At 39.2% G+C, this 103,438-nt stretch overlaps 1 long non-coding RNA gene and 1 pseudogene across 1 annotated transcript; one reads left to right on the forward strand and one right to left on the reverse strand.

Moving 5' to 3' along the window:
* Positions 1-10,470: 10,470 nt before the first annotated feature.
* Positions 10,471-10,588, forward strand: LOC120615683 (uncharacterized; annotated as a pseudogene).
* Positions 10,589-17,764: 7,176 nt separating this feature from the next.
* LOC120615654 (uncharacterized) lies at positions 17,765-96,895 on the reverse strand. The gene is made up of 3 exons (XR_005656327.1): positions 96,563-96,895; positions 24,275-24,384; positions 17,765-19,620 (listed from the first exon to the last, which is right to left on the reverse strand). It is a non-coding gene; the product is annotated as an uncharacterized LOC120615654 (long non-coding RNA).
* Between the last annotated feature and the right edge of the window lie 6,543 nt (positions 96,896-103,438).

A 103,438-nucleotide genomic window follows, 5' to 3' on the forward strand; every position in this document is an offset into this window, starting at 1 on the left:
ATATTGGCTGAGTTTGAGTTTTGTGGGAAATAATAAATTGACATAAATTCCGCCTCTGTTCTAGACATGCTTGCTCTTTTCCAAACTGGTTCTGCTTGATCTCATGTCATTAAAGCAAGTTGATCTCATTTAACCCAAAAGTAACGAGAGGTTTTTTCATGATGGTTTCTTGTGTGATGAAAACAAATATTCACACATTACAAAGAAAAGAAACTAAATCCAACAATTCTGCAGGAGGTGGATATTTAAATAGTAGCTTCTGGTTATCATAAATTAAGCCATCAAAATTTCCTAAGAATCCACTGTACCCTTGGTATTAAATGAAACAACATATGTGCAGAAGCTGGCAGATGGTAAGGACTTAATATATGGTTATTCATTGCCACAACTTGAACCATAAAATTCAGGAAAAAAAATTATATATGCTCTTGTATATACTTTTATGCTTTTCTCAATAGGCTTTTATTTATAACAAAAATATATAGCAATGAGGAAAAGAAAAGCAACAGCAAATAACAATTTAAGATGAACTATCAGGCCAAAATAAAGAATAAGATAATTTTTATCAGACTTGGTGGTATAATTTTCGTATATGCTTTGTATTTAATTTGCTCTTTCTTTTGTAGTTTTTTAAGATGAGAACTTAGATCATTTATTTGAGAACTTTCTCAAATATACACATTTAAAGTCATATATTTCACTCCAAGTACTGCTTTGGCTGTATCCCACACATTTTGATGTGTTACCTTTTTATTTTTGTTTTGGTTCAAACTATTTTCTAATTTCTCCTGTGATTAAGTTTGAACTCATGTGTTATTTACTTTCAAAATGTTTGGAGATTTCCAGAAATTTTTCTGGTATTGAGTTCTATTTTAATTCTGTTATGATCAGAAAACATATTTTGTATGATTTAAATTCCCTTAAATTTATTGAGACTTGTTTTACAACACAGAATATAATCTTTTTTGTGAATGTTGTATGTACATTTGAAAAGAATTTGTATCTTGCTGTTGCTGGGTGGAGTATTCTGTAATTGTCAATTAGGTCAAGCTGGCCATTGATTTTGTATAAGTGTTCTATATCTTTACTTATTTTCTATTTGTATAACGATTACTAAGAAAAGAATTTTAAAATTTCTAACCATCACTATGGATTTGTCTAGTTCTCCTTTTAGTTCTATCAGTTTTTGTTTCAGTTAATTTTGAAGTTGTTAGGCATTATTAGGTATATATATATTTATGATTTGTAAGACCTCATGATAGATTGACACTTTTATTATTATAAAATTATTATGTCCTTTTTTATCTTTTTTATTCCTTGTTTCCAATATTAATTATAGCCACTCTAGATTTATTTTGATTAGTTTTTGCGTGTTTTTCCCCATCCTCATAGTTTTAACTTTTTAAATATCTTTATACATAAAAATGTGTTTTATTTTTTTGTAGGTAGAATATATATTGCTTTTTAAAATTCAATCTGACAATCTCTGATTTTTCATAAGTGTGAAAAGTTGTCTTTAATATTTCTTATGCAGATCTGTTGCTGATGGATACCTTCTGCTTTTATTTGTGTAAAATATTTTCTCCATTTCTAACCTAGTCTCCATTTTTCTTCATTTTTGAAAGATAATTTTCCTGGAAATACAATTCTATGACAATAGTTTTTTTGGTGCTGCTCCATTTTCTTTTGGTTTGCATATTTTACCATATAAAGTCTGCTGTTATGCTTGTTCTGTATGTAATATACATTTTTTTCTGACGGCTTTTAAGATTTTATTTTTATCTCTGGTTTTTAGCAATTTGATTATGATTGTGATCATGCTTTGGCATGATTTTCTTTATATTTTTTTCTGTTTGGGTTCCATCGAGATTTTTTTTATGCCTGTTTAGAATCTTCATGAATTTCCCTCATATGTGGGAAATTAATATATAAAATATAAAACTGAAAGCCACAAATGAACAAGACAACAAACAAAAACTCATAGACACAGATAACAGTTTAGTGGTTACCAGAGGGAAAGGGGGAAGGTAAAAGGGGTCAAATATATGGTGACAGAAGGAGATTTAACTTTGAGTGGTGAACACACAATGCAATATACAGATGATGTATTATTGAATTGCATGCTTGAAACCTATATAATTTTATTAGCAAACATTGCCCCAATAAACAATTTAAAAAATTTAGATAAACTTTTAGCTATTATTTCTTCATATATATCCCCTCTCCCTTTCTGGGACTCCAATATACATGTTAGACTGCTTTGATATTGTTCCGCAGATACTATATTTTATTTTAATTTTTACCCTTTTTTTCTTTGTATTTACTTTTGGATATTTTCTATAACTATCTCTTTAAGATTACTAACCTATTCTATAGCATAAAATCAGCTGTTAATCTATTCAGTATATTTTTTGTTTCAGATAATATAATTTTCATCTCTAGAAGTTCTGTTTCAATTTGTTTTTTTTTAAAAACAAAAAACAACCGTCCATTTTGCTCCTCACCATGTCCATGTTTTCCCGCTTCTGTCATTTCTTTTTCTGCATCTATTTGATCTTCTAGTTATCGGCTATGTACTTCTACTTTTTTCAGTTGCCCAATAATTTTTTATTTAATGCTATACATTGTGAAAGTTTACATTGTTGAGCCTTGGATCGTGTTATATTTCTTTTGATAGTGTTGAGCCTTGTTTTGGAAGTTGCCTCTGGGCATGCATGTGGTAGTGAAATTGGGGCATTAGTTATATTAGTGTGTAGTTGTCACAAAATTCACCAAAATATACGCTTATGATATGTACATTTTACTCTAAGTAAATTATGCTCAATAAAATTGTTTTTAAAATGTTATTTAAGCTCATTTAAAATTTTATAAATAACACAAATATATAGAGAACAAAAACTAAAAGTCATATTTCACCCCCTCTTCAATCGTCTCTTCATTATTCCTTCTTTCCCAAAATCTCACCATGCATATAATCAGTTTAATCATTTTGTATTATCTCCTTCACAATTTTTACCTGTGGATTTATAGACATAGTACCATGCTAAGATCACAGGCTCTAGAAAGTGGACTGCTTGGGACAGAATGATGGCTGTATTACTTAATAAAAAGTCTTAAACAGTAGACTGAAAAGTAGGCTAAAAATTAAAACATATAAATGGACTTACAAAGTAAGCATCCCTCTGTGTTTGACTTCTTTCTCAATGTCATATCTTTTAAATTCATTGATATTATTGCTTGTATCGATAATTTACTACTTCTTATTGTATTCAATTGTATTTACTATTCTATAATAATACCACAACTTGTTTAGCCATGCTTTGGTTGACAGATATTTGGGTCATATCCAGTTTGGGCTATAATGATAAAAGCTGCTGCGAATTTTCCTGTACAAATTTTTTTGTGAACGTATGTTTTCATTTCTCTTGGGTGAAACAAGAGAAATGGGTCAAATGGTATGACCTAGGTCATAGAATATGTTTAAGTCTATTTTAAAAACTGCCTAATTATTTTAAAAATAATTGTACCATTTGTCATCAGCAAAGTATGAGAATTCCGGTTCCTCTAAATCTTCCCCAGCACTTGATATGGTTCAATCTTTTACATTTTATCCATACTAATGGGTGTGTAGTGATATCTTTTGTGGTTTTAATATTAATTTTCCTGATGACTGATATTGTTAGTCCTTTCTTGCGTTTATTGGCCTTGTGTATATCTGCCTCTGTGAAGTATCTAAGTTCTTTGCTCATTCTCTTGTTTATTGCAGTGTAACACAAATATCCCATAACTTAGTGGCTGAAACAACAGTTTTCAATTTTGTTCACACATCTTCAATTTGAGCAGGAGTCAGTTTGTACAGCTGATTTCTGCTCCATGTGGCATCATTTGGGACAGCTAGACTGGGTCTGGAATATTCACTCCAACATGGCTCAGCTACATGCTTGGCAAGTTGGTGCTGTCAGCTGGAGACTCAGTTGAGACTATCAGTCAGGGGCTTTGGTTCCTTTTCATGTGAATCTGCCCATACAGCTCCTTGGATGTCCTCAAAGCATGGGTACCTGGGTTCTAAGAATATGTGTCCAAGAGAAGAGATAGGAAAGCTGATAGTCTCATAAGGTCTTGACCTTTAAACTAGGTTACTCTATTGGTCAAAGCGACATCAAACTCACCTGGATTCAAATGGAAAGTGGAGAGACCCTACCTCTTACTGGGAGATAGGATTATATTTAATCTGCTGTAGTCTACCCTCTTGCCAGAAATTATTGGCATTCATCTCATGTTAAAAATATAGGCAGTTCCTCCTAAGATCTATGAAAATTTTATTCCTTGCTCTCTGTCTCCCACGCTTCAAGCAAACTTAAAGCTCTTAAGGGAAAGCCAGTTAAGTGTGTATCTCATCTAATGAGTTTCACTTATTTCCAAGGTAGTACCAGCCCCATTTCTGCCTTCTTCAGTTACTCTCCAAGGCCTTAAAACAATTGATTTTCATATATTGTCCATAGTGTATCATTAGTTTTGGCAAGAGGATTGGTCTAATACAAGCTATTCTAGCATTTTGGAACCAGAAGCCCCTTGTATATTATATAAAATATATAAAATGGGGGAAAATAAAAGTAACCCTAAACAATGGTATGTAAAATGTAAGTACCAAGTGAAAACAAAAATGTATTTACATAGGAAATTATATGGCAAAGAATAATTTATTGATTATTTACCATTAAATAGCTATGTTGCTTAAGCACGTTACTTTATATGTTCAGGCACAGATGTTTATCTGAAAGACAAAGAATTTATATCAGATGTAATAAAGAACTCTTCAGCTCTTTGAGGTCTATAATTCTAATAAACTTATACTGCAATGCAGAATTTGATTTCTATTCATCGAATGTAAATAAAGCTTAAGGATTTATAATTTATATGGTCAATGTGAAACTAGAATGTTATAAAATAGAAATTCTCTCAAACATTAAAGTTATATTTTCAGGTAGAGCTTACAGTTTCTTCTCAAACTGGGCACGTAAGCCCAAGGAGTACCTGAATGTGGACTAATAAATAGTCATAGAGTAAACACGACTCATCTTTTCAGGACATTCATTTTACCTACGCAATTTTGGGTAAAATCACATTCATTTTAAGTTAAAATGAACATAGATAAATTATAGTATAGAAGACAAATGTCATATGAATATTAAAAAAATCTTTTTGGAGGGAAACCTTTGGGTAACTATCTCAGATGCTGGGGGATGAAGATTTCTTTCCTCCGGCACTCTGACAGAAAAGTTTGAGAATTTCTGCAAGTTCACTGGCGGTGGGCAAGAGTCTGAAATTTTGCTTTTTGTTTAAAATCTGTAACCATGATTAAATCTATGCCATAAGCATATTGTATTTACCCAGATATTAGCTCTCTTTCTTTAATTTAAGTTGCAGAATGAGCAGTTTTTACCCCTTATGAGGTGCTACCCTCGAAACTGTTCATCTGTTCATAAGTATGTTTTTATTTGATAGAATAAAATGAAATATCTGTTTCTTTGACTCTCCACTGAGGTAAAACATAGTCACTAGTCCACACTTGCTTTCCGGCTGCAGACAAAGCCAAGATTACCAAAAACCATTTTTTCCAGTTGACTTCTGAGGGGTACAGAGGGAATAGTTTTTAATTGTGATTTAGGAGTTCCAAGTATTCTCCCTTTCACCATGGCTATCGTCACACCTAAATCACCAGCTATTTTGGGTGAGACAATAGTGACCTTGACAGGTCAATACTATGAAAGATGAGAGGAAAATCTCTTCTTAAGCCATTTTCATTCATAATCATCTTGATTAAAACTAGTTGACCATGATTTTAAAACATGTCCTTACATTCTTTAACACTCTTACCATCAAAAGGTGGAATCTATTTCCCCTTCCCTTGAATATAGCCAACCTTAGTGACTTGCTTCTGAGGCACACAGTTAGATAAACTTGACATTTTTTCAAACTAGGACAGGGAAGGCAAGACAGCTTCTGGACAGAGAGCAAGCACATGCATATTCTCAATAACCTTCCCTTCCTCAGCCCTGCATACTTGGACCCCTGAGCCATCATGTAAGAAATTCAGCTATTCTGAAATTACCATGCTGGAAAGACCATATAGAGAGAACATACAGGCACAGAGAAAGATGCTCGAGGGCCCCAGCTGTTCCAGCATTCAGCTGACTGAGACTTCCTAGTCCAGGCTCCAGGCATGAGAGTGAGGAGCTTTCAAAGGATTCCAGCCTTCAAGCTACCCTAGTTCTGCCAAGTGGAATGGGGGTGAGCTGTCCCTGTTGAGCCCTGTCCAAGTTGAAAATTCACAAGCAAAATAAATTTCGTTGTGGTTGTTTTAAGCCACTAAGTTTGAGGTGGTTTGTTAAACAGTAATAGTTCTATGGATTTTTTTATATTGCCTAGTGAAATTTGAAGAAATGGGACATAAGTAAATAAAGTTTTAATTGTAGACAAAGGGAGTATGGCAGTGTGATTCCAGAATCAAATGCACTAAAGGAGAGAAAGAGATTCAGAATGTGAAAATTAGATTATTTTTGCAGATATTATCTGCAATAAATCTGTATGTTCACAGAACCTTAGAAGTTTTTAATTGGAAGGAATTTTGGAGGTCATAAAACTCAACTCATTTTTTAAACAGTGAAGCTCAAAGAGTTAACTAACTTGGTCAGGATCTAGAGGCAGACTAAAACCCAAGCTCCCACTGACTGTAGCACTTCCTTCCTTAAGATGAATGTAACCAACCTCACCAATTTATCAGAAAACAAGGACAAAATAAATAAAAACATAATAAGTAGTAGCAGCAACAACAAAAATACTCCATAACCTACCTGGCTATTTCTACCTGTCTTTGCTAAACCTCTACCTGCTGGCCATCTCCCTGTGGAACAAGTATTCCTACACCCAGTCTTTGACATTAAAGAGATTGGGAAACTGCTGGAGAAATTGCATTTCTAGTCCTGCAGACAGTCTCTGAAATCCTAATATTATTTCACCACAAATGTCAGTATATATTTGAAGTGGTTAGTATGTGCTAGTAACCAAGCTAAGTAATTTATGTACAACATTACTGAGGTATAATTTACACATACTAAAAAGCAACCATATTACAGAGATAGTTCAATGAGTATTGACAAATGTATAGGGTTGTGTGACCATTATCATAATCAAGGTATAGAACATTTCTATCCCCTTAACCCCTAAAAACTTCCTTTATGCTCCTTCACAGATAATTCCCCCACCATGCTCAGACACCCCTGATAACCTTTTTGTCACTATAGATTTTTTTTGCTTGTTCTAGAATTTCATATAAATAGAATCACATAGCACGTAGTCTTTTGTGTCTGGCTTCTTTTGCTCAGCATGTTGTTTTTCAGATTCCTCCATATAATTGCATGTGCAAGAGTTTGTGACTTTTTATTGTTAAGTATTATTCCATTGTGTAGATATACCACAATTTTTTTACTCATTCTCTGATTGATGAATTTTTGAGGTATTTCTAGTTTGGGACTATTATAAATGAAGCTGCTATGAACATTCTTATAAACATCTTTATGTGAACATATGTTTTTATTTTTCTTAGGCAAATACCTAAAGGTAGGTTGTATGGTAAGTGTATGATACAATAACTTTGGAAAATGGTTTGACAGTTTTATAATCATCTCAAGAAGTCTTTTTTTATCATTAGAGAAAAGAAAATAAGCATAATTTTTTTTTGTAGAAAATGGATAAATATTGTTAAGCAACAGTAAACAGGATAAATAGAAAAAACACTGTTGATACATGTTGAACCAATTCATTTAAAGTTTTTATTCAGAAGCAGGACTCTATTATAGTGAGAAGTTTAACAAATCTCCTCCAAAAAAAAAAAAAGGATAAAACTGGAAAAATAACCAAAAACAACTGTTTCAGGGCTCTGCAAATTAACCAGAGACAAGCAAGAAATTGTGAAGTGTTTATTCCTCAAAAACTGCTGTACTGTTGGATAAAAAAAGTGGGATTCTACCAAGAGTCTATGGCCTTCTTGCTTGGAACTGTTCTTCCCCCATACAATCTCCAAAAGTTTGGTCAGTGAAGTAGTCTTACCAGAGCAGGACAGCCCATGAAAACCAGCAGCTTCACTACTAGAGGGGGCTTACTTGATTTGGACTGGCAGCACTATCAGTAAAAGCAGCATAAGTGATAGGAAGTGAATGGGGGAATTCCCATAGTTTTGCCAATCTGAATTTGCAGTCCTAGTTATGGCAAGTAACAGACCAGTCAAAAACTTAACAAGGAGATGCTGGAAATGAGACAGTTATAGGAGGGCCAGATAAGATGTCTCTACCTCTCTGGCTGAATGGGAATATATGAACACGTTTACAGGAGACCCACAAAGGTCCAGAGGAAAGTAAAAGCCTAGGCAGATGTGAAAACATCCTGAATTTTGAATGCTTCCTCAACGTACACACAGATCTATCAGCAGAGGGTGAAAGTCTTACAGGCTCAAGGTTCTTGAGCATAAGCTCTCATAAATCACTGATTTACCAGAAAGCTATGCAGATACAGGGCAATGCATAGGAAGCTAGGCAGAAAAATTAAGTGAGAATTAAAAAAAAACTGAGCAGAGATATCAGTGGCTACACATCTCAGGGAGATATGTTTTTCAGATTAAGTCTAAATAAGTTACTAAAGACAATAACAACTACTTTATGAAAAAATATAATCCAGAGATGTTATAATATATGGTCTAAAAAGTCAGTTTTTAAGAAAACATCATTAGGTATTTAAAGAAACAGGAAAATGTGACCCATACTCAGGAAAAAAATCATAGGAAATGACTCTGAGTGGACCCATATATTATGTTTAGCACACAAAGACTTCAAAGTATCTCTTATAATATATTTTAAAAATTAAATGAAATTATGATGAAAATAGAAATCACCCTAAAATAGGAATTCTCAATAGGGAAACAGATATGATAAAAATAAACTGATGGAAATTCTAGAATTTGAAATCATAATAACAAATAAAAAATTAAATGGATGGATTTGAGATGGCAGAAGAAAGAATCAGTTAACTTGAAGATAGATCATTGAAACTATCCAATCTGAAGAATAGAGAGGAAAATAGATTGAAGAAAAATCAGCAGAGCCTCAGAAACCTATGAGACAACATTAAACACAAGCACATGTAATGAGAGTCACAGGAGAGAGAAATGGCAGGAAAAATATTTGAAGAAATAATAGCTGACAATTTCACAAATTTGGTCTAAAGCATAAATCTACACATATACAAAGCTCAAAAAACTTTAAGAAGATAAACATAAAAATCCCCATCTATACATATCATAGTAAAATTATTGAAAACTAAACACAAATTGAAAATCTTGAAAGCAGTAAGAGAAAAAAACTTCATTCTAAACGGGAACTGCAATGTAATTAATGACTGAATTCTTAACTGAAACAATGGAGTCTAGAAGGCAGTGGGATGACAGTCAAAGTAATAAAAGAAAATAGACAACCATGAATTTTATATCCAGCAAAACTATCCTTCAAAAAATAAGAGCAAAATAAAACATTTCCAGATAAACAAAGAACGAGAGAATTTATTGTTAGCAGAGAAGTCTCAAAGAAATTCTATAGGAAAAAAAAGGAAATGATACTATAAGACAAATCCACAGAAAGAAATAAAGAACAATGGAAATGTTAACTGAGTGTGTGAATATAAAAGAATGTATAAATATATATGTACATATTTTACTTCTCTAAAAAAACCAGATTGTATAAGAAAATAATTGTAACACTGCATTATTGGGTTTATAACATTAAGATAGCTATAATACATATGACAAGAGCACAAAGGAGAGGAGAGGAAATGGAGCTATATGGGAACAAAGGTAGTATATCTTACTGAAATTAAGTCAGTACATTTTAATCTCTAAAGAAAACACTAAGAAAATAACTTTAAGAAATCAACAGAGAAATTCAAATGATGTAACAAAAAATATTGGTTTACTCTAAAAGACAGAAGGAAGAACAAAAGAACAAAAAGACCCTAGGCCTTAGATTGTGTTAGTTCCCTCTTGATTATGGAATAGTCTTTCTAAATTGAAATTATCATAAATGTTCTATAAAAATAGGACAGACCCCCCCACACCCATAATTTGGTTTTGATGTAGAGATATACCAATAGGGTATGAGAGGTTTATTTACTAAAAAAATAAAAATAAATACATAAATAAATAAAATGATATCCCAAAGCATATTTGTTTTACTCAAAAGATAGCAGTAAAGGAAGAACATGAACCATATTGAAAACAAATAGCAAAATGACACACAAATCCAATTATATCAATAATCACATTAAATAGTCCAGTAAATAGACTAAACACTTCAATGAAAACACTGAGATTATCAGATTGGATACAAAAGAAAGACTATGTGCTTACTACTAAAGATACACTTCAACTACAACCATGCCACCCTGAACAAGCCTGATCCCATCTGATCTCGGAAGCTAAGCAGGGTTGGGCCTGGTTAGACTTGGATGGGAGACCACCTAGGAAGACCAGGTGCTGTAGGTGTAAAAATAAAAATAAGGGATTGTAAGCTGACAAGGTCTTTGCAATCTGTGAGGTCAACCAAGGGTCGCCTGACCTAAAAAATAAAAATAAAAAAAAAATAAAGATACACTTCAAATTCAAATATACAACTACATTAAAAGTAAAAATATGGAAAAGACATATCATACAAACAGTAAACAAAAGAGATGGAGTGGCTATACTAATATCAAACACAATAGACTTTAAGAAAATATGTATTAGTAGAAATAAATAGAGACATTTTATAATGATAAAAGTGTTAATACACCAAGAAGATATAATGTTTTAAATATATATGCACCTAACAAAAGAACCATAAAAACAAAAAGCAAAAACTGAGAGAATCAAAGGAGATATAGACTAATAATTAGAGTTCAACATTTCAAGACTTGATATTGATAGGACAAATAGAAAATTAATAAAGATATAGAAGATCTGAAAAACACTGTTAACCAACATGATCTGACATTTATAGAATATTTTACCCAACAGCAGCAAAACACATTCTTTCAAGTACATGTGGAACACTCTCCAGGAAAAGCCATATGATAGGCCTTAAAACAAGTTTCCCTAATTGTAAAAGGATTGAAGGTATTCAAAACATTTTCTCTAACCACAATAAAATTAAATTAGAAAGCAACAACGGAAATTTGAGAAATCCTCAAATATCTGGAAATTAAACAACACATTTCTAAATAACCCTGATCAAAGAAGAAATCACAAGGGGAATTAGGAAATCTTTTGAACTGAATGAAAGGGAAAAGACAATGTATAAAAATTCTGGGATGCAACTAAAGAAGTGTTTAAAGAAAAAGTCACGGTTTTAAACATTTAAAGTCATATTCACTGTTTAGAAAAGCCATTGTTATGAATTAGAAAAAGTCTTATTGTTTGAACAGATTTTAGACTTTGTTGTTCAGTGTTGGTACCTCTTTGTCAAAGGTTTTTAAGACTTTAAATACAAATAAACACATTTCATATATATATGTATATAAACACATATATATTATAAAATGCTTTTTTAAGGAGCGGTTTTGTAGATAATTACTACCATGTATTGAGTTTCTACTATCTATGAGACAGTGAGCTAAGCATTTTATATATATGATCTCATTTAATAGTCACAATAATTCTATGAAGTATTATTAGAAACAAAGGCTTAGAAAGTTTATAACTTGCCTACATTAACATGTCAAATATTCAGCAGAGCTGGATTCAAACCAAGGTCTGTTCGAAGGCAGATAGTGGTCTTAATTTCTGCTCTAACCACCACTCTTTCTATATCTCAGAGATTTTGTTTTACTCTCAGGCTTTTATGTTTTACATAAAAGAAGACTAAGCCATGAAGACTAAGATGAGAAATCACTATTTCTCATCTATTGCAAACCTGTGACATAGGTTTGCAAAGCCCTGTGAGTGCTTGCTTTGGCAGTTCCATTCCTCAACATGCATAACCTTGTTTCACTTTGGGTTACTAAGACGTGAATTGTCTGCCTGCCCTCCAAAGCATATACTAAGTCATATATCTCTTGCTTTACTTCTACTATTCATATCTTTGTGTGTTCTTTTTTGGTCTCTAAATCAGTATGCCTGACTTTGATATAAACTCCTAGTAGTCAGGCACTGTCTGAAATAGAGGTTCACATTTTAGCTTGAAAAACAGTGGGCACTTTCTGACTTGATTAGGAAGACCAGTGTAAATAGCATTAACAAGAAATATTTATCAGACACAAAAATTTGTGGGACAAGGAAACATCCTGATAATGTCAATTGGGACAATACAATTAAATAAGAGCCTCTTTCAGATTTATGGGATGTCTAGAAATCACAAACTTATTTGTGATAAGTCCCAAATAACCAGTGTGTATTTAAAGAAAAAAGATAAAAACATCATTTTATAAGAATAACTATGTATCAAGTGATTGAAATCATGGACTGTGGATTTGATTTTTTTTTTTAATAAGTGAAAATAAGAGACTTCAGCAAAACTAGTTACATATTTTTTCCCCTGCCTATTCTTCCTTAGCTAGGGGAAAAAAAAAAAAAGGAATTTGGAAAGATTTTGAATGTATTTTCCCCAGTTATCTTATCTTGCAGATAAAATGGAGGCCCAAAGAACAAGTGAGGCCCCCAGAGACAGGAATAGAGTATTTTATTTATCACTGAATCTTCTGCACCTAGCATCACAGTTGGACCCTAAGAGGTGCCTCAGGAAGCATGTGGAGGGCGACCTACCAAATGGCACCCAGATTAGACCTAGAATGAAAATCTAAGTTTAAGATTGCTAAGGCTGGTCCTTGTTTCTGTACTTTAGGCTTTTATCTTAACGAATGCATATATTTATCATAGGAATAAAATTCTTTCTGCGACCCAACAAGGCCTTTGACCACTGTGAAGGGAGAAACAATGACTATACTGGGTTTTTCCCATCTGAGTCTTCATCTGGGCTTTCAAATTTCCAACTGAAGCTGCACCCAATGCCAGTCTCCTTATTGAGACTTAGAGGGGCTCCTTTCTCCTCTTTCTCCTGTGCCGGATGGTCTGAAACAAAGATCTCTGAACAGCTCTTCTCTCTAGTCACCTTGCCCCTGGTTTCCCTTTTAAATTTCTTTTTAAAATATCTTCTTTTCTATGAGTGCCTGTTCCTGAAATAGATACCTAGAGGAAGGCAGTAGAACTGGAGGATATCACGTCCCCAATTGCTATCTCTTCATTCCCTTAATTGCTCCCATATTGTTTTTTCTTTCCACTCTCTCAGCTTGCTGTCCTCGGTTACACCAAGGCTTGACTACTTTGCATTTCTATGGCTTATCTCCAGGCATCCTCTTCATTTTTTCTCCTTTTTCACTTTTGGGTATCGTTACTCTATATTCCTGAACTTAAAACTATGGTTGTCTGAGTGAGATCCCAGATAGTATGGGATCAACAGAAAGAATGAGCAGGTGGGCATAAGGGAAGCTGTTTTCTCTCAGTTCACTTATCAAGCCCAGTTTAAGAGCCTGGGCAGATTATCCCTGTGCCTTCACACTTCCTGACTGAAGTATGGGGGCTGTCTGCCAACATAATGCCTGGCCCATGCCCACTTAAGTGTCCTGAGTTGGTTTTTTCTGGATCACCAAGGGGAGAAGAAAGGTTAATACTTGCAGAGAGCACCACAGTAGGTGGGCTTTAGGAAACAGTGTTGAATTGTGATGAATATTAATCTAAGAGGGTATGAAAAATGAGAGTTGCTTATGTGAATGAGGCAAGGTCACTGTGGGTGTGGTGTGCAAGGAATGGCTTCAAGTGTCAAAGACATGGGGTGTTAAGGATGGCAATGGGTGAAGAAACAGCAAGGTCAGGAAGTCAGAGGCAGATTAAGATCTGAGACCTAAATTCAGAACCAGGTTCATGGATAGAAATTGTAGGCTACTGTGCCTCCTTTATCTGGCACCTGTGTATATAACAGGGATGGAGTGTTCTGCTGAAGGAACTGAATGGAGTTTTCTTCTCCCTAATTCCCCACACATGAGTCAATCATGTTCAGGTATTGGGAGAAAGGCAGATACCTGTGGTCCAAGGGACTGGGCCAAGGGTTTAGCTCCTTGAGGTGACCTTCCTCTTAGTTGGCTGGGTCTCTTCTCATTCAGCCTCAGACAGACAGACTGAGCCTGAGGTATTGTCAGAAGTAGGAAAACTAAAGATGACTGGTCAGTATATTATTTTTTGTCCCAAGTTTGTAACTACTTTATCATTTAAAACCTTTGTCTCGTTTTCTATATTCAATCAATCATATCTTTTTATAATCCCATCTTTTAGGAAACTTTCAAGATCTAAAATCAGAATTAGTGGGGACAATATTAATTTCATTCAAGCATGTATTGAGCACCTATCGTGTGCACCACATGCAGAGAGGAAGCCTTCTTGGGAAGGGAAAAGAACATGGGAGACTGTAGATTCTGCTCCATCATTTAGATGCCCAAGCACTTTGTGGTTGAAATTCCTTTCTTATTTATCTTTTTCCATCATGGACATTCAATGACTAGCAGTGCTCAATATACTTTTGTTGATTTGGGTTGTTTGCTATTGACAGCTGAGGACCTCAACATTTTCTATTAGTATACTGTGATTGGGCAGTTTTCTGAGCAGTCTGAAAACAGCTGGGATTAGTTGTGAATAGTAATAATGTAGCATTATTTGTATCTAAATGAAACTACAGTGACAGAAGTGGAGAGGAATGGAAACAGCAAGGAAGAAAGAAAATTTTCAAAAGAATGAGGGCAATAAAGAGGAGTGGTAGAAATAAAAGAAGAGGTAGCTAAAGGGGACCATTAGAGAAGCGACCAGCAGACTCTATTCATGAGATGAGATATGTCAGCCACAAAGAAAAGAAAATGGAGCTGTGTTCCCAAGGAACAAAAAGTTATCACTGTGCTGTACACTAACAGCTCTTAAATGTGCCAAGAACACTCACCAAATGCCATGCCTGTGTGTATATTTGCAAGGTTGGCAAGCTCTACAATATCTCAGCTAAGTGAACATAAGATGGAAAACAAAGACAAGCAGTTTTTCCTTGCGAAAAAAAAGTCACTAAAAATATTCCATGCATGTAATGATTAGTACCAAGCCATTTGCCATCAAGAATGATCTGAATATAGAAGTTCAACTGTGCATATACTTAGGTACTTGTTGGCCTTGTTGTACACCCATAAACCCTTTCTTGGGAATTTAGAGGAGCATGACTTGTAGAGTCACTGGTACAGAGTAAAGGGAAGGGTGGGAGCAGAAGCAAGTCAGGATGATTTAATCCCATCTGCCCCTACTCACCTTCTAGCACACCTCCCACCTTCTCGTATAGCCTCCGGCATCATCAGATATTGCTTGTCCTTCTTAGGCCTAAACTAATGAAAAGATGGGATAAGAACAGAATGAGTAGAAAGATGCTACCTTCTAGCAGGTTTAGGGAGTCATATCTCCACTCTCCCTCAATTGCACCCTACAAGCAGGAAAGGTCAGCTTGCTCAGCTAACGGCTTTTGTGGCCCGAACCATTAAGGGACAAACAAAACACAAATGCTGTGGTGAAAGAAGCAGGGGATTGGATCCTGGCTCCCCTAGTGCCTGATAGAGCAAATGAGAAGCCCCACATGTCCTCAGTCCTGAGTTTCTTTACCTCTAAAGTGGGATTAATATATTTCACCTCTGTTGTAAACAAGATAATGTAAATGGAAAAACTGTACAAAAGTGCTGGAAGATGGTATCCCTGGCCTCCAATAAGTTCACAGGAGGGTCTGAGCTTTGCTGCTGGTTCTTTCTTCCATTTATCCCAGCACTGTGGCAATTATCACTAGTGTTGTGCCCTAAGACCACCTGGCTTTGTGGAAATAAACTCTCTGAAGAACTCTGACAACTTTCTATTTTTGCTCCTCTCCAGTTCCTTCTTCTCCAGGGCAACAACATACACAATGCCATTTTGCAATTTATTTTCCTTCCCTGCTCTTTGTGGCTTGGCTTCTATGGCCTGGCCATATTAGTTTTGGATGGCCTTGGGCTGTTTCGGCCTCAGAGCTGGCATGGCCTTGTTATGCCAGCTGGAGAAGGACAACACACCTGTGGGTGTGCAGGCTGCGTCTAGGAGGTGGCTGGGCAAGGGTCCTAATTACTTGAGGGTGACACAAGGCTTGCCAGCATGACTTCATCCGTTTACTTTCACCAGACTCTCTGAGCTCTATGGAGAGGCTCAGGGTGTTTGTGCAGCTGCCCCAGCCCCTGTGGGAATAGTCTATCTTACCTGCGGATCGCCCACCCTTTCTGGCCTCTAGGCGGACATCTGTACTCAAGCTCAGGCCACTCTCAGATATCTGGCTTATAGACTATTCATACTGCTGTCTTTTCTTCTCAATGTTTGGAAAACTTATTATTTTAAACAAGAAAACTTAAAAACAGATGGGTTGTGGTTTCCAGGCTTCATGTCTCCAAGAACATGATAGAAACCAGGAGTCAACCCATCTAACTCTTTGGGACCTGATTCTGCATTTCTTATATTGGTAAAGTTCTCACTGAAGATAGAGGGAAGAAGCCAGATGGGAAGAAGCCACAGCTCCCTGCCAGAAGTGTGCCTCCCTCCCTCCCATTGCCATTCTCTCTTCAGCAAGAGCACTTGGGATGGAGGCTGACTAAGCTTCATGTGCTGTCTCATTCACAGAAGATGCTGATCCATTGTCTGGAGTATACTGTTGGAGTTGTTTTGCAGGGGTGGTGACAGGAGCTGATGAGTCACCAGTAGTCTCTACCCCAGTCTCTCTTGCAGACAAGCTCTTCTTCAGAATAAGGAGTTCAGCACTCATGGGATGTAGGACCATGTTTTTGTCTGTGAAAAGTGGACCTTTGAAGGTCCACTTTTCAAACCCCATCATCCCTCTTAGAGGAAAAGGATGAATTGTTCCCAATGGGCTCCTCAGCTAAATGTGACATTAAGTAACACGGCCACATGGAGCTGGGGATGGAACACGAGAGACCAAACTCTGCTTCTTCATCATACCCAAATAAGAGGTCTGGGTAGAAAGTAAGTCTTGTGAGCACAGAATAAGTATTTGGAGAAAACATAATAAATACTAATCATAAACATTTTCATAGTAAGGAAAACTTCTCATAGTACCATGGGGTTGCTGGGGGCCAGGCTCATCTGTGATCACTCTCCATGTGGCTTCCTGAAGTCTGCAGGAGAGTATATTCTGAGATATGGGCCCCTTACACAGTGTTTCCCAAAATGTGTTCCATGGAGCACTTGTCCTTGGAAGTCATTTTATTAGGAAAGGTTTTCATGGTCAAATAAAATTTTGAAATGCTACATTCTCTGCTAAGAGATTTACAATATACATTAACAATTTAAAACATATACTTAAGAAAACATTTAACTCAATTTAACCTCGTGTTTCCCAAATTTATTCAAAGATAGAATGCAATCTGCAAAATATCTGTGGAGCACATTTTTGAGAATGCTGCTTTACTGGAAGATATTACATGACATCTGCAATGTGCAATAGCTTCTCTTCAAGTTAATTCTTGAAGTTAATTCTCCTCAAGAATCACAGCCTAGGTTCATTTAAATGGATAAGTGGTCTGTGCTCGTTCAGAGCTGGGTTTGCAGCCCTCTTCTGCTTAGTAGAAATATGATGTTACATCCTTAAGAAGGATGGGGAGGGTAGGGGGGAACTCTTGTCTTTAAAAACTAACTTTCTCACATTGATGTTAAAAACTTTAGGGCTTCAAAAATAATCATGCTATGAGACTAGAAGGTTATCTTCTTCAACAGTTTTCCATCAGGATCTGTGTTCTGGAATAGTCACTTAGGAAATCTGGGCAGAGGTATGATTTTAAGCATCTGAGAGTCAGAGACTTAATTTTCCATTGTTCCCCAAAGTAACACAGGCTTGTGCATGTATGAGACACCTGATTCTAGATTTAGTGAATGGAATTCATAGGGCTTTGTTTCATATGTGGTCTGGGAACAGAGTGAGTGTATAGTCCTTAGTCTGGGTCATCCCATACTTATTTTTCATGTCTCAGGTTTTTCATGTACAAAAATTTATCTGAGATTTGGAAATGCTTAGTCAAAGCCCCAAATATTCTGCAGAACTCCTTCAGGCACTTCAGTTCTGGATTCACTTACAAAGATTTCCTATGCAACTCTTCACACATTTTCTTGAGGACACTGTTCTTGCTGGCACATGTCTCAGTATTCTCGTCTCACTTGCTATTCTTTTTGATAATCCATCATGTGACCACTTTCAATCTCACTGTTCTGTGTTTTTCCTCCTGGCCATATTTTGCTGTGTTTAATTCACCTGTAGCCCAGCCTAGACCTCTAAACTAGCTTCAAAACCCTGGTAGAACATTCTGTCTCCTTACAGTTACACTTGAAAATGGTTCCAAATTAGCCTTAGTATTAGCTAAAACATCCATAAAACCTGTTCCAATGGATAAAACAGGTTAAACCATCTTTTTCCTCCCCCAACCCACTAACCTATTTCATGTCTGCTATAGATTTACTTTCAAAGGAGAACGAAGTGAAAGGGGAACACACAAGACCATGTCAAGTTCTAGGGTTGTTTTAGTTTCCCGGTCTTGATAAATTTACCCAAGTAAGAAAACATTTCCCCTGAAGCCATCTCTGCTGACCTTTCTGTGTCACCTCTGGAGTTTGATGGCAAATTAGTGACTCCTGAGGTCAAAAGAGATGTGGCTTCAAAGGAAAAAATGTTGGCTGTTGGTGCATTCATTGGCCAGCATTCCCTCTCTTGTTACTTTTGATTGATCCTTAAATATGGAAGGAGACAGAAAATGCCCGCCAGTCACTCCCCCAAGTCACCCCCAACACACGCTTGTAATTACAGCGTGATCACTGACTGTGTAGCGAATGTGTGCTCAACTTGCAGCTCCTTTTTTATAGCCTCTGCAGAGCAGATAGTATTATGTGACTCGAAGTAACTCAATAAAAATCTTCGACTAAATCTGTGTTTACATGATGTTATAAAGAGAAAAAAATAACTCCAGTAACTCTTTTGTCAAATGATGTACACTTTTTTCCGCCTGAAATATCCAGCAGATCCATGCAGTGGAGACCCTGTTCAAATGTGCAAGGAGTCATCCGTGCATGAGAATCGTCCCTACATTCATTTCTTGGATGACTCTTGTATAAAATTATGTTCTTTCAGCGTGCAGAAATGTCTCTACCCATCTCTTTCCAAGAGCTGAGCTGGGATGGGCTTAGGTGGTGCTTAAAAGCCATCACCCAAAAGGAACTCTGCAGAAACCACAAAATAATTTGCAAGGCACATAGAAAAACAGTTGCTTCAGATGTGCCCTCAGCACTCACACACATTTACACGGCTTGGGGAGTTTTGCTTATTCCATGATTAGCTCCATATGTCTCCGTTTGGCTTTCTTTTTGTTCCTTGAACCCATCCTCTCTTCCTTTGTTTGCTCTGCTTTCCTCTGAAGATCACGTGTGTGTGATGACTATCTAGATGGCACCTGGGAAAACAAACACAGAAACCTACCTCAGAATAACATGGTAAATGGTAGAGCAAGGGGAAGTGAGCTGCCTAACAGTGCCGGGGCTACCCAGGGGGATTTCTTCATTTCTGAAAGCTCCTAATGGATGTAGGGCTCTAAAATTTCCTCATTTAGAACAAACAGGAAGTGTCACCATGAGAGTCACACCTTGTTAAAATCTTCTGTTCTCTTGCCTGATACTTTTAGCTTCAATATTGCCATGGGCGAGGAGAATGTGAGCAAGATTTTAAAATAATTGTGTAATCGACCACCTGGTTTTCATAACAATATCTGGCCCAGGACTGTGTAAGACCTTAGGCAACTCTTTTAACCTGGGAGGTATCTAATCTGAAGGCAATTAAAATTGGTGTTAGCTGTAGCCACCTGGAAATGAGTTCTGACTCACTTTGGGTAATAGTTTTGAGGTCAAAAAGATATTTTACAGTGCTGCTTCATTGGATCTGAGAGCTCACTGTGGGACCAGAAGTGGTTCTGGATATACGCAGATTATAATAAAATTACCTTTTTTGAAATGTTAATGCTTATTATGTGCCAACCATAATCTGACGTCATTATATAAAAAACCTCACACGGAAGGTACTTTTATTATCATTTTTATTTAGCTGTGAGAAAACCGAAGATTAGAGGGATGGAGTAGCCTATCCAAGGCCACACTGCTAAAATGTGGCTGAGCTACCACTTGATCCCAGGCCAAGTTTAATCCAAAGGTCAGTCACTTAAGCCCTCTGCTAAACCCTCTACTGGAATGTAGCAAAAGGTAGGACAGTGAAGTGGGCCATCTGAGGTTCTTTGCTCTGAACTGGGGTGAAAAAACATGAAGTTAGGCACTCTGTTTTTGAATTTGGGTCTCAGTTCCATTTGCTCGTGTGAAGCCTGGGTGAACATTGTTGTTGATAATGGCAGCATTTCTGATGGGCTCTGAACAGCTCCCTGATAGCAGTCCCTTCCTCAGAGAGTTTTGTGATTGAACAAGAAAATGTTTACAAAGTGCCTGACAAATACTAAGTGCCCATAAAATAAAGGTTACTGGATGTTTTTTCCCACTTATGAAACTACATGTTGAAAATTTTCAAGCCATTTCACAATGGCAATTTCTACTATTTTTCTTCCCTTTCATCTTCCCCAAATCATTTATATTCAAGTTAGAAATCTGTCTTTTATGTTAGTTAGGGCTCAGTTTACTGAGTTCTTTTTTCCAAAGTGAGTGATATTCTTTACATTTGAATACAGTAGCTTCTACTATGGCAATTCCCTTCTGAGTATTTGCGGCAAGGAGGCGGGGGGAGGTAATAATGATGAGTATTCATGGGGTAATAATGATTCTAATTATAATAATGATTTCCATTTATTTAGTATTTAGTATGTGCTAAGTCCATTTACATGCACTTTCAATTAAATCTAAAATAATTCTATGAGATAAGTATTATTTTACCCATTTCACACATTAACAATGACACCTACTTTCTTCAAGCAGTTAATGTTTAGTTTGCCTGGTCACAGATTGCTGATGCATACCCCAAATCTGTGGGTATCATGACAGCTCCCCTTTCTCTTTCATAAAGAACAGTCCATTTTCAGGCAACCGTTCCCAAGCACAGTGTCTGCCAGCCACAGGAGGTTTCCTAACTTCTCAGTATCATCATGTGCTATCAGTCTTCGTATCTGTGTGTCCTTAGACTCCCTCCACCATATGGTCTCCATAAACAGTTCCTGGCATATCACTCCCTCCATACTTCCTGCCCACTGGAACTACGTTTCCATGAACTCTCACATTCAAAAGCATGTCCTCAAGCAAGAGGCATTGAAGCCATAGGACAGACACTATGGCACATGTCTCTAGAAAGCCATTTTTACTCCAGATTGGGGGCTCTTAACTAGTCAAGTAATTTTAACCAGTAACTTAAAATTTAAAGCTTTTTTATAGCAAAACATTTGATAGAGTAGAATGCAACATTTACATATATTTTAAAATAATACAATCTTAGAGAAGAATGTATCCCCAGAGACAGATGATAAACATGTACTCATGTGCCTCTAGTAGGTCCTTTGGTGGAAAAGACTGAGAAGATTTTTGACTATGATATTTATTAACACATATTTACAGTAACTATCCGGGATTTAGGGTAAAAAAGCAGTGTCTCTGAGTCCAACCTGATAGAAGCTGCCAATGTAATAGATGGCAGATGTATTTTGTTGAAAGCCCAAATCAAAGCTATGAAAACAACTCTGGAACTCCCCATGAGAGAAAGCTGTATTCAGAGGAACAGTGTTTTGGGAGCAAGAAAGGAAAAGTCCTTTTTTTTTCTAAAGGGATTTCCATCACATGCTCTCAAAGACAGCATTACAGGGAGATCATAGCAGAAGCGAGGGTATAGTACTTATTTATGGAACTTATCATTGGCAAGACATGTCTACCATGTATGGGTGAGACATATGGACATATCCAAGAAATATACCCACAAGTGAAAGTAGCAGAAATGATGCATTTATATTGGGTTCATTCATTCCACACATTTATTGAGGGTCTACTACATGCTAAGTGGTCTACTAAGTGGTGAATGAGTATCACATTGAACCATCTTTCAGTAATTCACTCCCATAACTTCACCCTGTGGTGGGGATACCTCCTGTCCCTAAGTATCAGAAAATTCTTTATCTGCTTCTAGTCCCAAGTACTTGCTTGGAAGACAGAAACCTTCAAACAGATTGGGCTTAATTAATTTTTCCCCCTACTCAGCCAGTGATCCTTCTTAGCACTAAATTTAGTATAAAATATCATAAGAAAAAGCTCCGTGCTGTTCGCACTGACAGGTCACCTTGTTACTTGTCTCTGAACAAGCATTGAGAGACCAAGTGCACGAAAACAAATCAATGATCCCCTGCTTCTAAAATAAAATCACCTTTACGTGTATATAAACCAGAAGAGCTTATTGTTACAATCTTCCATTATTACTAACATCATCCAAAAGCACTAACTGAGGGTTTAATTTCTGGGAATCTTATACTCACCATTGCTCAGAGAAAGTCTTCCTCTTCTATGTGTTTACAATTGAGGAAAACAAAAATGAGGCAGATAGACGCCAAAAGGAAATAGACACAACTAAATAACAAACACTGGACAAACACAAATAGATAAGAATAAATATTGGCTTTGTATAAAAGCCAAGAGTGTAGTGCATTCTATCGCATTTTACAGAAAAGAACCTTGTTCCCATAGATAGGGAGCCATCATTGTGTCCTGGCCTCCCTGGACTCTGCAAGGATTGAAAGTCCCTGAGGAAGTTTGATGTGACTTGCAGTGTACCATTTTGGAAAGGTTAGAGGGTGTGAAGGGCTTCTGGACCTTTGTTAAACAGTTGAGAAAGCGAGGTGGAAGGAAGTAGGACTGTTACTTCTTTTTTTTTGGAAAGATGGCTCCTTGTTAGGGAGGAGGCTGGAGTTGTCACTTTGCAAAGTCCCTTCAGCCCCCAGATCCTCTAAATCAGCTTTCTAATCACTATTTTTTGCAATAAAGGCAGAGATAATTGCCCCCATTTCCCCACCGCTCTGCCTCAGTGGGAAGGGATGATTAGGAATAACTGATTCACACATCCCCAGAGAGAGGGAGCTGCAGAGAAAAACTTGCCTCCGCCAAACATTCTGATGTCCACCAAGCAAGCAAAACATGTGGATGTTTGGAAATATCTAAATAATCAGTGCCTTTTGTGCAGAGTACGCCATGCTTATATTTAGTATAAGGAAGACTTGGCAAGAGACTAGAGTGTGTGTGCATGTGTGATGTGTGTAAGTAAGAGTGTATGTGTGTGTGCTTGTAAATATATGTGTGTATATGGGAGTGTTTGAGTATGACTGTATGAAGTGAGTTTGCGTGTGTGAGAATATGCGTGGGAAGTTATGTGTGTATATGAGTCTTATGGCATGCGAATATGCCAGTTTGTGAAAGTGAGTGTAGGCATGCATGAGAGCTAGTTTTGATTGTGTGCATGTGTGTGTGTGTGTGTGTGCTGCGCAGACACATGGACTTGTGTCTGAGGGCTCTTGGAGAACAAGAACCTGGATTACAGCTGGTGATATGGGCAGCATTTCCTGAAATTGCTTCTGACTCATAAGCACTCTGAGACCAGCTAAAACAATACAAAAACAATTCAAATATGCAGAAACTTAGGTTTACTTTCTTTTGGTTAGTTCACTTAAGGGAAGTTGTTATTGAAAAAGGAATTTATCTGAAGGTTTCCTGGGCCCAGTAGAGGCACGGCCTCTATCTATCCTGACTCGGTGTGACCTTTTGCTCATCTTCATTGCTGGGCTGTATCAGGCTGTGTATGTCAGCCACAGTCGTAACCAATGTTGCTCAGAGCTGAAAGTTTCAGAATTATCTCTCTGACCTCATAGTGGTTTTCACGCCATGGCATGAGCATCTAATGGAAAACACAGGAAGCTGGAAGTCAGAAGTGTCTGTGTGACTTAGGGAGGATCAATTAAGCTCTCAGAGCTTAGCCCATTCTCTAGCCAACCTGGAATCAATAACATCTGCCTTACCTGCTTTGGAAACTCACAAAAAATATGAGCTGATAGTAGAAGGACATTTAAAAAAATATAATTTGATGATCACCTTTTGATACCAAGCAGTAAAGTCAAGAGTCTCTGCAAGTTGGCCCCTGTGGTCTCTGATGACCAGTATGAATTTCTTTAGGTTTCCATTGTTTTTGACAGCATAACTGCCTACGAAAGGAGAGAGAAAAAGAAATATCTCTTTCATTGACCGTCCCAATTCATCAATTTAGAATAAATCTTTTTGTTCCATTTTCTCTAAACGAAATTTTCTTTTGGAAATTCCCGGACTTCTACCTTTGCACATATACTCCAGTTTTAGCCTCCATCCCTCCTTCAGAGAGTCGCCTCTCCCACACACATCTGAAGCCATCATCTCCCCGCTTTCACCTCAGGAACAAGCTGCAGTACCTCCTATAAGGGTTGAAGATGGCAACACACCATCCAGACCCCTGCTGGAGTCACAACCAACTTTGCCCTCACAGTCTCTGCATGTTTCTTGCTGGAAGGCAGAGTGAGGCCTGCAACCATCCCAGCCAGATCTGGGCAGATAGTAATTCCACCGTGGATGCCAATTTAGATTTCCTTTCTCCGAAAGGGTACATACTGTGGGCACAGATAATCTCTTTGAAAGTTTAGGTCAAAGACATAAGAATCAATTCTAAAAGTTGTTCTCTCGTGTCTGCGATGAGAACCAGCAGAATCCCACTGTCACATCGCTAGTTCTTTCCTCAAACATCAGATGTGTCTCTCCCTGCATTTGGAACCCTTCCTTCTGTTTGGTGTATATTCGTAGAGCACCCCTCTGTGCCAGTTAGTGGGTTAGAGGATGGAGGCAGCAAATAAGCCACACGGGCTCTGCCTTCACGGGGCCACAGCCAAACAGGAAAAGATGACATTAAGGCAATAACCGCAGTAACATATAGTGGGTTACAGGGGTGTGCAGGGGACTATGGGTACAGAGCACAGGATTAACCTTCTCTAGGAGTCAGGGAAACCATCTTTGGGGAGATGACTTTAAGCTGAAATTTGGGGGGCTTAGAATGTAAGCTCCATGGGGACAGTTCCTAGAAGGGTCTGTCCTTCTAGGAAATGTTCCCTAAATACTTGTCCAAGGATTAAAGAGGAGTTAAAAAAGGAAATGGTTCTGAGGAGAATATTCCAGGAATAGGGAATTTTACATCCGATGGCCATGTGGCCTCCTAAGCATAGTGAAAGAGGCCCTATGGCTGCAGTGGAGAGAGTGAAGGGAGAACTCTGGAAGCCAAAGCTGGACAGGGAGGCAGAGACTAGCCCATGGGGGCCCTAGAACCTTGTTAAGGAGTGTGAGTTTATTCTGGGGTCATGAGAAACTAATAAAAGTTTTGAGGTGCCATGATGCTCAGACAGGTGCTGCACACATTAGAGTGGTCCTTCTCAAACTCATATGTGCATTGAACCACTTGGGCATCTTGTTAAAATGCAGATTGATTCAACAGGTGGAGCCTGGAATTCCACACAAGCTCCAAGTATTTTGATAATTAATTCTAGGAACTGGCATGGATCTTAATTCTAAAGCACCTAATCTAGTGCACTCCTTTTTCCTATGAAGAAACAGTCTGTCACTGGGGAAGACATCTGCTTAAGGTGACTCAGTTTAATAGCAGCAGTGGTGGGTCCAGATCCCAGGTTTCCCTGAATATCAGCTAAAAATTCTTTCTGTTTTACTAAATTATCTGCCTTTTCCACATGGCCTTTCTCTTACTGTGTCCCATCAGGATATGGGTGGAGGCCGGCTGTGTCTAGAAACAGGCGATCAGCCCATACTGGAGAAGATTCTGGACATTATCCAAGTCCTGGAGGATTAACTGCAGTGCTCTGTGGCCTTGGAGCTAGGCCAGGCCAGAGAGTTTCCCAAGCCCGGATTAGCCACAGCCTGAGATGTGCTCATGGTAACTGTATTATGGTCTTTCTCTTTCTGGATTTTAATGAGTTTTGGCAGTTTGCCCATCAGGTGTTGTCCTTCTGGAGATTGAATGACCAATGCTCCTAACCACCGGGATTGGTCCTAGGAAAGCCTGCAACAGTGGGAGGTCACCTGTGTGGTGTCATAGTAGGAAGCTATAAAAAATTCCTCCAACTAAAAATATCCCTTACTTGCTTGTCATTGTTGACGGCTATTCTACTACCAGTTTTTCATTCTCTGTGTTATATCTCATAGTCCATCTCCTTAAAAAAAAAAACAAAAACAAAAAAACTCTGAGGTTAACTATTAAGTCACTAACATCTTAGTAAGAACTAGGTCATCAGCTCTTCCCTAGACTAAGAAAGGTGTCTTGGCTAAAGAATGGCCCCAAGGTAGGGATCAGGAGTGGGGAAAAGCACAGAAAGGAGAGGCAGGAGTCACTACAGATAAAACTTGTTAACTTCACTATCTTGTCCAGGGCCAACTCTGATTTTAACCTCCAGATGCTTCCTATTTTTTATGGCTCCTAATCAAAGTTGGTGGTGATGTAAGGAACTGGAGGAAAACCAGGCTTTCAGATTCTGGGTGGAGTTTACAGTAAAGATATGAGTAATACCTGATACTCACATGTGCCTCTCCATCCCACAGATAGTATGATTCTCTTAAAGATGATGTTGCCATCTCTTGGGTAGGACAGAGATGGGCTAAAGGTCATGACAATAGGTATAAGATTTTTAAACAGACATGAAAAATGAACATTGGTTAAATAATATCTACCACAGTCCTTTGAAATGATGCCCTGCCACTTTCAAAGCACTGACACATGTATGTCTTAACTTTGCCTTAACAACTATCCCGTCAGGAAGGAAGGCACATATTCTACTCATGGCAAAAAGGTCATTGAGGGACTTGTTTAAAAAAGTGCACTTTTCTGAGCTCCACTGGACATTCTCATCCAGTGGTTCAGGGTGCGGCCTTTGAATTTGAATTTTAACAGTATGTCGGGGGTGAGTGGGCTAGCATTGGAGAAATGCAGATTACTTCACAATAGTGTTGGTGCATTACACAGATTACTGGATTTTGATCTTTTAGGAACTATGTCCCATGCATATTGGCATCCCTCTCAGTGCCTAACACAGCACTTTGCACATTTTATATGAACAAATGTTTGCAGAATTTTAATGGTTAGCGAAATACTCAGAGAAGTGACATCTGAGCAGGGCCTCTTTAAATGAACAACATTTCAGAAAACAAGGTCTAGGGTGGAAAATATTCTAGAAGGAAGAAATATCAAAAGCAAAAGCATGATCATAGGTTTTTTCAGGGTTTGGAGAGAAGTCTTATTATTGGATTGGAGTATGGAGTAAGTGTCAGTAAGAAATGGGAGACAGAATTACAAAAATAAGGTAAGATTATATTGTAGAGGACCCTGAATTTAGGGATTTGTGCAGTTCAGAAGCAATGGGGAAATGCTGAAGTCCATGTCTATGTGTATTTGGGGTACAAATTAGGCTAATGAAAGGTTGGATAGGATTTCCTTCCACACTGCCAAACAAACCACCTTCTTTCCAGAGCAAGGCAATTTGGAAGGCTTCTGTGTAAACTTTAAACAACTCCTAAAGCCTTGACATTACCTAAACTGTAATCTGCTGCCATTCCCTTGGGAAATTGCTAATCTACACATCAACTACCACTTGAATGGTACTGTGTTCTAAATCTTTATCTCTAGCTCATCCACTCTGGAGTTTAGATTCCAGATGCTGCCTGAGCACCTCCACACAGATGTCCAGTGAGTACCTCACCTTTAACATCCTCTGATGTAGACCCAGTATTTTCTTCCTAACCCTCTCCTTGTATTTCCCATCCTGGTTTAAGGTATTCACCTACTCATCTAAATCAGAAACTGGAGGTCATCCCTCACTCTCATGCATCTAAACAAAAGCCTTGGGGGTTCCATTTACCAGATATTACCCCTTTCTTACCCCCAAGAAAAGTTTTCAATAGAAATAATAATTTATGCTTTCCTTTTTTTTCACATTTTCATCTGCATGATTTCTCCCAATTCAGCTAGCTATGAGCATTTATCTCTAAAGTGGAAGTCAGTAGGGAGAAAAATGGAGAAAAGGGGGTCAATATAAAGCATTTGACTACAGAAATAGGATTTTCGAGTCCCTAATAAGATTAGTCTTCAAAGCAGGACTTTATTGAGAGAATTTTTTGCCCTAAAATCCTTAAAATACCAACAACGTATCAAGAGCCAAGCTCTGGGGGCTAAATGTTGAACTTACCACAAGTCAAGGCTGGAGAGGTCTCAGGATCCATGTCCTAAAAGAAGTTCCCTACTTAAATTAAGAGAGAGAAAGCCCACCCTTGCAGTTCAATGAGGAATGAGAAGGGGAAGAGGGCTTGAGAAATTAGAAAGACCCATCTCTCCTGACTTCTCTCAAGCGAGCTGCAACCACAGAGGGTAGGATTGGTAGAGAATTGGAGGCACATGTGTGAAGGGTAGAGGGCTGTGCCCAAGCCTTACTTTGAGTTCTAGGAGGAGACAGCTGCCTGGATGACCCTACGTTAGTGTGGGGAAGCCACAGCTGAATCATAATGGCCCTGTAACACAGTAAGCAATGAACATGCCTGTGGTATAGCTCCTGAGCTTCCCTCACTCCTATGTGACATGGGGTGAGCCAGAAATCCCTGTATGCTATGGGTGATACAGGGTCATCAAATAGGAAAGATGGAAGATGTGGCTGAGACTCTGAGGGGCAGTTGTGGCCACAAGAGTTAAGGTAGGCTGGTCAGACAGGGACACCTGCAGGGACATCTGAGTCAAGTGAGCAGAGCATATGCACATGGGCAGACAGCAGCAAGGAAAGGTAGCAAGTGCCTTGTGCTGAGAGGTAAGAAACACTACTGGGTACCCAGAGAGCCCAGAGTCCATAGTGACACCAGCTGGTGCTGATCTACAGACATCATGAGGTCACAGCCTGCTTTTATACCTAGACACTATCTTGGAAGAGGCAAAGCCATGAAGAAGAAATCTAAAAGGTTGAGTATTTACCTAAAAGACTGAATTACTCCAGCGAGACTGTTGAAAACAGAGAAGACCAAAATACTCTTAATTGTAACGAAATATTATCTGGCAATAAAAAGGAATGAAGAACTGATAAATGCTGCAGCATGAATAACCTTTAAACCATTATGTTAAGTGAAAGAAGGCACATTTTCAGTTTATTACTTTTGGTCAAATATGAAAGATTACGAAGAAACACCTCTTTGAACTCACTGTCTACAATGAGAATATTGTTGTAGATATTATTACTTATGTTACATGCATCTTCTATGTAGGACTCAGGAGAAATGTGCTTTGGCTTTAGATTCAGGAATAATTCTTCTCCTGAACAACTGGTTTACTTTTATCTTATAAGCATTGCAATGTGCTTAAAGGATTCTTCCCTGCTGGTGTTGACTACTACGTATCTGAGAGCCAACTTTGTGGTACATCCCTTGCCTTTTTCTTCTCATTATTTACACACACACACACACACACACACACACACGCACTTTATTGTCTATTTCTATTTTTTATCTTTCTGTGTATATTTACATAAAAATTCTGCTTTGGAACAAATAAGATAGATCTCAAGTTTCCAGAATATCTCTTGAATCAGCCCCCTGCCTGCCCTCTTGGCTCACATCTTCCTGTGTCTTGTTTGGATTGTTGCCAATAGGCTCCTAAGTGTTCCCCCAGATTTGTATCTCATTCCTGTACATTCGTCCTCCACTTTTCTGCTAAAAAGATCTTTTAAAGATAGCTTCTTGCTTATAAACCTTCAATGTTACTCTTTGCCGTTAAAATGGGGTCCAAGTTTCTTAGGAGGGCATTTGTGGCTCTTCATCACTGACTCTCTCTCCATCAACTCTCAGTTCTCTAACACCCCTAAACCCTTCCTGTCCTCTTACACTTTGTGCTTTTCCTTTTTCTTGGCTTTTGTAGATCACTCTTCACTGTCTAGATGCCTGTGTCCCCCTGCTCTCTCTGAGGAAACCTCGTTCATTCAGATTCCCCCACATCTGTGAGCCCTTCTCAGAGCCTGTGCCCCAGAATCCTGTGAAATTGCTTCTGCTTTACTATAATGAGTGGGCTCTGTAGGGCAGGGACATTCTTCTCTTTACCTTTGTATCATTGACCCTTAGCCCTGGGTTTGATTTATAGTGATTGCTGAATTAATTTGAGTACGTTAGAGCTGATGGATTATAAATCATGTTACCTTTTCCTTCTTCTCCACTAAATTTAGAACGTTGAATACCAATGCTAAAATCAAACAAAGGAAGAGATCAAAAAGTCAGCTTTATTATTGATAAAGTTAGAGAGTACAGCATAGATGAGTAGTCAAGCCAGGTTTCCTAGAGCTTTGCTCCAAGACCACATGTTAGAACATGTACTCAGCTCACGGAAACCAGAGCTGCGTGTAGTACAGCTGCTCTGTGGGCAAACAGATCTCCAGGGAGATGCCTCAGAAGGGCCTGAACCATTCATTGCAGTTCCTTATTCTCAATTCACCCACCACATAATTCACTCCTCCATAAAGTGAGAGAAGAGAGAGAGAGTTTATTCTTCTCAGTACCTTCAGAGGGTGAAGTTTCTATTCTTGGGCCAAGGTGGTAGAACTGAGGGAGAAGGTATGTTTGTTAGCATCTTATACATAAGACAAAGCATTTCTTGTTGTCTGAGCACAAATGGATATTGGGATGTGCTGAGCATTATTATTAAATTTGCATGGGAAAATGGTATAATGGTTATAGTTGAAAATAGTCTTTATCAGCTAGAACTGTCTGCTGAGATATTTGAGGGTGAAATAACATGGTATCTTGGATTTACTTTAAAATATCTCAGCCAAAACCAAAACAAAATAGGAAGTGAAGGAAAGAGCAGAGACAAGTGAAACAATTGGCAAAATACTGCTAATCGTTGAACTGGATGATAGGTACACAGGGGTTCATTATGCTATTCCCTTCAATTTTCTGTATGTTTGAAAATTTTCATAATAAATTTTTATATAAATTAATATTGGGTAGCTTAGGGGATCTGAGTTGTCTACAATACCAGGCTGGGAGGTAAGGCAGCCAGTAGTGACAGGCCAACCTGTCCACAAAACTGAAGGTACCACTGGCTAACAGCAGCCAGGGAGAAGGATGGGTAGCACCTCTGGATTCCCTGCCATGCTGTTTCCAGAAAACAGATGTAGCAGTTACCGCTGTCCTCTTGTAGCCAGAATGCATCTTCAGATTCCTGGCTTCTAGAACAAATTCTGGGCAGGAGCATCTGATTGGCCACACCTGGTTCACCAGGCCCTAGTTCCCTGCCCTCGGTTGAGAAGCAAGTATCTGGCAGCTGTTCATCCCTGGTGGGAGGTTCCTTCAATTTAGGAAGTGGATTTAGGTCACAGTTAAATAGAAGAATGAATATCCACTGCAAGGATAAATGTTTCTCCCATACTTTGAAGTGCGTTTAAATTTTTATTAGATTTTTACTGTATCCTCTACAGTTATTAGCCCTTATTCAGTTCTTTGTGTTTTGCAAGTGTATTCACATACATCCTCATACGAACCTAATAATCTTATGTTTATGGTTTACAAGGTGTTTTCACACTGTTCTCTGAAACAACCTTGAGTCAGAATCATCCCATATCACAGATGAGAAAATTTTGGAAAAGAGAGATGAAGTGACTCACCCAAGTTCCCAGGGCTTTGAAACGGTGTCCTCAAACTTCAAACTCAGAGATTCCTGCTCTGAGACCAGCCTGGGTCATTTCTACTGCTATGCCACCAAACTTTTAGTAATGACTTCCATATTTTGAGCATGTATTCTTCTTTATCTCAATCTAATCAATAACCAGAAATTTGTAGATTTTTGTCCTCCTTTAGTAACTTTTCTAGATAGCTTTTCTCAATCTTTTGAGGACTGTCACAAGCAGACACAAGAATACCAAAAATCCACAAGCTGTCAGTTTAGAGTTTCAGACAGAATGGTAAACTTGATATCCTATTCTTTCAGGCAACACAGACTACCTGGCTCAAGTTAACTGTCATCATGAGATGGTGACTCCAATAGAAGGCAGATGAGTTAATTGTCAAAGAATCTGAAGTATGAAATAGGTTTAGAGGCAATTAAGCCTGGAAAGTACGTTTGTGATACAGTATACTGTTGAGCACCAAATATCAGAGAGTCAACTGAGATGACTGCTAAAGATTCACTGCAGCCTCCCCAAGAAGTGTTTATACAAGGGCACCTGGAAAAGGGATAGAAATCTGTGAAGTGTCAGGGAGGAGTTGCTGTTCTGGATGCAAATAACTGGCCTCAGCACATTCCAAGGGAGAAAGTAGGGGGAAAAAAAAGCATGACGCTATGTCAAAAGAAGGCACAGGCCCAGCAAGCTCTCCCCTGCTGCTTAATACAGGAAATATCTCCCAAACATCTCAGCTAATCCTCCACCAATACAATGAGAAATGAGCTCCTCTAGCAGCCAAGGAGTTATTAAGCAAGGACAAAAAAATATTCCCGCCCATAGCAACAGAGCCAAAGATAACAGCAGGGAATAGAGAAGCTGCAGAGACAAGGCAGATACAAAACATTCGATCTTGGAGCCCCCCAAGGCGACTGACGTGTGAGAAAAATAACGGGTTTCGTTTTTGCCCAAGAAACTAAGCCACGTCTTGTAAACTGCAGGACATAATGGATAGCCAGGGTCAAACTAAACTCAGCTTCATAAAAGAGAATAATAGGTTGTAGAAATGACTGAAATGGAGCTGCATCTTGAGGCTTTCAGCTCTGGTAACTGGCCTGTTGATGAAACAAACATGAGATGCAGAAAAATGCAGGCTTTCTCCATTTGCAAAAACACATGGATTTATAAACATTCTGTACATGGGTAAAGACTTCATGTACAGGGAGATTTGTTTTCCAATAAAGATCCTCCATATATGCCCCTTTCTTATCAAAGCATTCACTTTCCCAATGTTCTTCTAAGTTCTCTATTTATGTTGGTAGGGAACCCCTCTAAGGTAGACAGTCTCTCACCAACACCTTATAGCTACTGATTGCCTTCATCTAAGGGGAACTGTTCCATTTGTCTTTAATAAAGAAGTTGGGTTATTGGTTCTGGGTTTTGTAGGAGGCAGCAGCAGCTAGTGAGAGAGGGAGCCGGGGCCCAGAGCCCAGGGCAAGATTAACTAGGAAAAAGTCATTTTCTGCAAACTTTTACTAATTTAAAAGTATTTATTTTATTTGCTTTTTGAAACAAACTTGTTGAAGAGCCTTAGAATTTTACCACTGACAGGACTTTAGAGATCATCTAACATGCTTATTTTATAGAAGGGAAACTGAGGCTGAGAGTTGACAATTACTTGTTCAAGACGAACCTAAGCATGTTCTCCTATCTTCTGGGTAAGTACTCTATTCATCAATCATCCTACCTAGTCCCCTCCTTGAACTGGGAAATACATAAATTAAACTATTATTATTTTTGAGTTCTTTTAGGAAGAAAATGAAAAAATATTCCTTATCTTGACAAACTGTCCCAATTTGTTACCTTTTTGATTCACAGTAAAATTATCCAAGTTCCTTTAACTCATCCTTGCAGTTTTTTATATTAAAAAAAATTAGAAGCCACTATAATTCCATATGGAGGTGAAATGTCTACTGGCTACATCAATTCCAAATCTACCTACTCTCTCCCCCTATGAACGCACACCCCTCGAATTATGCCCCCTCGTCCTCAGAGAGGAATTGTTCATATGATGACAAAACCATAGGCTAAAAAGTACAGTTATATCAATTGTTGGTTGTTGGCTACATACCACAAATGACTGCCCTCAACAACTTGACTATGTGCCTACTTTCCAAATAGAGCTCGACCTGATCTACTTTGGCACCTCTTGAAGATTACATTTGAATCTTCCATGCATGCAGTAAAGAATGAAGCCTCTGGAGTCATATGGCTCTCAACTATGAGCAAATTATGTACCCTTTTTAGGCCTTAGTTTCCTCGCCTGTAAAACAGGGGTTAAAATAATGCATATCTCAAGGACAATGAAGGCTAAATGAAGATTTAACGAGACAATCCATTTAAAGGATTTTTGGAAGAGCATTTGGCACAAAATAAATGCTATCATTATTTCAATGACTATTAAATTAAATGGAGATATTAAATTTCTGCCAATGGCCTGATCCATCCTTATCTGTAATTACATTGGCTTATCTCCAGATTTCCAATTGTTAGGAACAATTCTACACACTTTCAATCAGTCGCTTTCTTTAAAACTCCAATTTCAATCTTGTGTGCATGGGAAGGAGTCAGGCAAGTAAGGTGAGAATATTGCTCTCCTTACCAACTGCTATGAGCAGTCAGATTTCTCCTCTTCTCTGTATCAGTGTGTAGAATCTCTTGACCCTTCTTAAATATAAGTTTATCAAAGACCTCCATTAATATTTTCTAAAGGAACGCACACACATACACACACGCAAAATAACTGAGCAAAAGTAGTTCAGATTTCTTATAGTCACTAATTATGGGTTGCCAGAACTTAAAAAGTACCCCATCCTTACCTTGTTGACCTTCATATGACCTGGATAAATGAGAATCAATGACTTCTAACCCATGGTAGGTCCGGGTTATAGGTAAAAATTTGATTCCTCCTGGAACCTTCTCCACAGCCTCTTTCCAGCTGAGGACTGGTGTCCATCTTTTCTGGACCCTGCCTCTCAGGCCCACCCTGTTCTGGTCCCTTGGGTGAATAGGGTACCTTGTGTCTGTCTCAGGGCTTTCAGCCAGCATCTCCCTCTACCTCTCTCTTGGATTTGCCACGGCTCCAGATTCTACCTTTACTTTGATCCTATCCTCTCTGCCTGTTCTATTTCTGTGCAGTTTTGTTTGGCTGAAGTGTATACATCAGCCAAAAATTCACATTAGTTCTACCGCTCTCTAAAGCTCTTAGTCTTCATCCGTCATTCTAACATGGCAGTTGAGTCCGGCCTCTATGACAGCAACATCTTTCTCCAAGGTCGGCCTGCCTTACATCACCTCCCTTTCAAACCTTGAGCTCCCTTTAGGACCACCCATTGGGTTCTCTCTCCTGTGATCTAATTTGTTGTGAGCTAATATGCTGTGACCTGATTTGCTGAACAGAAATGATTGACAGCTCCTTTGCTCAATGACTGATCAAATTTCTTCTGTTTCGGTTTTTCAGCACTCCCCGGTTCCTCAAATTCTCTTTGTTGACTCATTCCTCTGGAGATTTTAAGAATCTTCTGGAATTCTAACATTACTTTATAGAATGAAATGTATTATGCACAAACTATATTTTCCACATATAATAAATGAAAAAAGACATCATTTCCACCTAAAGAATATGAGACTCATTTCTTGTAACTTGGTCGAACACTTGGTTAAACATGAGAAGTGATTTATTTACTCCTTCTATGGTTGCTGAGGCAATGGATAGGAAATGTCACTGACTTAGGTAATCTCGATCAATTACTTGCTGCTAGTTGTAACTAGTTTGCTGAAAAAGCAATAGGCAAGGCTCCCAATATTGTTCAGGTCAGAGTGTGTGTTGAAAGTAATAATTGCATTATGGCCAAAGAGATCCAGATATATTAGTCCCCGGGACTCTGTCTTCTCTAAGCCCCATACAGTTGCCCTGATACCTGAGGGAATTATCTCAGCACATCGTGCTCAGGCCCAGGAGTGGAGAAGCCAGGCCAGAGGTTTCCAGTAGAAGTAACTTAATTTTAGGTTTACACCATTGCCTATCAGACCTTCTCTAGCCAATCCCCCTTCTTTCAGTTTAAAGAAGTCTTGGCAGATCCCTTTGCTTTCCCAGGGACTTTCAAGCATAGTCTCATTTTCCATATAATTTCAATCAAAATGCAATCTCTTATTGGTTTTAAAGCCTTTCACCTTCCCCACAGCTGGCTCAGAAACCTGTGGGCCGTTTCTGTACTGGTTCCACCTTTCCCTTCCTTAACTTCTGCAGCTGATGGCACCTCCTGAGTTTGGGTAAAGGAGAAGGAGGAGAGGTAGTGATAAGGGTATATTTAGCTGGTGCTATTGATACTTGGGATTGGTGCCTTCTGTATGGCAGGCATCCCCATGTTGACTCTTTCTCTCCTGGGGTGGCAGTGCACCCCCCACACACTTTCCACTAAAGTTGCCTCACCCTGGCAGGCAGCCTTCTTTAATTTGAGCCCTGATGCCTCAGTGCTTACCCTTCAGCCAAAGGAAAAACTTAGTCATGTTGCCTCACCATTGGTGGAAATGCAACTTACTCCCTCAACAATTCCGTCCTTTTATCTTTTCATCACAGGAGGCACCAGCCCATCTCCCACCTTTCGACTTTTCTATAGGAGAGAGACACCAATCTTTGGATCTAGGGACAGAGACAAGTTTTTCCACAATCACTCTAGGTTCCACTCCAGTCCTCAGGTAGCACTGGGGCTGTGTATTTCCCATTATCAAAAACCCTCAGCTGACTAGCAGTCCATCTCATCCATGTATCAGGACGAAGGAGGGGAAAATGGGAGTATGAAGGTAGGTTGCTGCTAAGGCTCAGTGCAAGATTTTCATTTCTTTTAGCTTTAAGAACTAAAGCAAGCTTTTAAACTATCAGCAATACTTATCGACAGGCTGTAATTAATATCCGCTAAAGTCTATTACTGAAGAAACTATTCTGCTCCTTCCGACATCAGTGTCCAATTCCCTTTCGAATCTGGTGTGCCTCTCTCCGTGATATTTCATCAGTACCAAAGTCCTCACATAAAATCTTTCCCAGAGTCCAGGTTAGGCTTTTTTACTGCTATTTGTGCCCTGAATCCTGTAACCTGTCTTGTAACACATCATCAGAGTCACTCAAGATTCTCAAATGATTACATTTCAAATGCGAGAATTTTAATGCCTTCCAGGAAAATGTAGATGTTTTTCTTAGACATCCTCAGCAAATCCCATGCAGTACATTGAATGATCTGCATGAAAATGTTTGGGCAGTACATTTCCTCAGAGGGCAGGCTGCCACATTCTTTACTTATGAGTAAAGCTTTCTAGGTGGCATAGAGAGGTAATGCCCAGCCTTCCATCTCCTGATGCCAAGTTTTCTCCAACTGATGCTCCCCTCACAGCTGCTAGTAACATGCAGAACGTGTACCCACTATTACCAAGGCAGAACTGGGGCCCGAATCCAGGGCTTTAGAGGAGTGACACTTTCATATTCTCCTTGGAGCTCCTGCAGTGGGACTATTTTCAAAATATTACAGAACCAGATACTCAGTATATACAGACATGGGGAAAATATAAAGCAAAAACAAACAAACAGACAAACAGGAACAACAACAGAAAAGAAAAATTTGCAAGCAAACAAAACAAAAATCTATCCTCTCTGCCCCAACATCCAATACCAGGAACAAATTGTTTCACAAAAGTTTGTACCATTGGTAATGTCAGAAAGCAGTGTCCTACTAGAGATTGCTAAAAGCATTTAGAACATCATATAAATGGAATCAGACAATATGTAACTTTTTGAGATTGGCTTTTTTCAGTCAGTATAATGTCTTTGAGATTCATTTGATTGTTGCACATATCAATATAGTTTATTCCTTCTTATTTCAGATAATAACAATGCAATTCACCATATTAACAAGCAGAAAAAAACCCACATGATCCATATGATCATCTCTAAACAATATACAGAAAATCATATGAAAAATTCAACATTCATTCCTGATAATAATTTTTAAAATCCCAGCTAGAGATAGAAATAATAAACTAGAAATAGAAGGGAACTTTATCAATCAGAAAAGGTTATCTACAAAAAGCCTACAGCTGATATACTTCTTATTGCTAAAAACTCTATGCTTTCACCCTAAGATCAGCAATAAAGAAAGAATGTCTAATCTCACTATTCAGCGTTTTACTGGAGGTTCTAGTCAATGCAATAATACAAGAAAAACAGTTAAAAGGCATTCAGATTGGAAATGAAGGATGAAGTCAACTTGTTTTTAATTATAGATGGACATGGTCATATACATAGAAAGTCCTAAAGAATTTACAAAATACTACTAGAACCAGTAAGTGAGGTAAGCAAGATTGAACACAAGGTTAATATGTAAATATATATCTCCCTATGCTAGCAACAATCATTGACATTGAAGGAACAATAGCATTAAAAATATGGAATACTTCAAAACTGTAAAAGCTATGAAAGACTTGTACACTAAAAATACAAAACATTGCTGTGGAAAATAAAAGAACTAAAAAATAAATAAATAAAGATATATGCCATGTTCATGGATCAAAAACTCATTTTTTAAAAGATGTCAATTCTTTCTTGTTTGATCTATATATTCAAAGTAATCTCACTGAAAACCCTAGCAGCTTTGTTTAGAAATTGATAGGCTGATTCTAAAATTTGTGGAAATTCCAAAGACCTGGAATAGCCACAACATCTTTAGAAAAAAAAATCAAAATTTAGGACTTATACTACATGAAATCAAGACTAATTATCAAGTCACAGTAATCAAGATAGTGTAGTATTGGCATAAATATAGAAAATTAGATTAATGGAGCAGAAAGGAGAATTCAGAAGTGATTCCACACACATATTGTCAATTGATATTAGGCAAACATGCCAGGAGGATTCAATGGCGAAAGGTTACCCTTTTCAACAAATGGTGCTGGAACGAACAGTCATGTGTGGTAGACAAGATTCTAAAAATGTATCGCTCAATCACTCTGATTATTCAAAAAGTAATATAGGTATAACTGTTAAAGGAACTTTGCAGGTGTAATTAAGGTTAAAGATATTAAATTAGGGAGATTATTTAGGATTATCCACATGAGGCCAATTTAATCACTTGAGCCCTTAAAAACAGATAAATTTTTTCCGGTTGGAGTGAGAGAGATATGGTGGAGGAAGAAAGCAGTAATGGGAGGTCAGAGAGATTCAAAGTATAAGAAGAACTCAACCAACTGTTGCTGGCTTTCAAAGCAGCCATGACTCAGGAAGCTAAGGACAGCGTCTAAAGCCAGCAAAGAAATAGAGACCCCAGCTCTACAACTACATGGAATTCAAATCTTCCAACAACCTGAATGATCGTGGAAATAGATTCTCACCTTGAGCCCCCTCCTTGATTTTGGCCTTGCGAGCCTCTAAATCGAGAACCTGATAAACCAAGCTGTGCCTGGACTCTGGAAACTGTGAAACAGTATCTGGTGCTAAAGTCTGTCATATTTTGTTATGGCAGCAATAGAACTGATACATCATGTGTGCAAAAAAAGTGATCCTTGATTCTAATCTCACACCATATAAAAAATTTAACTTAAAATGGGTCATAGACCTAAATGTAAAAGCTGAAACTTTAAAACTTCTAAAAGAAACCATTTGACTTGGAGTAAGCAATGATTTCTTAAATAAAACATAACAACCATAAATTTTTAAAACAAAAATCAATAAATTGGACTCTATCAAAATTATCTTTTGCTCTTTGAAATATACTGTCTGTCAGGTGAAAAAGCAAGCCATAGACAGGGGGAAATATTTGCAATACATAGATCTGTTTCTAGAACATGTAAAAATCCCTTACAACTCAATAATAGAACACAGAACTCAATAGCATATAGGCAAAAATTTGGAGACACTTCACACACACACACACGCCTTCACACACACACACACACACACAAAGATGGTACATAAGCACAGAAAAATATGCTAATATCATTAGACACGAAGGAAATGCAAGTAAAACCATAATGAGATGCAGCTGCATGTCTACTAGCATGGCTAAGAGTTAAAGACTGACTATACCAAGCATTGGTAAAGATAAGGAGCAACTGGAACTAACATACATTATTGGTGGGAATTCAAATGATACAGTTACTACGATGGTTAATTTTATGTGTCAACTTAATTGGACTATGGTTCCCAGATATTTATTTAAACATTATTCTAGATGTTTCTCTGAGGGTATTTGGGGGGTGAAATTAACATTTAAATCAGTGGATTTAGGGATTGCCCACCATAATGTGGGTTGGCTTCATCCAATCAATTGAAGGCCTGACTAGAGCGAGAAGGTATTATTCCAGTAGATGGCCTTTAGACTTGAACCACAACATCACCTCCCCGCAGGGGCTCCAGCCTGATGGCTTTCTAATTCCAACTGCAACTTTGTGTCCTCCCTGGTCTCCATCCTGACAGATGTCAGACTTGAAATGTAACATCAGCTCTTCCTTGGTGTGATGATTAATTTTATCTGTCAACTCGACTGGGCCATGGAGTGCCCAGAAACTTGGTGAAACATTATTTTGGGTATGAAGGTGTTTCTGGATGAAATTAACATTTGAATTGGTAAACTAAGTTGAGCAGGTTGCCCTCTTCAGTATGGATGGGTTTCATTCAATCCATTGAGGGCCTGAATAGAACAAAAGCCTGAACAAGAAATAATTCCTCTCGCTGCCTAATGGTCTTGAGTTGGAACGTTGGTCTTTAATCTTTGGACCTGGCCTAGAACCTATATCATTAGCTCTCCTGGTTCTCAGGTCTTCAGACTGCTGATCATGAGACTTTCACCATTCATAATCATGTGAGCTAATTCCTTATAGAAAATCTCTCTTTCTCTTTATCAGTGCAGTCTCAATTCTCTCTCTCAATGTAGGTTGAATGCCCAGACTCCCATGGAATTTACTGTTAAATGTGAGAGAATTGATTGGGAAAGGATGGAATCCTGTAAGTTGGAATGGGGATGTGTGGGAAGACCTCATGAAGCTGAGGACATTGAGTCCCTAAATTCAGATGAATCTTCTATGCTGATTGAAGAGTTCTCCAACCTCAGTGAAAGTGGCTACCTGCTGGCAGTGGTAATAGCTTCCCCACCCCCAGTAGCAGTAGTCGCTGTGAGATCTGAGGGATTTAACCCTGCATTGCCTGAGGAAACTATAATGGCCTCCCTTGAGACAGTTACCATGCAGGACACTGTTAATTCTCCTCAGGACTCGCCCCACCACTCCTCTTTGTTTCTTGACCTATAACTATATTCAAGACCCAACAGGACCTTAAATGCAAGGTACAAATTGTGACTCATGAGAAGGTGCCTTGGACTTCAAAAGAACTATTTTTCCAATGTATACCAACAGAAATCTAGGTGATATGTGTGAGAATGGATATTAAGGATATGAGGTAATCACGGAAGTTAGATTACATTATTCCTGTTGGATCAGGCTTACAAAGCTAAGATTCTACATTTGATGTTGCAATTAAGGAGTTACAAAGAGCTCTGACACTTTGTTTAGATTTGATTGGCTGGATGAAACATGGATCAGAAGCTGACCTACAGCAAATGACTTGGAAATGCTAGATTTGCCTTAGTTCAATGTAGAGGAAGGAATTCAATGGCTAAGACAGATAGGAATGTTAGAGTGAGTTTGTCATTTAAAACCTACTTATCCACACTGGGAGTGTCCAGAAGACACACCTTTCATCACTACTATGAGGAATAAACTCATGATGAGAATCCCAGCATCTTTGAAGAGCTTTGTGATCACTGTTCTCTGTAGGCCAGACCTCATAGGAATGGCAGGCAGTCCGAGTTGTCATGAGTATTTTGTTATGAATGTATGTGCGTGTGTCTGTGTCCTTATCAGGTAATATAAGATGTACTGACTTTAAATCAGAGTATTTAAGTATGTAATATTATATCATAGTATTTAAGTTATGGGATATCTTCTGGGAAGGATTAGTAAATTTTTTGTTGTATGCAGGATAGTTGTATCAAATTAGACCTTATTATTGTCTTCATTTGGAGATTAATTATGAGATTTGTATGAGTGTCAAGTTAACAACGGGTGGACTTGTTGATGGTTAATATTATGTGTTAACTTGACTGGGCTACAGTGACCCAAATATTGGGTCAAACATTATGCTGGATGTTTCTGTGAGTGTGTTTTTGGATGAATTTAACATTTAAACTGGTAGACTTTGAATAAAACAGATCACCCTCCATAATGTGGATGGGCCTTATCCAATCAGTTGAAGGCTTGATGTTATAGACTAAATGTATGGCCATCCCCACCCCCAAAAAATACAGATGTTAAGGCCCTAGCTTCTAATGTGAGAGATTAAAGAGGTGGGGCCTTATGGAAGGGAGTAATTAGATTTATATAATCCCATGATATAATTAGTGCCCTTATAAGAAGAAGAGACACTAAAACTTTCTCTCTTCCACAAGTGAAGATATGGCAAGGAGATGGTTATCCTTACCAGAACCTTACCATTCTAGTACCCTGATCTCAGACTTCCCAGTCTCCAGTACAGTGAGAAGTAAACATTTGTTTTTTAAGTCACCAAGTATATGATATTTTGTTCTAGCAGCCCCAGCTGACTATGACACCTGACTAGGACAAAAGAGTGATGTCCCCTGAGCAAAAAAGAATTCTGCCAGCATATGGCCTCCAAATTAAACCAAGATATTGTCTTTTCCCCCAGTCTCCAGCTGTGCCCACTGTGAAGATTTTGGACTTACCAGCCTTTGTAATCACATAAATCAACTCAAAATAAATCTCTCTAAATATACATGTCCTATCGATTCTATTTTTCTGGAGAACTCTGACTAACACAGTCACTTTGGAAAACAGTTTGATGGTTTCTTAAAAAGTTAAATATCCACCTTTCACATGACTTAGCCATTCCATTTACGTAATAAAAATAAAGTATATATCTACATAAGGACTTGTACATAGATGTTTATAGTACCTTTATTTCTAGTAGCTCTACAATGGAAATAAATGTTCATTAAAAGATGAATTGATAAATTCTGTTATATTCATATAATGGAGTCATATTTAACAAATAGTTGGAAGAACTATTGATACACGCAATGACATGATGAATCTCAAAAAATTACGTAAAGTGAAAGAAGCCAGTAAAAAACAGTATTTACTACACGATTTCTTTTATATAAAATTCTAGAAAATACAAATTTATCTGTAGGGTCAAAAAATAGTTCAGTGGTTGCCTAGCAATGGAAGTGGGAATGGAGGTTCCAAGACAGCATGAAGAAATATTTGGAAGTAATAGCTATGTTCATTATCCTGATCGTGGCAATGGTTTCAAGTATCTCAAAACCCATTAGATTTTGTACACTTTAAATATGTGCAGTTATACCTTAATAAAGCTGCAAATGCTCCCTAAACAATGACAACAAAGGAAGCATAGACCATACCTTCATGGTGCTCACTGTTTAGTGAGATTATAATTGCTAATGTTTACAGAGTGCTTACTGTGTGCCAGACAGTGTCCTGAGCCTCCATATGGCATTTCTTTAACACACAGGTGGTAATATCTGATTTTTATAGAAGAGGAAAGTGAAGTTAGAGAGGTTAAATAACTTGCCTTAATCTCTCTAACTTCACCTCTCTAACCAGGCAATGGCTGTGGACTCTGACTTCATAGCCATTCTTATATAGAGCTTAGTATAGAGGAGAGAAAAGTATGAGAAGGGACAGGAGCATAAATGAGCCTAGGGACAGAAGTAGAGCCTTGCATGCCAAGCTTAGGGGCCAAACTTTCATCTTGCAAGTCCATGGATTTGTCAAAGGTTGCCCTGACAGCAAGCGAAAATGGATCGAAATAAAAGAAAGAATAAGAGAATAGAAATAAGAAATGGAAGGAAGGAAGGAAAGAAGGAAGGAAGGAAGGAAGGAAGGAAGGAAGGAAGGAAGGAAGGAAGGAAGGAAGGAAGGAAGGAAGGAAGGAAGGAAGGAAGGAAGTTAAGAAGTTTAAATGATAATTTAGACATAAAAAAAGCATAATTTTGATAGGGCTGGGAAGAATGGTCAGGGATATAACAATCTGAAGGCCTAAGGCCTTGATGGATGAGTCTTACTGGGCAAGAGTTGGTCGTGGGTCTTGTACACTCCTACTTGCTGTGTCTCTTCAGTATCTGTGTTTAAAGACAGCTGGGGAAATTCACTCTAATTATACATCAAATCAGGAATGGCCTTCGATACCATGAGTAGGAGGCTAGAAGGGGAATTCAATGTCTCTCAGAATTTCCTCAGAAATGTTGAATGATACCTTGGAAAAACTTTGTGGACACTGAGATCATAACCTAATTGCCACTCAGATTATGGATGCTTCCTCACATGGGTAATTCCAAAGACCCAGTGTGAAATACTCACTTTGGGATGACAACAAAGAGAGAATATCTCAGTTACAGCATTTTGTGATATTATCAATTAAAAAGGTATTTAATTTATTGGAAATGTAATCATTAGCTCCCTAAAATGTAATTACACCCATCTCTCGATTTATGTGGTACATTTTTTATGTGAGTTTTTTATACATGGTAAATACTCCCCCTCCCCGTTTACTCAGACTTTTTAACACATGGTTTCCATTTATGTGGTCTCATTTTGCACAGTTCTTTCTTTCTCATTTTTGTTATTGGTGATTATTCTTCCTAAAAATCAATAGCTTAACTCAGCAATGTACAAAGGACTAATACTTACTAACACACAATTATTAATGATCTTCTCATTTGTTGGATGGCAAATAAAGAAGCATGGATGACTACTGATGTTTTTGGGGGCTGGCTTTACAAATGTTTTGCTGTAGAAGCCAATAATTATATGAAGGAAAAAATGTCTTCCTTTTAAAATACTTTTACTTTTAGATAATGCACCTGGTCATCCACACAATTTAGAACATCCAAATGTAAAAGTTGTATATTTACCACCAAATACAACTTCCTTGACAACCTTTAGATCAAAGCATTATTTCCACCTTTAAGATTAATTATATTAAATAGAATTTTAATGATATTTTTAATAAACTTGAAGATAATGAATCACAGTCACAGAAGCCTAGAATATATACCATTTTAAATTGTAGCAAGAATAGTGCTTTAGCTTTGAGTGATATAAAGCCATCAACTTTAAATGCTTACTGGAAAGCAATATGGTCAGAAGTGATTGTATCAGGGAATATGGTTTCAAAAGCTGAAGAGGGATTAACCAGCATTATTAATTTATTAAATAAATTTCAAGAAGAAGGTAGATGACATTAGTGAATTACTGGTTGATCGCAAATTAACCGATAATGAATTAATTCACTTAATATCTGAAGCACATCCTGCTGATGAATATGGCAGTGACATTGAACCAGTTTCTTTCACTGCAGAAAATATTTACAAAGCTCTTCAATTGACCACAAAACTGGAAATCGCAATTCTAGATATTGATCCAAACATCTGACGAGCCTTAAAATTTCAAAAAGATTTTTTAAAAAATGTTGCGGTGAATATGAAGAATTTTTAAGGACTTAGCAAAAAATAGGGTTGGAATAAGATCATCTAAAAACATGAACAAAAACAGTGAAACAGAGGTAGTACTTCCCCAAATATTTCAAGCAATGAAGATAGTGACTTTGTGCCGATTAAAAAGAGAAGATTGATTGCTTTAGATTACAGTACAGATACAGACAGCAAATAAAATTTATTTTGCTTTTTCTGAATTTTCATTAGCATTTTTTTGTGAAAATATGTAAAATAAATATTTTTATGACTTATATTTGCCTATTTCTTTAATATTTTTTATACTGGTGGACTCTTTTTATGCGGTTTTCTTCCATGTAAAAAAATAAAAGACACGTGGAATGGATAATCTGCATAAATCTAGGGATCAGTATATTTACTTTAAAAAACATGAATATGCTGTTTTCTAAAGAGACGAAGAGATACACTCTGAATCATAGACTTCAGACAGGTTATTATGGACGGGATGCTTGTATCCCCACCCTCTCAATCCTCCAAAATACATATTTTGAAACCTTAACTCCCAATGTGATGGTATTTGGAAGTGGGGCCTTTAGGAGGTAATTAGGTCATGAGGGTGGGTTTCATATGATGGGATTAGTGTTATAAGAAGAGACATCAGAGAGCTTCCTCTCTTTCTTCACCATGTAAGGACACAGCAAGAAGATGGCCATCCACAAGCCAGGAAGAGAGTGCTCACCATGAATGAAATTGGTCAGCACTTTGATCTGAAACTCCTCGCCTCCAGAACTGTGAGAAAATAAATGTCTGCTTAAGCCACTCAGTCTGGTATTTTGTTATGGCAGCCTGAGCAATCTAAGACTCAGGATGAGTGAAATTAATTCTGAGGACGATGCAAATAGGATCATCTTCAAGCATCACATCTACACCGAGCTGCAGAAGAGACAAAATAACAATGAGGAGATCAGTGTTTTATTGTTGACCCTCCAACTAACATCATGTGTGACTACAGGTAAGGCTTTACTTTAGTGACTTTTATTGTAAAATGAGGGGTTGAACTTAAATACTTTGAAACCCTTCTGGTTCCTAGGGAATCAATCCGACATCTCTTCTTTTTATTGTTGGTTGAGTTGTTATGACATATATTTTTTCAGCCTAAATAAGTGACAAAGAAACGGAACTATTTCTGTTCTCTGTTTCTGGAGGGTTCTCGTCTATCTGCAAGTTTTATGTGGTTTCTTAACTTTAAGAACTTTCTTAAAGTTGAGGTTGATCGGAATAGATTCCTGGGCTTCGCAGGAATAATGAGTGGTTAATATGTTAAGTGCCTTAAGATAAGTTTAGTTGCCAGACAACTAGTTTTAAGTTCTTAAAGACCTAAAACACTAGGGGGCTAGTTCAGCAACACCTGTCATCTCTCCTGTGATTTAGAGGTGTTTGTGGTGAGCTTGGGCCAGCAACAGGTGTTGAGGCCTCAACTGTCATCATAGGTAGGTGGGCAAGACCAATTAGGCAGTGCAAAATCATTAGTGTGTATAATTATTCCAGCTACTCTTTGAACAGCTGTCCGTGAAGAGACAAATGGACACTAGAGGGGTCTGGCTGTCCGGGTGGGTGGAGGAAGGTGGGGGTGTTTCACGGAATTTCATAGTCCCCTTGGCAGGCATAACCAGAGCCATTAGACTGATCTCATCCATCTTGATGTTATTTCTCTCAACAAGCAATAACCTCAGCTTTCCATGACTGTGGTTTCTGTAAGCTGGGAATGAATTCTTTGACTCTGAGTGAAGGTATCCGATTGGAAACTGAAAAAAAAAAAATAAAAAAGAATTTAATCCATAAAAGTATTTTGTCATCAGGGAGTGCCCCAAATTAGGAAGAGTCCAATGGATAAAGGTCACTTTGGAAATCACCACAGAGCCAGGGGCATGATTAGTCACGCAGTCAATCTCATAACCAACATTTATTAAGCATTTGCTGGGTACTAGGCCCTATGCTAGATGTTCCAGATACTGGAGATGAACAACTACAGTTCTGTTTTTAAGGAATTCATATCAGCAAGAGAGATGAAAGCTTAAACTATGAGGTTTAATCACATGAAATTGTAGACATTCAACTACTTTGGCCTATTAAAAAAATAACAATTTCATCTTGTTCAACCAGATGCTATTATATTTTATGTATAATAACATGCTACTGGAACAGAGATAAACACATGATTAATTTAAATGTTGGCTAGTTGCCAAAAGGCTTTACAGAGGAGATGATATTTAACTTTGGCCTTAAAAGGAGAATAAAAATTTGAAAATATTTTAAAAGGTTAGGGGGGAAAGGACATACATTGTATTTATGCCATAAATATTTATTGAGCATCTACTACATGCAAGATGGTATCATATACTTGAAATACAGTGTTCAGCCTGAATAGTTGATAGTCACTGTTTCCTGGAATTTACATTCCAAAGGGGAAGGTAGATCCTAAAGAATAAATGCCCAATTAATTACTTGATTACAATTTTGATAGATGTTAGAAAGAAGTAAAATCTGCTGTAAGAGAAAGTAATGAGGACCTGACTTGGTTAGTGGGGCCAGAATAAGCTTTAGCTGAATTCTCCAAAGTGAGACAGAATTAACCAGAACTAGATATGGAGAGTATTCGAGACAGAGGAATTAATATGTGCAAAGGCCCAAATGAAGCAGTTCAAGGGAGCAGCATTTCACCATTCTCAGAGTCTAACAGTTCTAAGAACACGCTTCTCTCTGACATGATCACATTTTCAGGGTCTCTGGCACTCACTAGTACACATTAGAAGACCTAGGTTCTAAGATGGAGCCAATCACTAATAAGTGATCTGGATGAAGATATTTAAGCTAGGAGCCATCTGTGCGGAAGGAAAATCAATTAATTAAAAAGGAAAGCAAAAAGTTATTGATTTTTCCAGTTGTTCCAGAGTTTTCAGCCTCTTTTTCAGTTCCTTGCTGTTTCTCCTTAGGCTTTAAGCCCAGAATGTCTCAGAGGAAATAAGCTTATACTTCTCAGGAGCTTTTACCTGAAAACATATCAGTTACCCACCTCAGAATGGAACAGGCAGTTCCCTTGGACATGTGTGGATCACTTCTGGAAAGCTCTGGCATAGGCTTTAGCAATGGACTCTAAACAGTAGGGAAGCCTCAGGATCTGACCAGCTGAGCGCAAAGCTGAGACAGGTCTGGGTTGCTCGGAGGGGTGAGGAAAGGAATGATGATGGGATTGAGAGACTGGGGAGCTTTGGCCACCTGAAAGTCTCTGTGCATTTTTCAGAGTCTTCCTTGCCTTTTCCTCATGTCTAGCATTACAGCAAAGGATCTGTAGCCATCACAGAAATTTGGCAGTTATCCTCTCTGGATAATAGAAATGAGTCTTGCAAGTCCCAAGGCAGTTGTCCTCTATATCAAGCTGAGGCTCTTACCTTAACATCTTTAACTGAAAAAAAAAATCCATGGATTGATTGGTTCATTCATTCAGTTAACAAATATTTTGATCACCTCAAGCAGCCAGCTCTGCACTGGGCACAGAAATACAGTGGCGAGCATTATGTAAGTAGTTCCCACCCCATGAGGCCTAAAGCTAGGGGGCTGCAGACAAGTAAATATAAAATGACCATGTGGTTGGAAGCATTTATTAAAGAGAGGCACAGACAGTAAGAACTCATTGGAACAGCATTTAACAGACTGGCAGAGCGCAGAGGGATAATATGTGCAAAGAGGTGAGAGACAACCTGCATCTGAGAAGTAGCCTGCTGTGTCCTGCCTGTGTTGTTGCATTGCTGTGTGTCCTTAGGCAAGTCATTTAACCTTCTGGGTTTCAGCTGCCCCAACTGGAATTCAAAACTTTGAATAACATGTCTATATTCTCAAACTGGTCAAACATGCAATAATAGATGAGCAAGGTAATGACCTTAGAATGTTTTATTCATATACTTCTTAAGATAATTTTAAATATTTAATATTTTAAAATATCTCACACATATTTTTTAAGTTTATTGGGGTAACATTGGTTAATACAATTATATAATTTTTGGGTGTACATTATAATTTGACATCTATATATTCTATTGTGTGATTACCACCCAGAGTCCAGTTTCCTTCAGCTACCATATATTTGATCCCTTTACCCACTTCACCCTCCCCCAAAACCCCACATTTGACCCCTTTTACCCTATCTACCTCTTCCCTCCTTTCCCACCTCCTACATGGCGGTAACCACTAGTCCATTGTCCATGTCCCTGAGTCTCTGCTTGTCCTGTTCATTTGTTGCTTTTAGGTTTATATCCCACATATAAGTGATATTATGTGATTTTCAACTTTTTCAGTCTGGCTTATTTCGGTTAGCATGATTATCTTGAGGTCCATCCATGTTGTCACAAATAGCAGTATTTCATCTCTTCTTATGGCTGAGTAATATTCCATTGTATATATGTACCACAGCTTCTTTACCAATCATTTATTGTAGGACACTTCGGTTGCTTCCATGGCTTGGCCACTGTGAATAGTGCTGCTATGAACATCGGTGTGCAAATATCTTTTTGGATATGGGTTTTCAAGTCTTTGGGATAAATACCCAGTAGAGGGATTGCTGGATCATATGGTAGATCAATTCTCAGTTTTTTGAGGAACCTCCATACTGTTTTCCATAGCTGCTGTACCAGTTTGCAGTCCCACCGGCAGAATATGAGGGTTCCTTTTTCTCTATATTCTCTCCAACATTTGTTATTACTTGTTCTGTATTTATTTTTTCTATTGTTTTTTTGTTTTCAATTTCATTTATTTCTGCTCTAATTTTGATTATTTCTTTCCTTCTGCTGACTTTAGGCTTCATTTGTTCTTCCTTTTCTAGTTTTTTAAGATGAAGCATTAGGTTGTTTTTGAGCTCATTCTTGTTTTTGGAGGTAGGCCTGTAATGATATGAACTTTCCTCTTATGATCGTTTTGCCATGTCCCACAAGTTTTGATATGTTGTACTATCATTATCACTCATTTCTATGTATCTCTTGATCTCTCTTTTTATTTCTTCTCTGACCCAGTTATTCTTCAGTAGCATGTTGTTTAATCTCCATGTATTTGTGGTTCTTCCTGATTTCTTTTTGCAGTTGATCTCTAGTTTCAGAGCATTATGATCAGAGAATATGGTTGGTATGATTTCAACCCTCTTATATTTGTTGAAGCTATTTCTGTGTCCACGTGCACTAGAGAAGAATGTATAAGCAGCTGTTTTGGGATGGAAGATTCTGTAAATGTCAATTATGTCCAGTTGGTTTAATGTGTCATTTAAGTATGTTATTTATTGAAAAAATATTATTGATTTTCTGTTTGGGTGATCTGTCCATATCCGACAGTGAAGTATTTAGGTCCCCTACTACAATAGTGTTTTGGTCTGTTTCTCCCTTTAGTTCTGTTAGTAATTGCTTTGCATATTTCAGGGCTCCCTGATTGGAAGCATAGATATTAATAAGTGTTATGTCTTCTTGGTGCATGATTCTCTTTATCATTATGACACGTCCTTCAGTATCTTTTTTTACTTTTTTAATTTTATTTTATTTATTTTTTTATTTCATCCGATATTGGTACCACTACTCCCACTTTTCTCTGAATGCCTTTTGCTTGAAATACCATTTTTCACCCATCCGCTTGGAGTCTATATTTTCTTTGGAGCTGAGATGTGTCTCCTGAAGGTAGCATATGGTTGGGTTTTGTTTGTTGATCCATTCTGCAACTCAGTGACTTTTTATTGGTGAGTTCAGTCCATTTACATTTAGGGTGATTATTGAAATATGAGGTCTTCTTATAGCCATTTTATCTTTTGCTTTCTGGTAGCTCGGTGTTTCCATTGCTTCTTTGTCCTTGTGTTTCTGTTCTTTTTTTTTTTTTTTTTTTAATTTTGGTTGGCTTTTGCAGGTTTTACCTCTGGTTCTCCTTGTTTTATGTTATATACTTCAGTTCTAAATCTTTGGTGTATGGTTACCATTATGAATGTGAAAAGGATAGTTATATATATACAGTCGTCCATATTCTTCTGCACGTGCCTTATCTCCTTTCCCCTTTGCAAATTTGGATCTTTGAATCCTCCCCCTTTCAGTCATTGTTATCTCAATTTGTTCCTATGTCTGCTAAATGTTCATTACTATCTTGCTATAGCAATTCTCTTCTTATTATTTAAGCTTATAATGCCCTGTTAGTAAGGGTTGCACTCCTCTGCTTCTATTGCCTGATAGTCACTTTACTTTTAATTATGTATTTCTTTGTTTTGTTTTGTTATTTTGTTTTAGATGAGCTGATCCCTTTCAGTATTTCCTCTAGGCAGGCCTTGTAGTGGAGAATTTCCTTAATTTTTGTATGTCTGGAAAGGTCTTTATTTCTTTTTCATATCTAAAGGAGAACTTAGCTGGATACATTATTCTAGGCTGGTAGTTCCTTTCACTTAATAGTTTAAATATTTGATTCCATTCCTTTCTGGCTTGTCAGGTTTGTGCTAAGAAGTCCAGTGATAATCTAATGGGTTTTTCTTTATATGTTATCGTCTTCTTTTCCCTGGCTGCCCTGAAAATTCTGTCTTTGTCATTGGTTTTTGATAATTTTAATACAATGTGTCTTGGTGAGGGTGTTTTGGGGTTGAGATAATTGCGTGTTCTTTTGACTTTTTAAATTCCAAGCTCTAGTTCATTTCTTAGGTTTGGGAAATTCTTGGCCACTATTTGTCTGAAAATGCTTACTAGTCCCTGCTCCTTTCCTTTGCCTTTGGTAATGCCTGTTATTCTTATGTTTCCTCTCCTGATGGTATCAGCTAGTTCTTGTATTTCTCTTTCATTATTTTTCATTCTTTGGTTTCTCTCTTTTTCCTTCTGATTTATTTCTAGATTTCTGTCTTCGATATCACTGATCCTTTCCTCCATTTGGTTGACTCTATTTCCCAAGCTTGCTATTTCATTTTTCAACTCTTGCACTGTGTTCTTCATCTCCAGAATTCTATTTGGTTCCTTTCGAGGGTTTCAATCTCCTCGCTCTGCTCATCTAGTTATTTTTTTCATTTCCTGAAATTGTTTATTTGAGTTGTTTTGGATTTCATTGGGTTTTTTCAGCAGTACCATTCAGAATTCTCTGTCATTTAAGTAGCATATTTCTATGTCTGTAAGCTTATTTTCTGAAGATTTTTCTCTTTCTTTCTGAGATGCCTTGTCACTTTGGTTGTTCATGATGTTTAATGGACTATTTCTCCTCCTGGGCATTTATGGAAGTGTATTTTACTGTTTTTCCAGAAAGAAGATTTATTATATAAAGGTTTCTCTTTAGTCTGCTGCAAAGAAGGCACTTTTCTTTTGGTTTCTGGTAGGTGGCGTCTAAGCCTCTTGGATCCCTGCTTTATATAAAGCCTAAATGTCTTTTTTATTTTCTTGTAGATATTTAATCACACTTGCTACCCTTGTTTTCAGTCCCTGTCAGTGTTAGCAACAGTTTCAGTAGTGTTTGCTCAGATTGTCCTAAGGCTCCGCAGTGATTGTCTTGGAGGAAAAATATGCAGAGGGGGAGGGGTGGGCTCTGGGTTGGGTGTTGTGGGCTGCGGCTCAGCCTTGGTTTTGGAAGTGGGGCTGGTTTCTCTGCAGTCCTGTCCCACTTCTCTGCTTTCTGCCTTGATGACTGGGCCCTGTTGCCGGCTGCTAAAAGTTCTGGCACTTCCAGGCAGGCTGATCAGGGAAGTAGCCGCACTTTTACCCCTCCCCTTCCTTCTGCAAGGAGCTCCAGTGGCTGCAAGAGGCAGCTTCTTTATTTCTATGAGTCCACTGCCCGACACCCGGGGTTCTGACCTGTGGTAGCTCTTATGAGCAGATCCCATGCTGAGATGTGCTGGTGTGTAGTTTGGGTGTTTTTGTTGAGTTTTAGATGTTCAGCTTATTGTTGTTTCAAGGGAAGAGATCTGAGGATGTCTCTCATTCCGCCATGTTTCCTCGCTGTTTCACACGTTTTTAAGTTGACATTTAAAATTTATTATAACATTACAAACAAACTCTTTTTATCAGTTGGGAATTTTACAATACTCCATTTTCTTCTTCAACTGTCTTTGTATCCACTTCCCCAACATAATTTTATTTTAATGTATTTTTTGGCCTAAAAGTTTTTTATTGATCATCTTGTCATATATCTTTGCAACAAAAGATGTATATAAATTGAAAATTGTTTTTAAAGTTTTCTGAGACTATATCTTTAAAAGTCTCTTCTGAATAATTATTTACAGTTATTAGTAGTAGCAGTGCTTAACTGAGCAAACAACCTAAATATACTATAAATTTTTATAAGTATTATATATTACAGTAAAATATTAATGAAAATAGTTTAATGTGATAGATATTTCTGTTTCTGTATTTTTAAATACTTAAATTATATAGTTTTATTATTTTTTGTTAGAATGAGACAAGTTTTGACACCAATTCTACTGCTATTTTTCTTTTTTATAGATGTAAGTTTTGACAAATCTTGTTTATATAAATAAATAGAAAGAATGGAAAGAGTTTTGGGTATCAGCATCACTCAATTCTATGAACTTCACCTGAGTTGTGTGGCAAAAATAATCAAAAGTTCTTGCTGTTATTTTGATGACAGCAACACATGGAAGCCGATTGACTTTAAGAAGAATTTGTTTTCCAGTCATAAATTTCTTCTCTTCATTTTGAGGACATATACCAGACAGATCTTTACTGAGGCTTATTAGAATGACAATTATTCATGCTCCTCTTTCCCTTTGGCTTCTTGTTTACCCAGATATATCCTGGAAAGACTGGGAAAGAGGAAATATAAATTTTAACACAACTTTGCAAATACGATATTTTTAATTGAAGACTATTATTTTATCATGTGCTTTATCATATATTTATTGAAATATTTGATTGCAGAGTTAGCCTTCTGTACATGACACATAGCCTAGTGGCAGAGCCTTCTCAGATTGATTAGCCAAATCAGACTATCCCTTTCAGAAAATTTCTGACTTCGTTTGAACTTGTTTCCTTGCATCTGTGTGACAGTCATCACACCTCCAAATCCTAATTTTTCATAGGCTTAAATTGCCTTGTTGTGACCTTGTTGCCTGGACGGAGTGAGCTGCCACCATCTCTGGTGTTTTGTAAGGACTTTTTCCTTGTGTCCCTGTCAGCACACTCTTATTTAGGTTAGACGTGTTCTGGAAGTGCCTCTGTATCAGGTGCCCAGGAGATTTTTTGTGCCTAGTAAGCAATGCACCCTAGTAAGCTTTAGGATGGGTGCGAGGGAAAACGTTTTATTTATAAAGCACGAGAAGAGTGGCTGGGGAAAAGAAAAAAAGAGTTCAGAATACAAATTAAGTTGAGAATCTAAAAATTAATTTCCTTAAACCTGTCCAAGCCTAAATAGCCCCTAGAAAAATTTTCATGTACCCTTTTTTAAAGGATACTGATTTTAAAACAACTCTTGTTTGCAAACTTAGCCACCGAGCACTCAATTCATTCAGTATTTAAAATGTGTTGATTCACCTCTCCTCCAAGTTTACTGAAACCACTTCTCTTTTTTTAAAGAGTTCTCACTTTTAGCACAAAGATGTCCTGAGGCGAAGATGCTCTGAAGCCCACAGGCAGCATTCTCATTTCCCCCATAGAGATTCTCTTACCTGAATGTCTGCAGTCAGTGAACTCGGCCTCAAGTCGAGTCCTCTGGGGAAGCTGGCAAGGTTAATTGAGTGTCAGGATGTTTCCATGACAATAAAACAAATGGTATATTTTACACAGCTGAAAGAATTTCAACCTGACCAATAATTATTTTATAGGTATAAAGACTGAAGCCAGAGGGATGAGTGATTGATATTCCCCAAATTTCACAGTTAGTAAGTGGCAGAATTGGGGCTGGAAGTCAAGTTTCTGGATTCCCAAAACCAAGGCTATCCCTGGATAAATGAAGCATGGTTGGCATGAGATAGGTAAATGGTTGATTGACCACATTTTTCACTTTTTGCCTAGCTACTCAGTGTCTTTTAGAAACAGTTCTGATTTCTTCATCTGGGAAGCCAGATGGTCATGTACCTTCTGGGATTTTCAGAGGAATCACAGCTAGAGATGACTGTGAGGTTTTTTTTACTATGACTTTTCCAAGAGTAAGTTTTTCAGAATCTTTTTCATCTGTCAAGTGGCCTCAGGGGCCCCAAGCTTACTACTGTACTTGGGCTGGACAGGAGTCTAAAGCTGAAGGGCTTCTAATTAGAAATTGCAGGTACTTCAAAATCGATTTGTTTAAAACGTTGAGCAAAGTTGGCTTCATCTCCGGGACTTTTCTCATTTAATTTAGACTTGACTGCTCATTCCCTACTTGGTACCTGCTGGGAATTCTGTAGGATTGGAGCAGGCCAACCATGACCAACTCTGAATTAAAGACCCCAGTCAGCTGCACTTGACTCAGATGTGAGACACACTTCCACCATTCTGGGAGAGGCAAACATAAATACCTATTCTGTATGAGACTCCAAAGGTGAGAAGAAGTATAGTACCGCAGCCTTTTAGCCTCTTGCATGGACATCATCACCACTGCACTCCTCAGTTTGAAATGATCTTGAGATGTATTTGTAGAAGTCAGCATAATGACACATCTAAACTTAGTCTCTGTGGGGGTGCAGATGAATCAAGTCTACAGCACTAGAGAAAAGCAAAGAAATTAACTGTGGGAGAAGACCAAAAATGGAGAGTTTATTGGTGTAACTAGTATCTTCTGAATCTACTGGGTAATTCTCTTCATATTGGAAATGCTTTTAATAAACGCTTTAAAGAATAAATTCATATAACTTTGCAGAAAAATAAAAATCCAGATGGATATGAAACTTCATTATCTAGAATCTAAAAATACTAGTATGAGTAGGGATTTTAGAAATCACCTGTACAATGGACATGATACCTATACCATAAAGCAGTAGTCTAAACCTCTTTGGCGCTAGGGACGGGTGCTCCTATGAGAATCTAATGTCTGATGATCTGAGGTGGAGCTGAGGTGGTGATGCTAGTGTTGGGGAGCGGCTGCAAGTACAGATGAAGCTTTGCTTGCTTGCTTGCTTGCTTGCCCGCCACTCACCTCCTGTTTTGTGGCCTGGTTCCTAACAGGCCATGGACTGATAATGGTCCATGGCCTGGGGTTTGGGGACCACTGCCATAAAGGACTGTGGTGAAAATGAAATGTTAAAATAAATGTAAAGCCCTTAGCCATGCCTTGTAGATACTATGATCATTCACTGAATTCAGTTCTATCATTTTATAAATGAAAGATCTGAGGCCTCGACAGACTGACTTGTCTATGGCCAGAAAACTGCCTATGAACAGACCCAATTGCTGGAGACTGACAGCCAATATAGCATCCTTTCTGTTTCACCTATTTACAATCCCAGCATGTTTAAATCAACATATTTGGCTCAGCTTTCCAAACTCTAGGAAATGCTGGGGAATATGAAATTTTTCTTAAGGAAAAGACTTCTGCTTCATGTCTGTCACTAAAAATTGCTTGAAGTTGCCAGATAGGTCATATGGAAGCTTTGGTTTGCACCAGAGCCTTCTGCCTTGTGTAGGTTAGGGAGCTGCTTTCATGCCAACAGGAGGCCTGATCAGAGAGGCACTGCCTCAGGGGTATGACAAACACACATCAGGGTCTGGAAGGAAAATTAGGAAGAAGGTGGAAAGACATATAAAACAGGTGATGCTTTTTAACAAAGGAGGTTATGGAGCTTTCTGTCTTTTACCCCAAATTTCCAGAAACCTCACTTTCAATAGATATTTATTCTGGCCTGTCTCAGGATCATTGAAGCCTGTTTTACATCAGAATTTAGAGGAGCTGACTGAGGGAATAATGTTAATTAACAAAGCATGGAGATGACTGGCTAGGTCCATCCTGCTGGAATTTCCACCAGGGACCCTATAATTGAAGCAGAGGTAGATCACTCAATTCATGGACTATATTACAAATTTGCATAATAAAACATTGGCCCTATAACTTTTCTTAAAACAGCCACTAAATACACTGATTAAATAAATGTTTTTTTCCTAAATATAATTAGAATACTTTGTTACTAATATATTCTTTCAAAATCATTCCCTTAAAATTGGCCTTTCTCCCTATTAATTGAATTTGGCTATTTTCACAGCTTTAGATCCTTTCTATTCTATTTTATATTTAGCTGCTATTTAAAAACTTTCTTTAATGAGAGTAGGTGGGGGATGAGTGAAAAAGGTGAAAGGGAAAATAGTCAACAATATTGTAATAAGTTTGTACGGTGACAGATGATTATCAGAATTAATGGGGTGATCACATTGTAAGGTATAAAAATGTCAAATTACTATGCTGCACTCCTGAAAAAATATAATTATATAACATTGTATATAAAATATACTTAAATTTTAAAAAATTCCTTCATTTATTTATGCCAGTTATTTATTATTCTTCTCTTTGTTTTTCCCACAGTCCTAGATTTAAAGAAGATTCATTTAGTGGGGGCTTGGAGAGGGAAGGCTGAAGCATGTACTTGCTCAGCCATACTTATCTAATCGTGGGCATCAATGCTATACAACATTCCATTCTCTCAATAGATGATAGATGATAAATAGACAGATAGATGATAGATGACAGATAGATACATAGATAAATGGATGATAGATGATAGATACCTGTGTATGTATATGAAAGTCTGTATGCATATAAAAGCTGCAATGTATCAGCTTTTTAAAAAGATAGATAAAATTGTGTGTATTTCTCATTTTGCATTTTGCTTTTTTGTTTTCTAGACTTCAGGTGAGGCCTCCCTATCTCTTTTGAATTAGACAAAATTACCAGGAATTTCCCAAGTCCATTGTCTACGGATTTTCAAAGTGCTCTGCAATATTTCTCTGCACTCCTGGAGAGGGAGCAGAGCGGAGTTTGTGTTCTTAAGCTTTCTGCTTCCTGGGCTGCTTCCTGCTTGCAATTTTGTTTCCATTTATACCCCCACGAAACTGTCCATTCTGTGGATTAAATAGACCAAAAAAAAAAAAACCACTTACAAAAAAATAAAGGTAAGCAGGGAAGACATTTCTGAAGATTTTGAAGGGCAAGGAGAAAGGGTACTAAATGAAGAGAATAATACAGAAACACAACCCTGAGTGGAAGAGTGGACCTCACCATTCTCAGGATGTGCTTTAGCCCCAACATCCCCAGAAAATTTCACTGGCCTTTCACCCTAGTATATACCTTTATTGCCTTCGTGTCTTCTTGGCTCCTCTCTTTCCCTTCCTTTTAAGAACAAAGCTACAAATTCCCCTTATTTCATACAGAGCATCTTCTTATTCTGGTATGTTAGCAATTAACCCAAGGAGCTTTATAAGGCTTTTGTCCTTCTGAAACAAAGACAATTCTGTACCCAAGGGGAATTCTGGTGTTGCCCCTGTGAAAGTAGCTTTGTTACAACTAATATTATTTTTATATTTATATCATATTTTATATTTATATTACGCTCAGCCCATGTATTAGCTATTTTATATAGCTTTATATAAAAATTATACACTGTATGTATACAGAATAGCAGAAGTGATTTATTTTGCAAGCTCACTGGGGCTCATGGTTCTTCTTCTGATAATCTGGCAGGTATCCTTGAAGGACTGCTCATCTTCTCTCACTGAACCCCACAGGGTTAGACACCGGAGATGTCTGGCAAGCTGGGAAGTGGCAGGATTCAGGCTTCTTGAACTAGAAATGAATATTTTCCTCAAGTGTCAAGAACAGAACCAAATGGTGAGTCTGAGTCAATAGCCCTTATAGAATTCCTAGGGCCATGCTGGAGAAACCAAGATTAGTTGATAATGGCAAAGACTGGAAATAGAATAAAAAAAACAAAAAAGCACGCATGTGCGCGCACGTGAGTGCATGCGTGCGTGTGTGTGTGTGTTGAAGTTGGAGGTGGGAAACAAAGCCAAGGACTAGGGGCTGGACAATTAGAATGGAAGGATGTCGGAACATCAACAATTTGCCTTTTTTTAATAAGATACTCTTGGCAAATGAGTGTTGGTCCAGCCTCATGGGGATGCACAGATACTCTCGGGCACCCTTTGTTCTTAGAAAGCCACTGCTTCTTTTCAGTTTATTGTCATCAGGACTCACTGGCATTCTGTTCTTTTCTCAGCAACAGTCATATCTTTGTGATTATTGTCACTGTAGGTGATATTAAGTGGTTGGATTCTCCCAGGGATTTTCCTGGGTAGGAAGTTATATTTTGATTCCATGGAAAAAAAAATGTACTCTGATTTGAAGATTATATATATATATATATATATAACTGCAAAGACAGTTTTATACCAGTAAGTCTGTTTTGTTATGTAGGATAATTCATTACTACAGAATTTGTATATCATGGAACTCACTTATTGGCTTCCACCTGAATCCTCATATTAAGGCATTTATTAAAAGATTCTCTTGACCTTGTATTTTAGTTAAGGAGTTCTTACATTGTCTTTAAAAATTATTTATGTTTTTCTGACTGTGAAGATAATATATATTTATGTACATACAAGAGTACAAAATAGATAATTTAAAGGTTGAAATTTCTTTATTATCTTACACCTATAATCCTACCCTTAGAAATGACTGTAAATAGTTAGGCATATAGATATGTATGCATATATATATATTTATGTTTATGCTTATAATTCAATCTGTTCTGTGACAAGAATTTTTTATTGAGATATAATTGACATAACATTATATAAGCTTCAGGTATACAATGTAATGATTTGATATTTGTATATATTATAAAATGATCAGCACAGTAAGTCTAGTAAACATCCCTCACCATGCATAGTTAGAAAATATTTTTTCTTATAATAAGAACTTATAAGATTCTGTGAAAGATACTGTAAAATACAATATTATTAACTACAGTAACTATATACATTACATCCCCATGACTTATTCATTATATAACTGAAAATTTGTACCTTTTGACCTCCTTCACCATTTCGTCCTCTCCCTCTCCCCCCATCCCATCTCAGGCAACCACCAATCTATTCTCTATTTCCATGAGCTCTGTTTTTTATTTTGTTTTGGTTTTTTGAAGTTTTTTTTTTTTATTCCACATATAAGATCATATGATATTTATCTTCTGTCAGATTTATTTCACTTAGCATAATGACTTCCATGTTGTTCCTCCATATTGCAAATGCCCAGATTTCATTCCTTTTTATAGCTGAATAATATTCTATTGTGTGTGTGCATATGTGCATGTGTATACCACATTTTTTAAACTTTTTTTACTCATTCATTCATCGATGGACATTTCGGTTGTTTCCATGTCTTGGCTATTATAAATACTGTTGCAATGAACATGATAAATACTGTTGCAATGAACAGGGTGCATATATCTTTTTGATTTAGTGTTTTTGTTTCCAGATAAATACTCAGAAATAAAATTGCTGGATCATCATTTTTTATTTTTTATTTTTTTAAGGAACCTCTACACTGTTTTCCATAGTGGCTGCACCAATTTACAATCCCACAAACAGTGTACAGGAATTACCTTTTCTCCATATCCTCACCAACACTCATTATCTCTTATATTTTTTATAACAGCATTCTAACAGGGGTGAGGTAATATGTCATTGTGATTTTGATTTACATTTCCTTGATGATTAGTGACATTGAGCATCTTTTCATGTGCATCTTGTTGGCCATCTGTATGTCTTCTTTGGAAAAATGTTTATTCAGATCCTTTGCCCATTTTAAAATTGAATTATTTGATTTTTTTTTCTATTGAGTTGTATAAGTTCTTTATATATTTCAGATATTAACTCCTTATCAGATATATGATTTGCAAATATTTTCTCCTATTCAGTAGGTTGTCTTTTTATTTTGTTGATGGTCTCCTTTGATGTGCTGAAACTTTGTAATTGGATGTAGTTCCACTTGTTTATTTTTGCTTTTGTTTCCTTTATTTTTGGTATCAGGTTAAAAAAAATCATTGCCAAATAGTTGTTCAGTTTCATTCTTTTGCATGTGGCTGTCAGTTTTCCTAACATCATTTATTGAAGAGACTGTTCTTTCTCCAGTGTATATTCTTAGCTTCTTCATTATAAATTAATTGATCATATATATGTGGGTTTATTTCTGAGCTCTTGAGTTCCATGTGTTTCTTTTTGTGCCAGTACCATGTGATTTTGATTACTATAGCTTTGTAGTACAGTTTGAAATCAAGGAACTTGATGCCTCCAGCTTTGTTGCTCTTGCTCAAGATTATTTTGACTATTCAGGGTCTTGTGTTTCTCTACAAATTTTAGGATTGTTTGTTCTATTTCTGTGAGAAACGCCATTGGAATTGTGATAGGAGTTGCACTGAATCTGTAAAATGGAGATTTTTAACAATATTAATTCTCTCTATTCATGAGCATGGGATGCTTTTCCATTTATGTACTTTTCAGTTTCTTTCATTAATGAATTATGGTGTTCAGGATACAGATCTTTCACCTTCTTGGTTTTACTTATTTAGATACTTTATTATTTTTTATGCAATTATAAATAGAATTGTTTTCTTAATGTCTCTTTCTGATAGTTTGGTATAAAAACACAACAGATTTTTGTATATTGATTTTGTATCATGCAACTTTATCGAATTTATTTATTAGTCGTAACATTTTTTGGTGGACTGTTTAGAATGCAATCAAATTAAATCAAGAAGAAATAAAGACCAGAGACAGAAGGGGAAGATCAGGAAGTGGTAGAGGTTTCACTGAGGTCAAAGGCATTTGCCACATAGAAGATGAAGTGACTTTCTGTATGTGATCAAGGGAGCAGAAGTGAAAGGTGGTTTCCCATAGTGGGATATTTGTCTCACAATTTTGAAGGTGGTATATCTGCCAAAAGCAAGGTCCAGAGGGGGTTGGTGTGAAATAAAAGAAAGATCACTGGATAGAAGACCAGAAAGGCCAGAGTGTCAGATCAGTGGTTCGCAGGGATGTTTAGGTCACAGAATGAGGACAAGAGGGAAGTAGGAAAGATGGTGAGCCAAGTCTAAAGACTGAGGAGCTTCCATGAATGAGAGCACCAGATGAGAGGTAGTGATTGGTATCACCAGATGGAGGAAGCATCAAAGGAGCAGATGGGATCAAAAAGAGGGATATTCCTTTTTACTGAGGTTACCAAGTATATTTTTCCCATGTTTGTTTTTCTTACTTTTGTAGTTCACTATAATATTTTAAAATATGGACATTATGAGGATGCAATGAGTGGGCCATAAGTTGGATATGTGAAGAAATATGGCTGAATATGAATCTGTGCAGGATGGCAAGAACCTGGGTGCCAGGTTTTGTTGTTTTCATTGTATTCTATAGACAAGAAAGAGTTTATTGAAGATCTTTGAGCAGAGCAGTGGCATTATCATAATTATGACTTATGACTCTTAATCCAAACAATTGGAGGTGAACTTTGACAGAAATTTCAGGATGTGGGTGGGAGTCAGAATGCAATGGTGGTGGGAAAGAATGGGTATTGTGAGGGCAGGGTAGGTCGGCTATTTTGTCCAGGAATTTGATGGCAATCGGAAGGAGAGAGAGGCCACCAGAGTGAAAAGTTTTTTTAGGAACAGTTTAATTTTTTAAGAAAGTGGACTCCTTTGTGAAAAAACTTCTCTTGACCAAGTCAACCCATTCTCCTAGTTTTCTTCTTATCTCATTAGCCATGCCTTAGTTTTCAGAAAACATCGAAGGCTGGAAGAGACCATTGGAGGGTTAGGGTGATACGGTGAGTTTTCCCAAATCTGACTTCGTAGTTTACAATCTAGCCTTTAGATAATTCCCAGACAAAATAGGACCAGAGACATGAAAAAAACATAGAAGATGAAGTGACTTTCTGCATTCCCACACTTGATGCTTTCTTTTCTCCGGAAACCCTGCTCTGAAAAATTATCTTTAATATAATATACATCAAGTCAGATGCTTAGAGTACAATACTAGTCAAATGTTTGAAAACACAGTAAAATGGAATAAAATGTTGGATTGAGCATTAAGGGTGGCAGAGTTAGGAATTGACATTTGTATCCCAAATCCCTTCCCGCATTTCTTACAACAGTCAAACTGGAGTCCAAGCCCCCAGGAGCAAATGGTGACAATGAGAGCCACTCAATTGTTTAGTTTCTGAATGGTGTTTAATGGTGCAGCAAATTTGGAAATTATAATTTTTTTCTTTATGGAGTAATAAATCAAACTCTTTGTTATTAGTGAGTACAAACTAGCTAACATAATTGTAAAAGCAGGACAACATGAATGACCCAGAGTCTGGGCAACATTTTTAAATAGTATGAATGTTATATACACAAGATCTAGTAGTATTATAGGAAGAAACAAAGGAATCAGAATGTTAAATCTCTAAAGCAAGAGGCAGCCACTCACCCATGGAATTTGCCTTAGAATCAAAGCAGCTCCAAACGAGTGACTTGTTATGTGAGGTGAGGTGGAAGGTTGATTTCACCAGCTCTAGTTTCGGGGCCTTCAGTCACCTGCTCATATGAGGGGGGTGCCAAAACCCCCAAAGAAAGAAGGAAAGTGCAAAACAATTTGACAGAGCCTCCTCTCTAATCAGTGTTAGGAGAAAATGAGAAAAAAGATATTCTCTCTCTGTATGCCTCTCTATCTCTCTTTTAGATTTGGGTCATAGAGTCTTCAAGTTCCCTGTGGAGTCTACTTTTTGTGTGTCGACAAGAAGAAATAATGACAAATACAAACTGTGTAATGCAGAGACGGAGGGAGAGATACCTCCCCTTTTCCTCTCTCCCTGCCCTCCTGTCTCTTGCCTGTGCCCCCATAGCCTAACTCAATCAGACCCCAGCTGTCATAGGACTTTGAGAAATACAGACTGCAGGGGTCGGCCCTGTGATATAGAGCAGATGGGGGATGAGGCGGAACGTATGCGCTGACAAATAGGTTCAGGACTGGCACAAAGATGCATAGTGTCATAATTTAATCTCACTCAACACCGTTTAACTGCTTTTAAGTTTTCAGCAGATTCTTATTCCTCCTTTCATTTTCTTCATCCTAGGGCTCATCCTTCTTTGCCTTGTTTTCCTTCTACTTCTGTTCCTTTCAAAAATTTTTGGTTAATAAGAAGCAAAACCTGCACCTTCTGGCACACAGGCTCATTTTTCAATTTCTGGGGAGAGCCACTTTGTCTGAAACTAAAGAATGGTTAGAGAATGCACAAGAGGCAGAAAGGGTGAAAGCTACTTCCATCCAGAGAGCCTGTATTTACCTATGAGAAGCAACATCAACTCGGGCCAGGCTAACTCAGGAGATAAACCAGGACAAGGTTAGGAAGGAAGAGAGTTAAATAGAGGAGATTATCAAAACTGTGAAGAAATGAGACTCGTCTTCTCATTGCCTTTCCTTTTGAGATATCCAGTGCTTCTCTGTTCTCATCCCACTCCCTACAACCCCTCTCTCAACAGAAATCCAAAGCTAAACTCAAACAGAGGTGCAAATGCACACAACCAAAATATTTGCTTTGGGATGAGACCATGAGCCATTCATGCTCAGCTATGACTTTTTAGCTTGGTATTCTTTTCTCAGGGGTACTTGCATTTCAAGTTTCATTTCAAGTTGTAAAACAAAATGTCTTATACACTATTTAAAAAAAGACTAGGTGTAGGGAGTCTATTTCATCCCTTAAAGCCTATCAGATGCTTATCTACAGGTAGGTACTAGTACGGAAGAAGTTCAGCTGAGAAAATAAGACAGAATGAGAGCGAAGCCGATGCTAACTGTCATGGGAATGGGAGTCAGGTAATAAGAAAAATCATGCTGGTGCTTGTGAACTATGTACCTAACTTTCTTTGGCCTTTTGGGTTCTAATTTGGAGATCTAAAGTCTGAAAATCTAGATGGAGTAGGATTTCTGTGTCAGATAAGAAAATTAGGTGAGTAAAGCCCTTTGTGAGACATAGATGAGGTTAGAGAGGTAAGTGACTAGAGATGATGCCACTTAGTGTGCCCAGTGAGTGGAGTGGATCTTGCAACCAGAACAGGCTTGGGAGCCAAGGAAAGCAGAGGGGAAAGAAATAAAGGAGTTAAGTGATAAGGTTAAATAAAGAAAAATAGAAGGGAAAAGCATTGTCTAATCCAGAAAGAACACACTTACATTTTGATGTCATGTAATATGCTTCCTGCTCCCCAAGGAGAATTCTCTATCTCCCCTATGCTACGTGATACCAGGCAGGACTAAATCCCAGAGCCCTGGTAGGAATAGCTCTCAGAAAAATGTCTGTAAGGATTTGCTGGCTTTCCTAAACAGAAAGGCCCACTCAGCACTTCCAGCACCTTGTGCAGCAAAGTTGCTGACAGGCTCTGCAAGGAAATGCAAGAAGTTTCTCCCTCTATTAAAAATGGGCTCAATTATTCCAGACTTTGGTTGCAGAGTAACTGATGAGGGTAACAGCAGTTCAGTGAGGAATGAGGAGCTTGAGTGATGAAGCCCTTAAATGGGAGCCTGCCCTAGAGAGAAGTCCATGAAGCACCAGAGGCTCGCCCCACTTTTGTCTCCCTCCAAAGGAAAGGGGTCCAGGAAATTCTTTCTGCAGGAAGTAGCTATGGGGGTGGTGAATCCAGTGAGATCAACCTTGCTGCCTGGGTCACGGTGAGATAAAAAAAATTCTACTCAAGTGATGAAATGAACCAATCAAATTCAGTCTTTGGAAGTGAGAACATGTGGTGCATTCAGAGAGGGCCAGTCTGTCAGGCCTAGACTCTGCCCCAAACACCCAAGGGCTATGTATCCTTCCGGCTGCTCATCTCAGGTATGGCAGGCTGAATACTAGAGTTGTACAGACGCTCAGAGGCTTCCCTATGCTGTATCTACACAATAAACCTCATCCCCAGATGTAATGTGAGCATGAAGCATCATTGCAATTTAAAGTTCACTGATATGATCTTTTTTCAAATTTCCACTGTGAGGTGGTATTCAGCTGCTGGAGCTTCTCAAGATCACCTTCCTCTGTATATGTGCCTAACTTGTTAATAATTATATATCAGCTCCTAAAATGCTTTCTTTGCTTTAACACCTTAAACATTTTCTTAAATGTACCAGCTATGAGGAACTGGAGCAAAAACTCTGTGGACCACTTTAGATCATCCTCTCCAATCCATGGTACCTTTCAGAGAACCATTGTCTTGTTGACATGGAACCCTAAACCAGTAAATGACTGGCCCAGCCTACTCTGTCTTGAGTGAGAGCCCATTAAGCAAGTTTTTCTCGTAGCCTTACATCATCCTCCCCCATGATGGTGAGCAAGCAGGTGTGACATTCAGAAAGCCTACATATTTGTAATCTTGACCTAAGTTTGCCTTGATATGACTTAGCCACTCATGCTTTGGAAAAAACATGGTCCTGGTGAGAAAGCTAGAGATGGAAACTAGAGTGATTTACTCTGAGCATTTGTCTGATGTGATCTGTGTTACTAGTTTATATGCTGGTGGATCCTAGGAGCTAAACTCCTTTCATGCTACCTCCTATTTCCATCAGTGAGGGAAACATAAAAATTTTGGCTATATTTATACAAGTCACATCTTAGGTAATAATTCTAGGACATGTGAATAGAAGACTAGTGATAGCAAAGACATGCCAATTAAGCATAAACACTAGATTATAGGTGTGGCCATGAAATGGGCTCCCGATGGTCACTCCATCCATTCACCTCTTTCCACCTGTCCTGAGATTGAGAGAGAGTGAGAGCAAGAGATCAGAGACATCAGAAGTAAACATATTGCTTTTAAATGAAGCATCTACTTTTCTTTAAATCTAATTGGTTAGACTTTAAAGGAAGGATTTATGTTCATATGAATTGTGCAGAAAGGAATTTTAATAATAGAGAGATAGCATGAGACAGTAGACTGTGATCATAATTCAGAGAAGAAAAGCCTTTCCAGAAGGGATTAGCATGCACTGCAAATTCTCCCAGTCACAAGAACATACTTCTGTGTACTGCTGTTCTCTAGTGAATACACTTAAGGGCACTTATTCATGCAGTTAATAAATAATCCATTGCTTACCCTTCCATTGATAATCCTAGAGATCTAAACTGCTAAGAATCCATATCTTGCTGGATTTTCAGTTTCTCAACCCAGCACTAGTGACATTTTGAGTTGTATCATTTTTGTGGTTGTGGTGGGGTGCTGTCCTGTGCATTGAAGGATGTTTATCAGCATCCCTGTCCCTACCCATGAGACAACCACTGGCACCTCTCTCCCAGTTGTGACAATCAAAAGGTTTCCAGAAATTACTAGATGATGAAATCCCTCCACTCCCACGTGCTGAGAACCACTGATGTAGAGGACTCTTTCTTCTCCAATGTTTCTCAACAATTAAGCTAGCTCTTTGGGGAGCTACAGAGGGACAGAAGACATCACTCCCAATAATGCAGGCTACTGGGAGTGGAGAAGTGCTAGCCACACATGTGGCCCTGAGCTGATGACCCTAGTCTGGAGGGTGAAAGGTCACCATGGCAGCGGTCATTCCCACTCTTGCCCCAAGCTCCTGGCTTTCCCATGCACAACCCCAGTCAACCCCTGAGTGGTTCAGATTCTGCTGAAGCTGTGGGAAAAATTAACTCTGGATTCAAAACATGAAAACAACTCTTTGGCAACAGGCAGTGACGAGAGCAGAGAAGAATAATGACACTGGCTTCCTAGAAGAACGCCTCTTATTTTTGTAGGAAAGAAATCTCTGTGTGCTGAGGCAGAGTCATGGGGGAAAATGAAGCCTATATACAAAATGCTCCCCAAACATATGATGTTATTCCAAGAACTCTGAACAGAGTGATATAACATAAAAAACAAAAACAAAACAAAACAAAACAAACCTTGTGGCTATGTAGACATAGCTGATACTTGATCTGCATTAAAAAAAAAAATGCTTTGTGGTCAATAACATCTGAATGCTGTTGGGTGAGGTAACCCTGGGGTTGCCATGGAAATGCATTTTCCAGCAGTGCCTGCATCATGACACTTCACTGAGTTGCTTCTCATCTGCAGCTGAACGCCTGGATAATGAGGAACGAGAGACACAACCCAACGAAGAACAAAGTTGAGGCAACAGGGAAACTCCTCAAATCCTTTCCATCTTTAGACCTCAAAGTCCCATTTGTGCATAACGAGACTGATTTGGGGACAGAAGTGGTTTCTGAGCATGCAGAGAAGGCAAGACAGAGGATGTGTAGATTTGAATATGCATGAAAACTGGGCATGTGAGACTCCACCCACCATTGCTCAAGTCCAAAGAGGCATCTGCTTTGAACACTCTTCCTTTGAAGTGGAAGCTGGTCCCTGATGCCAGCATTCTGGATTCCCAAAAGAGGAGATATTTCTGTTGCCACAAATAGACTAGAACTGCTTTTAAGAAGAACATTTGGCTGCATTAGTGGACTGTGAATTCTGCTGGAGTAAGATTCATAAGCAATCAGGTCATGATTTGTAACTCATAAACAGCATGCAAATTCTGATAGGACTCAGCATGGATGTTTTTTCACAAGGAGCAGTGTTTAAGGTGACCCAGGACAGGTACCCACACATTTTTAGATTTCCCTATGGCTTTCTCTCTGAGAATGAACTCATGTACTGGAGAGCCTGGATCAGTCTCTGACAAGTGATGTCTCATGCTTAATATATCTGTTTCCAATAAGCCAAGTTTTATAGTTTGTCAGTGGGCTGACTGTAAAGTTATACAAGGCGATCCCATAAAAGAGAAACATGAGTGGCTGACACATCATGTTGTATCTGTGTCCTTCTCTGTTTTGGTAGCTGGACTGGCTCTTGTTTACAGCAAAAGAGGTGACACGAAAGCAGAATAATCAGAATTTGATATAATGGATATTTCAACGCCTACCCCCCACCCCTGCCATGAGGCTCTGGAGGGCTCGTGGAATGATCTCAGAAAGCAGCACCTACAAGGACTTCTGTGCTGGTTGTTTATTTAAGAGGTAATCCCAGGGTCAGCAAAGGGGGTCAGGCAGAGCAGGAGAGAAGGAAAGTCAAGATAAGACTATACAAGCAAGGTCACCACTGTGGGCACCTAAGACCCATCCGGGAGTTTCTGAAGAGTGTATCCTGTGGATTGCCAGGAGAAGCATTTATCCCTCAGCTCCTGTCCCTCACTAGATGAGGTTGCTTCTGTAAGCATGAATTCCCCTGCACTCCCAGATCATGCCTGCATATGCATCCACAGTTTCCCTAACATCGTTGTCATGAGAGAAGTCGGGTACGTGAGGTTAAGGTTGGGCTATTGGTGTGAGGTGAGGTGAAGCCCACATGGGAATGTCTGCCATGGCCGTGGCTGGACTCAAAGGAGAGGGTGATCAGGTGTGGGGCAGGCACCCAAGGTTTCCTGTATGATCTAACTGTTTTGCCCTTATTGATGCTGCCTCCTTGCTCTTCTCTACATAGAAGCTACAGTGATTATGTTTTCAAAACGTAAAATGGATCTGTCATATGTAACCTCCCAGCTGTCAGGACTTAAATCAGTTCTGCGAATAAAGATCTCAATTCGAATATAGCCTTTGCCCCACTCTGCCCAGTGTTTCTGCCTCTTCTCCCACTCCTCACTTCACTCTCAGCAAATGGGCCACCCGACTTGCTTGCCATTTCATTAGAAGTTCTGTGCCTATACCGACCCTGGGGCCTCAGCACATGCAATTCCTTTTATCACTAACAAATTCCTATTTCTCCTTCACTTCTCAGCTCAAGCATCACTTTCACAGAGAAGCCTTTTTAACCTCAACTCTAGGATGGGCCAGGGTTCCTTGGCAAGTCTCTTAGAAAACCACACCATTTCCCTTTAGACATAGGAACTGTGTCAGCATTTGCCTGGGGAGTGGAGAGGGAGTGGGAGGTAGTAGTTGAAGGACAAGTCTGGGAGAATGACTGACTTCTTACTGCATACCCTTGGGACCTGTGAAAATTTATACCATGTTCTTGTGGTACCAGCTAAAAATATTAGGTAATTAAAATAAATCAAAGTAATAATACGACCACAAAAATCTTAATTGATCCAACTGATCTTTCTGGTTGCTATTTGTCTAGAAGACATCCAACAAAACCCCCACCTTTCCCAGGCCTTCCTCTCCTGATTTCATTCCCTGTCAAGCTGTGTCTTGCTTTCATGGAACATGTCTTATTCTCTTCCTGAGATAAAATAGGTTGAGAGATCTTCTCTTCCTGGTTCTTCGAGTGCATGCGTTGCCCTTTATTCAAGATTTGAGAGAGGCTGGCTGGCTGAGCGCCTGAAATGCAGTGCAGGGGGAGCTATCTGAGGATAAAACATACAGGACCCTCTCAAAGAAGCAGATGTAGATGTTTCAGTCACCTGATTTGAACAGATCACAAAACTTAGGCAATAAATTTGACTTTTAAACTCTCTGGCAACTGAGACCAAAAAATAAAAGGGGGAGAGGAGGTCAATGACTTGAAAAAATTACATCCAGGAATCTGAGTTTCATAGGTTCAAGAAGAGCTGCCAAATTTTAACCTTTCTCTCAAAAGATTCAGTCTGCCTTCTCTAATCAAAGTCCCTTTCTCTACTTCTTTTAAACAGCTTTATGGAGATAAATTGATAACTAAACTGTGCATATTTAATGTAAACATTTTGATGAGTTCGGACATATGCATACACCCCTGACACGATAACCACAATATCAAATAGATATATTTGTCACTTCCAAAGTTTCCATTTGTCTTTCAGTTTGTTTGTTTGATTGTTTTATGTGTACAGTGAGACTGCAATGTGAGATCTCTCTTAACACATTTTTAAGCGTACAATAAAGTATTGTTCACTCTAAGCCCTGTGCTGTGCAGCAGATCTCTAGAACTAATTAATCTTTTATAACAAACTTTATGCCAACAGAACCACGACTCTCCATTGTCCCCTCCCCACAGCTCCAGGTAGCCACTGTTCTCTGTTTCTGTGAGTTTGACTATTTTAGATGCCTCATGTAAGTGGAATTATGCAGTATTTGTCTTTCTGTGACCAGCTTATAACACTTAGCATAATGTCCTTCGGGTTCAGCCATGTTGCGCCAAATGGCACTCCATGTCCATCAAGAGATGAATGGATAAAGAAAATGTATTATATCCATACAATATGATATTTTTCAGCCTTTAAAAACAGGAAATCAGTCCCTTTCTTCTTTACTCATTTGTTGTTAAGCTCTCTCCCCTCAAGATACTCCATTCTTTATTTTATGTCTCCCCCACTCTCTTTTGCTTTCTCTCCCTCCTTGTCCTCTCACTCCTTTTCTAATCTTGTCTCCTCTCCATTCTCTTTTCTCCCCATCTTCCTTAGATCTCTCTGTCTTCCCTCATCTGTCTGCTTGTCTCTCTGTCTCTCCACCCTTCTCAGTGCTTCCAACAATTTGAAAGACTTGAAAGGAAACAGAAAAGAACTCGGCTGTCACTGAACATTCCTTCCCTTCCTCAGCCCCTTTCCACAAGGGCTTCAGACTCTTCCGGGCCGACTTCCGCTCCCTCTGGCTGTGAATGAGCCTCTGCCATTCTGAACAAGAACATGTGAACAACTTCCCCTCCAGCAGCTTGAGGAAGAGGAGGCATGGGGTCTATCTGCCTTTCCCATACCACTGTGCTGTCACTTCCCAGCTAGGCACACCTGAGGCCTAAAGCCAACCCCAACTTCCCTGCCAGGCCTGGATGAATAAAGAATCTCTCTCCTGTTCCTGTACCCCAGTTTCAGACAGCTGCCCTCCACCAAGAGCATGTGACTAACGAAGCTTCTCCCAGGGAAATCCGCCTTGGCCCACATTGTAGGCAGAGAAGTCACTAATGATTACAGTTTAAATGGCTTTGGTAGCAAGGGAGCATAAAAGGACTTCTGAAGAAAATCATCCCTTAACTGTCAGAAGAGCAAAGCCAGTTGCTAATACTTTACAAGAGTTTATCTCCAAAGGTGGGGGAGGAGAATGGAGGCCTGGGGAGTTGTTTCTATGCATAGATAGACTCAGTCCGGAGGCTTGAGGACTTTATACATGACCCGTGGCCAGTATTTCTTTTTCTTTTTACTCGAGAGAGGAAAAATAAAATGTAAAACTGCCCGCTTAGAGATCCATTACCTCTTGTGCTGTTTAACAACATTTGGCCTAGGAGACCTTTGAGCCAGGCCTCACTAGAGATCTCTATGCATAGGGACACAGCCCAGGCAGCCCCCCAGGCAAGGATTTTTGTCCATGCAGCCAGGGAAAGGAGCACTTGCTTGGAGTCCTTCCCAAATCAGCCCAGGGCCAAAGGATATCAACTCGTGTCCCCAAAGCAACACAAAGTCTTCCACCAGTCTTTCTTCTTGCTTGACTCTTTTTAGAATTTGTGTCCAAGAGGAATATCCCGGGACTTTTATAGATGAGGAGAGCAGGAAGAGGAAATGGGAAAAGGTTGGGTGTGAGGAGGAGGAGGTGATGGATATTTAATGGAGTTTTGAGGAATCAAAGTGGCGTGGTGTGCATAGCTGTGGGCAGAACTTAGCCTCAAAGCTCTTGTGTTAGATTTGGAGGGACTCCAGGATGGGAGCAGGGAGTTCAGGACGGTTGAGCTAAAGACTTTCAATCTGTGGAGGTTTCGCTATCTCTACACCTGATGCCAGTTTGCTTTCTTTCATCCCTTCGTGCATTCACACATCAGAAAACATGAGCACTTGCCATGTGCCAGCTACTGGGACAAAGCAGTACATGAGAAAGGCATATTTATTCTCACAGAACTCCCAGTCTCTTCGTCTCTCTGAGGCACTCTGAGCCAAGTCATTCTACTCCTAGACTCTAACTCCGACCCAGAGTTTGAAGGAAGCTGAGACCGTGTTGCCAATTGGAGAGTGTGTTTGTCCGTAAACACAAATACCATACCACACAGCAGAAGGTGTGGATGGATGCTGCTGGAGAAGGCAGAGCCAAAAACTGCCCTTAACGGTAGATGATCCAGGCAGCTAACAACTTATTAAGCTAGGTTGTTTGACAAACCAAGAAATCTAGGCTGGAGAAGAGAAGGCCTGAGAGGGCATGTCACAGCTATCTTCAGAGATCTGAAGAGCATATAAGGGAGAAAGAGATAGAGGTATTTACAGTGACTCCCGAGAACACAGTTTGCAATGCTGGCTGGAAGCTATAGGAAAATTAATTTTGGCTTAATGTAAGGAAAATTTATAAAAAACAGCTGTTCGGAAATGCATGAGCTGCCCCTTGAGGGAATAAGTTCCCCGTCCCTGGAGGTAGACAAGCAGCATCTGCACCATCCTGCTGGTCATGTAGCAGAACTGGTGGCTACATCAGATGGAAGGTGTGCCTCAATGATTTCCAATGTCCCTTCTAATTTTAGCACTTTGAGATTCTGTGAAACATGGAATGACTTTATTTTAAAAACCACAGGCACTTATTTTTAATTTGGGGGTTCCTTTCTTTCACATGTGATTTTCTTTAGAGTAGGAAAAAAGTTCCCAAGACGTTTCTCTTCTTTGCTGCCTCTGAAAAGCTTTCACAGGACACCTTTTCACGTCCGTGTTTCATCTTAGAAACTCTGGGCAAACAGAGCCCAATGCTTTGCAAACATAAAGAAACTGCACATGCTTCTGAGATCCTGGAAAACACATATTGTCCTTGTCCAGTTTATTGTTCAATTTTAGAAGGTAGTTTGAGGTCTTAATAAATCCTTTTCTCTCTTCTTCAGCTTGAAGAGGCCAGAATTAGATGCTGGTGGGTGAGTTGAGACAAGACTGGTACAACATGCCCTCTGGGAAAGGTTCACTGATCAGAAGAGAAGCTACAATTACTCAGGCAGTTTTGGGCTGCCTTTTGGGATCGCTAGGGAATGAGCTCCGGCCATGTCTGAAATGGTAATGCTAATGGCAGGAGGCCGACTCTGCTCTTCTGAAAGTTGCTGAGCTTGTTTACGGCACTCTAGAACACAGCCTCCCAGCCCCTCAGAAGAAGGCAACGTAAGTCTGCTGTCTCGCTGGATTTCATCATGGCCTGTGATCTGATCTTCAACTCTCCTGGAAAGCTTTTTAGTGAGGTGTTTGCCTCCAGGCCTGTGTTTTGGGCCAGATCTTACACACAGCTGCCACTTCCTGGAATCTGCCCGAACTCAAGCAACTCCTTTTTTTTTTTTTTTTTTATGAGGGCAGACATGGCCACTGCAAAGAAAGGTGGGAGAATAACTGGGTATATGTGCCCTTTACTCTAGAGCCATCACTGGAGGTTGCTTCTGCTCTGGGCAGTGCAGGGTTCCTGCCAGTAGACTTGCTTTAGTGCAGGCTGGCTTCCCTCCTGGAAGAGACTTGAACCCCCCGGGAGGCTTACAAAATCAAGCCAGATTGCAGAAAGGAAAGGAAGGGGGTGTCCTTACTGTCACCTCTGATTTATCAGGCCTCTCTTTCTTGTGCACATTATGCCCCAAGTTGCTAAAACCGCTACATTTTTTTTTCCCAAGCAGAATTTCCTTGGTCCAGAGCCAAGATGCCATTACAAGCTGCTCATAAGGGCCTCTGTCCTCACTCCATGCCTTGGTACCCCTGTGACGAGGGGCCCCACATGGAAGAGAGACACTGGCCCTTTAGAAAGACTCTCAAAGGCTCTAGAGCCAGAAGTGAACAGCAAGACGGACAGAACATCTCCAACTCCCTGTCTCCAAAATGCAGCTGTTTTTAACGATTCCTTCCTTGCCACCTCCCCACACCCCACCTGCTGCCCTGCCCTCAGGAAGGGGATCCAGCTCTTGGTCCCTATCACATGTTGGCTTCTAACAGCCCTTACTAGTGAGCTCAATGCTCCAGAAGGAATCCTGTGCCTCGTAAGAACCTCTCCATCACCCTGGCATCAGGCTTCTTCTAGCCCTGTTTGACTCAGTCTTTATTGGAGACTAATTAATGCTCAAGCTCTTGATGAAACCCTCTCTTTGACTTTTGCTCCCTTACAACAGACCATCCTAGATGGATTGGGTTCTGGACGAAAAGTCAAGCATCATCTCCAAACCCTTAGGTGAGTATAGTCAGGAAGTCTCTAAAATGCCAAATGATATGTTTGTAAGTAGACGGCCGAGGGTGACCCTGCCAGCTGAGCTGGCCAGGCGGGCTCAGGCAGTGCAGCATGTCCCATTAGTCTGCTATTTGACCTGGTTCACATTTGGCTGGGGCTGGAGCATGGGGCGGGAGGCCCACTCAACTATGTCCTCTGGCCTCCACACAATGTCTTTGTCATGCAACTTGGCAAGGGAATGCTTAATTCTTTCTGTTACTTCAGAGTAGTGGTCGAGGAAGGAAAGAACTGTGGCTGGCCCGTCTGGAACAATAAGTTGAAGTTTATAAGGTACGATTTCTATATCTGTGGGACTTTGACTCACAGGGAAAGGAGAGGGGGCTGATGATGGTCTAGCTATAGCACTGAATTCAAAGACTCAAAGACATATAGAGCTTGAAGAATTCAGCTTGGGCAGGAGATTCGTCCAGGCCAGTCTGGAAAGACTGCTTACATCTTGGTGATGGTAAATTCTTTGAAGGCAGTGATTACATTGTTTTTATTTGAATTCCCGCATATAACCCTACATAGTAATTATAAGAGTGGCACATTTGCTATTGCTCTTAGGGGCACAATAGGACTTAGCTAAATGAATGGCTGAAATTCAGATGGAATTCTACTATACGTGGGCTAAATTCTTAGTTTTGGGCTTCTTATCTCTAGTGCTTATCTTCACTCTGGTATTTGTCAACTATTTTATACTCTGGGGAGTTTTAAAATTATTTAAATCATGTAACTAAAACAGCTCAGAAGGAACTAGCACGATCAGTGAGAACTCTTCTACTCTGAGGCAGTTAGCTAGAATCAGCCCCATTCTTTCCAGAGCTCTATGCCCGAGGGGCTGAAATGTGCAGTTCTTTGCAGCGAATGGACTGCAGATACCCCAGTAGGCCTGGATTACACTGCTTGGATCCTCCTGTGATCAGAGAATGGCATTGGTCAGATGGTCTGTCAGGGTCGGAGCAGTCACCTGGGGTCACAGACCAGAATGCAGCTCTGGGAACTATAAATTCTCAGGAATTTGGAGTTTGCCCTTGCCCTTGCTGACAACAATGCTCTGGCCACCTGAGAAAGCTGGCCAAAGATGACAGGAAATCATAGGCTATGTCACAGGTTAGTTGTCCAGGGAAGGGCCTGAGGTGACCATCCTGGGTGTCATGTAGAGGGGAGAATGTGCTAGCAGAAGAGCCCACACTCAGCTTGGGCTCTCTCCAACCCCTTCCTCCTCAAAGCTCTTAGTGTCTGTCACTCTTTCCCCCTGCATTGAGCTCATATGCCGCAGGCACTGGCATGCACTTGTCCTTGGCTTCCTCCAGCCCTGAGCATCCATAGAACACGAGCAAGATGATCACCAGTCCAGCTATTACGAATCGTTTTTGAGAATGAAAACAATTAAGCTGGGCAAGAAGCCCACCACCAAATCTTGTCCCCTCCTTTGCACCCTCAGCTCATTGTTCTCCTTTATCTCTTTCCTAGTCAGCTTTCTATTCATCCATAGGCCTTTTGAGAACATCAGTCAACAAGGTACTAGTTCCAAAAGCACCTGCTCAAACTTGTGGATTTAGTGACTGGGGGTCTAGGGGAAAGGGGACTGGATTCTGGAAGCATCTGTCCCCTGGGAGGCTGAGCTGGATTCAGCCAAAGTCCTGGCCACTGTGCAAAGAATAACATTGCCAAACAGCGTGCTTACCTGGAGCTGTCATCCCTACTCTGGGCAGCAGACTCTTGGCACTGTGGCAACAGATGTGGAAATTGAGGTGTGGCTAAGGAAGACTGAGCAGCCTGGCCAACCACCCCAGGTAGTTCCGCAGGCTCTGCAGTCCAGGGAGTTCAGCACTGCATCCGAAGAAACTCCTCAGACACCTTGGGTCCCCTCCCTGCAAAGGCAGGACCAGCTGAAGAAAGATCTGTAGCTAGAGAGGTCCTGATGCTCTGCGCTCCTCCAGGGGTAGCCAGGGAGGGGACGGTAGGGACCTCTTTGGTCTTTTCTGGTTTCCATGCTCAATATCGCTCCTGAATTCCTCTGAACAGCTTGTCTCCCTGCGGCCCTGGTGTTGCCCCAGTATTTAGAACTGTGTTGGCACACAGTGGCCTCTTACCAAATCTGCCTTGACTGAGACTGATGTTGCTCATCTCTGCTGGCATCATGGGTAGAAGGCGGTGCCCTTAGAGCTCCAGAGCTCTTTTTGTTTCAGTTCCAGAATGATTCTGGAGTGAGGTCGGGGGACCTGGGAAGTGAATGCAATGTATCTTCCTCCTACCATCCTGCCTGTCTTTTACTCCACACTGCCATCTCACCATCCTGCCACCCTGTCATCACACCTTCCTTCTCCTCCTCGATCCTTTCTTCATGTGAAGATGTTCATCTTCGGTCTCACTTCAGTTATTTGCCTTAAGCTAAAGAAATAAATCTCTAAGGTGATTGATTTCAGGAATCAACAAGGGTGGAAAGGCTCGTATTGGGGGAGGGGGGGTGGCGGTGACAATGGGGACTTCCAGGCCCATAGAAAATGCCCATAAGACCTGGCTCCCCAGTTCCCCGAGCAGCCACACTGCCCAGAGCTTCCAGTCTCTCCATGGCACTGGAGAGAAGTGACTCAGGCTGGGCCATGATTTACAGCGAGGCCCATGCTGAGTGTGAAAGCTGACGACAGGGGTGCAGGGGAAGCTGAACAAAAAGCAGCCTAGGGTGAATTTCTTCTCAGCATATCACCTTACTGCAACCATTCCACCCTGTCATTGAGGGAGAGCTACCCTCCCACACCCACCCTCACAGCTGCCTGGGTGTGGCCTGGAAACCAGGGGAGGCTGGGCCGTGAGAACAGATGATTTCAATTTAAGGCAGCATTTGGGGAGAATACTGTTCCACTTGCTCATTTTTCTTCGTCCTCCCCCCTCCCCAAACTTGATTCAATCAATGGTGGATGAGAAAGGCCTGTTTCCATAGAAACGCCACTGTGAGAGAGAGAAAAATCAGCAACACAGAGCAGGCTGGGTTTTCATCTGGAAGAGGGCACTTGGGTGGATAAAGAAATGGAGGCTCAGTGAATCCTGAGCCCAGATTCTCTGTTTGTTGACCTTTTGTTCCCTATGAGATCCCCAAAAAAGGAAGTCCCAAAGAAGATTAGGCCCAGGGAAACACACCTGCTCGTGGCCTGGTTTCCATTAAACCAGCCTGATCTCTTTGGGCTCTAGGCCCACTGGCTTGTGTTTACTTTCATGGCTGATGTAACTCTACCAGACTGATGAGTCTGGATCTTTCTCTCTCTCTTTTTTTTTTATGTTGTTTCCTGTTTAGATGAATGTATTCAATATTTCTGTGCATATTCATTTCCCATCTGATGCTGCCAAAAAGGACCATGGTCGTTATTTCATCTTCCAAGGCCATGGCCTGAACATTGTTCATAGTCAAAGGCTTCGATCCAAAGGGAGAGAATCTTTGGGAAAGATGAAAGTTTTCAGTTCAACCTCTACACCCTTTTGCGGTTATAGAAGTTGAATGTCTAAGGAGAAATTGTTAGCTGGACTTGGTGTCCCAGCCCTTGGCCAGAATGAGATGTTCAGGAAAGGTGTTTCTAGGAGTCATGCTGCTTTGAAAAGTTCCAAAACTGGGCTTGAGGATTCGGGATAAAGTGACCCTTACACTCTTTTGAGGTTCTTGTCCTGCTGGTTTCCTTGGAGATATATCCCAGCCTAGCTCTGGGCCTGAACAGAACTAATGGCCCTGGGTTTGGACATATCCCCAAATATAATCCCCTCCAAGGGTTTTGCCCTTCACTCAGAACTCCACTGGGCCTTTTAAAGTAGATTGAATCCATATGTTTCTGATTCATTTACACTTAACTCATCAGAATGTTCCCCTTTTTTATGAGTGGCTTGTTGTCTTAAGATGCCTTTGCAGTCTTGTTTATAAGTATTTCTTTTCCCCTTGGAAACAAGATGCCATGTCTTGTCAAGGCATGGGGACAGGGGGCATTGGTGGTAGAAGCATAACTTCAGGTCTGAGTTTTGTTTTTGTTCACAAGAGGAAATGCAGTGTTTCAACAGAGCTATTCGGTTTAACTGTCAAAAGGTCTTTCGTTTTGAGCATGGGATTGTGAGCGAATATCCATACCCCTCCTCCTAGGCTGGAAACTCAGCAAGTTGTGTTTGAGTAGCAATGTAACCTTGGGCAAATCACTTAATCTCTTTTCTCCTCAAATCCTTCATCTGTAGAATGGGCATGATCATGCTCCTTGCCTTGCAGGACTGTTGTAGGAATAATGTATTTGAAGCTATTATAAAAATATGAGTCATAAGGAATTAGCTAAAGTTCCTTTAAAAAGTGCCAAGCCCATGCATTGCTCTATCCTTTCCTTCATATGCCATCCCTCTGGTCCACTTAACTCTATTTAATCCTTCAAGACTCAGTTCAAACATTACCTATTCTAAAACCTTCCCAATACGCCAGCTTTGACATCCCAAAAAACAGTCCCTCAGTTTCTCCTCTGCATCCCTGCAACATCGTATATGTGTCTCTGTGATCAGACTCATCCCTTGTTAGCTGTTTCTTTGTATAACCTGACTTGATTTCTCCTTTATGAAGCTGACATCTCCTAGAGGGCAGTAAACTGATACTCATCTTGGTATTTCCAAAACCCTGGAGAGAGTCTCACCCATAGAAGTACTCGACAACGGTTTGAAATTAAGATGATAAAGACAGAAAAAGGGACACAATGCTGCACCTTTTTTTTTTTTTTTAAATATTCATCATGAATCCAGTTAACTCTATCTGGCTTTGGAAGAAAGTGAAGCTAAGCTGAAGGTGATTAGTAAGATTTCTTTTTTGCTCGGAGTAATAGTAAGTTAATGCAAATTAGACGGCAACTTCCAAAAACTATGAGCAGCAACACACTTTTTGACTAACTGTATCAGCTCCTTTGGCCACGCTTCATCTTTAGAGACAAAAGCAGGCTTTCTCAGTGCACAGGGTCAGACATAGTGATAAGTATTGAAGTCCTACAATAGAACTCCAAACTATTCCTCTTTTCAGGTTTAACAGGTATAATGAAAACAAGGAACGTTCTCTCCCATTTATGAAGGATTTATTGTCAACACCGACCCTTTCTTCTCTCTCAGTTCACATCTTATAATTATAGGCTTGAGGAAATAAAAAGTAAGTCCATGTAGATTCAGCATCCAGAGTCATGGGATGTTGGATGCAAATCATTTAAAGTGGAAAGTAAGGTGTGACCATGCTAGACACTGTGGGTCTTGGATCATATAAACAGGAATTGGAAAAGATAGCCAATCTTTAAGGGCTGGTTGCAGACATAAGATTAGGATGCACCACTAACTGCATGACAAAAAAAATAGTGGTGATTCCTATAACAAAAAAAAAACAAAGTATAGGTACAGAGGAGGGAAAAATTAACTATGACCAGTGTAATTTGGGAGGGGAGAGGCTTGATGACATTTGACCTGAACTTTGAAATAAAGCTAAAGCTTGACAGATAATGATAGAGAAAAATTATTGACACAGAGACCAACTCTGACCATTAGCTCATGAGATGGACATGTATAGAGCATATTTTATGAACATCAAACAGATCAGTGTGGCTGGTTCAATAGTTTCTGGGAGGATCATAATGAGAAATATGTCCAGAATGGTAGGCTTGAGCTTGAAGTTAAATAACCAAAACTTTATTCTGTAAGCAATGGGAAAAACCACTATTTTTGATCAGAGAATGACTTCATCAGAACTATGGTATAGAAAGATAACTCAGGACACAAAGTAATAATAATACTCAACTTGTATTGAATACCTGCTATATTCATGCAACTATTTGGATTTATATTAATTCATTTCATCCTCATTTTAAACCATTTCAATATAATTGTAAAGCCAACTCTAGCCCATTTTACAGATGAGTAAAATGAAGCACAGGTAAGTTAGGTGACCTGCCCAAGTTCAAACTTCCAGCAACCAATAGAACCAGGATTTAGATCTTGATGCTCAGCCCTAAAGCTCATGTTCTTCACACTTAATTCTCTCACAGGAAAGAAGCAGGAAGCAGGCAACTCAGTTTGATGCTATTTTAGTATCCATGTGAAAAGGTCTGGAGGCCAGAATGGGAAAGAGATTTCATAATAAAAAGGAGACAGATGGGAGTATGCAGTGGAGGCCCTGTCTCCAATTTGATGTGGGGTGAAGGATGGTGAGGAACCAGAGAAGACTTTCTGGTTTGAGATTTGAACCACAAGAGGCAAAGCAAGTTTTGTGGAGAAGGTGAAGAGTTCAGTTTGGAAATGTGGAACATGACACTTATGTGGAAATATCCTGCAAAATGTTGGGAGTGTGGGCTGGAGAAAGTTTGGAGCTACAGACGTTGAAACACTGAGGGGGTCATTGAAGCCAGAGTGGGTCATATCATCAAGGTCTCTTTGAGGCTTGAAACATAAATTGTTAGCCATTATTACTGTTCTTTTTCTACATACTTAAGATATAAAATTAGGCTGTTGAGTTGAGATTTTTCTTCTTTTTAGATTCTTTATAGCATTTGCAGCTATAAATTTCCCTCTTAACACTACTTTCACTGCATCCCATAAGTTTTGGTATATTATGTTTTCATTTTCACTTGACTGCAGGTATTTTCCAATTTCCCTTGTGACTTATTCTTTGATCCACTGGTTGTTTAAGAGTATGTTGTTTAATTTCCACATATCTGTGGATTTTTCAGTTTTCCTTCTGTTATTGATTTCTAGTTTCATTCCATTGTAGTTGGCAATGATACTTTATGTATGATTTCAATCTTTTAAAATTTGTTAAGACTTGTTTTGTGGCCTAACATATGGTCTATCCTGGAGAAAGTTCCATGTACAGTCTAGAAAAATGTGCGTTGTGCTTTGTTGGGTGGAGTGTTCTATATATTTCTGTTAGGGTCAATTGCTTTCTGGGTTTGTTCCATATCGATTCTTTGTTTTCTTATTGATCTGTCTGGTTGTCTTATTAATTATTGAAAGTGGGGTTTTGAAGTCTTTTACTGTTATTATAGAGTTGCCTATTTTTCCCTTCAATTCTGTCAATGTTTGCTTCATATATTTGGAGCTCTGATTCCTGATGTATATATGTTTATACTTGTTATATTTTCTTGATATCAATTGATACTTTTATCAATATATAATGCCCTTCTCTGTTTCTTCTAACAGTTTGACTTAAAGTATATTTTGTCTGGTATTAATATAGCCAACTCAGGTCTCTTTTGATTACTATCTGGTTGGAATATCTTTTTCTATTCTTCCCTTTCAACATATGTTTAGCTCTAAAGTGAGTTTCTTGTAGTCAGCATAGAGTTGGATCATGCTTTTTTATCCATTCTGCTGATCTATGCCTTTTGATTGAAGAATTTAAACCATTTACATTTAAAGTAATTAGTAATAGGGAAGGACTTACTTATGCCATTTTGTTATTTGTGTTCTATAAATTATATAGCTTTTTTGTCCCTCATTTCTTCTTTACTGTTTCACTTTGTGTTTAGTTGATTATTTGTAGTGACATATTTTCTTTCTCTTCTCTTTTATTTTTGTGTATATTCTATGGATATTTTCCTTGTGGTTACCATGAGGATTACATATAACCATCCTAAAGTTATAACAGTCTATTTGAATTGATAACAACTGACTTCAATTATGTACAAAACTATTATATTCCTTTACAACATGATCCCCCAAATTTATGTTATTGAGGTCAGAAATTACATCTCTATATATTGTGTACTCATTAACAGATTTATAATTATTTTTATTTATTATCTTTTAAATCCTGTTGAAAATTAAAAATGGGGATATAAAACAAAATTAGAATAATTCTGGCTTTTATATTTGTCCACATATTTACCTTTACCAAAAATTATATCTTCATAGGGCTTTGAGCTACTTTATAGCATCCTTGAATTTCAAACTCAAAGACTCCTTTTAGCACTTCTTGTAGGGCATATCCAGTGGTAATGAATTCTCTCGGTTTTTGCTTATCTGGAAATGTCTTAATTTTTTCCTCATTTTGAAGGACATTGTTTTTTGGTCATAGACAATGTTTTTCTTTCAGCACTCAAATGAACCATCCCATTCTTTTCTGACTTCCAAGTTTTCTGATGAGAAATTGGCTGATAATTTTACTGAAAATCCCGTGTACACAATGAGTCACTTTTCTTTTGCTGCTTTCAAGATTCTTTCTTTGTCTTTGTCTTTCAACAGTTTGATTATAATGCAGCTCAGTTTGGATCTTCTTGGTTTTATCCTACTTGGGATTCATTGAGTTTCTTGAATTTATGGATCCATGTCTTTCCTTAAATTTGAAAAGTTTTCAGCCATTATTTCTTCAAATAAATTCTCTGACCCTCTCTCTATTCTACTGGATATTCCATAATGCACATATTGGTCTACTTTATAGGTTCCCATACATCCCTTAATCTGTTCACTTTTCTTTACTCTTTTTTTTTTCTGCTCAATAAAATTTCTATTTATCACAGATATTGCAGGACATCTCTTCATTCATATTTTTGAAGTTTATCCATTATATACACTTGAAAGAAATAAAATGTACTTTTCTGAAAATTGTACTATAAATTAGGCTTTTCACCAATAGAAACTTTCTTCTACTTTAATTATTCCAAGTAAAGATGAAGAATTACTTCTGAAATTTTCTCCCCCAGCCATTTATTTCTTTTAAGAAATAACTTGAAGCCAGCATGCTTGTTTTAGAGGGAATTCATATATCAGGTGGCAATGCCAAACTTTTCTGCTAAGGCTAAAGAGAAGGAACAGGTCCTCCCGGGAGGGTAGAGAACATAAACCCTGTCTGCTTAGTTCTCCATTGTCCCCAACTCAGGACCTGGCAGGAGTGAGAAGTTGAATGAAAAAACGAATAAGCTAATAACTAATTTTCTTTATAAAGCATTGTCTAAAAACAATCCTGTTTTCAATACTTTAAGGATCAAAGAAACTCTTCATAGATACACACACCTTATTCACACCTAGTCACTCCTAGATTTTTTCAGTGTAAACCTAGCAAAAAAGAAAAAAAAAAAGACAATGGTTTTAAAGTCTTTGTCTTATAATCGATTCTTGGTTTTCTTCACGGATGGCTTCCGCTATTTTTTCCCTTTTGAGTGGACCATGTTTTACTATTTCTTTGTATGCTTATAATTTTCTTTTATTGAAAATTAAGCATTTGAAATAACTACTACCTCTTCTTTCAGACTGACTCTGCATAGGGGAAGTCCTTGAGGAATTAGCCAGGCTGTTCTGAGCCCTTGGATCAGCCCAAGGAGAAAGCTTAAGGTCTTCTCAGGTCTTTTCTAAGCAAGTGTCTTTCCTGGGCCTCTGTATGTGGCTTTTCAATTACCCTATCTACACAGCTACTTATAAATGTCTTAGTTGCACAGACAGTTTCACCTTAGTTTTTCTTGGGATCCCTAGATGGTGGATTGTGTGTCTTTACCTGTAATCTCTTGTCCCAAACATCTGCAGGTCTGTAGTTCTCTTGCAGCTTTCCCGAGCAGGGCCCTTTGCTTCTCTCTGCCTCAAGCAAAACAGAAACTAGTCCTTTCAAAAGCCCCTAAATAGGTAAGAACATTACAATAAGGTAAGCTCTGTTCCATCCAGTTTAATGGTGGGAACTGGAAATTGCTGCCTCCTCCAGACCAAGCTCATGCCACAGCAGGGACATGGTGGGAGAAACGGCAAGCAAAAATCCCACAAAATTTTCTATTGTTTTGAATGTGGCTTTTTTTTTTTTTTATCGGGTGTCTGCTTGGTTTCTGTGGACCTTTGGTTGTTTTTCCATGTCTCATACAAGGTTACTTTATTCAATTTTTGGTTGTTTATTGATGTCTCCATGAGGAAACCAGTGCTTGGAGTTTCCTAGTCTGCCATTTTGCTGATGTCACTCTCCATTATCATTTTTATGACTCCTTTCAGTAGCCTCTGACTGCTAGACATTTTTGACAGACTAAAAGGAAGGCAGACAAGAGGGTCACAGACTATGTTTCCTCATGTATGTTATAACAGATGAGTTTCTTCCATGAGCAGTATCTATGTTGCTCAGGAGCAACAAGTTATGAGTAATGAGCACATGTAAACAGAAGCCTTGCGAAAGACAGCTCTTCCAATTCCAACTGCTATTATCAAACATTAAACAACTCTATCCATGAGTAACTGAACCAAGTGGTTATTCTGCTGTGATTGGTCCAAAGCATATCTCATTCTGGACAGGCAGCTGTGAAAAAACTCTGTTTCCCTGAAAGCCTAAGACAGGGCGGTTATACAGGTAGTTTATTTGAGAGGTGATTCCAAGTTGCAGAAATGAGAGATGGGAAAAAGTGAGAAACAGAAGAAAAAGCCAATATAAGAATGTTGCATCAATGCTGCTGCTGTGGACATTAGGGGCTCATTTCTGTTGGACTTCCTGAAAAGCAAACAGAATCACTCATTCCCAGAAAAGCTGGGAGGCCAGAGTACTTATTAATTGTAAAGAATTTCCCCCTGAGAGCACTAACTCCTCCCCCTGAATCCTCCTCAGAGCTGCACATACTGGGTTCAGCAGGCTCCTATCTGTCTCTGAGGCATTACACTGAAGGTAGGGTAGTGGTGGACTCTGACATTGGTCAAGGGTATATCTGAGTTGGCTAAAGTGGTGCTTTCTGATGACCGAGTTTGCTGATGTGGATTGGGCAAGGTTAAAGGTGTTGATAACATGGCAGTCATGCTACAGCTTCATAAGTATGTATGTTTGTTGTTCTACCAAACAGAACTCAATAGTGTAAGTGTAGAATCTCGTCTCTTCTCTTTCTCATCTCTCTTTCCCTTCTCTTCTTTTTCTTTGTCAAATTTCATCCACTTTAGAAGAATCTTAGTATTATTATAACAATACAGAAGTAATCCCATACTTTGCTAAGCCACTACTGTTATATAAGTTGTCCCTTCATTTCCTAGTGGCTGATAATCAGAGATATATATCTCAATCCCAGAGGCAAATCCTTAGCATATTCTTGGGCTTTTCAGGGTGACTTTCTGTATGTTGATGAAGCAAGGGATCAGGGGTTCCCCAACAGCTAAGGGTCTGATTTATGACTCTGCACAGGTTTGCATTAGCTTCTCTATGGGAAATTCAGTACAAAGTTGGTGCCCAGGAACCCTGCACTTAATGTGCAACCATTCATTCTGACTCTTTTCCCTTAGGGTTTCTTCTGGCTGAACAGCAAGCTCTCTGGGCTCTGCAACTAGAGAACATCACTAACATAACATAAACGCTGGGCAGCTGCTGGGAGCTGGAGATAGCTCATGATGAACATCTGTGTGAGATTTGACCTTCGGGGAAAAGCAACACCATCATAGGTTGGTTTTCATTTGGATTTAGTGCAAATGAGGCATAATAATTAAACAGATGTATTTGGAAGGGAAAGAAATTACAAAAAAATCATTTCATTTGGAGTAAGGAGTTGGAGTAAAGGAGAAAAGGAATTGTATGGACGACAGCTGAAAGAATCTTTTCTAGAACTGAAGGAGGTATAAACTAGTATGAGTCATTAGCTTTATGAGAGTAGAGAATTTCACTATTCCTTAAGTGATTCTGTACTGTTTAAGTAGCCCACCCCACTAGAACACAAAAAAGCCCTGTGGTTATACAAGTGTGATTACGTAAAAGAAGAAGGATTGAGAGGAGCGGCTCTGCTTTTTAAGACAACTGGAGACATTGGGTTAGAGAATGTGGGATCCTTGCTTGTGTAGGATATTAACATTTTGGTTAAGATGTTCTGGGAAAGACTGTAAGGACTTGGGGCTTTAAATCTCCAGAGATTTTTCTAAGATCACTTGAAATTCCCTAGAAACTGCTTATGCCACTCTAAGAAAAAGAACAAAAATAATTCGTGTGAAAGCATTAATCATAGGAGGTTGGAAAGGCAAACACATTTGTGGCTGTGGACAATTGCAAATAAATTTGTTTTTTGCCTTCCTTAAGCAATGCCTTTGTTTGCTTTCTCAAACCAAGAAAGACTCTAAGAGAAGAAAGGGGGTGGAAAGGTTCCTCTCCCTCAAAGACTCTAAGTGTGTCTGAGGTAAGGCAACTATAGTCTATCCATTTCCTCCTCAAGTCACAATTGCAATTTGGGGCTCATAGTAGTGGCATGATACATGTTTGTTCAACTCAATACCTCAATAGCCCAAATTCTACTGGATTAAGCAAATTAAATTATGTTCAATCTTTCTACCAAAGTTGAAGTCAGTGATTTTACTGGGCTTTCTCATTGTGTTTAGAAATAGTTTCTAAGAGAAGTTGACAAAAAAGCTTTAAGCAGTGGAAGTGTATGCTTTATGGCACAGCTTAGTGATAGAAAGTATGAGCTTTGGTGTCAGATCTGAATTTCTGGCTCCACCATTTACTAATTGTTTGACTGTGGAAAAATTGTTTAGCCATTTTAAAGCTTGATTTCTTCAATTATAAAATGGGTATATAGCTGCATATAACCTATGGATTTATTTAAAATAATACTCAGAATACTTAACACACTATTTTGCACAGAGGAAGCAATCAATGATAGTTGTAGTTGATAAGCAATATTCTCCTTTTCTTCCTCCTCCTCATCAACATCATCTAGAACAGGTTTGGGTAAACTGTAGCCCACCACCAGTTTTTAGAAATAAAGTTTTATTGTAACACAGCTTTGTCTATTTGTTTACATATTTTCTATGGCACCTTCCATGCTACAAGGGCAGAGATGAGTAATTGTGACAGAGACCATGTGGCCGGCAAAATCTAAAATATTTACCCTCTGACCCTTTGCAGAAAAAGTTTGTTGACCACTGATCTAGAAGCAAGAAAATCTGGAAAGCTGTTTATATGTTTTTTGAGCTTTAATTGCCAGGAACTCATAGCTTTGATTGGAAGAAACTAAATGAATGAAGCTGAAAAGCGACAGAATATTATATTTTCCTCATAGGTTTCCAAAATATATTAAGAAACAGAGAGGAACAAATGCCAAGAGAGAAAGGTGGAATCCTTTTACCTGAACACTTTACCGAAAGAGAAAGAACAGACATAGAATCTTTCAGTTTAAAAGAAAAGCCACAGAAGCAGGTAAAGAAATCCTAATAAGTTAGGGAACAATGAATTCCATGGCCTTTGAGCATGTCTTAAGTGATTTCATTAAAGTAGAAATTCCTGTTTCTGAGTCCAGAGATGTAAGATGGAGATCAGGGAGCATGCACAGCAGGGAAGTATTTGCACACAATAACGATATGGTATTTGTTCCCAGTAATCTTTTTTTTTTTTTCTTTCCTTCTTTAAATCTGAGAGTTAACACAGGCAAATACAGAGTACAATAGAATTCTTGGTCTTCTAAAATTGTCTTTTTAGACTCATAGGAGAGAAAACAATCTTAAAACTTACTTGGAAGAAAGGAGTAACTAAAGTTGGATACTTAGCAACAGGTTAGAAAGTTAAGAAGGACCAAAAAACAGCACTTCAAAATTAGATAAAAGCTGCTCTGGGAAGATCAGTTGTGGGAAGGAGAGAAAGAGAGGGGACTTGCCCAGGGAGAGGGGGCGTTATGACTCACAATGGGAAGCCAGGCCAGGAAGGACCACAAGGACAGGGTTAGGGTTAGTATCAAGACACTGGCCAGTCTCAGCCTGCCAGCATCGTCCTTCACTGACGCCAGGAGCCACACAAGAGTTGAGCCAGGATTCCACCAGCCTTTGATGAGAGTGCCTGTCTCCTGGCTCAAGAAGCTGTGTTAGATGACATTCTTATTTCCTACTGATCATCCAGAAAGAATGAGGGATGACCATTGGTGCCCTGAAATTTTGCTTATCGTTTCAAACTACCCTACATCATCCCAATTTTTAAGGATTAAAGACATGCATAAAGGAAGCATAGGGGCCTGGGCCACTGTAGGATTGGCAGTGGTGAAGGAGGAGTTCTCAGTATCTGCCCTGGGGCTGAGAGGTGGTGCTGGGTAAACATCAGTTCTAGACTTCCCCCCAAACTAAGACCCCAGTGGAACACTTCCTGTGGGCACATGGAAGTCATTAAGAAATTCATATCCAGAAATTTCAAGTATTTCTCTTCTGTCTCTTAGATTATTTTAAAGTGTATAATAGTGATCATGTGAAGTTCCGAGAACAGTGCTTACAGAACATGTGCTCAGTGCGTGGTAGCTATTATTATTTTTTGTTGAGACCAAACTAGAAACTTTGGTTTTTGCTGTTTAATAATGACATTCTATTTGTTTCTTCACAACAAACAAGCAAAAAACACTTAGTCTGAAAAGTCAATGTAGTTTTCAGAGTCTCACCCCTATTAAGTCCTTATCCTAATCAACTGCTTTCCCTTCCATGATGAACTAACTCCTCATGTGGCAATTTGCAGAAGGAGCCACTGCGCAGTACCATTTATAAGCTAACACGTGCTACCCTAATCCATGTTTTGTTTCTCATCCTTGAGTGAATGTTCAAAACTCCCTACTCAATGACTTCCTTCACCAACTCTTTCTTTCCCAGAAACCCTAGGCTTGCTCTTTTGTGCATTTGCAGGATAAAAGAAATAGGAACATTTAAATAATAATGTATTTTTAAGGGCAGAATGGGGTTAGTTTAGGTAAAACAACCTACCTCACATCATCTGCAGAAGGAAATCTAATAAGTTTTGGCATTCATTGGGGAACCAGAGAATATTCAATTTTATAAGAGTATTAAGTTTTTATTGAATTACGTCTTTATTCAAGGCACTTTGGTTCATCTATTGAAACTGGAAGTTTAACTCATTGATCTTTGGGCTAGTAAAATTTAAACCATGATGAGAATCTTTTAATAAGTCAGTTCTTTTAACAAAGACTCCATTGGGCCTTGAGGGCTGCCAGACATTGGGTGTTCCCCAGAGATGAGGTTGGTGGTGGCTATTGACTTTTACAAATAACTGAAGCAAGGAGGCCCAGTACCCTTAAGTGACCCAAGCACAGTAGAATGACTAGTAGAAGAGGACTCAGGAGCACCAGGTTCTAGTTATGGTTTTACCCCTAGTAGTTGAAGGTCCCAAATGTCTCTGGAATTTAGTTTTATCATCTGCCAAAATAAGGGTATAAGACAATTGGTGATTCCAAAATGCTGACCTGACATCAAGCTAGTTACTTGAAGCTCTCCAGGGAAGGTTGTTAAAAATACACATTTCTTAGCATAAATCTGGAAACAGCTAAATTGTTCATCAGTAGGGGACTGGTTAAATAAGTTAAGGTATATCTAACCATAAGTGCCTTTTAAAAAGTGTAAAGTAGATCTGCATGTGCTGATATAGAAAGATCCCTAAGTAATATTATTACGTGAAAAAAGCAAAGTGCAGAGCACTTTGTATGGCAAACTTCCTCTTGTATAAGTAAAAATGCATATATGGGAGCCTGTTTTTGTTTTTTTTTTACTGAAGGAAATACAAGGAACTGTTAACAGTGTTTATCTTTGTAAACTCTAACAGCTCTACATATTTAAGGTATTACTAATAACAGTGATAATGTTATCAGTTAAGGGCTGAGTCATCTCACAGCCTCTGATATCTTGTTTGATTTGTGCCCTTCAACATCCATCTATTGATACATTGTAACAAGTAGGTACCTTGGTAGAAGGGAAAACACTGAGCAATAAGTGGACATAGGTTTAAATTATATACTTACTAGTTGGGTAATCTTGTGAAAGTAACTTCATTTCTCTGAATCTCAGTGTTCTCATCTTTTAAATGGGTCAGTAGGATTAGCAATGAAATTTGGTTGTTCTATTTTAATTTTCACATAGTGTTTATAATCTACCTATGGAGACACAAACATGCGGAAACTCACTCAAACAGAAAAATGAATAAAGAACGTGCGCACTCAGCAAATACTTCAAAGTACTTTCTTTGCTAGTACTTTTCTACAGGGAATAGAGAAGAAATCTGTCCTTGAGAAATTTTATGATCTTGCTTGAGAGATAAACCATACTTGTATGAAACAACTAGAGAATATAGGAGGCCACTTATAAACAACCCTGGGTTTCTCTCATTCTTATGGAGCTCACTTTAAAATGTTTATTCACCTGAAACTCAAGAAAACCAGATTCAGCAATAAAAGTAAAACCCAAGTCCCTGGCCACCTTTGCACTAATCTATAAAATAAAGGGTCAGACAGATGATCACTAAGTCCTTGGCAGTGATGAAATTCTATGATTCTACAATCTCCAAGAGCACTTCCAAACTGAAGAATCTTTTTTCCCCCTGACACCAGATTCTTCCCTGCTCGGCAGTCTCCATTTCCAGTTTAGGACTTTACAACCCACATAACTTCTGTGCACAAAGTTCCCCAAGGGTAAAGCAGAGAGAATGCCCTGCATCAGGTCAGCCCCACTGTCTCTCTGGTCTCTGCCTTATCTGGGCAATGCAATGGGAGAGGGAACTTAGTTGGGGCAACCAGGAAGCTGTCTGGCCTGCCTAGTTACAAAGGCCCCAGTGAGCATGGGGACCAGCACATGTCAGGAGCTCTGCACAGGTCAGACTTGACGCCTAACTTGACCCCACTGGCAGCCAGAGTCTGATAAAGACATGATTGAGCTGGGGATTTTTCCTGACAGATTAATGGATAGCTATAATTAGGGGGCTTGTACTGAGGGTGTGGAGATACATAGACCTCATTGTAGGGAGGCTAAATGTTAGAAAGGTCAAGGCCAAAGTATGGAATGAAAGAAGCTCAAAGTTTTTCAATATGTGGGAGGAGTGAGTCTGTAGGGAAATGGGTTTGCTGAGCATGACCAAGGATTCCCGTCTCCTGTGGGTTCCTGGCCCAAGAATTATCATGACTGGTGGGTCTTTGTAGTGGAGCTTCAAGCCCTCAGTCGTGGCTTCAGAGACCAGCTCCTCAATAGTGGAGCAGAGAAGATGAACCTTCCAGCCTAAGAGGTTATACATGGGAGATCTCAGAAAGCAGTTGACTTTTTTTTTTCTTCTCCTAGAACCATCTCCCCCAGGAATAATGATGATGACAATAACCAAAACACACATAGATTTTTTAATGTTAAATTTAATCAGTATTTGTCATGTCTGTTTATGCTTCATTGTCAAAATGGTGATTAATGAAAGTGGCTTTAAGCCCAAGATGCTTTCTGAGACTTTTTAGGCCTTTTTCTTAGAAGCAACAAGTCACAGTGTGCCAGCCATAATATGATCCAACTTAGAATGATCAAAAATACAGTGAGTAATGGCAATAATGTTCTCATAAAGAAAAACAACAGCTCACAATTTGGACAGAAACCCAGGGAGTCGGTGAAACTCTCAACCATGTAGGGGTATAGGCTGAACTTGGAAATCCTCTTACCTGGTCTCAGCCCTGGTGAGTTCATTTCCTGGTGAAGCTGGTAAAGTATACATGTCTTGATTATTCAAAGAATTGGATAATTCCAGGGTTGGAAGGAATTCTGGAGGCCATAGAGTCCTTGAATTATGTCTCCAATATTTCTGACAAGTAGCTGACTCTCCTCTGCTGTAAGGATGCTGGTGATGAGAAACTCTACCTATTTACATAGTCTAATCCAATATGAGCAGCCATGAGGTTTTTTTTTGTTTGTTTGTTTTTTTAAGTGCTTCCTAATATTGAGCAAACATCTGTTTCTTTCTGCCTTCCACTGCTTGCTTGGTCCCACAGTACCCAATGGGGTCACATAGTACATGACTAAGTCCCTGCCATATATGTAACCAGGACTGACTACGTGATTAGCGGGGCCTAGTACAAAAGTAAATTGTGGAGCCCTTTGTTAAAAATTATTAAGAATTTTAAAATAAAATATAGAATATCAACTGTAATTCATAGATTAAAGAAAAAAATTCAAGACAACTAAGCCAAACACAGAGACTTTCTAAGGACAGAGTTGTATGGGTAAGCACACCTAAGTGTGACTGTTTTGTTTTGTTTCTGAATAACTAGACTTGGTAGAGTACAAACAAAGAACAACTTTATCTTTTTCTCCACTTAGTGTTAAATTCTCTTTCAATGCCTTCTTCCTTCCTGCAGATCCCGTAGACTATTCTGGTCATTTTCCGATATTAATAAGCCCAGTGCCATCTTTTATCAAACTCGAAGCTCTCTTTGGTCACTACCTTTGCCCTCCCCTGCCAGCACCTGGTTGGGGCTGGGAAGCCTGCAGAGACTGCTTTTTCTCTTTGTCATCCTCGCAGGTCCATTCACCACTACCCTCACTCTTCATGTTGTCCTCTGCTCCTTCTGGGAGAAAGGTGGTGGGCAGAAGTGGTCTTCCTTCCTTGACAGGTACAGATGTGATCCATGTAGAGAGCCCCAGTGCTGCCTCTTTGTCTCACAGGCACTTTTCTAGGTTCTTTTGAGCCCATCCCACTGGTAGGGGTGCAGTTTTCTCCCTTAGCCAAATACTTATAACAGTCTCCCAGCCCACAGCTGATGGATCACCCCAGTCTTCTGGAGTCACCTCCCCTGCACCCCCTGCTTCAGTGGCCCTCTTGCAGAGAGAGTTTTTCAAGCTGCTTCATGGCTGAGCTCTGCTTTGGGGTCCATATTTGGACCTTGGGAAACATGTATTCTTGTCCTGCTTTTGGTACAGTTCACTTCAATGCAGCTTTCTCTTTGTTCTGCCAATATAGCTCTCCCCAACCTTTAAGACATAGTCTCTTTCCTTCAGACCTTCTTCCAAACGTGAGTCAGATACCAGTTCCTAATTCTAAGGGACACATGTCAAACCTGTTGGGAGGTTCCTTAAAGGCCATCTAAGTTGGCCTAAGCGGTAGAGAATTAGGAGGGCACTTCACACACAACTTTTTCCCTACACGAACCTCGAACCTCGCTATTATTGCTTTCTCCTAATGGATTCTTAATCTTGTCTGTCATCTGAAGGTGGTTGATAGGCTAATGCAAGCAGAAAAAATCCTTGGCTTAGCACCTTTCTTTAAATTTGGGGTGCTGACACCTGTTGTAGGGCTTCAAGAGAAACTGAGGCAATGAAAGATGTCCTAAGAGAGGAGGCATCTGAAAAATGCAAAGGAAAAGGCTTGCAGAAATGACCTACTCAGTGGGTTGTAGATTAACCACACCCTATAGATCTTTAAATGGCCTTCTGGAAACTTGTCATACCTACATGAGAAATGATGCAGAAATTCCTTCCCTCTTACAGCCCCACCTCAAAATGCCCCCTCCCATCCTGAGTAGACAGATACACATAGACCCTTAGACAAAGGAATCACGTGTCCCTTATGTGGAACACTGCCGGGTGTATGAACTGTAAGAAAGCTAACCTGAATGAGCTCGTTTCTTTTGCTTCATACGCTCCGCTGGCCTAATAAACTCTCCTTCCTCTAACAAAGTTGTCTGAGCGTCCAAATTCCTCCTTCGGGTGTCATTTCCTGCAACAGTCCCACTTTAACATCCTGTTACACAAGTAATTGCACTGCAAAGCATTTGAGGATAACTACTGCTATGGACTGAGTGTTTGTGTCCCCCCCCCCAAAATTTATATGGCTAAGTCCCAAACCCCAGTGTGACTGTATTTAGAGATTGGGCTTTTATAGAGGTAATAATTGTTATATTAAATCATAAGGGCAGGGACCTGATAGGATTAGGGTCCTTATAAGAATAGACTAGAGAACTCTCTCTCTCTCTCTCTCCCACATGAGGACACAGCTAGCAGTTGGCCATCTGCAAGCCATGAAGAGAGCCCTTGGCAGGAACTAAAGCAGCCAGCACCTTGATCTTAGACATCCAGCCTCAAGAACTGTGAGAAAACAAATGTCTGTTGGTGAAGCTGCCCAGTCTATGGCGTTCTGTTATGGTAGCCTGAGCTGACTAAAACACTTCCACTTTCCTGAGTGTTGCCTCCCATTCCTTTGGCCTTTCCCGGCAGGCAAGAATTTGTTCACTCGCCTCTCTGAATGGACTCTTCTTTGTTTAACAGTGAAGTCACATCTTCCACAAGGATTGTTGTTCTACTATAAGGTGAAAATCAGATACATCACCTCACCCTTGAAAACCAATTTAATTGCTCTTAAAATATAAATATGTGATATAAGATAAAGAGGTGAGGAAGATGTGCTGGGTACATAAACATAACTAGGCTTGTTCTCTTCTAAACATTATTTTGAGGGTGGCTTTTGACTCATTCATTTATTCTTATTCTCTCCATGTTATCCTCTATGCTGCATTTTTTTTAATGCAGGTGCAGAATTTATATTTACAACATTCTTAATTGTCTTCAGATGTAACCCTTTGTTCCAACATTCATTGATTGACTCAAAACAATTTACTGATAAAGTATCCCCCGACGCACATGTATTAATTGCAAAGGGAAAAATAGTAACTTTACGGAGGAGAGATGTGGCAGACACCACCTTAATCGAGTGATCACTGTTAACATCACCATAGTAAATCACAAAAACATCATGTACCGCCTGGTAGGATGCACAGAGAAGGACAAAACAGCATCCTGCATATTCTTGCCAAAAATATATACCCTCCATCTAACCTTGAGAAAACACCACAGACCCAAACTGAGGAACGTACTATAAAAAAACTGACCAGAACTCTTCAAAAGTGTCAACATCATGACAGATAAAGAAAGACTGAGGGGCTATCTCACAGACTGAAAGAGGCAAAGGAGACATTATGGCCAAATGCGGTGTGGGATCCTGGGTAAGAAAAAGGACATCAGTGGCTTTGACTCTGACACCAATTCTGATGGTTTTTTTTCCCACACCACCAAGCAATTAACTCAATTCTGACACTATCTACCTGGAGACAGCGTCAGATCCCACAGGTTAGGGGCTGAGTCTTACAAGACTGCTCCCTGCACCCATTCCAACACTGATTGCAAGTCCAGGTTGTCTTCTGTGCTTCCTACCCATGGACTATAGATTGGAGGGTCCCCGGACCCATTCCTTGGGTTCTATTAATTTGCTCTAGTGACTCACAGAACTCAGAGGAATATTTACTTACATTTACCAGTTTATTACGAAGGGATATAACTCAGGAACTGTCAGACAGCGGAGATGCACAGGGCGAGGTATGAGGGAATAGTGTGCAGTGTCCACGCCCTCTCCAGGTTCGCTGTTCTCCTCAATATTCACTGATCCAGATGCTCTCCTAACCCAGCCTTTCGGGTTTTATGGAGACTTCTTTACAAGGGCATTCATTACATATGGAGGCTGCATTACATAAGTTGATTAAAATGTTGGTGACTGAACTGAATCTCCATCCCCCTCTCCCCTCCCAGGAGCTGGGGCAGGGGTGGGAGTGGCTGAAAGTGTGAACCCTCTAACCACAAGGTTGGTTCCCCGGGCAACCAACACCTCCTTTAGGTTACTTGGGGGCATTACAAAAGCCACCTCATTAACATAACAAAAGGCACTTTTTTTTTTTTCATCACAGGAAATTCCAAGGTTTTTACAGCTCTGTTAGGAATGGGAACAAGACCAAAAACCTATTTCTTATTATAAATCACCTTGTCACAATGAGAAAATTGGTGAACTTCAAATAATATCTGTAGATTAGTTACGAGTGTAGTTGGATCAATGATAATATCTTGGTTTCAATAATTTTACTATGATTTTATAAAATGTTAACAAAGGGAAGCTGGGTGAAGAATATATGGGAACTCTGTATTGTTTTTGCAACTTTTTAAAACAAAAGTATTTCAAACAAAAAGTTAAAGATATGTTTACTAAGTACCTATTCTGTGCCAGTCTCTGGGCTGGGGAGCCAGTGGTGAATAAGACACAGACCCTGTCCCCAGAGACTTTGAGCTTGGTCTGCAGAAGACAAGTAAGCATGCATTTTTAGTAGAGACATTAAGTTAAGACAGTTGTATGTACACAATACAATTGATTCATGACAGGACAAATATCCCCAAGTGACGAGGAGACCAAGCCCTGCACAGATAGAAGAAAAGGGTTCTTTGGTGGAGAGCAAAGAAAGAATTCAACCAACACGCCAAAGTTGGAGTCAAAAGGAAAGCTTATTAGAAAAGAGATAACACTCCACAGACAGAGTGTGGTCTCCTCTCAGAGGCAGAGAGTGAGAGGGACTAAGAGAGACTTGGAAAGACAATGTTCAAAGAATTCAATTTATATATCATTCTTTAGTCCCATTTCTTTTGATATGGACATACAGTGAGGAAAGGGAAGAGTATGTAGTGTGAAAAGGTAAGAATATGTAGAGTGAAAGGCCTGCAGGCAGTTCCCAGCCTTTAATTCTCAGGTTACCCATGGTTTTAGCCATAGGAAAAGACTCTTGGTTCCTGTTTCTTCTTCACAGGTGTGGGGAATGGGTTGTTAGCAATCCCAGTAGAAATCTTCCTTTGTTCTGCAGGTGTCCTCCTGGCCTGGCTGTAGGGCTGATTAGCACATTACAGTCTCTGAATGTGGCTTGATTAACATTTTTAATTCTCTTGCCTCCTCCCTACATTACAATGAAGAGCATATAAGAGGGTCAGAGAAAGCTAGAAGTAACATCTAAACTGTACCTGAAAATTGGCAGTTGTCCAAGTAAAAGAAGGGCCTTGGAAGACAGAGGTGGGGAGTTATTTACCCGGAGGGGACACATTATGCAAAGGCATCTCCTTTGGGGAAATGGAAGTCCTCAGTGCACTGGCAGGGAGAAAGGTGTGTGTGTGGGGTGTGGCCTCAAGAGGGAAGGGAGCAGTTTACTCAGTGAGTGCTGAGGATGGAGCAGTAAGCGAGAACCCCTAAAGCCCTGCTGAGGATTTGGAAATGAGGAGCCATCGAAGGGTTTCAAACAGGGTTTTTAAATGAGATTTAAGATGTAGTAAAAGCGCTCTGGCTGCTACATGGCTGAATGACAGAGACAAGACCAGAGTCAGAGAAACCAGAAGAGGCTGAGGTCATGAAGGTAAAAGGACAGCGGCCTGAGTGGGCGTCGAAATCAGCAAATGATTCAGTGTCTTTGTGAATTCCTTGCCTCTCTTCAGAAGAGGGAAGAAGTTAATGACTGCATACTGTGAGTTGAGTTCTGTCATTCACTTATGTGCCCATACGAAGTATAAGCGAGCAGAACAGTTATCCTCATTTGATTTAACTGAGGCTCTATGAACAAAGTTCAGGGGTTGACTGACAGTCAGAGGTCTGAATGACTCCAGAGTTCACTTTTTCTTTATAGTCAAACATCACATGTTATCTGATAAACTAGCAATCCCTGTCAGCTTTGTGTCATTGGCAGATTGTCATAAGATTTACAACTTAAAGAAAACTAATCTCTACGGGTGTGCATCTTAGATGAACACACGGATAACACACAAAGCACAGGAATCTGATACCCCTCCAGGATGACTCTGTTTACCAGCACAGTGCCAGGCACACACCGGCAGAAAGTTTATTCTGCCCTTTTCCCATATTATTCCAGTTACAGATTTATTAAATGGGTTTAAATTAGTTCTCATTCAGATTTGTGCACAGTTATTCCTTTTCACACTCAGCTGTTTTTCACGTTCAACTTAAATCTGGGTTCAGAGTATTTCACAAGATGGTCTTGGATTATAAACTAAAAGAGACCCAAACGGCAGAAATGTTCAAAACAAATTCGGCCTCAAATTATACAATGTCATGTCATGGTTAAGTCTACAAATACAGTCTTGTGTTGTCTCTTCTCTCTGCCCAGAGTCAGTATGATACCTCCTTGGTATTTAAAGTGGAGTTCTGGATATTTATTTTCCAGTCCCCTCTCTTTGAGTTCTGATGCCTTTTACACCCCTCACCCACTGAAACCCCTCTTCCCTCTGATCGTTTAAACCTCCGCTCCCGGACGACATCGTCTTCCAGATATTTTCATTGCTCACACTTCCATAGGTTCGTAGCTTTCCCCCTCCATAAAAGTGCCCACATTGGCTCCCATCCCTCCACCCGCCCCTGACTCTCAAGAAGGAACACACTTCTCACAGAACAATTTAAGACTAAGCTTAGGAAATCCATTTAGTTCCCAGAGCCTGTGATATATACAGTTGCCGGTAATTTGGGTTCTGTCCAGCACAGTGATGATACCTGCCAGCATAGTCTTCACGAGAAGATGGGACTCTGGCCTTCCAGTTGCAAACAAACAATAACAACGAACCTCTACTTGAGTTTTTTTGTGGGACCAGGCCACTTATAAATGAGAGAATGCCCTGGAGAACATTTTAATCTTCATAATTGAGGTATTTATCACCTAGAAGCATAGCCATTCCTCTGTTGCCAGGTTCTTTGGGTTATTTCAGCAAGACCTCAATGCTGAAGTGATTGTCATGACTTCTTAGGCCGCTCATTTGGGTGCACACAAAATAAGATTTTATACAAGTCTGGGCAGGTCCTCTGGGAAGGCAAGAAGAGAAATCTGTTTTAACATAAAAGAATAAATTTTTAATGGTGGAAACTTTAGGTGCCATGTTAGCAGTGGGTAAGAAATTTTATGCAGAAGGCATCTGCCTTCCATGCATTCTCATTTTGTCCTTTTGGGATAGTGGACCTTCAAAGGATTTATCTATCTATCTATCTATCTATTTATTTATTTATTTATTTATTTATTTATTTTTTAATCATGTCTGTGTAGTAAGGTACAGGAGGGAATATCTCAAGGAACTTCCAATGTTGAACGGTGAATAAAATATGGTTTTCTCAAAATTCCTTTGTTTATTTATTCATATAATCAGAAAATATTTGTTTACTTGGACACTAGATATTCAAATATAGGGAAGAGTGATTTAGATTCTATCAGAGAGAAGCACATTTTAACAGTAAAAAATAACTACAGTACCATCAAGAAGTGCTCTTGTTCAACAATGTGAAAGGCTCCATGGCAACACAGAGATAGAATACATTCTGCCTGAAGGGCCATGGATGGCTTCCCAGGAATTGTTTTGAAGGAGCTGTTTCACCCTTTCACCAGGAGATGACTGAGTGAGGCTGGCAGGAGAGTATTTTAGGTAGAGGTAGGGTGACCAGCCATCCTGGTTAGCCTGGGACTGAGGGGTTTTCTGTCACTGCTAAAACCAAGACGGTCTTAAGAGGGCCCTGCTGGTCCATCACCTGAGAGACGGGAAATATACGCTGAGCGTGAAAATGGTTAGTTAGGTCTTTACCATTTTTACGATAATGATCTGTTCCATGTTATCAATGATTTTTTTTTCTTTTTAGGGTAACTTTTTTTTTCTGGGCTAGCAAGAATTTTGCTTATTACAGAGTATTCGTAGTGACGGCTTCAAGATCCACTTTCTCTAACAAATTACACCTCATTTGTTCTAAATAAATGAAATGAGGGCTTCCATTAAGTCCTTAAGTGGAAATATAGAACTGAGATGTTACTCCATTTTGTTCTTCTTTCTTTTCTCTCCTCTCTTTCCCTTCTGACATCCTCCTCCTTCCCAGCCTCCATCTCTTTCTTTGGCACCAAGCACTTTCTAACACTTTTTTCTGAAGCAGCAGCAGAGGAGCCGTCTGATTCAGAGAATGTCGTTGCTGGCATCTGGGAGCAGTGGTTCAAGAACTAACCTAACACACAGGCATTAAACAAGTCCATTTAGAACCTCAAGAGGGAAATATCTAACAGTATCATCATAATAATCATAGTAATACTAATAATAATTATAGCAGCAGCAGCAGCAGCAGCAACAACAACGACAACACAATATTCGATTTCTTCAGAAGCACTCCAAGTGCTTCACCCGTATTAGCTAATCTCGTGTGGTGAGGAGGTACAATTACACCCAGCCCGGCAGTTTATTTTCAAAAGCCATCAGGCCACAGGAATTCAGTTTGGTCACAGTATTTATAGTGGCTCTTTTTCAGTGTCTGATTCTTTACCCCTCCCTCTTAATGAATCTCAGTGTTGGTGGAAATGCGTTTATACCTTCCCTCTTTTAAAAGCTAGAAATGAGAATGGATATGGTCTCTTTAGCCCCAATCCCCCATTTTCACATTTACAAACACACGCATATCTGTGTTATATGTATGTTTAGATGCATTTTCCCACCTCTTCACTTATGAAACCACATGAATGACTAGAGCTCCAGGCAGGTGAGGAATGGGACCACATGGAAGTTTCAGAAGTTGTGCCAAATGACATGAAGAGTACCAGAAGGAGCTGAGATCTGACCTTCAACACCTCTCAGAGCAAGGAGCTGACCAGTTATCCTCAGCATGATGACCACTTCCTGTAGGAGAAACAAGAGAGGAGTGGGATCAGCTGGGCAGCTTGTGGGTCCTCAAAGCAGGGATGTGAGTGCTGGATTCATCAGGGGCCTTCAGCATAGTGTCTGGCGCATGGCAAAACCTCGCTGTGTATTCATTGACTGATGAATGAGTCTGCAATGAGAGAGAATCAGACTAAAGGATTCTAACTCTCCAACAAGAAACAATAAGAACAGGGAGAATGTTGCCAATAGAGCTTTCCCCTTCATACTACCCATTTTTGTAACATTTTCCAGAATCCCAGTGCCCTCTTGACTCCCTTTACGAAATTTCTGTTTTCCAGGAAACAGCTGGTATTCCCATTTTCTTATTTATTCAATGAAGATTTTGAAAGAGAGTAGGTAAAATTTATGGGTTCTAGTATCAAATACACCTGCCTTCCCCTCCTGGCTCTGTCACTTACTAGTTGTGTAATCTTGGAAAAATCATCAACAACTTAGAGCCTGTTATTTTTCTGTAAAACAATGAGAGCAGAGACTCCCTCAAAAAACCACTGTGCAGAGACTGGGGACTTGGGGCTTCTCTGTTCATCACAGCCACTCAGGACCTCGGGCTGACCGAGCAGCCTCTACCTCCAAGGCTGCCAGTTGGTTGAGCCAAAAGGAAAGAGTGCTCTGAAGGGTCTCTCATTAGCACTTTGAATGGGGAACAGGACCACGTACGTCTGATTGGCTAGAACCAGTCACATGGTGCCACCCACCACAAAGGTTCTGGGAAGTACAATTCCCACAGATGCCAGGAAGGCAGAGAGCCGGAAATCTTTGGCAATTAGTGCAATGTGTAAAGTACCTAACACTATGACTGGCATGCTCCAAGTTCTCCATCCACACTAGTTATATTTCAGTTTGGATCTCTTATATAGAATATTTTGCGTGTGTATTATTTTTGAATATTCAGAAGTGGTGATGGCTGATAATTAATTGATGTATTATGTTCTTCTTTGCAGAATATCTACAATTTAATAGAAGAGTCTTGGAAACATGATATTAAAACTCAAGGCCTGAATCTTGCCAGTAACTCAGATGGTGGAAAGATTCAGGTTTCCTGGAGGAGGCAGGATCTGGACTGGATCTGGACATTTGGGTAGCAACTCAGTAACAAGCAGCCAAGGACGACTTTCGGCATGTGGCACAGAGTGCCTGAGTTCTTTACTTTGCGTCTGGGAGTTTATTTACCATTTGCTCATTAGTTTATTTATTGATTTACTTATTCATCAAATGTTTCATCAGTGCTTAGGCGTGCTGGGCACTGTGAATGTATCATTGAAGAAAGCAAAGATATTGCCTTCATGCAGCTTGCAGTTTAGAAACAACAACAAAAATGAGCACATTTTTAGCAGCACATTTTATGCTGATAACTGTATCTATGAATAAAGCAGTATGAGGTGTCAGACATGCCAGGTGGCAGAGAACAGGGGGTTATTACTATTTTATTTAGAGTGGTCAGGAAAGAAATCGAGGGAGCAGGCTCCGTGGTGACCTAAAAGATCTTTCCAGACAGAGGAACCAGCAAGGGCCACGGCAATGAGGGGAGAACTTTCTGGGCCTATTTGAGGAAAGAGTGGAATGATGGAAAGACTAGGAGCTAAGAGCTGGGGTAGCTGGGCTTTAGTCCTGGTTCTGCTACTGACTTGCACTGG

Source organism: Pteropus medius, unplaced genomic scaffold (assembly GCF_902729225.1).
Source record: "Pteropus medius unplaced genomic scaffold, Ma_sr-lr_union100, whole genome shotgun sequence".
Lineage (NCBI taxonomy): Eukaryota > Metazoa > Chordata > Mammalia > Chiroptera > Pteropodidae > Pteropus > Pteropus medius.